Source organism: Carassius carassius, chromosome 10, assembly GCF_963082965.1.
Source record: "Carassius carassius chromosome 10, fCarCar2.1, whole genome shotgun sequence".
In the NCBI taxonomy this organism is placed as follows: Eukaryota; Metazoa; Chordata; class Actinopteri; order Cypriniformes; family Cyprinidae; genus Carassius; species Carassius carassius.
The window spans coordinates 11,999,422-12,143,600 of NC_081764.1; the positions used below are offsets into that span (position 1 = coordinate 11,999,422).

A 144,179-nucleotide genomic window follows, 5' to 3' on the forward strand; every position below is an offset into this window, starting at 1 on the left:
GCGCTTTGAGTGGCTAGAAAAGCGCTATATAAATGTAAGGAATTACTATTATTATTAAGTTACAAAAATGGCAATTTAAGCAGCCTTAAAACTGTGCATGTCAGGGGATCTGCAAGAAATGGGACCCAAATGCAGAATGAGCAGACAAGGGTATTTTATTAACAAAACATAGACTGGAACAGCTGGGGGAATTTGCAGTGAAACGGTACAAACAGATGGGCAGGGCAGACAATACGGGCAGGAGGGATGACCACAGAGACGGTCCAAGATGACCACGGGCTCGAGCACAGAGGAGGCAGCTCCAGAGGAAGGGCCAGGCAGACACCGGAAACCCGTAGCTTCAAGTGAAACTCAAATGTCACCAGTCTAGTCACCAGGTAGAGACTCACGAGACTTGACACGTGAGAGGTGAGCTGCTTCCAGGCAGTGGGGTTCAGTGGCCAGGAAATCTGAGTGGGGGCAAGACAGGACAATACACAAAAACAAGACTAGACTCAAAACGACACACAGACAATAGAAAACAGAGTGAACAAAAGGCATAATAACCAAAACTATCCAAAGAAATAAACCAGTTTAAAAACAAAAAAGCCAGAATCCAAAAAGGAACTGCACTCTCAAACTGAGTTAATGAAACCCTAAATCAAAAAGAGAAAAACAAAAATTAGATTAGCATGTGCACAATCAAAAATCAAGAACTAGATAAAACTAAAAAGCCAAAAAGGAACCGAGGATATAGAATAACTAGACAAGAGATCAAAAACAACTTGAGCAAGATCAAAAGGATAAACTCTGGCCCAAGAAGCAGGTAAACACCAAAAACAAACCAGCAGAGACACAAGGAAAGAGAACCCGATATATAGAGCAGTACACATGAGGATAAGGTGAAAACAATCAAGCAGACAAGGGCTAAACAAGGGGGCGTGACCAGGGGTAACAAGGAGGTGGGACAAGGGGAGCACGTGGCAGACACGAACAAAGACAGAACCATGTGCTTAGACACAAAACAAACAAAGAAACATGGAACAGAGACAAGATGGACAGGACTGTCAGGGCAGGATCCTGACAGTGCATGCATGTAACTATTTGATATATGAGTTACATTTTAGAACATTAAATGGTTTTCAAAACTGTCCTGGAGCAGCCCAGCATTATCTCCCTTATCTAACACACCAGATTCAATTCATCAGCTGATTAGAAGAGACTTTAAGACCTGAAGTGGGGCAGAAAAGGTAAAGAGTTGTGAGAAAATACGATGCTTGTCAGATCGTATCATGTTCAGCAGTGGCAGCTCTTAAAGCAGCCAAAATAATCAAATAATCTTGCTGCTGTAATGTCTGATAATCAAAAAAAAAAAGAAAAAAAAAGAGGAAATCAATAACTTTTGTAGCTATAAGAATGATTCTTTATTTAAATTATAATTTAGTGTTTGATAACTATATATAATATCTGTATATTTTCTACTTTCTGAAGGGCACAGGTATCTACATTTTGACATTTATTATAATGGGTTTGTAAACACTGTTTTAAGTTCACTTAAATTAGAATTTATTATTTTTTTAAGTCTAATAAATGTTCACAGACATCAGTAGTATTGGTATCAGTGATACTTGCCTTCAGTCATAAAAAGACACAATTAAACAGATATAAAAAATAAAAGTGTCTTTAAATAAAATAAAAAATTCTAGATGGAGGACAACAGGAACAAAATGTTTTTGAAAGCTGAACCATTTTGAAAATTAAAAATCGTACAATAAAAAAATGTATGCATGCCATAGCTGTCATAAAAATCTACACAATCTTTACACTGAATATTGATGCACTCTGTAAGACACAAGAATATGTCTGAATGTGCCTGGCAGCGTTTTGTTCTTAAAGCCTATGTTCTATGCCTAGAGCTCTGTGAATGCAGTGTTTATAATATGACTCCCTGCAATGCTTGCATTGGCATAATTTTGCATAAATACTGTTGTTTATAGTCATTCCATTTTTTTTCTCAAGTGTGCCAAGATGAATTAAGGAAAACATAGAGAGAAGTGAGAGACCTACAATCAATAAACCAGCAGATTTTATTTAAAACAACTTCAAAAGTTGCATTGTGAATATCAAAGGTTGCTATGTAAATAGGGTATAGTGTTATATACAGCTAATGAATTATGATAGATTAACTGAAACCCATACTTGTAATCTAGGGTGACCAAACGTGCCATTTTCCCAGGACACATCCTGGCCAGGATTTCTATTTTGCCTAAAATATCGATGTTTTTGTTTCGCTTGCGCTGCGCAGACCAATTGTTGTATGACAAAGTACAGTGAGAGCTCTAGACTGCAGACGTTTCTTGTGCTTTTGAATCGCTCTCATGGTACTTTGATGTCATACACCAATCTGTATACTCAGTGCTGCTTCAAGTCAAACAGTAATATTTACACATATTCTCTTTTTAATTGTATTATTAATTGTATTTATCTACTTTATCTCATGTATATCATAAGTCATAGTCAACAGTTTCTTATAAAAAATTATTCCAATTTGGAATTTTGTTCCAATTTGGAGAGAAAAAAATATTTATGATGGCCGCCACTAGTAGTAAGAGGACAGACAGATAAAGGGCAAAGAACAAGATTGTAGTGCTGTGTAGCATTTGCAACTCCAGCCTCAATGTCATAGAGATGAGTTGGTACTGTTTTTCTTTTTTTCTGTACTTGCAGTTCTAGTTTTAGACTGTTTTATTACAATGTTTGCTTTAAAGGCAGGGTAGGTAAAAAATGTATAAAAAACCTTTTTTCCAAATTTGTTTAAACTTTATACAACTTTAAAACTTTAAACTTTAAACTCAACACATAATTAAAATGTAAGTACTCTGAAAAAGAAAGTATAAAAATCGAGTGACTGTAGACCTCTCACGACTGTTTTAAAGGAACACTCCGACTTTTTGGGACTTTAGCTTATTCACAGTATCCCCCAGAGTTAGATAAGTCCATACATACCTTTTTTATTTCTGTGTGTTCTGTAAGTGTTATTTGACGCACCCACCGCTAGCCTAGCTTAACACAAAGACTGGATGTAAATGGATACTGGTAGCATAGTAATCCCAATAAGTGACAAAATAATGCAAACATTTTTCTATTTACATGTTGTGATCTGTATAGTCACAGCGTGTACAAATAACAAGGCTATATGAGACAGAGAGCATTTTTAATCGTATAAATACTGGGAACTATATTCTCACTAGCGTAGGAGCACAGCTAACATTACTTGGGCGGAGTGATTAGCGCAGCACACGAGACGCGCCATGGTGAGGAGAAGAGAGTTCGCTCAGAGTTGGAGTAATAGAGTCAGCAATTACTAGATAGTAGATTTATAGTGTACAATCATGGATGATCGCTGTATTGTAAAGAACTGTGACAATAAACAGGGGAGACCAGGTATTACTATGATGTTTCATAGAATTCCAACCACAAACGCTGACCTGATAAATCGATGGCTACTTGCTCTGGAAATAGATCCAAACACACCTGTAAACACCATCACGAAGTATTTCGTTTGCTCTGAACATTTTACTGTAGACGACTATTTTGAAAAAATGCAAGTTGCCACACGGACCATAAAACGTGTGCTAAAGGATACAGCCATCCCATCGATAATAAAGACAGGACAAATTGGATCACCTGTTGCTGCGGTAAGTGCTCCGTTATGTTTTGAGATGACTAACATTAGCCATACTTTAACAGTGCCATGCTAATGTAATATAACCTTAGTAGTGACACTATTACGTGAATAGGGGGTCCATCCCCTTTATTGTTATTATTGTGACACACTGTATGCAATGGCTATACTACAATTTCATTGAACTATGAATGATCATTATAACAAAATCACTTACTTGGTGGATGGCTGACCATTAGGTTCACTCGGCATGGGGCGTTTCTTCCAGTTGATCTTGTCACAATGGGGAAAAAAGACAACTGCCGCGGTATTAGGGCAGAGAAAGCTTCCGTGGTAGTGACGCAAATATTTTGATTGTTATCAAGCCTTGACATTGATGGCTATACCCGGTCCCATTCATTAAAACAAAGGCACTCGGTTTCTGTCGGCATAGGTTGGCATGTTCCACATTTACACCACCAGTCCGTGTTCGTTCTGATTCTCCCTTCGTCTTACAGCTTCCAAAGTTTGTAACTCCTCGTCTGTGTATTCTGGCTCAAAACTATATGGTTCTGGATCTTGGTTTGATACACAGTAAAATTCCTCTGAGTCTGCCAATTCCTCAAAGTAAGCCATGATCACGAGTCACGTCTAGCTAGTTAGTCACGTTTGTTTTGTTTACGGTCTCGTGTGCAGCGCTAATCACTCCGCCCAAGTAGCCACTCCGCCCAAGTAACGTTAGCTGTGCTCCTACGCCTAGTGAGAATATAGTTCCCAGTATTTATACGATTAAAAATACTCTCTGTCTCATATAGCCTTGTTATTTGTACACGCTGTGACTATACAGATCACAACATGTAAATAGGAAAATGTTTGCATTATTTTGTCACTTATTGGGATTACTATGCTACCAGTATCCATTTACATCCAGTCTTTGTGCTAAGCTAGGCTAGCGGTGGGTGCGTCAAATAACACTTACAGAACGCACAGAAATAAAAAAGGTATGTATGGACTTATCTAACTCTGGGGGATACTGTGAATAAGCTAAAGTCCCAAAAAGTCGGAGTGTTCCTTTAAAGACAGCTCATTATTTCCATTCACTCCACCCCCTCCCTTCTGGGCTCCTTCCAAAGCCTCTACTACAGCTCGCTAAGTAATGTTATGTTAGCTATATTACGCACCTACGTGTGCTAATGACACATGCTTCATGAAAAAAATATGTATGATCAAAATACAAAAAGAAAGATTTACCTGTCCAGCAGAAATAAAGCCATCAAGGAGTCACTTTTCAGCCCCTTGAGTTCCCTCAGTTCTCGCCATCGCTGGAAAGCCACGCCGATTTTAACTTGCGTTTTATTTCTTTGTTTATCCAAAGACTTTTTGTTCATTGCCTTTTCTTGTACTGTTACTGTCTTCCTTTTTTTGCCTGGTTTGCCTTCACTAACTGCATAGGCTGGTGCTGTGAATTTTGCTTGCTGTTTCTCTGCCATTGTTTTGGTATTCCTAGGATTCGTGCCTGTTGAATCAAACGTGCTGTTTCCTCAAATCAAACGTGCACGCGCAAGTGGGCAGGTCATGTGTGGCAAAAGGGTGGTTGCCATGGTTGCGAGAGAGTGACAGTCGCCTAAGCCAATCCTATGTTTCGTCCCGAAATGGAAATAATGAGCTGTGTTTAATACAGATTAAACGGTCTAGAGTCACTCGATTTTTATACTCTTTTTATCAGAGTACTTACATCTTAATTATGCATTGATATATATAGAAAGTTTAAACAAATTTGGAAGAAAGTTGTTTATACATGTATTACCTACCCTGCCTTTAAGTTCTTAAACTTATTTATTTGCACATTTTGCACATTTGCTCTAAATAAATAACCCTTTGTACTCTAACTTTGCTATTGATCTTCCTTGTGACTGCTTGGGGATGAGTTTCCCAAAAGCTTCGTAAGCCTAAGAATTCGTAAAAACGTTTGTACGTTTTCGTAGATTAATAATCTTAATATTACGGTCTGTTTCCCAAATGCATAGTAACTTAAGTAGCACTTGGAAATCATTGTAGATCTACGGGTGCTCTGGAGTAATCGTAAAGCCCTAAGTGCATTGTAAGAAGACAGATTTATGCAGTCATTACTCGTAGAAAACGTTCTTAAGCACTAAGATCAATCGCTATCGGGAAACCCGGCCTGGGTCATTATCACAATGCATATATAGAATAGAGGAAGGTTATACACACAATTTTTACAATGCAAACTGGACTGTCTGTGGAAAGTGCTTCTTTAGCAGTAACATGATTAAAAATTGATTATCAATTGATTATTAACGTTCAGATGTTTTCAATCAAGTTTTTTTTTTTTTTTTTTTTTACAATGCTAGTCTTTTTGGCCATCTTTTCACTTGACTTTAATAGTAATAATTCACCAAGGCAGTCTTTCTATGCTTACAATACATAGTTATAGAAATTAAAACAATCTGTCCTAATTATTTCATCTTCCTTATAAAAATAATAATAATAAATAAATAAAAATTGACATAAAAACCCAACAAGTTTACACTTGACCCAGGCCAAAACAGGAATATAAGACACTCCCAACTCAAAGAAGCATCAGTGAAAATATGCCATACAGTGAACTGGCTAATCAAAAGCAGTTAATATAACGCCAGTGTCACTAGATGCATCAATATACTGCACATTAATACATCCAATGGCTCTCAAACGCCTAGAAAACGTCTAAGGTTACGTATGTAACCCTGGTACCCCGAAGGAACGAGACGCTGCGTCGAGAACGAATGGGGAACGCGTCATAGGTGTCATTGGCGGGTGACGTCAGAGACCAGGAAGCATAAAAGCATGAGCGGTGAAGCCGGTAATCAGCCTCAAAGGATTAAGCCAGCGCCGGCCAGAGATGCCGGAAGTGTGGCACTGCGACGCAGCGTCTCGTTCTTTCGAGGAACCAGGGTTACATACGTAACCTTAGAGGTTCCTCTCCAGGAACTCGAGCTGCGTCCAGAAATGGGGAACGAGAATGCCCACGCCGCCAGACTTGCAAATCTCTGCCTAGTGTGGAAGAGCACAGCTAAAGCAAGAGAAGGAGCCTGACAGAATTTGGGGACAACCCGTCCAATGGCCAAACTTCAGAAGGAGTGAGTCTTGACCCCCAGGAGAGGGGAGATCAGAGGACTCGAGGCTTAGGATAACATCCTGATCACCGCTTAGTATCAGCTTCTTCTGGCCGGAGGCCTCAGCCCACCATGGAGTAAACATGTAACCAGAGGGTTTCTGCCCACTGACTGGCCACCGAGAGGGGCATGGTAGGCCACCATGTCCGCCACGTAGACCTTCAGGGTGGAGTGGGTCAACCCTGCGGAGAGCCTGCAGGAACTCCAGCACTGTACCATCCGGGCAGTAAACTAGGTCGAGCAGGCGGTCTCCGCACCAAGAAGTGAAAAGCTTCCACTTCAAGGCATACAGTTTCCTCATTGAGGGAGCTCTGGATTGGAGAACGGTCTTACAACCTCGGTTGAGAGACCGGAAGCTAAGAGTTGTGCCTCCTCAGAGACAACACCTACAGCCTCTAAGCTCCATGCGGGGGCACACCCTCCGCCTACGAGAGGAGATCTCTCCTGACGGGAACCTCCCATGGGGTGCCGTCAAAAAGAGAAATCAGGCCCAGGAACCATACCCGGCCCGTCCAGAACGGGGCTACTAACAGCAGCCGGACTCTGTCCCGGTGCACTCTCTCCAGAACTCCCGAGAGCAGAGCAATCGGGGGAAAAATGTACAGATGAAGCCTCAGCCATGTCTGTACCATGTCGTCCAGCCCCAGTGGAGCTAGATGAGTCAGAGGAAGCCAGAGGGGACAGTGCGATGTCTCTCGAGTCACAAACAGATCCACCCGAGTCTGGCCAACATCTCGAACTCTGCTTCATCACCTCAGTGTGAAGCCGCCATTCCCCGGGCCTCGGCCCCTGCCTCAATCAGGATGTCCCATACTAAGATGCCCAGGAATGTGAACTGCTCTGAGCGAGAGGAATTCATCCTGGGCCCACACAAGGATCTGGTACGCTAGTTGTATAAACGGCGTGAGTGCAGACTTGATGTAAGAGACCACCGCTGTGTTGTCGGTGCGCACCAACACATGGTGACCTCTAAGGTCTGGGAGAAAATAACGAAGTGCACGAAGCATGGCCAGCATCTCCAGGCAGTTGATGTGCCATGTCAGATGGCGACCAATCCACAGACCGCGTGCAGGGTGGCCACTCATGACCGCATCCCAGCTGGTGAGGGACGCGTCCGTCGCTAGCATCACGCAGCGACAAGGAGCTCCCAGCACCGGGCCCTGAGACAAGAACCAAGGCTTCCTCCACATATCCAAGGCACGTAGGCAGCGCCGCGGGACCTTTAGCATGCGAAGTGGGCTTTCCCTCAGGGAGAACCCCTTGGTCTTGAGCCACCACTGTAGGGGTCTCATGTACAGCAGGCCAATAGTATTCACGTTGGACGCAGCTGCCATCAGACCCAGCAATCTCCGTGACTGCTTGACAGTGAGTGACCGGCCTTCTCTCACTCTCGCGACTGCAGTGAGGATCGACTCGATCAGAGCAGGTGACATACGTGCCTGCATCGTGGTCAAATCCCACACCATGCCCAGATAAGTGGTTCTCTGAACTGGATAAACACACTATCCTTGGCGTTAAGTCTAAACCCCAGCTCTTTCATGTGAGCGAGAATGACACCTCGGTGCCGAACCTTCATCTGCTCAGATTGAGCTTATAAATCAACCAATCGTCGTGAAAGTGTGGGGTGAGAGTGCAAGGCCAGTGGAAGATCCGTATTGGTAGGCTTTTGCCCCCAAAAGCAAACCTCTGGAACTTCAGATGAAGAAGGATGGAGATAAGTGCATCTTTTGATAGATCATGACACACCAATCCTCGGACTTGGCCTGTGCAGGCATGCTAAACTTCAGTCCCCTGACTGAGAGGTTCAAAAAGCACAGATCTAGAAAAGGACACAACACCTCACCCTTCCTCGGAACAGTGAAGTACCGGCTGTAGGACCCGGACTCTGCAACCCAAGGAGGGACCACCTCGATGGTCTCCATCCTCAGAGAGAGTCTACTTCTGTTCCATTACCAGAGCCTGCTTGAGGCCCACCAGAATTGGATTCTGTGGCCTCTCACTACAGTGTGCAGGACCCACTGAGACACATTTGGCAGTAGTTTTCATGCTGCAAAATAGTCTACTAAGGGAATCAGCCTCTCAAGACTGATCTCTGGTGGCAACAGAGCAATTAGCTCGGTGCCCTGAAGCGGCGCACCGGCAGGAGACGGCCGAACTAGCTGCTCTGGAAACCTCCCAGGAGGTTGCGAGCCTCTTATCACCGCTACGTTTCCGTGCGGTAACTGAGAGTAAGTGCTTGCTGGAGACCGCTGCGCCCTGGAACACCAGCAGGGTTGGCAGATCGATCTCCTGAGGGCACTGATGATTAAATGTAGTCAGCAAAAGACTAGTCAAAAGACCGCAGCGCTGGTTTCCAAGCCTCGAGAACGAGCTCTAGATCTAGTGAAACACGGGTGGAGATAGGACGAGCCGTCTCCAACCCGTTCGCCAGATCATGTGTGATTCCCGCTATCGCGGTCACGCCGTGCCTCAGCAACAGCGCGACCGCAACTGCAAGATCGCATGCACGGACACACTCCTCGTAGCGTGCCGGGCAAGAGAGCATGTAGCAGCAGCAGCGAGCTGTCTCAGAGGGCGAAGAAACCGCAGCGCTGGTTTCCAAGCCTCGGGAACGAGCTCTAGATCTAGTGAAACACGGGTGGAGATAGGACGAGCCATCTCCAACCCGTTCCCCAGATCATGTGCAATTCCCACTATCGCGGTCGCCGCCGTGCCTCAGCACCAGCGAGACCGCGACCGCAAGATCGCATGCACGGACACACTCCTCGGAGCATGCCCGACGAAAGCAGAGCGCTTAACAGCGAGAAAAGCACAATCAGCCCCCCCGAGAGCTGACTGCGCAAGCTCCACTCTTCATTAATGCTGCTTATGTTAATATTAGGCATAATATGCTTGTGTGACTGGTGCTTGTGCAACTGGCGAGCTCATCGATGCCTTTCCACATCAATCTCCTCAGAGAAAGACAGGCAGCGTGTCTAGCCCTCTCATCGGGGAGAAAGTACTGCAAACGCGGGCTTCCAACCACCGAGAGTGGGCGCCGGATGGTGGCTTAGAAAGAAGATATGGACTTGCCCGTCTTACATTCCTTCCAGCAGATCCGAAAGCGAATCCCGTGAGCACAACTACCGCTCCGCCTCGGCGAAAGCGGGGCTGGCACCGCGAGAAACACCAGTGAAAGCTCTCTCCTCAAAGAGAGCCTTCTGAGAGTGAAGCAAAGGTTCGCATCGCAGCCGTCAACTCCCTCGAGAGCTGACACTGCGCGCTTCACTCTCATGCAGACAACACACCAGCTGCGTGTGTCCCTGGATGCTGCCTGTTCTCGCCCAAAACTTTTCTTGATTGAAGCTTTGACAATGGAGTTTAACAGTGGACAAACGACACTAAATAAGACTCACAAACAAAGTCTTGACACACACACAGAGCGCTTGCTGAAGACACAAGGCTGATTACCGGCTTCGCCGCTCATGCTTTTATGCTTTCTGGTCTCTGACGTCACCCGCCTATGACGTCTCGCCCTTCCATTGGACTGATTATACACGTTATTCAGAGACGTCACTCTGGACGCGTTCCCCATTCGTTCTCGACGCAGCTCGAGTTCCTGAAGAGGAACTAGTTTTGCACATTCTAAATGTTAATATAAATTTGCAGGCCTCTTAATAAACTTACTCAAATGCCCATAATTTTTATTTGGGTTACCAATGCAAAAAATAATTGGGGAAGTTGTCTTACCGTTGTTGTCCAGACTGTATGAAAAAAAAAAACCTTTCATACAAAGATAATCCAAATAGAGAAGAAAAAAAGTCCCACATAAACTTACTTAACAATTCAAACTTCACAGATAAAATCCACAGATATTGTTGAGTGCAGATGGTGACATTGAGACAAACTTACTTAACAATCCAAATATCACAGATAAAATCCAAAGATATTGTTGAGTGCAAATGGTGACATTGAGACATGATCCCTAAGTAGAAATGAGTATAATAGTAGTATATTGTGGTTCGTTTGTTTGTTTGCTGGGAATAGTCACATGACAGGAAGAATCCTGGACATGTAACAGGAAATTTCACAGATCAGATTTAATCTAGTCGACAGCAAGGAAGAGACATAAGGTTTTATCAAGATGCAATATTTAAAAGTATGAAAGTGAACAATATTTCAAAAGTAGTCCAGACATCCTCACCCACCCCCTACTTACAATACCTTCACTCCACACTGGATTGATCTGTACTTTAATTCATTCATTCGTAATAGCGACCATGAATTTGGGATTGAGTCCCTGTCAATGTAAATGATGAGCAAAGTCTGAAATGGCAGTAAAAAAGTCATTTTCAACAGGTAATGATTCGAGAAGGGTCTGGCTGCAGACTTGCACTTTCACTCTCAGACTTGCATTATCAGACTTGCACTCTCAGACACCTGTGCTTCCGCTAGCGACGTCACTGGCTGTCTTTATTTTTTTTTTTTAATTTATTTTTTTTATAACATTTTGTTTGAATCTCTCAACATTTTACAACAGTAGCCAGGTGGTGAAGACAAGAAAAAAGAAACTAAATTACAATGTCACTTGCAATCGCTACTTGCACTCTCCGCTACCTGTGACGTCACTTGCAATCAACACAAATCGTGCATGTTGCCAGTGGAGACAAGACGCTGTGGTGGTGATTAAATGATTAAAACTAAATTAGTAGGCCTACTACTATAATGTACAGGGTCCTGCAAGAAAAAGACAAGACTGGCAAATATGTGGCCACAGAACAGCAGAAAATGAACGCAATGCACAAAGTCTTTCGTTAAGTGTTTTCCTCCTGTAGAAAAAAACAAACATTTAATATGGCATAATGTATTAGGATACGTTAAGTTAAATTAAAAGACCAAATTCGATATATAGTTATTATTTAATGTACTACAAGGCAAGCAGATGGCTATGAACACAATGCGAACGCTTAATGTGGCCTAATAACAGACTAAGATGATAAAGACAATTCAGTAGGCCTAGCCTATATGTCTTGTTGTTGACTCAACGTATATACAGACCAGCAAATATGAACGTGCATTATGAAATGCATTAAGTGATTTTAAAAGGATCAGCTCCGTACAGGCAAGCAGACAAGTACAGAATGCAGTGCGTTAAATTGTACATTAAATGTTTTCCTCCTATAGAAAATAATTATAAATAAAACACATAATGTAGCTTAATTGACAAAGACAGTGATATAAACGAGTTGTAGACAGTTTATTCTATATGGAAAAATGCTTAACGCGAAACTTTGCGCGTTGCGTTTATTCACCACCACAGCTTCTTGTCTCCATTGGCAACAAGCACGATTTATGCCGATTGAAAGAGTCGCAGGTAGCAGAGAGTGCAGGTAGCAGAGAGTGCAAGTAGCGATTGCACAACCTGTCCTCCAACCAATACGCTCGTATAGGTCGTTTGTCCAAATCCCTGAAATACCACCCATCAGAGCGTATACTACAATTGCGCCCCTATCGGCAAAAGGTCGTTTTCATATTAATGTTTTGTACTCTTTTATTTTCCCCCTGATTTGCATTTCGTGTAGCTCAGTTGGTAGATTATTGCGCTATACATTGATAGGTAATCATGGTATCATGGGTTCGATCCCAGGGAATGGACATGCATGAAAATGTATATGCTCAATAAATCATAATTTAGCATGATTTCTGTGGGGTTAGGTTTAGGGGTGGGGTTAGGTGTGGTCATTCGAACGAATAAGCCACCTAGTAAAATATGTAGGTAATACTGTGAGATCGGTGTAAAAAGCCCACACATTGCATTTAAATAAACGTGCGTTTTGATTGGTAATGACTTTATACGTCATTTCATGACGACAGACGCAACGCAATACTGTCTTTATTTTTACGCCCGCTAGAGGGCGTTTAACTTTAAAACGTAAATATAGGTCGTAAAAGGTGCTTGCACAAACGACCTATATGGTCGTTTTTTGTTGGAGGACAGGCTCCGATTGCAAGTGACATTGTAATTTAGTTTATTTTTTCTTGTCTTCGCCACCTGGCTACTGTTATAAAATGTTGGGAAATTCAAACAAAAAGTTAAAAAAAATAAAAACAAAATAAAAAATAAAGACTGCAAGTGATGTCACTAGCGGAAGTGCAAGTGTCTGAGAGTGCAAGTCTGAGAATGCAAGTCTGAGAGTGCAATTTCAAGTCTGCAGCCAGACCCTCTTGAATGATTCAGGAAGAGGACGAAAATGAGAGAGGGTGTTTTCCTGTATAGTACAAGGAGAAATCCCTTGGGCACAGAATTTGTTGAGTAATAGAAGATTGCTGTTCCACCACAAATGCAGAATTTATGGTCCTGCTGTTAGTATTCAGCTGCCATTTAGTTTTCAAGTCGACATCATTCAATCACATATGCTCTAACTTCATCTAGATGTGTGACTGCCATGAACTAAGGCAGTCACATTCTAGCAGTTAAATAAATGAAGCTTACAAAAAGCTGTGCTATTTAAAATTTATTTGAGAAGAAAACAAAAAAGCAAAATGATGCAAACTTACCAGTGTCCACTTGAGCTTTTCAGTTTCTATTTAAAAGCCAACAGAGAGTGATCTCTCCTCATCAGTTTTTTACTGATTTTTTCAGTGTTTTACTGATCCCGGCACAGGAGCTCAACATGACACATTCACTGAAGCATAATGCAGTATGCATCAAATAAACCTGTACAAAAGACTGATCATCATAAAAGGTCACAAGAGCAGTTTACACAAAGATAACAGTACATTATAGAGAAAATATCCTCAGTGATATGTTGTTGACCGACATGGTCTGATACATTGCTCTAGGTACCTAATCACTAAGGAGTACATCGGTACCAGAATGACCTGCTGCATCGGCGTTTCTCTGCAAATAACCTCTTTCACTGGATCTGTTACAATCTAACAGGCATTAGGGAGCTTTCACACAGTGAGCAGAGGAAAGGAATGAGATGACCTTGTATGGCCTGGTGGATAAAGCCATGCTTGGCCAGTGTCCTTGACTTTGTCAGATCAAATAGCACAGCAGCGAGGTCCTTGGGGAGCTTTCTGGATTAGATTAGCTGTCCTGGGACTGCCTGGGATGGGTGTAGACATATGGGCCATTGCTCTCCAGCCAACGCAGGTGATTAGTTTGGTTTAGAGGCTCAAATAAGTGGCAGTTTGGGTTGTAGTAGTGACTTACTTTTTGAGAAACTAATATGTGTTCACCTGAGTAAAGCTGCACAGGGAATGTTAGCCTTCCTTTGGGAACATGTGTGTTGTTTGGCATATCCTGTGGCTTTGTTCATGGGCAGTGACAGAGTCTTACTCTTCTCAAAGCAGGGCTTAGACCAGACTTCTGTGGATGCATTTGTAGAAATACTTTCATTAAATGTTGGAATCTTATATGCTTAAAAAAAAAAATCCATAAAATTGAGGGTAAACACACGAAACTGAAATAATGCAATAAACATTAATTTAACAACATTAGGGTGTAACACACAACCCCCATATATAAAACTGCTAAGAAAAAAATAAGAAGAAACATAGTTATTTAAAATAATAATAATAATAAAAATAATAATAATAATAAAAATTGAAATGTAATACAGGGAATTCTGGGAATGTCAATTTATGGTTATTCACTGTATATGTTGATAATTTTCCGTTAACCATTTAACAGGACTTTACTGTAAGATTTTTACATTCTTTTACCGTTTAATTACGGTCATTTTTTTTTTTACAGTTAAAATAAATTATGTTACATCTGCAAGGTATTTTAATGAAGTATGTGAGATTTCACTCAGAATGGTAAAAGATTTTACTATTTCAGCCTCAGGCATGCCCAAAGATTCCTTCAAAACACAATATTAAAATGTTAAATAATTTAGCTGCCTGTTTAAATAATTGCTTTTAAAATGAAAATAGTTTCATTAATTGTGTCTTAATACATTTTTTGCAACAACTGTAGGTAAGCTTGTTTCTCAAACTCTGTATTCTGCTTTGTTACCTGAGTTGTGTGTGTGAAATACATTCAGCTGGTCATTGCAGCTGTTGATCATTGCAGCTGGATGAAATGCTTACCTAAAAGTCCACAGTTTCCTTCAGGTTTGTCTGCAGAACGGAAGGCTCCACAATTGTTTAAATTATTGTTTGTCATGACATAAACTACAATTTGCAGTGGATTGTATGTGCAACATTATGAACAAATTCTAGCTCTGAAAGACTTTGTGCCAGAATAAAAAAAGGCAAATATAATACGAAAAGGTGGTTGCTTTTTTAAAATAAGACAGCCTCAGCATAGCACAGCTTTCAAAATGACACATACTTATTCACTTGAATTAGTGTTTATGAAACAATCATTGCTGAATGAACGTCTCAGGTTACGAATGTAACCATGGTTCCCTGAGAGGGAACGAGACACTGCGTCCTCTGAGGGGACACTATAGGGGAACACCTCGTCGTGACCCGTGTCTGAAGCATACTTTGAAAAACGCCATCGTGTTGGCCGGCGACAGCCTCTGACATCACTACCAGCGCGACTATAAATACGCGCCCGTAGGACCCATCACTTATCTTCTTCGTGAAGCTTGCGTCCGAAGCATGGCAGGGAGCAAGAGGACGCAGTGTTTCGTTCCCTCTCAGGGAACCATGGTTACATTCATAACCTGAGACATTCCCTGTGAAGGAAACTTCGAACTGCGTCCTCTGAGGGGATACTATGGGGAACAGTATACCCACGCCGCCATGCTGAGGGGAGTGCAGGCCAGAATCATGGCAAACACTAAGTACCAACTCTACCATTTCACCGGGAGTCGCCCCTGGGACGGTTCGACGGCTGTCTATGACATTATCCCTTATGGCCAAAGGCCTAAGCTACATACCCAACTTACCTGTAGGGCTTTGGCCCGGGGTAGAGCTGAAGGCTTGGAATCACAAAAGATTACTTTAAAGGGATACGGCTAAGAGCCTAGCACTTTCTTCTACCAAGTCTTGCCTGTCACACAGGGGCTACTGCTAGCTTTCACAAAAAACTTGCCGAAAGAGCTGTCCCAACAGTACTCTAGTAGCAATGCCCGGTTCTAGATAGGTATCAGAGGATACCTGGGTGGAGTGGCGCCCAAGATGAACGGGGCTTTAACTGACTCAAGAAAGGGCATGAAGCAGCCACGCAAAGCCCTCACCATATAGGATTTTAGAAAGAATGCAGAGTACTAGCGTGCAAACTTACCACAGTGTGGATTTCAGAAAGTGTGCAAAGACTTCACGTGCACACTTACCATAACATGGATTTACAAATACTGTTCTAAGGAGGGGCTCTCGTGGCACTCTGAAAGAACAGCTCGTAGATGGAATGGCCCAGGAGCAGAGCAATTGGAGGAAGGAATGTACAGATGAAGCCTCGGCCACGTCTGTATCATGGCGTCCAGCCCCAATAGAGCTGGATGAGTCAGAGGAAGCCAGAGGGGATAGTGCGAGCCGCAAAACCGATCCACCCAAGTCTGGCAAACCTCTCCAACTGAACTTCAACACCTTGGTGCGAAGGCGCCATTCCCCGAGCCTCAGCCCCTGCCTCAGCAGGATGTCTGCTTTCACAGTGCGTCTCAAAAACAGTATGTAGTACTGGAGCGCTCTGTTGAAAAAACTGAAAGTAATGTGGAACTCAACTCCAGGGAGGGCTGGTGAGGCCTACTACCTGACAACAACATAACATGGGAGCTCACTTACAGAGAGGCCTGGAGGGGCCTACTACCTGAAAAACCATGCTATTTAGTGGAAACGCACAGTATGTGGGGGCTAAATCTCCAGGGAGGCCTGGTGAGGCCTACTACCTGACAACCACAGTATGTGGGAGCTCAGCTTCAGAGAGGCCTGGTGAGGCCTACTACCTGATAACCACAATATGTGGGAGTTCACCTACAGAGAGGCCTAGAGAGGCCTACTACCTGTTACCAGATAACCACCTTAAGTGGAAACTGAAAGTAATTTGGATCTCAACTCCAGGGAGGCCTGGTGAGGCCTACTAGCTGATAACCACAGTACGTCCACACAACCCCTCATGTTGAGGGAAGCGATGCTTGAGGTGTATAACAAATACACACTGGTTGAATGAAGCCCATGGAACCCAGGGCTAATCATCTTAAGAAAGGGAACGAAGCAGAGCGCATAACCCCTACCGTACAGGATTTCAGAAAGTGTGCAAAATCTTGCGTGCACACTTACCACTTACGTGGATTTCAGAAAGTGCGCAGAGTCTTGCGTGCACACTTACCACTTACGTGGATTTCAGACAGTTCCAAAAAAGTGTTCACGTGCACACTGACCACCATGTGGTTTTGAGAAAGTACAGAAAGGTTCCTAAGCATCGCAGAGGCGCTGGATTGCACGGGAGAGGCAGGCTCCAACCCTCAAGCGAGGGGAGCATCACCTGAGGCAGTACATACAGAAGATTTCCGTAACTACCACCTCCCCAGATGCGCCAAGGGGCCAGGCGGCCCCTCAGGGTGGGGGCGGAACCCACACGGTGCGGCCGCCTGCCGAAAGCCTGTGATCTTGGCCACCTAATACCAGAGCACGAGGCCGGAACTGAGCACTGTAAAGGAAACTCACAGAGTTTGTTAGTAGACATATAACCACCAGCAACATAACACCCATAAGCAGATAAAGAAAGGGTTACATACTCACCCACCCTCCTGTACTGGAGTCCCGCCTACGGGGCGCCCCCTTTTGGTCCGGACCGTCAGTAAGGTGGTTACTATGAATATAGGACCAACCAGAAACATCATAGGTCCAGGATAGGAGACTGTTATGTGAGAAACTTTCCACCTAACCTCGATCAGGTGGAGAGCTGGTGGCTACAGGGGGAATTAGGCAGGGGAAAATAAGAACAGAATTTAAAAACATCCAAAGGAATTGAGTTACTCCTAGGTATCGCTCCGATCCAGACGAGGACGCTGCCTCATCTGAATCACATCTCTCAGACCCTGCTTACCTCTTCGTGACCCGCGATTCCTCTTGCCCCTGCCCTTAGGCGGGGGAGGAGCACGAGCCGCGACACTAGCCATCTGCGCCCGTCTTCGATCCTCAGATCGAGATGGGCCAGGACCCCTTTGTTGTTCGGGCTCGGACCTGGACCTTCGTGGAATGAAGGATTCAAAGGCAGCTGAGCGTGCCCTTGCCTCCCTGAACTTTTCGACCACCATCTCGACGGAGGTACCGAAAAGCTCAGAAGGCGAGACCGGAGCATCGAGAAGAAACCCCCTTTCTTCCCTCCCGATGTCTGCCAGGTTCACCCACAGATGTCTCTCCGTTACCACCGTGGCCGCCATAGACCTACCCATGGCGGAGGCGGCCTGCTTGGTAGCCCGGAGAGAGAGGTCTGTGGTGCGGCGCAGCTCGGCTACCTGGTCAGCTGAAAGGCCCTCGCCTGTATCCAGGTCCTTCAGCAGGTCAGCCTGGTAAGCCTGAAGCACTGCCATTGTATGCAACGAAGCCACAGCCTGACCTGCTGCTGCGTATGATTTACCATTTAAGCGGGATGTATCCTGGAGGGGCTTACATGGTAAAGAGGGAGATTTAAAAGAGGATGTTTCCCCCACAGAGAGATAGCTAGCCAGCGTCTCTTCTACAGGAGGCATCCTCTCATAGCCGTTTTCGTGCATGCCCTCGATATTAGCATAACTCGTATGCTGAAACCGATGGATGCGAGAGAAAAACGGCCTCTTCCATTCCTTTTCGACTTCCGCATGTAAGTCAGGCAAGAATGGAAGGCTCATCTGGGCTGGAGGGCTATGGTCAGACAAATAACGCTCATCGAGGCGACCTCGTGACGTTACCTTTCTGGCATGCTTCCATGGCAAGTCTAATTTTGCCGTGGCACGATCCATAACCTCTAACAGCTCCCCATACACAGGGCAGGAGGATTGAGAAGGCTCAGCCTCAGCTTCTTCGCCACTCTCAGACATCTCCTGCTCTTTCTGGGTAGAACCCAGCAGAGCACTAACTTCAGTATCAGAAAGGGTTAATGACAACGCATCTTCCTCTTCCAACACGTTGGCGTTTTTCAATGTATGCTTCAGACACGGGTCACGACGAGGTGTTCCCCATAGTGTCCCCTCAGAGGACACAGTTCGAAGTTCCCTTGACAGGGAATCAGTGTTGTGCATGAATCAGCTGAGGGAATTAACCCAAGACAGTCATGTGTTGCCTACTACAGGTGTAAATATGTAATCCATGAAAGAAAACTGTGAAAAGTCCTAGTGCTGTTGGAATTACAGTGTTGAACTAACAGTTGTATGATGAAAAAATAAATACATTACATATATACACTGATAGTATGGCCTATATGTTCCAATTGAAGTATCTCACAAAGATTCCATTAGCCAGGTCTTGCAGATGAAGATCAAATGAATATGCCCCATGGTTGGACCCTGATGTTCATTAAAGCTTTTCAGAGAGACCAATTAATCAAAGCATTCCTATAATGTGCCAGACTAGGATAAATGAAGATATGTGATGAAAACAGTCATTAGCAATCTCTGCTCATTTTTCACTACACAAGGAAGGAGGACCAGTGTTCTTTTCTTTTACGTCTCACAGCTATCACCTGCCCACTTTTTATTTTTCTCACCATATTGCATTTAGTTGCTCATTTATAGCCTAGGTAATGAGGTGTCAAAATGCTCCCAATAGAAAGAGCGCTGGATGCCACTCCTGTCACTGTGGAAATAATTAGGGTTGGTAAACTTATGTTTTACAATGAATAATGCTTTCCAGTTTTAAGGTGCACATTAGCATGTGAGCAGTTAAAAGGGTGAAAGTGAAAGATAATTAGATAGATGTAGAATCTTTCTGAAAATCCAAGCATGGCACACATTCATTTTGACACTGGACATAATAGTCAAACCTGGATTCAGTAACGCAATGATTGCATTTTGTTTTGCCTATGTCTGATATGCTGTTGCGAGTTTAGCGAAATTTTTGTACAAATTATTATTACTGAAAAGAACAGTTCATACAAAAATTTAAATGTTATCAACCCAGCTAACAAAAATATGTTCTAAAAACTATTTGCTAATGTTCATTGCTAATGTTGCTAAAAAATTGTTAATATTATTTCTAAATGTTTCTAAACATAAAAAATGACCTGTTTTTTAAACACACACACACACACACACACACACACACACACACACACACACACATTTTAGCATTTTGCTAACATTATGTAGCTATGCTACTTGTAATATTCTCTGAACCATCTGAATCTAGTAAGTAGTATGTTAAAAAAACTTTAAGCAAACATCCAGTTAAATGTCTAAGAGAAACGCTCCATGAATGATGTACAGTATGTAATGTTATGACCAAAGAATATTTGGTCATACCTGTTAGCCCTGTTAGAACTGAAAGTTCCCTTTCAGTCGGCCACTTCCGATGTCACATCTCTGTCAACAAGGGTTACATACATAACCAAGATGTTCTTTGATCGTTCCCTGTTAGCTGAGAAGATCCAAAATGGCAAACGAAGCATAATAAAAGTATCTCCATAGAATGTGTGCACTATATTTTAAGCAAAATGGCAGTTTTGATGTTAGATTTGAAAGCTCAGCCAAGGAAAAGGTTATAGGTAAATAATGACTTTGGTCTGTTTCTCATACAAAGCTATCAAATGACCTCAAATATGTATTTGAATGAGTCATTTAGATTACTTGTATGAATATTTTGTGGTACTTTTTTTTATGTAGGTTCTCTGAGTCTCTTTCACTTTCGTCATGCAATAATTAAATAAATAAATACAATTGGCCTACAAATTATTTTCTGCTTCATGAAAAAAGGTCATATTGGTTTGGAACGACATGAGGGTGAATACATGATTTTCATTTTCGAGTGAACTATTCTAGGTTCATATATTTAAATAAATGCTGTAAAAGTTTCAGACTCACATTCCTTGCCATTTTTCTACAACTGAAAAGGTCCACAGAGAATTCCTTCTCATCCATAGCACAAGAGGTTATGGGTATTATAAACCCAAAGGCATACACAGATGCACACTCTGAAAATCCATTGTATATAATACACCCTCCAGCCACTTTTGGCATGCATAAGACACACTAATAATCCAAATCTTGCATACAATTTAGCATGCACACTATTGGGAAAAAAGAATGCAAATTAGGATGCAGCCAACAAGATCTCGGGTATTTAAACTGAGAAATATCCATCACCTGTTAGACTAGCTCTTGTGGAAGCACCACTGATTTTTAAAAAAATTTAACCATGGATTTTGTGTCAATCTCAATTACAAGACAAAATTCAGATAAATCATTTGAATTTTAAATGTAATTTCTTCACCTGCAAAATAAATGAAATGCACCTTTGTTAGTGATTTGTGTCTAACACCTCACCTCCCCCTTTAATTTATATAATTATGTTATAAATTCATAAGAGATGCTTATAACCTGCACCAACCCCCATGAGTTTGCGTGCCTTTGGGTTGGAGGGGGGCAACATCCAACCTGTCAGGCAAGGCAGTTTTTCTGTACCGAAGCAATTTACTCCTTATAGTGGTGTGAGTAGGATGGAAAAAAGAGACATCTGTGTCAGACTTGTTTGCTTTACATTTTCACCTGCTGTCCCTCTGAATTTTTAAGTGTTAGTCATAGTGTACAAAGGGCAGGAAAACATCCTTTAAGACTGTGTATGGACTACTGTACAAAAGTTTGGGTTTGGTGGATTTACAAAAGTTTTTGAAAAAAGACTCTTATGGTTAATAGTTAATTACTTTAATACATAATTACAAAAATACATTAGTTTCTTAAATAATAATAATAATAATAATAATAAATCACACTGACTCATTACTGAACTTTTATATGTGTGTGTTTTGGTGGCCTATATGAATTTTGCCTTACCTTTTTTTTTCATATGACTTTTAAGAAAATTCAATGTAAGTGAATTGAACCAACATTATGATAAGAAAAAAGACGAATGTAAAATCTGTGATAAGCTCAAAAACAGCAATATCACTTTTTAAACATTAGAGGAGATACAGGAGACCACTTCCCTTGATAGATAGCACCTAAACACACCATAAAAGCTAGCCATTAATCATCTTTTGTAATCACATCTAATGTTATGTGCAGAATACTGTGTACACTTTTTGGCCACTAGCTGTTTTCTCCTCTTGGTGAATGAGAGTGCCACTCTTGCAAATTAGTAGGAAAAAATATTTTCCACATTTCTATAAATGCAATTACCCATCTTGACACTATGTGTCATGTTACGGATAATAAAAAATTAGATTAATTTGTGTCCAGTCCAATATTTGTTGATGCTGTATACTGCAGGATATCATGACAAATTAAAATGAGCAGTTTTTAATGAGCTCGTCGCATTGGGAGTTCCTGCGAGGATCGAAGAATGGATCTTCGCAGAGTCTCAGATGTTCAGAAGGACATTTCTGTAGGCAGTATACATGCAGTATGTAACAACAAAAATCATATGGTTAATTTTCAGCTTTTGAATTGGGGAAAAAAGTGTACCAACATATTTTAGATCGTGCCTGAAGCTAAAAACTTTATTTTGGAAAGCCATGGACAATGGGTTCAAAATTAATAAATCCCTCAGAATATAAAGATATTTTTAATACAGTACTTGGCAGAAACAGTAACTTCTCACACCTGCTGCATAACGGCACCATAATATACATAAATATCTCATACAACTACGCAATGAAAAATAAGTGTATGAAGTGAATGAGTGTAAATACTAAAATGAGAGCAAATTTAATAGCCACATTACTGTCTCTGTGTATCTTTCAAAAATCAGAGCTTTCCAAGAGTAATATTAACTAAGATACTGAATCATGCACATCTTCTACTATTTGATGTATTTAAATATTTTAAACTTTTTACAATATGATTGAATATACATACTTAATACATAAATTACTTGCAATTAATGTATTCAAGACATTCAATGAGACATTCATTTAATATTTTATTTCAACTCTCATGTTCTCTAATCAGCTATTTTATATGAATTCTACATATTTCAGGTTGTGGGTGACTTTCCGGACTTAAATTAACTCTGTACACAGAGTAACTCTTGAGAATTATTATTATTTTTTTTTAGTTTTTCAGTTTTTAACTATTTTTTTTTATTTTTATTTAACATTTATAATTAGCCTATAAAACCATAGCTTTGTCCTACAGCAAGACCTATGATCATGTCTTAAAGGGGGTCATATGATGCGCAATTTGGTGCATGAAGAAGATCTGTAAAGTTACAAAGACTAAAGTCTCAAATCCAAAGAAATATTCTTTATCAAAGTTAAGACTCTGCCACGTCCCCCCTAAAATGGCTCATTCAAACACACCCCCACGTCTACGTAATTATGTGTAAATATTTGCATAGTGCCACCCAAATGTTCACACAAAGAAATAAAGCGTGGTTTCAGTAACCGCAGTTAGTGTTGAGCAGCCATGTCAGGGAGATGCTGTGTGTATCTAATGTAGGTGAAAGCAAAAGCACTTTAATTGGCCTTCCAAAAGTAGATGCATTTAGGAATCTTTAAGATTACTTACAACAGAATAGCAACGCATTTTATGAATGACAGTTTCGTGAACCTAGGAGAGGAGGTCATTCTGACTTTGCTACGACAATCTGGCTCTTCTGAATCAGCTACTGTATAAGTATGTTTTGTTATTAGTTTAAGTATAATACTCAAAATAAATACTCAAATACTCAAAATAACGATCTTTAAAAAAGCATCATATGACCCCTTTAAGTTCTGATTATATAATGATGGTCGTCATATAAGCGGTAGGGTCTAACTCACCATTCACACGTCCAGGTTTCAGATAGGGCAAGCAATTAAGTCTAGTGCTGAGGTTATCATTCAGCTCGTGATGCTATAATGAAGAAGGCATCCTCAAGTCTCTCAGAAGCCACAGCCACACAAGGTTTCTAGAGGGCATAAAACCGGAGAAAACTACTAAATTATGATGTTAGTAGAAAAAAAAACTGCTAACTTAAGACCAATTTTATTATCTGGTTACACAGGGTAAAGTTTAGCAAAGTCTTGCTTTTGAGAAGTGATTAAGAGATTAAGCTCTAAAAAGTGAATCCCAAAAACACTCTCATTATCTCAGAATTATTGCAGGCATGACAGAATCACAGGAACATCAGTGAGAATTACTTCAGTTATCTAATGTTAAGATTACAGCAATTTAGATCCAATCTCTCTTTGTGTTCCAGATCTTCACCCAGCAGAGGTTGATTAATATAAGAGCAGCTTCATATCATTGTCTTCTCATTTCTTGAAGTATGTGCTCTGAAGAAGCCACAAGGGCTGTGCATTTATAATGAAGGTGTATTTTAGTAATGTTATTGTTTATTAGATGTTACAGGACAAATAATTTAACTTCACAGCAGTATATAAATGATTAACAAGTGAGGATTCTTTTTGATTGATGATTTTTTTTTCTTTTTTTCATTTTTATCAACAACCACTGACTCATTTCAAAGCATTTATATTCTGACATTTTAGTAGACTTTTAAAATGCTTCTTAGGTGTGAACCACATTCACTGTGATTTTAGATAAAAATGAACAGAAAGCCTTGGGTGCATAACTGAGCACTTAAACAAGCTTAAAAGAAAAGTAACTAATAACAGCAATTTAAAAAGTTCTAACAATGCCAGTGCACTTAAATAATGCCCTGTCAGATTTATGGCATCCTCTCCACTGCAATCCTGAAAAATAGCTCATCCATTAATTATATTGCATATAGTTGTGCAAATAAGAGCATGTAGTGCTGGTGTCCACACTATGGAAAATTTAAATGGTTATTAAGATGGTTAGGGTGTTGTAAGTTTTGAATCTGATCTGAACTGAAATCCAGGAAATGCCTTTAATTATTTAAAGTGGCATGCAAAATATAAAATATATACAAATATGTAGTGTTTGTAAGTAGTTAAAAAGAATCTCTGAAAAAGTAATTGTTGTTTATCTGACACTGGTATTCATTTATCCACCACGTAAAGTGATGAGTTGCACTTTATAGTCAAAGAACCTCATGATGTTGATTCATCCCTGTCCCATTGTTAATTAGGGTCATTCTCAACAAGCTTTCTTTAAAATGACATCACATCACATCACAACACACATAGACACACATATGATTTTGTATGCATTAAAATAATAATAAACAAGGCTGGTTTCTAGGGAATTTTATAGGGAAATGGCCTTATTGCTGAATGTGAGAGTTTTAGAATTCAAAGGATTTACAATCAACGTCATTGCTTTTTGTTTTTCATTGGCCCTAAAAGAACAAAACATTCCAGTACTGCCACCAGAAGTAAGCCTCATGAATAAAAACTAGATTCCATTTCAATTCAAATGAATTGATGCCCATACATCCAGTGTATTCTTACGAGAATCAATGTTTCAAAAATGCTGCACAAATTAAATAACCTCATAAGTCAAATGAGAGAAAAAAAAATGTTTAGTTGATCAGCATAAAGAGAACATAAACAATACAAAATATGATGTCTCTATATACATACTATATATAACATTTCCATAAGTTTCCTATGTCCTCATTCTCAGTTCAAACATTTTAATGAAAGGCTAAAGTTAATAATGGCTCTGGTTTCACAATCCAGTCTCAGAGAATGCTTGTTTCATTTTTGTTTAAAGATAGGCCATGTTGTCAAAGCAACATGCAAATGTTCCATTAGTTCAGTGAATGTGAATATGTAATTGCTAACTGTTCTCTTTTGAATAGAGATTTATGAAGACATAAGATACTCGCTTAGTGCCTTATCTCTGTTTTTCATTAAATACACAGATTAAATCTTCCCTGAAAATTAAATCTGAGAAATATTGTAATTTAATCTAGATTAATTTCACACTTCAGTGTCAGTAATGGTTATATTATCAGCAGGCACAAGAAATTGTTAGATGATAATATTTGATTTTCAATTTGTAGTTTTATTAAGAAATTATGCACATTTATTAGAACACATTTTATTATTCAGTGACAATTCCATCAATCATTTTCAAAATGAGATCTTTTGATTAGCTTTGATGAACCCTCTTTTAGAATGATAGTGATAATCTGATGTGTGTGTCATGTGCAGTAGATATGAATAAATCTATAAACAATATTAGTAAAATAAATAAAAAATAAATCTAAAACCAAAGCATCTGCTAAACATAAAAACATTTTAAAGTGAATCACTTTTGGTATATTTTAAAATTATCCTTATTAATCCTTATTAACAATAATCATTGTACCACAGGGAGTCTATTGGGGGTGCATGCTTTTGTATGTGAACACCCAAATGCAATGTTTGTTTTAGAATCGGGCATGTGCCTGGGATGTGCCTGAAAGTATGCTGAAGCTACAAGCATGTGGCTGTTGTAATTACTCACTGGAGACATTTAGGCAGAGATGATTGAGCAATTATTTTGCCAGGAAATATCATGATCAACGACATTAAACAATCTGGGCCCAGTTCCCCAAAACGTTCTTATCGCTAAGTAGTTCTTTACCTATTCCTTAACCTCTCTCTTAACCTTATGGCACGATTCCCGACACGTTCGTATGCTAAGTATATCTTCTGTAAGTCACACTTTCGTAAGGTTGGTCTGGATCAATCGTAAGCTCTCTCTTAGCGTTGTTTGAGCTCAAGACGCTACTGTACAGCAGTCTTTAGAAATTAGCGCAGCGCAGTACAAGTCAAACTATGGTATGTTGACAATGTTGTGGCTCAACAATGATTTTATGTTATGGACATTTTAAGACTCATAATAAATTATGTTCGCAATGGATACAGGCCTATTTATGAAGTTAACTTTATGTGGTATCAGAACTAATATGGTGGTAATTAGCCTAGGCTTTTTCGTAATGTAATTAAAGCGAATTGGCAATCACTTTTGATAATTAAAACCTGGCAAACAATTTGGCTCTAAATGGTTAAGATCTATAAATGGGTAAGCATGGCGGGGGCCAGTAAGTGACCAACTATGGCAGCGATCCAACGTGTCCTTGTATTGAATCAAAGACGGAGCCGGACGCAGAGCCATTTAGTCCATGTCAATTTTTTAATTCTGCAAAACTTAAGCCCTTTTGACATTTTGCCTGACGTGGCTATATTAAAAAAAATTCGCCTCCCAAGACAGCTCATTATGGAGCTGCTGGACCATCTCAGACCTGCGCTGGCCAGGCTAACGCGGCGGAATTTTACTTTAAGCCCTGAAGTCCAGCTGCTTGCAGCACTACGTTTTTTTTTTTTTTTTTTGCTACAGAGAGATTCATCGAGGTCGTGGGAGAGGGCTACGGCCTAATCAAGACCTCTGTGTGGAGGTGCGTCCACACTGTCACCAATGCCCTTCTGCGCCATGCCGGGGATTACATTCTGGTGGATGGCACACTCATCCCTATCGGCAATTCATCAGTGATTGATCAGGCGTAGGCTACTTATCGCGAAAGGGATACGCAGCCATAAACGTGCAGGTTATAGTGGACCATAGGGGTGTGATCTCTGACCTGGTGGCAAGGTCCAGCAAAACTTCAAGTTCCTCTGACGAGAGGCTTGGTGCCCTTTTTTATGTTGCTTCCCCAGCATATTCTGTATCTTACTCTCTCTCTCGGTTCATTGTAGATAGGTTGCTTTTTATTGAAAACATAAACCAATTGCAATCAATACTGCATTAAACAGAAGTAACTGCAGCTGCTTGCCAATCAATTCTGATTGTAAAGTACCTTACCATTAATATACAAGTGTATTATATAATTTTTATAAGTCGTTAAACCCATGTCAAGAAGCGGTACAAGTTGCACAAACGGAATAAGGAGGGTGGATGATTAGCGAGGGATACCCGGTTCGTCTAACCGTCACAACATATCGTGTGAACATATTACTGACCATTTGATAATTTAATTTATAGTCTATATTCTACTGATAACTTAAACTATGCTAAAATAAATGTTACTGTAATAATTTGAGCAATGTTTCATTTGCATAGAACGTGTTGTCGTTCTTAACGCTGTATTGCACCTTCGCGTGAAGCGGAAAATCGATTCATGAGTAATCGATGCCAACTAATTCAGCACCTTCACTAGGGAGAGCGCTCTTGTAACGTCGGACGTAAGAGGCAGCGTGCTAAAATCTTCTTAAGGGACACTTCGGGGAACACACTTAGGAACATAAACAACTTTGGTAAGATATATATTATGAGGTCTTCTTAGCGCGCTAAGAGTGAGCGTTATTGGGGAACCGGGCCCAATGTAGTCTCTGAAGTACTCCATTTTCACAGGTCCATGTTTAATCTCCTTGTTACAATAATCAATACTTTTCAAACAAGAAAATAGAACCAGAAGTTTTGCTTCAGAATAGTGCATTCGTTACACATTCAAGTTCAAAGCAAAATACTCAGGGTATCAGACTGTGGCAAAGTTTAAGCCAGTTCCCTTTCAAATCTCTTTGCTTCTTTCAAATTACACACCAAAAACAAAACTGGATGAAGAAATGCTGCACTTTAAAGCTTTGAACAGGGAAGCTGGAAATCTGGCATTCTTGCCTACACAGTAAAGCTTCATTTTTTCGTTTTATGTTTCTTTTGGCCTTTATGAGAGTTACTTTTTTGGAATGATGCTCCCTGGTTCAGCTCAGTTTGACTTTAACAAACTGTTCTTATGAAGAACAGAAAAAAAGTGCATATTCGATTCGACATTCCCAGGGCCGGGCATTTTTCAAGTGATATTGAATTGTTAAGGAATACAGTATATTGGTAGCTTCCGTAATATACAAATTTTATTGGAAGGTCATAGCAGCTGGTACCTACTGTATACAAATCCTTTCACTGAGGCAACGTCTGTGTTCTATCAGAGCTTAAGACGTTGAGCTCAGAGTCCATGAGTGTAAATATTTTCTGTTACATGAGTTTATTTTATGTTGATATTCTTCTCAGCTAAGAGGATGGAAGCTTTGTGCTCTTGAATTAAAGATGATTTACTCAATGTTAAAGCAGCATGAAATTGCATCTGTTTAAGAAATGCTTCTGAGACCTACATTTCTCCAGTCAATTCTCATGTCATTGCCCAAATGGTTCATAAGGAAGCTGATGGCATGGAGTTTTTCAATTATAAACTGCTGCTAGTTGTTGGCTTCTTATCCATGGAAGGTCATGGCAAAATTACGTAGACAAAAATTATGAAAAATTTCTAACAACATCAAGAGCACAAAAAAATAACCAAACAAAAAAACTTCAATGCAAAAATACTCAGTAACAGTGAATGGAGCCAATCTCTGATGAGAAAACTTTTATCACTTTGTCACGTTACATCTGGTTAGGAAACTGTGAGGCCAACAAGTCTGTTTACAGAACTCACAGATGCCCCTTTCTGATAAGATCCATACCATAGAACAAATGCAGAACTTTTTTTAGTAATTGCATGCTATTGCATGCTTCCTTTTTTGCCTATTTAATTTAGAGGGAATCGTAGCAAGAGCTTAATTTTAATGCTGAGGAAAAGTTAAGGAAATTATGTGTTTACATATTCGATTTGGCCGGAGGAAATGCAAGTTCATTCCATTTATGTCAATATAACTATATTATTTCCTCATATACGTTTCCTGACACACAACTCCCGGTACCTTGGCTGAAGCCAAGAACTCACTCCAAACTTTTAAAGAAATAGTAATGGCCATGTCTCAGCCAATTCTGCCAATTACAGTGGCATAAAGCAACTTGACATACAGAGAATGTCAATCCATCACAAGCATCACAAGCCACCCTCAATGGGAACCTTCCTCTAGACAGGCAAGCAGCAATGAGTTGATGAGGATGAAAAATACAGAGTGAGAACTCTAGATGGCACAGTCCGAAAGGTCTAGATAAATCTGACCTTGTGACATCATTGTCACATGCTAGCTGATTGGTTATCTCCTGTATTGGTAGCCAATGAGCTCGCTGTTCAATATTCAAATACCTGTTTTTTGTTTGCTGTAGCAGTTGGAAGCACACTTCAAAAAACCCTCCACCTTCCCCAGCTCCACCTGTATAGATCTGCTACTGAGTTATTGATGTGTGTTATATGTGCAGCAGCATTATTTCTTACATGCTTATAGCAGCGTGTTGTGGATGTATTGGCAGTAGCAAGTCTCAGTACTTGCTCTTTTGCAGCAGTGTAGCAGATCTATTCCGCCAAGACTGAATACATTAACATTGTCATGTCATGACAGAAATATAAAAAATAATCTTGCCAATCTAAGCTGTCCTCTGGTGAGTTTTGGTGAAAAGATTCCCAAGGTATCTGTGGTCCGGCCTTATCCATATGTCCAGCTTATCCAGCTAACATGTCTGAGATACTGTGAGCAAGGCAATAAGCTGCTACTCTAGAGAATATTATTCTCTTTCTCTCCTTCTTACCGTACAACTTTACTCAAGGTTGTCTCACAGATTTTAATTCACCCATCATAATAAAAGAAAATATGGACCTTATGTATAGGTATTGTTAAATTTCCAACCCCTGTGGAATGGCAAATAGTATTATTTTATCAGTTACAGTCATTTTAAATTAGATATAAAAACCAAATGTGGCAAAAATGTGGCAGGAAAAGAGCAAATATCCTGCCTTATATTTCCAGCAACTAAATATCATATGGCACAGTTTTTGCTAAACTAAAAAGGACACCCAAGCTTCCCATTAGTCCCCTTGGAATAGGAGCCACAATCATTAGCTGCTTTTCTACTGTCGGGCCAGAGCAAGCCAGTGCAGGGCTGGGTGGAGCTAATGGCCTCGGACCTGTAGCACCGAGGCCAATATCACACTGCGTTTCCACAGTCAGGCCACAAGCTCCGCTGTGCTTCACTAAAACCCTCCCTTCACACGCCTGTCAGGAACAACATCAAGCAAACACCATCATTTCACCAAGTAATAGGTAATAAGTCACTGGAAGTAGCGCGATGACAAAAAAAAAAAAAAACACCTTAACAAAAGCAACCATTTGTTTGCATGCTTTGTTAAAGATTTATATCCAAAAGCATTTTACAATAATAAGTGATACACTGATCATAATGAATTTATTTATCAGGATTGAAAATTAGTTTGACAGAAATAAAGCGGTATGAACGTAGCCTACTTATTCAGTTGAGTCTATTTCTGTTTATTTGTAGTCAGAGTATATACATCACATTTAGAATTAATTATAATTTCTATATTTTTATAAATGCTCCCGAACAAAAAAAAAAAACATTATAAATATTTTTATATATTTTTTTTTACATATGTGGAGCTAAACTCTCAAGATGAGACTTATGACATAAAATATGTTACTAAAAATACACCATATTGACATATACCATGTGATAGACAATAAGAAGCTGACGCCTGATTTCTTCAAGTGGATGTATTTACCATGTTTAGTAGTAACATTAATGGCTAGCGTGCATAGTCTTTTGGATGGCTTATAAATATTTCTGCCTTGTATGGTGATCATAATCCACATTGGAACAAGTTAATTAAAAAACTTGCTGCTGCCTGAAAGTGAGTTTTGAACTAAACTTATTTTTAAAGTCTTTGATGCTGGTGCTATAGCTGTTAACTTGACACACTCCAGATGCGGAGAAACTCTGCCTTTGTTCATAACCCCTCCTCTAGCCCCAGCTAGCCCGCTTTGGGTCAGGGTTTTCATCGGGCCAACAAGCCCAGACTGTTGGCCCCATGAATGCACCAACGAGGCACGAACAAGCCCCAGAAGTGCCAGTGGAAACGTGACTGGCCCTGGCACGCACTAGCACACCCACTTTTGGCCTGATAGTGGAAACGAGTCTATTGTCCACTGTATTTTCATTTTGTGTAACCAATGAAAAACAAGTCCTTTGCTGGTGGTCTAAACTGATGACAGTGGGCAATTTTAAGATACAAGCAGTGACAAAGTTTGTAATAGTAAGCTGTACCTGTCAGTGGTTGAGCAATAACATTGTAAAGCTGTTATTGTTGTTTTTAATATAAAGCACTGCTGTGCTCAAAAAATAATAAACAATTGTGCTAACTTAACTTAACATTCAACACACATTACCGTTCAAAGGCTTAAAAGATTTTCCATTTCTTTCTGAACGATTATCAGATTAAAAAAAAAAAGTCTCTCATGCCTCTCATATATATATATACAGGTCCTTCTAAAAAAATTAGCATATTGTGATAAAGTTCATTATTTTCCATAATGTAATGATAAAAATTAAACTTTCATATATTTTAGATTCATTGCACACCAACTGAAATATTTCAGGTCTTTTATTGTTTTAATACTGATGATTTTGGCATACAGCTCATGAAAACCCAAAATTCCTATCTCAAAAAATTAGCATATCATGAAAAGGTTCTCTAAACGAGCTATTAACCTAATCATCTGAATGAACTAATTAACTCTAAACACCTGCAAAAGATTCCTGAGGCTTTTAAAAACTCCCAGCCTGGTTCATTACTCAAAACCGCAATCATGGGTAAGACTGCCGACCTGACTGCTGTCCAGTAGGCCATCATTGACACCCTCAAGCGAGAGGGTAAGACACAGAAAGAAATTTCTGAACGAATAGGCTGTTCCCAGAGTGCTGTATCAAGGCACCTCATTGGGAAGTCTGTGGGAAGGAAAAAGTGTGGCAAAAAACGCTGCACAACGAGAAGAGGTGACCGGACCCTGAGGAAGATTGTGGAGAAGGACCGATTCCAGACCTTGGGGGACCTGCGGAAGCAGTGGACTGAGTCTGGAGTAGAAACATCCAGAGCCACCGTGCACAGGCATGTGCAGGAAATGGGCTACAGGTGCCGCATTCCCCAGGTCAAGCCACTTTGGGCTACAGAGAAGCAGCACTGGCCGGTTGCTCAGTGGTCCAAAGTACTTTTTTCGAATGAAAGCAAATTTTGCATGTCATTCGGAAATCAAGGTGCCAGAGTCTGGAGGAAGACTGGGGAGAAGGAAATGCCAAAATGTCTGAAGTCCAGTGTCAAGTACCCACAGTCAGTGATGGTTTGGGGTGCCATGTCAGCTGCTGGTGTTGGTCCACTGTGTTTAACAAGGGCAGGGTCAATGCAGCTAGCTATCAGGAGATTTTGGAGCACTTCATGCTTCCATCTGCTGAAAAGCTTTATGGAGATGAAGATTTCGTTTTTCAGCACGACCTGGCACCTGCTCACAGTGCCAAAACCACTGGTAAATTGTTTACTGACCATGGTATTACTGTGCTCAATTGGCCTGCCAACTCTCCTGACCTGAACCCCATAGAGAATCTGTGGGATATTGTGAAGAGAAAGTTGAGAGACGCAAGACCCAACACTCTGGATGAGCTTAAGGCCGCTATCGAAGCATCCTGGGCCTCCATAACACCTCAGCAGTGCCACAGGCTGATTGCCTCCATGCCACGCCGCATTGAAGCAGTCATTTCTGCAAAAGGATTCCCGACCAAGTATTGAGTGCATAACTGAACATAATTATTTGAAGGTTGACTTTTTTTGTATTAAAAACACTTTTCTTTTATTGGTCGGATGAAATATGCTAATTCTTTGAGATAGGAATTTTTGGTTTTCATGAGCTGTATGCCAAAATCATCAGTATTAAAACAATAAAAGAACTGAAATATTTCAGTTTAATTTTTATCATTACATTATGGAAAATAATTAACTTTATCACAATATGCTAATTTTTTGAGAAGGACCTGTATATATATATATATTGATATACAGTACAGACTAAAAGTTTGGACACACCTTCTCATTCAAATTCATGACTATGAAAATTGTAGATTCACACTAAAGGCATCAAAACTATGAATTAACACATGTGGAATTATATATGGAATTATATACATAACAAAAAAGTGTGAAACAACTGAAAATATGTCATTTTCTAGGTTCTACAAGTAGCCACATTTTGCTTTGATTACTGCTTTGCACACTCTTGGCATTCTCTTGATGAGCTTCAAGAGGTAGTCACCTGAAATGGTCTTCCAACAGTCTTGAAGGAGTTCCCCCGAGAGATGCTTAGCACTTGTTGGCCCTTTTGCCTTCTGTCTGCGGTCTTTCTAATCAATCAGTCAGTCAGTCAGTCTGTCAATCAATTAATCAATCTTACTGACCCTAAACTTTTGGACAATCGTGTAATGAATGAATAAATGAATGAATGGTCTTTAGGCTTTATAGCATTTTTTATTTAAAACATCTTAAATCATTTAACCTAGATATATTAACTTGAAACAAAAATTTAAGATTAATTCATTAAAATAAATGATAAAATATTAAAAAATATATTAAAGCATACCTAACAGAAAATTTAGGCTAATGCTGATAACAAGAAAATATTATGAAAAAAAAAACATTAATGAAGACAAACCAATATTTTTTGTTTGTTTGTTTTGTTTTAGTGTAAATGATTTACTTTCAAAACCTGCGTCAAAGGAAAGATGTGGCTGTTTTCTAGCAAAGCACACCTGTAAAGCCAGATCACGTCCACAGGGTTTGCAGTGCTCTCCAACCAGAATAACTAAAACCTGCAATAATACATTGGCCGCCTGTATATGAGCTACATAGTTTGGGATTCATAACAATTAACTTTCAAGAAATTTCAGGGTTAAAAAAGTTCCCTCACAATGTGACTCGGGAGAGGTTGAATAAGTAAGCAGTCAGTGCCAGAAGGATTCAGCATTAATGAGTTTACAGTTTGACTGTGCTCACTCAAGAGCAGCCGTGCTCTTTGAAACAAAGAGCACCCTTATTCCTATGGAACTGCACATGCCATTATACCAAAAAATGTCCTACATGCTGAGCGTTGACTCACCTCTACGCATGGTAGTCAGTCCTCTGACAAACTAAACATAGTACATTTGTGCTATTTTTATGACTTTTGTCACAAACAAAAAATCCAAACAACTGCAGAGCTGCTATTTCATGTGCAATTACAAAAAATGGTGCCAGTCCATAACTGTGCTCGAATGCATAATCGTTTTTTGCTTGTCTACTTTCTGTGAGCATTAGTTATACAGCCCTTGAGAATATGATCTGTAGGGTAATAAATTCAAAGGCAAAGTTTTCTCTTTTATTTTCACAAAATCCATGAATAAATTGTATGCTAGACAGCATTGTGTACTAACACATTCATGTTTGACATGGCATATGTCTCCTTTCACCTCAAAGCTCAAGTTTAAACATCAATCAAAGTCCTTGCCTATTTTTGTTAAATAAACTTTCTTCTCCCCTTTGTTCAGTTTTTTATCCTCTCTGCTAGGTGACAGCATCTCCGAAAGAATGATTCAAGAAAGGGACCTGCACATCTTTTTTTTTTAGGTTCTTAAGAATGCAGACATGAATAATGCACTCTTTCTTTATTATCAAAGTTCTTGAGTAGTTTTTATTATTTTATTTTCCTTTTTTCATTTTATTATTTTAGTAAATTTTCTGCATACATATTGAAATATTGTTCTTTACAAATAATTTAAGGTGGAGGAACCTAAAAGCTAAAATTATTTGTTGACTTTATATTTATTACAATTATTCCAATAAAAAGTTATTAAAAATATAAATAAATAATACACATGTTTAATAATTGCAGTGCATGTCTGCAGGCCTGATCACAAATTGTAGTCATTATTTAATCTTCCTCTTTTCTTGCAGGCAAAATATTAAGAAAAAAAAATGATTATAAGATTTGTTAATTAAAATGGGATATTGTCATTGTCAATAAATTTGTGTTAATTGTGTCACACTGAGGTGCACTCAAAACACTCACGTAGATGATGAAGGTAAAATTATCTTTAATATTGAAGGTAAATCCACAAGAATTTTGGTTAATTTTGGTTCACTTGCAAAAAGGGCAGTGTGAAAGTGAACCAAAAAAAAACAAACAACAACACTGTTTTTGGTCCGGACCAGAGCAAGTAAACTAGTGGACTTTCCTGGTGTGAATAAACCCTAATTGAACAGACAGTAACTTAAATACACAGGCAAATTAAGATAATAAACTAGACACAGGTGAACAGAATGAACTAATCAGACATGAGACAGGAAAACAAGAGGAAAGACAACAAACTAAAAGTCCATGATCCTGTTAGTACTCTACCCTCCGGCCAGGTGCAACTTTGCGCCGTAACAAAAACAAAGCTGTGACGGAGGGGACTTGGGAAAAAGGACAAAGTGGCAGAGTTGGGATGGTAACGGGATGGCGAAGGGTGGGCAGGAAGGCAGGCAGATGACCAGGTGCCAATGACGGAGGGAACAGCCATGGAGGAATCAGGAGGAACCATGGTGGATCAGATGGAGGAAGAAGCCAGAATGGAAACACGAGGACTTGGAGCAGGAGGCGCCAGGCAGGACCCAGACCACAGCCAACATGACGTCCCATGGTGGAGCTGATGGAGAGAAGCCTGTAGCGGAGACGGAGAACCGACGAGCCAGGATGACAGGGAGGATCCAGAGGGTCAATGACTGACCAAGGCAGAGCCAGAGCGAAGAGGGAGCCCGGTAGAGCTGGTGGACTGGCAGACCATGGCAAAGAGCAGGGAGCTAGGATCCATAGTGGAGCCACTGGGTCAATAGGGCGAGGCAGAGTCTTGGACTCTTGAGTCGAGGGATCTTCCTGGCACAATGCCGATGGAGACTGGCAGACCCAAGGCGAACCGACATCATCGATGGAGGGTTGAGAGTGGGCAGAGGTGCTGACAGCGGAGGTGGTGGTGAGGACTGATGAAGACATGGTGGGAGAGGGAGGCTGGGTGGGAGTTTTGAGCAGTATGGGGGTTCAGGAATGGCGTGTGCTGCCCACACACACCAGACAGCCAGTCCCAGCACTGGGAGCACCAGAAATAGGGGAACGACTTCCATGGTCAAGTCAGAACAGGCAGACAGTTCAGACCAGATGAACAGTTCATAAACAGCCTCCATTGCCATAACAAGACAGACAGAGATTTCAGATGATGATGAAAGACTGGGTAATTCTGAATAAAGTCTATCAAAACCCCTGAGTCCTTCCTCAGCTCACCCTCAGCGGTGGGACAGTGGGTGGGGCTTTCCTCCACACCCTCGCTTTCCGCTGTACAATCCTCCATGGCAGACACGCACCTAGTTAGATGTTCCATGAGGCTCTGGCTCCGGGGTGATTCTCAGCTCTGAATCTCCATTAGGCAATGGCTTGCTGGTCGCGGTGGGCTCTGGCGGGTGGTATTTTGCTGGGCTCTGGGTCTTGAGTGAGGCTGGTGAGTTCCTCATCAGCATGGCAGATGGTGAACTAGAATCCATTCCTCACCAATACCCACTCCACAGAGGTGGTAAAATTCCCTCGAGGACCGGGTAGCTGGTATTGTTGGCAATGTCCAGAAATAGTCTGGTGTGGTCCTCAAGGGCAAGTTCCCCCTGCTTCAGCAGGAGGAGGAATTCAGGGTGATCCATAAACATAAAATAAAGGGTTTCAAAAACAAGATAACAAATGAGGAGAAACACGCCACTTAACTTCCTGTTGGGTCGGATCTTCTGTCACACTCAGGAGCACTCAAAACACTCATGAAGATGATGAAGTTAAAATTATCTTTAATATTCCACACAGAAGGTTAATCCACAAGAGGAAGGCTTAGCACACGTGAAAACATACTGAAGACGATATCCAACAAACACTAACATGAGACATGAGACATGAGAGAAAACTAGGTCAGAACAGGAATACATGAGGAAAGACAACAAACTAAAAGTCCACAGTCGTGACAAATTGGAGCTAGATCAAATAAAAACTTATAAAAACCACTTCAGCAAAATTTGCATATTTCAATAAGTCTTTCAAAACTTTACAATAATACCACAAATGAGAACATTGGCCTCTGAAATTTAGTAAATGATGAAATGAGAGGAGACAGTGGGTATTTGCTTCAACTTTCAAAGTATAATTAATTAGTTGATATTGATTTCAAATTAAAATTTAAGCATGTAACAGATGTGTGGCAGTAGAACAAAAGATGGTCCTTTGTTCACCACTCATCATTTTATACTTGATATCGTTGATCATATGCTTTAATTTTTCTGCAGATTGGAGAAAATGTATTATGTTCAGTCTAACCTGGACATATTCTGCTCAAAGATAGTTAACGATATTTGAAGAACAATGACAGAAGTTACAATACTGAAGGCAGACACATAATGGACATAATGTAGAAAGATTATATAATTTAAAAGATAAAGCATGAAAAGCCATCTTTGTTTTTGATAGCATTCACTATCTTCCATTTACTGTGTGAGCAAATTCTGACCTCCACATTCCATACATTTCTCACAGAATTAAGCATAAATGGCATACAGACTCCCATTAAGTTATATTTCAGATATTCCAGTTCAAAACCCTGGTGATTGATGCAGTCAGTGGGAGCTAATTAACACAAGCCAACGATCCAAAACATGAATATGATTTTTATCCTGGAAGAGTTTGCTTCCCCAGTGATACAGAAGCCTTGGGCAAAGACATGGGTCTCAGTGGAGGATGAAAGTTAAGGGTATGAACTGAAAGGTGGGGGAGAGCCAGGTGGGGAGCCTTCCTGCCCTATTCTCCTATCTTCATTAGCATAGCCAGAAAGCTTTGATTGACATTTGTTGATTTTTTCCACCTTTAAAAGCAGAAAAGGCCAAGGGGGTTCTACCATCATAGCCTGACTTAGACTTATTGTGGACACTGATAATGATGGTCCTATGATCCAGACATACCCAGTGTGCACACCGAGCTCAGTCTTCATCATCATGCCTTGTCAGAATAGGCCTTTTCATATCTCTGCAAAAATTAAATGCATGAGAATTTCAGGTGCATACTGATCATTTGGTTGTGCAGCAGTTTTTAGTTTTATTTTTTCTCTCAGTAATTGTCACGATCGTATAAAGGACAGGAAGCAAGTTGCAAGTTAACAATACTTTATTAGAGACGTAAGGTCAGGCTGGTTGGTGGTGGGTGACGCAGGGACCTCGATGGCGGCACAGACTGGTGAGAAGGTGATTAAGTGCGCAGGTGGGTCATGATGAGGGATCCGTGAGATGAATGGTAATCCACAACGACCGAACAGGAACAAGACACAAGGAGTATGCTGAGCAGATGGGACACAGACAAGAATCACGGAGGACCTCAAACAACGATCTGACAAACAAGAGACGAAAGACAGGGCATTAAATAGGCTGGTGGGATGACCTCCTTGCGTCCCCAGACTCCCTTACCTGTCGATTGTAATCATTGATATGAGAGTGATCCAGGATGTCTCTAGCAGGCACCCAACTTCTCTACTCCGGACCGTAACCTTCCCAGTCAACCAAGTACTGAAATCCGCGTCCCCTCCGTCTTGAGTCCAGAATACGATTGACCGAATAAGTAGGTTCCCCATCTACGAGTCGCGGTGGGGGGGACCGGGGCAGGTGGATTAAATCTAGTGTAATAAAATCTAGTGCGATATGGGACCAGGGTCTCGAAGGGACCGGCAGCGGTTGAAGTAACCCATCAGGGGGTCGATTGGAAGTCTTACCAGTGGCACAAACTGAGCAAGCCAAAACAAAACTGTGAATGTTGCGACCCATAAGTGGCCACCAGAATCGTTGCTTGACCAAAAATTTAGTACGGTTAACTCCTGGATGACAAGCCACATTAGAACAATGCCCCCACTGAATAACGTTGGACAGTAATCCCTCCGGCACAAATAATCCATTCGGTGGGCACCCGGGCGGAGGCGTTACCCCTTCTAAGGCCGTCTTGACCTTCGATTCGACCTCCTATGTGAGTGTGGAGACCACTAATGTCTCAGGTAAAATACACTCGGGTGTAAACGGGCATTCGGAACAGTCAAAAATGCGCGACAAAGAATCGGGTTTGATGTTCTTGGAACGAGAGAGTAAAATCAAAACGTCCGAAAAAAAGTGCCCACCGAGCCTGCCTGGAGTTCAACCTTTTGGCAATACTAATGTATTCTAAATTCTTGTGGTCGTCCATACTAAAAAAAGGAACCCCCGAGCCTTCTAACCAGTGGCGCCATTCTTCCAATGCCATCTTGACTGCCAACAATTCTCGGTTACCAATATCATAATTATGTTCGGCAGGGGATAATCGGTATGAAAAAACGCGCACGGGTGCATCTTGTCGTCTGAGGGAGAACTTTGGGATAACACTTCACCTACCCCCACCTCTGACGTGTCGACCTCCACCACAAACTGACGTGATGGATTGCGGTGATTAAGATAGGGGCCGAAACGAAGCAGCCCTTCAGTTTGGCAAAAACAGCCTTGGCTGTGTCTGACCACCTGAACGTAGTTCTGGGGGAGGTCAAGGCGGTCAGAGGTGCGGCTAGTTGACTGAAGTTGCGAATAAAACGCCGGTAAAAGTTGGCGAACCCCAGAAACCTCTGTAAGGCCTTACGGGAATCTGGACTTGGCCACTCTACCACAGCCTTAACTTTCTCGGGATCCATGCATATTCCCTCAGTCGACACGATATATCCCAGAAACAGAACAGACTGTGCATGAAAAGCGCATTTCTCCGCCTTGACAAAAAGCCCATTCTCTAGCAACTTCTGAAGCACTCGTCGAACGTGCTGCATATGTTCCTGGAGAGAAGAGGAAAAAATCAATATGTCGTCCAGGTAGACATATATGAATTGATCGATAATATCTCGCAGCACGTTGATGACGAATGCCTGGAAGACCGCTGGGGAGTTAGACAGCCCGAAGGGCATGACCAAGTATTCAAAGTGCCCCCTGGGGGTGTTAAAAGCGGTCTTCCATTCATCCCACTCCCTAATACTGACCAAATGATAAGCATTACGTAAGTCCAATTTCGTGAAGATCGACGCTCCCTGCAACCTCTCGAAGGCTGAAGACATCAACGGCAAAGGGTATGCATTCTTTACCGTGATGTTGTTCAGTCCCCGGTAATCAATACAAGGTCGCAGCGACCCGTCTTTCTGCCCCACAAAAAAGAACCCCGCCCCCGCTGGAGAAGAGGAAGGGCGGATGAACCCCGAAGCTAGAGAATCAGAAATATATTTCTCCATTCTCCCTTTCTGGGACAGAAAGTGAATATAACTTGCCTTTAGGCGGAGACTTACCTGACAGTAAATCTATGGTCATAGGGATGATGCGGAGGGAGAGAAGCAGCTCGAGACTTACTGAACACTTCCTTCAGGTGGAGGTACTCCGCGGGCACGTTAGACAAATCAACTGCTTCCTCCTGAAACACAGACATAGAAACAGACGGACAAGCAGACACTAGACAAGACTCATGACATTTATTACTCCAGGCCAGGATGGAATGAAGTTGCCAGTCCACTTTGGGGTTGTGACGGAGGAGCCAGGGGTGACCAAGAACTATGGGTGCAAGGGGAGAGTCTAGTATATAGAATGAGATGATTTCTGAGTGGTTGCCTGAGGTGATGAGGGTAATGTTTCCAGTGGTGAGTGAGATGACCGGCAGTCTTTGTCCATTGAGGGTGTGAACCGTGATCTGGTGAGTGAGGAGTCTGAGGGGAATTTGAAGTTTGCGAGCAAGTGCATAGTCCATGAAATTACCTTCAGCCCCGGAGTCCAGAAGTGCTTGACAGTCGTCAAATCGTGCTGACCATCTCAGTCTTACCGGGAGGAGCGTAGATGATGATGAGGTCTTTTCGGCGGAGATCCCACCCGATAGTAGCCTCATACTTACTACCAGGCTTGGCCTTTTAGATGTAGGCGTGATGACCGGTCCCACTGCAGTAGAGGCACAGGCCCAGGGATCTCCGCCTCTCCTTCTCCTCCCGGGAAAGCCGAGCTCGCCCTACATGCATGGGCTCGTGATCGTAGGAGGGACTGGCCGCATCCCCGCCGCTGACCCGGGTATCCGTAGGAACTCTCGGTGTGAGATTGGGTAGGTTACGTCGTTCCACTTGTGTCAGTCGTGCATCTACCCTTAGTGCCAGCTCAATGAGTCCATTGAGTAAGGTCGGAAGGTCCAGGGCGTAGATCTCCTTCTGGACGCGGTCAGCCAGCCCATGCAGGAACATGTCCCACTGCGCCTCCACGTTCCATTGACACTCCACCGCCAGGATACGAAACTCGATAGAGAAATCCGATACTGATCCCTCTCCTTGTCGTAATTCGGCTAACCTCCTAGCCGCCTTTCTCCCGGCGACGGCCCGATCGAACACTCGCCTCATCTCCGCGGCGAGTGTCTGGAACGAGGCGCAGCATGGATCTTGACTCTCCCACACAGCCGTTCCCCATAATGCCGCCCTCCCAGTGAGCAGCGTCAAAACAAACGCCAACTTGGCTTGTTCTTTGGAGAAGGTCCTGGGTTAAAGAGAGAAGTGCATAGAGCATCGTGTTAGGAAAGCTCTACAGAAATTTGGCTCACCAGAGTAGGTTTCCGGAACTGGAAGACGTGGTTCCGGCTGGGAGGGGGTCTCCGGTGGTGTGGGGGGAACGGACGGTGTGAGCGGTGCAGTGGGGGCTCGCAGAAGTTGTAATTGCTGGGTGAGCTCGGACACCTGCGCCACCAAAGCCTGGACAGCGCAACCAGTGTCATTAAGATTCCGTTCCTGGGAGTCCATCCTTCAGCACTGGCGCTGAGGAACTCTTCTAACGCCAAAGATGGGTTACTCGCTGCTTCCATGGGTGGTCAGATCGTTATGTCACGATCGTATAAAGGACAGGAAGCAAGTTGCAAGTTAACAATACTTTATTAGAGACGTAAGGTCAGGCTGGTTAGTGGTGGGTGATGCAGGGACCTCGATGGCAGCACAGACTGGTGAGAAGGTGATTGAGTGCGCAGGTGGGTGATGATGAGGGATCCGTGAGATGAATGGTAATCCACAACGACCGAACAGGAACAAGACACAAGGAGTATGCTGAACAGATGGGACACAGACAAGAATCACGGAGGACCTCAAACAACGATCTGACAAACAAGAGACAAAAGACAGGGCATTAAATAGGCTGGTGGAATGAGCTGCAGCTGCCGCTGATCAAGATGATCAGTGGTAACACCCACATGAAACAATCAATATGACATAACATGAGACGAGCAGGAAACAGTGCATTCATGAACCGTGACAGTAATGTTTTAATTAGCATTTCTTTACAACATTTAACATTTCTGACACACAAAAATATTCTACATAAAATATTTAAACTAAATATTTAGAATGAAATGTAGTGATTTATTATATGCTCTGTTTTTCATCTTATCACAATGAAAAGAAGAAAATCTTACTAGATAAAAAAAAAAATTCTGAAAAAAAAAAATAATTGATTAAAAAAAAACTTTATTAATGGATTTAACACACTGATCTGACAGTGACTGTCTTTGTTGGGGATGTAGTATGTGAATTCCATGGCTCATGAATGAATCCTTCCATGATCAAAATATATTTCTGAAAAGTTCAGGAAAATGGTTGTCAATGCTAATGAGGCTGGAAAGAGTTACAAAACAATTGCTACTAAAAAGACTAAAACGAAGACATTCAATAATAGTCAAAAGCATGGGCATCGGAAGCATTCAAAAATTATTCAACAATTCTTTTGTCAACAGTCTCCTCTGTGTCTCTCCACAGCACTCAAACTGCCTATGCTCTTCTGTGTCAGCCGCACCACAAGGATGTGCTGTTTCTATGTGTATTTATACTTCGATTTGAAAGAAAACAGCACATACTTGAGCCGTGACTGACACAGAAGACCATAGGCAGACTCAGAGTGATGTAGAGGTGGACTATTCTGACAATGCTTTTCATACTTTTCTGGACCTTGACAGTGTAACTTACCTGGCAGTCTCAAGCCTTCCAGTTTTCATCCAAAGTATCTTAAATTGTGTTCTGAAGACGAACGAAGCTTTTACAGGTCAGTGACATCATAAATGCTTGCCACATGATGGACCCTTTTCACAAGCCTATGATGATGCGTTTCAACACAAGTTTTTTTTTTTTTTATGTATGTACATTTATAACACTATACCTTGTATTATATTACCTTTACATCAAATTACAAAAATAAATTAATAAATAAATTGTTAACGCTAATGCAAAGGTGTTTCTGATACAGTGTCGAAGTGATGCTAAATTTGACATCGTTCTCTCTACTGAGTGCCATTATCAGTCTTTCTCTATTTTTTCCTTTTTTTGAAAGTAATGAAAACACTATCATGGAGTTTTCGTTTGCTATTTGAGCAAATGGGAATTAAATATATATAGGTAGTCTCTCATTCACTTCAATAGTAGTTTACACAACTATGACAACTTCTGCTGCTGAGAAACCCAAAAATGTGAAGAAGGTCCATTTCTTAGTTTGGCCGACGCATACTGTACCACAAGACCATCTACCACCATTGCTTACAAAACAACCACAGAACAAAAATAAAACAAACTACTGAAAGTGTATAAAGTGTGTGTGTGTTCTGTTCGGGGATAAGGTTATTGCAGGAGGGGAACGGCAGTGTTTGTAATGTCCATGCACTCACAAAGTTTTGTGTGAAATGAATAGTGAATGTGGTGAGTATGAAAAACAAGTGCTGCTTATCGTCTAGGGACAGACTCCTCTGTCACAATTTCCATGTTGCTTGATTATCTAAGATATTAATTGTGCAGATTGTAATCATTTGTGTAATCATTTGATGGGCTCTAATGCAATCTCCATTTCGGTTTACCACAAGCGATGCTTGATTCTTCAGCTTCTTTTATTTTTGTCATTAATATTGTTTAAAATTCAGCTTTGCACAGCTTACCGTGATGATAGTCATCTCAGGTTTAAAGTCAAATTAATATATGCTAAGACAATTATCTGTCACCACTATATATGGTTTCATCGGGCGCACGCGCCTGGACCTAAGTGTTGTGTATATCGGACTGGCTGCAGTGCCTTCTAAAACGCAGTTAAAGTCAAGGTGATGAGTAGACTGAAGTTGGGGTCAGGTGGTTTCCCATACATTTATTTATTTTTGGAGACTCGCCACAATTTTAAAACTGATCGATTTTCAAAAAGGCTTTGTTGAATAAACATGAGTAACGTTACGTACTGCACTTTTAATAATTATAATTCCTTACATTTATATGTTTAAATATCAAAACGAGGCACAGGTGTTTTTATATCGCTGTATTTCTGAAGGAAGACTTGCATGTTATATATCTGCTAAAGCAGCGTGTGAGCGTACCAGCTCTTCTTTGTTTACAGCTGTTACTGGGGAAACCTCTATTTCTCGCGCTTTATGTCAATGCTTTAAAACACCTCCTGCTGGCAAAGAATGAATTTGCATTTTCATTAAGTCCGCCTGATCCACGCGGCAAACATATTTTGTTTGTTATCAAAAATATTTACTCTAGAGAGATTTGGCTGTTGTTATTGATTCTATTTGGAAGTCTACCGGAAGTTAAGTTAGGTCCACAAAAGCGCGCATGCGCAGTAACGTTTGTTTATGTTGTTGCCATTGAAACCATCTATAGAAGTGGTTGAATATCTTGACAAATTCTGGAAGAAGAGAATCTCATGCCTCAATCCTGATGATGAAGATGATTACGTAATCTTGGCAAGTATGTTTCTTTTCACAGAATCAGTGTTAGAGGTACCTCTCCATTCCAGCCAATGCCAACCAAACAACTTTAAAGCCGGCTATCACCTGATAACAGAAGACAGCTCAGAATTGGCAGCCTTGTAGAGGAAAATCAAAGAGCCAACCTTCTCAGACAGCATTTAGTTTTTATCCCCCCAGCATGTCACTTATGCAGTTTTAGTATTTTGTCCTGTTTTAGCATTTTGTCTTTAATCTGCATGGAATCAAGGTCAGTATGTTCTCATCACATTTCCCTGAAATTCAAAACAAGACAATTAGACAATTTCCTGTCAGAGTATATTTTAAATTCAAATCTTTGTTTGTTTTACTTCTGCTTGAATGTTTTACTTCTGCTGGAGATAAATGAGGGAGCTGTAGGGACTCTTTGATTTAAATGCTTGTTTGCTTCGTAGATGCCCGTGTCTATCTGACTTTATTGTACCCAGTGAAATGGCAAATACCCATGTCACTAAACAATTTGTTTACATTAAATAAATGAATTCCATTAAACCCTATTACCCCCAGAAAGAACTGAGCGTACCACAAAAGGAACCAATTAACATTTCAGAAAGAGTGTAAAAAGGTTAAGCATTTTCCTTAACACTCCATAATGGCACTGTACGAGTTTTTAAAAGCCTGTCGAATGCTAAAAAGTAAGATTTATATAAGCTGAGGCAGTTAAATGGATGACCGTTTTTAAATGTGATACGTTACACCTTTTCTATATTCATTATATGTAAAACCATTCAGGACATTAATAAGGCACTTACTCTGTACTGTACACTCATATCATTCATAATATATATTCAGCGGTGGTCTTGAACCAAACATGAATTTTCATTGATGCCAGATGAGTATTGCGGTGACATTAATGAAAAAGACAGGTGCTCCAGTTTAATAGATGTTTGTTTACTGTGGGAGCAACTGGAGATGAAACCCTAAGCTCTTGCCTGAAAAAACAACACCCCAGTCCTTTTAAAATATCTAAATGAAGGGAATCAAAAGTATTTTGTATGAATCTAATTTCAAAACCAGACAAAAAAAAAATATTTGTAAAAGCCACATCTCCAGCAAAACTCTTGTATTTCCTACAGGGTTGTTGTGTAGTTTTTAATTAATTGGTTTATTTATTTATTTATTTTTATAAAATACCGTTGCGTGAAGAACATATAATTGAGCTGAGATGTCAGGACTTGAGTTGTTTACTGAGTACTGTACTGATAGCCTCAACATCTGTGTATAAAGGTGTTTTAAAAGTGGGACAAGGTCAGTATGATATCACCATCTTTCTAAAAATATTGTATTCATAAATCATGTAGTATCATGTTTACAAAATGTCATTCAAAATCTGGCTTGCATCCTAGTAATCTAACAACCCTCTATTTTCCATAATAAACATTCCATCCTTCGAATCTCAGGAAGAATATTGTCTCAACTTGATGTAATTGTGTGTTCTGAAAAGATAATAGGTATACTTTACCCTGCTATGACTGCCACTCTAGACTCTAGTCATCAATCTATTTGGGCACAGTAGAGTACCTCAGGACTCATATTGATGTCTAGGTATTCTTCAAAGTGCCCTTTATAATTATTTAATGGTGCGTGCATTGATGCTTCTGCTCCTAAGTGTGTCCAAATAGCATATGGCTTAGAAAGACATGAATTAATGACTATTAATTCATATATATATATATATAAGTTTTTTTTTTTGTTTGAGTAAAATAAGCACTCGTTTAAGCCTGAGGGATGACAGTTCTCTTTAAAAGCTAATCCGACCAAATTGTTTGGTTATAAAATAAATATTGGCCTCTTGTAAACACATGCAGGTAACATGCAGATATTTCTGCCCATACTGAATATGCTCTGTGATATCTGAAGGATGACTCTCAAAAAAAATATGTGATTTCAAACTTAGAAGTGTGATTGATTATGCCTCAGAGAAATCAATATTGTGAAGTCCACAGTAAAAGCAAAAGTGTACATTTTTCAGTTTTATCGCGTAGCCACAGGTACCAACATATAACCAGACATACTGGAGGAATTTTTTTTATGTACTACAAAGTCGGCAAAACATATTGCACAGGCCTCTGATGTGTGCAACGGATTGAAGAACAAATTCATCTTGAAAATACATCAGCACATCTCTGATGAATTCCATAGATGATAACAAGAATGTTCAACATAGACTATTACTATACAGCTTGCATCTATCCCACATCAGGAAAAGCACGTAAAAGAAAAACAAATAATGAAGGGAGAAAATCAAACCAGATTTTTAAAAATAGTTTACATGTTGTTTGTGAGTTTTTCAATGATTGATGACCTTCACTATGTGTGTCTCTTGTTCTTCAATGCAATTTAGGAGATATGGCATGCAAAGTCAAGTCAATTAAATGATTTGGTTTAGTGGTCAGTCAGACTGGAAGGATTCTTAAAATATCCCTGTATCCTTATATCCCTGTTGCTTTTGTCACTCATTTGCCCTCTAATTATCTTTTCTTTAAACTAGCACTGATAAAGGTACTGACCAATAAACACACACTGCTATCTCTCCTTTCAGTTAACCCGATCATTTGATGAGGTTCAAAGAGAGTCTTGGTAGGAGTTTTTTCTTACATTGATTATAAGAATTGAATATTGCAGCTATACCATAAAATAGGCTGTAAAATAGAGTTAGATACTGCCACAAAAGATATGATTAAGAAATAGTTTAGACTTAATTTCTTAAGATAAATAACAAGAAGGTTGTAAGGATGTTTGTAAGTACTGTTCTGAGTCGTGATCAACTCAATTGAGCTATTTTCATCACAATTAAGACAGGAGTTCAGCACTCAGTGTCACATTTTTTAATGCACTGTGATAAGAAAATTGCAGTAGTGGTGTTTTTTTAACTAATCGTGGTTGAGTGAATGAGCAGTGACTTGTAGTAGCAAAGTAACTTGGTTCATACCTGAATGAATCAGAGTTTTTGAACGAATCAGTTGAATGAATGAGTTAATAATTCACAGATAATCACTTGTTGCTCCCTACTGGCCTAACAATGTAAAATGCAGATTGAGTCAGTGAAAAGTCAAGTCAAGTAACCTTTATTTATATAGCGCTTTAAACAAAATACATTGCGTCAAAGCAACTGAACAACATTCATTAGAAAAACAGTCTGTCAATAATGCAAAATAATAGTTAAAGGCAGGTCATCATTGAATTCAGTGATGTCATCTCTGTTCAGTTTAAATATTGTCTGTGAATTTATTTGCAATCAAGTCAACGATATCGCTGTAGATGAAGTGACCCCAGCTAAGCAAGCCAGAGGCAACAGCAGCAAGGAACCGAAACTCCATCGGTGACAGAATGGAGAAAAAAACCTTGGGAGAAACAGTTGGGGGGCCAGTTCTCCTCTGACCAGACGAAACCAGTAGTTCAATTCCAGGCTGCAGCAAAGTCAGATTGTGCAGAAGAATCATCTGTTTCCTGTGGTCTTGTCCTGGTGGTCCTCTGAAACAAGGTCTTTACAGGGGATCTGTATCTGGGGCTCTAGTTGTCCTGGTCTCCGCTGTCTTTCATGGCTGTAGAGGTCCTTTCTAGGTGCTGATCCAACATCTGGTCTGGATACGTACTGGATCCGGGTGACTGCAGTGACCCTCTGATCCGGATACAGACTGGATCTGGTTGCTACGGTGACCTCGGAATAAGAGAGAAACAGACAAATATTAGCGTAGATGCCATTCTTCAAATGATGTAGCAAGTACATCGGGTGTTATGGGAAGTGTTCCCGGTTCCAGTTTACCTAATTAATGCAGCCTAAAAATCCTTTAACAGATTTGGATATTAAAAGCATATTAGTATGTTATGTGTAAGCCAGGTTAAAGATATGGGTCTTTAATCTAGATTTAAAATGCAAGAGTGTGTCTGCCTCCCGAACAATGTTAGGTAGGTTATTCCAGAGTTTAGGCGCTAAATAGGAAAAGGATCTGCCACCCGCAGTTGATTTTGATATTCTAGGTATTATCAAATTGCCTGAGTTTTGAGAACGTAGCGGACGTAGATGATTATAATGTAAAAGGAGCTCATTCAAATATTGAGGTGCAAAACCATTCAGGGCTTTATAAGTAATAAGCAATATTTTAAAATCTAGATGTTTGATAGGGAGTCAGTGCAGTGTTGACAGGAGCGGGCTAATATGGTCATACTTCCTGGTTCTAGTAAGAACTCTTGCTGCTGCATTTTGGACTAGCTGTAGTTTGTTTACTAAGCGTGCAGAACAACCACCCAATAAAGCATTACAATAATCTAACCTTGAGGTCATAAATGCATGGATTAACATTTCTGCATTTGACATTGAGAGCATAGGCCGTAATTTAGATATATTTTTGAGATGGAAAAATGCAGTTTTAAAAAAACTAGAAATGTGGCTTTCTAAGGAAAGATTGCGATCAAATAGCACACCTAGGATCCTAACTGATGACGAAGAATTGACAGAGCAACCATCAAGTCTTAGACAGTGTTCTAGGTTATTACAAGCTGAGTTTTATGTCTTATAGTTAACACCTCTGTTTTTTCAGAATTTAGCAGTAAGAAATTACTCGTCATCCAGTTTTTTATATCGACTACGCATTCCATTCGTTTTTCAAATTGGTGTGTTTCACCGGGCTGCGAAGAAATATAGAGCTGAGTATCATCAGCATAACAGTGAAAGCTAACACCATGTTTCCTGATGATATCTCCCAGGGGTAACATATGAAGTAGGTAAAACACAGACCACCATTTATTCACAGAATGACAGTGAAAAGGTCCGTGCTGTTGGTCTAAATATCAGCACTCTCAGCCAATTAAACTAAGGATCCGACTCTTTAAAACTGTGCACCATCAGGGCCACTTATAAAGCTTACAGAGCCAAAAAAGCTTAAGTGTTCTTTGTAAATATCGATTGTCTGAATGAAACATTTATAAGTTATTAAATTCTGATGTATATATTAAGCTGCAAGGGTTATTAAAATACTGTAAGAGTGCTTGGTTTTTAGAGACAGACTAATGACTATGCATATGAATCATTCATTAGTGAAGGAATCTTTAAAGGTGAATCACGCTGTGTGATCTAATTTTTGCTTGAGACTAATGATCTCAGTTGCATTGTCCCTGTTGTTGCAGAGTCTGACAGGTTGCATCAGACTAAGAATAACAAATGCTATAATAAAATCAATGAATATAAAATGCTTTTCCCCACTAGATCTTGTATCACAGTTATAAGTTTAAAAAGATGACTCCAATTCCATTCCCACTATAGTATGTTATAACAACAGCCAAAGTTGTGGCTTTAATTTTACTCCTGACATAAGCTCTTCCATTAAAAGCATCAAGCCTCAATCAGTGTTCTCACATGCCAGGATGCTGGAATTAATCACACAAATCACAAAAAAAAAAAAAAAAACTGAGTAAAACTAAATTAGCAAAGCAGCCAGAGAGGCTAACACAGCCTGCCCCATTGACACAGAGGCACTGATGTCAAAATAAACATATCTAGCGCATAATATTCCCTCTTTGGCAGACCAAGTATTCATAAGGCCGAGCATCTGGGTCTGTGTTAATTAACTTGGCATTATCCTCGTTCATTTTGTTTAGCACCAGGCTCATGGATCTGGTTTAGAACTGTTAATTTAGGCCTGAGGAACATGGAGATAGCCATGCCTGATTTGAGGAGAATGCAGTCACTCCTCCCAAGTGTCTTAGGCTCTCCTGGAATTTCACAGTAATTTAAAAGTGCTGTCAATCACGGTTTGCTCAATGTCCCTTCATGTCTCTGCAGAAACAGGAAAAGACAAATAACAGAGATGGGGAAGAGGAAACAATGATCATTTCTCACATTTTCTAGTAGCAGAACAGGTGTCTGCCTCCTAATGCCAACATATTTCTAACTAATTAGATGGAATGCAATTGTATCCTGATGTGGTATTTTTTAAACACCAACATCTTTGGAAAACTCCTTTAGAGCGCTTATGTTGATTATGAAAACAAATATGGAACCTATGTTTCTATATTACAGTTCCAAAACAAAGATATGCATGCTAAAAATTACAATATTAAATAACTGATATGGAAATGTAAAGGCCAGTTATTTAGAAGCAAACAACCAATAATACACTGAATTGTGCTTGCCTCATGAAATATTCATGTAATATTCACACAAAATATTTTGTTTCAGCGCTTCAGGTGGAAAGATAGGAATTCATAAGAATTAGTTACCAATTCCCCAAAATGTAAAATGTACAAACTATCATGAAATTGAGGTGCAGCTGACTTATGTTTAAAGTCTGAAAAGAAAAGTGTATTCAGGATAAACTGCATCAGAAATACAAGCCCAACCAATGACAGCACATTAACCCCAGTTAAAGACTGAACCAATATAGCATAGGATTCTTTTAACACAGGTTTTAGAATGACCCATCCAGGGCTTAAAGGAGCATTGCGTAGGTTCTGAAATTTCTAACCGTTACTGACACCAGTGGCCGTTAGAGGAACTGCAGCAAGTCTCATGCTCGTTCTCAGTGCGCACGCTCTTTTTTTTTTTTTACTTACGAGGAGTGTCCGTGGGTGTCTGAATTGTGGAGGCTGGTCGCTTCTTTCCATCCGCAGAGTCCATTTGAAAACACTATTGCTGCTGCTTACTATAATGGCTGGCGTGCCGTACGGTTGTAAGCCCAAGTAGATGAGAACGCGCATGACGTCACATTTTGTGAATTTTCGCGCCAATTCGGGCCCGACTCCTCCACACACAATTGAGCCTACAGGCTGATAGAGGCAACCGTGGTGGACAGTCGAGGTGTCATTCTTTTTTTTTACATCATGGTTGGCTCATACATGTACAAATGAAAACTCTATCTTAAAGATTTTTTTTTTTAAGTAAAAACCTCCACATAGCTCCTTTAATAATTTTAAAGGAATAGTTTTCTGTAATTTTCTGAAAATGTACTCACCCAAGATCTAAGCTGTAAATGAGTTTGTTTCTTAATTGGAACAGATAGCATTATATCACTTGCCCATCAGTGGATCATCTGCAGTGAATGGGTGCCGTCAGAATGAGAGTCCAAAAAGCACAATAACACAATAAACACAATAAGTAATCAAAATAACTCCAGTCCATCAATTAATATTGTAATGTGAAAATATGTTTGTTTATAAGAAACAAATAAAGTGTTAAAACAAAAAGTGTTTTAACTTTAAAATGTCACTTTGTGAAGTCATCTACCTCTTCTACATCAAACTCATCAACTTGGATGGAATATTCTTGTAAGTGTAAAAAGCACTGAAATCCCTAACCTTTCAAGAACATTTCGAACGTTAAGGTAATAATGAATAATAAACGTATTTCATCTTTTTAGCAAGCAGCATTTCCCGATCTATTATACTGCAAAGATGTACTTCAGAAGTCCTGGCCTGTACAGTATACCTGTCAATGGCAGATCTCCCTCTTTCTTAGAGACATGCATACTTTTGAATTTAAAGATGCAGCCTAGCTATTTTCTAAAATTTCACATTAATTTCAGCAGCTGACAATGCTGACCAGATCTCTACGCTGGAAGAGCATTGTTAAGAAAGTTCACACAGTGATGAGGTTAATAAATACCTCCACAGCACTGAAATGCCATGTCAATTTGCAATGTCTGCCACATCTTCAACTTGGAAGGTGAGCAACCTTCATATTGCTTGAAAGAACAAGCAATGCCTGAAACTGGCTGTAAATTGAATTTTAATGGCACCATATAATATGCTGAGCCATGGACTTTTTTTGCCAGCTCTCTTTTCAACGTTGTCACAAAGCAGTCATTCTTATGACCCTGAATTATACTCGTCATCGCAGTCTTCAAAGATTTATCCAAACAACCTCTAAAGCACACAGCACTGGATGTCCATGTGCAATATGTGGACTGAGTTTTAATTTAGCAAGTAATGTTGTGTCGATCCTTGTCTGGGTAAAACTACTGCATTTTCAGGCACTTTAGTAGGAGGTGTGTTTTGACTGTATAAGAATAACATTGGTTTGTTCAATTGTTAGGTTACCACTCAGATTATTGACCATGTGCGTCTTTGAGAAAAGACAGTGATCTGTTATTTTATTTTTAATTTTTTTTATCTTTTTATTATTAATATAAATATTCTCTCTCTCTAAATCGAAGACTTTTCACCTCCAGCTTATAATTGCTGTAGCCTGCCAGGTTTCAAAATTTAACATAAAAATCAATAAGTAGATTTTATATTTTTACTTAATGAAAAAATAAATCATTATTATATAATATCATTTTTTTGGACATCATCATGAGTTACAGAAAATGAGAGCATAGCTTTTTTTCCAAATGCATTTAAATTAGTTGGTACACTAATTTTGCTTGTGTTTCATGTTCTCACATTTTTCTGTATACCTAACAAACATCAAGGGGGCATCTTACAGTCATTAGAAGGGGTCTGAAAGCATTAAGTCAGTGTACAAGGAGATGAGCTTTTATGATGTTAAAGAAGAAGAAGAAGAAGAAAAAAAAACTTTACAACTAAAATGTCTGCAGATTTTTCTCAGCAAGGGCAACTCAATGCCAAAATCAATAGTAACATCTCCTTTGAGGTAATAATAAAAACAGTTTGAGTACATAAATGTAGGGAGACTAATAATTCTAAAAATAAATAATAAATACTAAAACCTTCTAAGTAACAGGAACAGATAACATTGTGCTGTAATTCACAGTATGATATCATAATGACCAGAATGTGCTTTTCATTTCAATACTCTATCCAGTATAGTAGATTAGTATCATAAAAGAAATAGCAGGTGTTAACCAGTGGTAGTCATTGTGTGTTTCTAATCAGCTCAGAATGTACGGAATAATTCTGCCTGTTTAAATGTAGAGTAGATAACTGTCACGGCTTACGCTGCTGGAAGGAACACGAAGCCGAGGGATAAACGAAACAAGGATTTATTAAATCAAACATAAACAAGGTAAGTAGTAAATAACAGGTGGCAAGTGGCAAGTAACAGGTAACAAGTTGACAAGTAGACAAGTTGACAAGTAACGAGTAACGAGTAGACGAGTAGACCCGACAAAACAGAACTGAAAGGACAAGGCATTTATACAAAGGATAATTGGGAAAACACAGGTGGATGGCATGACTTAATTAACAGGGACAAAAACACACAAAATGAGTCCAGGTGTGTGACAGTACTCCCCCCTCCCGGTAGGTGCGTCCTCGCACCGTAGAAACAACAAAGGGAGGCGTGGGTGGGAACTTGGGAGGAGGTTCCGGTGGAGGACAGCCTCCCAGGAGGGGGCCAGCAGACAGGGACCACAGAGGAAGGAGCCAGGGAGGAGATGACGGAGGGAGGAGCCAGGGAGGAGTCAGGAAGGATCTGAAGCAGGAGGTACCCAGCAGGACCCAGGCCACAGCCATAACGGCCCAAGGTCGGGCCGACGGTGGAAGGAGCCATGGAGGAGGAATGGTCACCGACTCCAGGGACTCGACCCACGGCAACGGAGCAAGTGGAGGAGGAGCCCGAGGCGGAGACGGAGAGCCGAAGAGCCAGGGTGACGGGGAGGAGCCGGAGGTCCTAGGCGGAACTGATGGCTCTGGTGACTGACGCGGCGATGTGGATCCGGAAGGCCGCGGTGAGGCCAGAGTGACCGAGGACTGAGATGTAGCCGAGGGGATGAAGGAGCCTGACGGAGCCGGAGGGACGGAGGGATGAGGCGAAGCCGGAGGAGTGGAGTCCCGAGGCATAGGATGGACGACGCCAGACCAAGGCGGAGCCGGAGGGACGAGGGAGCCAGGCAGAGCCTGCGGACTGCCGGGCCACGGCGGAGAGGAAGGAGCTAGGAGCCATGGTGGAGCCGACGGGTCAACGGGCCGAGGCGGAGTCCAGGCCTCAGAGGCTGGAGGCGGAGGTGAGGGAGACGCCGACCAAGGCGTCGCTGGAGGATGGCGGTCCCGCTGAGCTCGCACCACAATGATGGTAGGCTGAGGGCGAGCAGAGGGGCAGCCAGACGACAGCGGAGGAGGAGGCAGGAGTGGGTGGGAGGGTGGGAATTTTGGAGGAGCAGGCATTGGAGTAAGCTCTGGGGCTGGAGCCCTTCCTGGGCTTAACGGAGGATCAGGAGCCCGTCCTGGGCTTAACGGAGGATCAGGAGCCCGTCCTGGGCTTAACGGAGGTTCAGGAGCCCGTCCTGGGCTTAACGGGGGTTCAGGAGCCCGTCCTGGGCTTAAAGGAGGATCAGGAGCCCTTCCTGGGCTTAACGGGGGTTCAGGAGCCCTTCCTGGGCTTAACGGGGGTTCAGGAGCCTGTCCTGGGCTTAACGGGGGTTCAGGAGCCCGTCCTGGGCTTAACGGGGGTTCAGGAGCCCTTCCTGGGCTTAAAGGAGGATCAGGAGCCCGTCCTGGGCTTAACGGAAGATCAGGAGCCCTTCCTGGGCTTAACAGAGGATCTGGCATAGGTGAACTGGAAACCCCCTCATTTTGGCCCATTTGGCGCTCCACATTATGCTCCCTCGTGGTGGGCAGTGTCGCCGGCTCTCGCACCTGGTCTGACGGGTTGCTCTCTGGCTCTCCGTCATCGGTGGGCTCGGGCTTATGCCTCGTACCGTGGGGAGATTGTAGGCTGGGCTCTGGGTCCAGAGTGGACCTGGCGAGATCCTCCATTGGGCCGACCGTGAGAGGTGACCCATTTCTCACCAGATTCCACTCTATGAATGCGGCGAAATCCTCCCGAGGACCATCTTCGGGCGACAACGCTCTGCACCTGGAGTTCAGGCTGGCGTGCTAAAAGGTGCAGAGCGCGTGGTCCGGGTAGCTGGTGGCATTAGCTATCCAGAGAAACCGTCTGGTATGGTCCTCGAGAGACAGTCCCTCCTGCTCCAGCAGGAGGAGGAGGTATTCGGGGCGATAGAGGGGATCCATGACACACTACGGAAAGAAAAAAGACTGTGAAAAAACGGAAAACAAAACGGAGGGAAAACACGCAGTTTTTAACTTTTCGGTCGGGTCTTCTGTCACGGCTTACGCTGCTGGAAGGAACACGAAGCAGAGGGATAAACGAAACAAGGATTTATTAAATCAAACATAAACAAGGTAAGTAGTAAATAACAGGTGGCAAGTGGCAAGTGGCAAGTAACAGGTAACAAGTTGACAAGTAGACAAGTTGACAAGTAACGAGTAACGAGTAGACGAGTAGACCCGACAAAACAGAACTGAAAGGACAAGGCATTTATACAAAGGATAATTGGGAAAACACAGGTGGATGGCATGACTTAATTAACAGGGACAAAAACACACAAAATGAGTCCAGGTGTGTGACAATAACAGCTCTGGATGGTGGTATTCTAGAAGATGATAAACCCGGATGAACCGACCTGGGGTGAAACAGCGCTTAGTCCAACAGAGCTAAATTCATTTTGCTAGCTCACGAAATGGAGTTATCTGAATCAACTGTCCTTTATATTCACTACAGGACATTGAGGAAGGCCAAGGTCAAATTATATCATAATCTAAGAGCATTAGAATCCATTGCCAGGGAAAGTTTTCCAACTCAGTCAGAGATAATCTCAATCTCCAACTGCGCTCAACAGGGACTAAAAAGCTTAAGAACTGATAGGATCATCAGACCACGTAAAAATGGTGCTGGAAGCAAGAAAACCAATGATTTGATTAACCGAAGAAATCCAATGGGTTCAATGAGAGCCTCAAATAATTTGCTTTTAAGATGCGATGCCACGGCTGTCTGTAGTATTTAGGGTCTGGAACATGCTGCTTATCTAAATAAGTTACTACCACCTTCTCATGAGCTTGATCAGTCATATTACATTTTATTTTTGATGTCACCATAAAATGACCTTTTTCAGATTAACTGACAAAACAATTTACATTGCAACACTAACATTCCATGCTATTATAGGAATAGTCCACCAAAAAAATTTGAATATTTGCTGAAAATATATCCCCCCCCCCCCCCCCCGCCTCACTAATGGAGTGAATGAGAGTCCAAACAGCTGACAAAAACAACACAGTAATCCATAAGTAATTAACGTCTTGTGAAGAAAAAACCTGTGTTTGTAATAAAGTAGTCCATCATTAATGCATTTTTAAACTTCAAACCATTGCTTCTGGCAAAAATACAAGTCCTCTATCCATACTTTTGCTTTCTCCACTGAAAAAGTCTTGTCTTGCATCTGAATAAAAATATATGCACAGATAAAGCAAGAAGAGACAGTCAGTTCTAAGCAAACAGCCTGGTGGTGGTTGATGTGAGGACAACAGGTGGTGAAATCTTTCACTGGAGGAAGAGCTATTATGGATTATGGACTGTTATTTTGGAAAGAAGCAACCATTTAAAGTTAACCATTAAATAATGCCTTAATGATAGATTTGTCACTTACAAGCACAACGCTTTTAACTTTGCAAGGCACAAATTGATGGACTGCTGAATGACTTTTGGATTATTGTGATGCTTTTATCAGATGTTTGAATTCTTATTCTGAAGGCACCCATTCACTACAGAGGATCCATTGGTGAGCAAGTAACATACATTATTTTTTGATAATTTACTTACCCTCATCTTATTCCAAACCTGTGTGCATTTCTTTCTTCAGAGAAAACACACATGTTGCCTTTTAATATAACAACATACCCTAAACAATTTTGGTTTTAATATGCCAGCAAACATAAGTGTCTGTCCACTAGTTTTACTGAGACTCAGCCAAGAAGACATATTTCAGCCAGTTGTGAACTAATTCTTCTTCTTATTATTACTATTATTATTATTTTTTTTTTGTACATTAGGATATCAAAGTTGTTACAATAGTTCAAACATTCTTGAGAAGCAATTTCCATTTGATTATGCTTAAAAATTAAAGAACACCACTAAGAGTTTGGCCTTCGAATGATGTGTTTGGCAGACATATACATCACATCTCTTGCATGCCTTCCCAAGAGCTACTACTCTAATTCTTGAGGTCCACACATGACTTTATGTGCATAATCAATGATCGGGACAGTAGCAATATTTATTTTGTTTAATTATCTAGGCTAATTATCTATACATCTAGGCTAATACAACTATATACACAATAAGAAATGAGTATGGCAAAGGATACAGTGTACTGTACAGTTCAATGGCTGTGTAGCAGTTCAGGACCATGGACAGTTCCAGTGTAGCATTGCGTTCAGAGAATGTCCACTCTGGACGTTGCTTGCCATGTATCTAATCCATCACAATCAGTTTCCCGATAACACACACTGATGCATGTTCCAGCAGATTGCCAGAAGATAAACAATCTCACTTTGCCAAACTCTGTAATAGATTTGTGCTGAACTTTTCCATGGTCAGAGAGCCATTTTGACTGTAGTCAGAATTGGTTTAACACTTTAACGCCAATAAAAAAGAAGTTATTGCCGGTCTGAAATCCTATCGCCTACACATTAAAGCATAAATGTAGTGAACTCCTGCTGCTTAAATGTCTCTTATCTTTTTCTGATTTATACTTATAGTAAAACATGGATATTGATGCAACGTTCTGAAGTCAGAGATATTATTTTTATTAGCTGCCACTGCTGTCTGAATCACTCCTACTGCACAGATGTACAGAGGCTTAGGCCAGGGATAGAGACTTCAACTCCCACACAGCACTGCTCACATTTCGGAATAAACTCAAATGAATCAAGTGATAAATTTAAATGCCACACTATAAAAATGATGCAATATAAATGTTATAGTGCAAAATCCTGTTAATTGTCTGACTGTTACCTTACCATAGATAGTAAATAATCGTGTTATATTTTAAAAGAAAATATATTTAATTGTAATGTAAAATATTTGTAGAATATATTTTTTTAGAAGGTATGCCATGCCTTACAAACTATATATAAAATGTATTGCATACAGCATTTAGCATCACATATATTATTTAATATAGTCACCAAAATGTCATCTCATAATTATTGTAACATTGCCACTGTATTCTTATGACAAATGCAACCACATGTGGCACTTTTTAGCTGTTAACTTTACAAGAAAATTTTACGGTGGATTAGAATTTATTCTGTTTGAAACAATTATTATAATAAGAATTATATACTGTTAATTAAAATAATACTACTAATAATAACAATAATAATAATAATAATAATAAATAAATAAACAAACTAAAAAAGTTCAAATAAAGTGAAGTGAAGTGAAGTGAAGTGGTAGTAACACACCAACACTGCTTGCACAAATAGATAACTTTGACCTGTGGACATAAGCATTGTTCTAAACTTATTCAGAAAAAAAGAGGAAAACATTCGTTAAGCACTTTCAGGGATCTAGATTTGGTAACATAGCCTGCTTATCATTCCACCCTCGTTTCGGGTTTTATGCATACCCTCCGAAATGCCATTACAGAGGGCTACTTGTGTTTTAAACATGTGACTTTGGTGAGAGAGGGCGCGCGCCTGCGTCTGCCAGCGTCTATCCATTGAAAGTCTCTCTCATACACACGGACAACGATGCAGAGTAGGAGGGTCAAGCGGAGCTATGTGATGGCGCAGACTTTATAGAGGACTATCCACAGGCACTTCCAAAAGAGACTGAAAACCTCAATGTCGAACTCCGTTGGCGGATGTTAAACTGAACCAACTGATAGCACGGTCTGTTTCCAACTGTCTGTAGCCTACTGCTAGAGGATTTATCTATTCAGCATTGATTGACTAAAGGCGGTTATTTCTTCTTCAAGGAAAAATCCAGAGCACTACACGGATAACCTTACCTTCGCTTTATAATGGGAGCGCAGTGTTTCCGAAGTTGGACTATAGTGAAGTAGCACCAATTTAAATATGTAGGTGCTGCCTGTGCGACCTTTCGTCCATTTTGTCTTTACGCCAAACAGTTTTCATTATTTCGGTGGGTTTTAAGCTGATGGCCGTTAAATAGGCTACTCCTGTAAGGAAGAAAAAAAAAAACTGAATCAGTGAAGAATGGGACCTTATCGGATGAAGTTTCAACATTGAGCTATGTTGAGGTTAGTTGTATTTTGTTCTTTTTGACATGGTTTAAGTTGTTGTCAGTTGACTGTGCAAATATAACCGTTGCCTCTTGCTGCACCGGGACAACTTTGAACAAATGCAACCTGATCGCCACATCGTTCTCATGAATGATAAGCAGGAGCCCATCAAGACTACACAGCTCCTTACACGAATTACAACTAGTATCCCTCAAGACCATTCATCTGTTTATGCCATTTAGTGTTTAATACTGAGGCACATCTCTCTCTCTCTCTCTCTCTCTCTCTCTCTCTCTCTCTCCCTCTCTCCCTCTAGTTGTTATTTCTGTAAAACTGCTAAAATACTTTTCTTAGTGTGTTTTTCAAAAGCATCCTTCAAAATAAATATATTTCAGAAGCAAACTGTCTTTTAGAGAATATTTAAAAAAAATTAGATCTTCATTTTTAGTCATAATCCATTCTATTTTTGTCCCATTTATGCATAAAGCAAGAATAACATCTAATTCAAGATAAATTCTCTGAAAACAAGTCTTAATATTATAAGGAGCTTTGCTTTTCAAGTAGGCCTAAATATATCTTACGTTAAAGGTGTTTATATTTTACTGGGAAAGAAGACAAAAATATGATGATGATGATGATGATGTTTGCATTTGACCTGTATTTGAGGTTACAGGTTAAAAGGGTTGTACTAATTTAACAATTAATTTTATTCACATTAATGATTTGCATCACGACTTTTACTCCCCCCCCCCCTTTTTTCTTTTTTCAAAATAAAAAAAAAAAGTTTTTTTTTTTGTTTTTTTTTTTTCAAATAGTTAAAAATGTGGGAATCTAATATCACTCTGTTAAAACCAAGCAAGCTTTCTATATGGTACACAGCTGTATGCTTGCAGAAAAGCTATAAAATCAGGCATAAAAGTTTGCTGCCCATTGATTTAGCTGCTAATACTTTTTGCTATAATTGGTGTCACAATATAAACTGTGTCATCTGTTCATAAAATAGCTTATAACTTACTTGGAATTGCTTTAAAACTAAATTACATTTAATTATAGAAAAATCCAGTAACATAATGTGAGGAAAAATAAACAATTCAGCTCCTTACATTACACCAGTGAGGTAGTGAGGGCTCTGATGAAGAAATATTGTATGTATCGATGGCCAGTGAAGAAAACACAGAAAAAGCCAATGATTTTAGCAGAATAGTGTTACATGACTCTTCATTACCACCAACAATCATGCTGTGAATCATCTTTCTGATACAGCATGCATAGTAAATGTTTAGTGCTCTGCTCTATAGATAGTATTCTCATTTGTTCTAATGACTTTCTTCCGCAGAACACTTAAGAAAAACATTTATAACTAAACTACAATTCTGGCGACCATACACTGCCATTGTCAGGGCGAAAAAATCACTCAGACATTTCTCAAAAATATCTTCTTATGATCCGCAAAAGAAGTCAAACAGGTTTGGAATGACAGTAGTGTAAGTAAATGATGGGGGGGGGGGTCATTTTTGAGTGAACTTTGTGATATTTATGCATACATTTACTAAGCAGATAAATATAAGATTATTCCTTTTTATTATTTTTAACTTAACTTTAACGGTCTAATTGCAGTGTCACTAGTGGAACTAAAGGGAATTGCATTATTTTCAGTCTTTTTTGTTTATTTGGTCAGACAGTAAACCTGTTATTGACCAGATATGTGACATTTGGAAACTACATTTCGTAATGTGGTTGATAGAAGCACACAAACCTTATGTGTTAGTTACTGCAGAGTGTATTCTCTCTGTGTGAGTGATGTTACCCCTGCACAGTAGATGTCTTTGCAAAAGAGTACCTGGCACCACAACACTGACAATTTGAATGCTACATTCACATTTCCCCATGTGAAGGGTCTAACTAAGTGTGTGTGTGCCTTTGTATCCCAGCTGTCTCTCATAATTGCTATCTGCTGGCACAGTTTTTGCCATTTTCCAAAATCACCATTTAGAGCTTTTGGCAGCCACATAAAAGACAAAAAGACCTTTTCGTGCAGGCACACAAAGACAATTACACAAATACTGTACTTGCACTACTGGATCAGCATCCAGTAGTGTTCAAGCTCAATGGCTCATTCATCCTATGCTGATGTGGGATATAGCCATGGATGAGAGCCCAAGAGAGTCAGTGAAATACCTTTCCTAGTCTTGTGCAGTTGCCTCAATTGGACCTTTTTTTTCAAATGGCTGTCTGCAGGTAAAGTGGCTCCCTAACAAGTACTCAAATTAATGAATGACTCATGCATGAAGGCCCTTCTGCAGCAATTCCAGCACATCAGAAATTTCACAGAGACGACTGATTGGTTGAACATGCAGCAAGCAGACAGGCCCGAGTTGGAGAGAAGCTTTATGATGGTGAGCCGTAGCCCATTATTTCATGATAATGAGCTGGATCACCAAATCCATCCTGATGCTGCGATTTCTGCAAGGCAAACGTGTGAAAAGACAGGCACAGGAACATTGACTTCTTGATTAGAGCTTGAAAACCCTTGGGAGTACGCAGTTGAAAAGAAGGTAAAGATGTGACATGACACCTTTCAACTAGGCAAACAAAAACCTTGATGCGTGTATGAAATGACAAACAGTAAGAGACATGCAAGAAAGTGATGCTTCTAAAAGGTTTCGGGTGTCATTTTTTGATACCTTGACGCATAGAATTTGTTTAATTTTTACAAAACTATGTGTCTTTAAAACCTCAATGTCACATTGTATCCTAACCAAAAGTGACACAATAAAGCTACAAGCATACTACGGTAACACTTTAGTATAGGGTCCAATTCACACTGATAACTAGTTGCTTATTAGCATGTCTATTATTAACATATTGGCTGTTTATTAGTGCTTATAAAGTACATATAATGCATGACATCCATAATCCTACCCATTTCCCTAAACTTAACAACTACCTTATAAACTATAAGTAAGCATCAAATAAGGAGTTAATTGAGGCAAAAGTTATAGTTAATGGTTAGTTAATAGTGTGAATTGGACTCTAAGATAAAGTGTGACCCATACTACTTCTTTAAAATCTGTTTTTGTTCTAACCAGTGACAGGACATTTTGTCGATCTGTTTCTATTTTTGTGTCATCCATAATGACATTTCATTGGCCCAAAATCCTGCAAAAGCAAATAATTATTGTGCTGCATCACAATGCATTTTCATTCTCAATGTGGACAGACAATCTTGTAGTTTTGAGGTTAGGACATTGATTTATCATAACTCATAAGATGGTAACACAACTTTATCTATGAAGCAACATTCAGATAATTGAAATTCTTAATTTAATGGATTTAGAAAAGAAAACCATGGGTTGTTTTCTGTGTTTAATTGCTGTTTTTTCCCCCCACCTGTATTGCATTGAACATTTCACTGATATGTGGCCAAATAAAAATGTAAAAGTGAGAACCTTATGATCAAAAAGGCAATGAGTAAAGCAGCAATTAAATCAGCATCTTGTACATTACCAATGGCTCTGTGCATAATTACTGTGACTTTTATTTCTAAGCTTTAATCAATTCTTTGTTTGGTTTTATCCATAATCAACAGACATTTTAATGGAACACAGCACTCTGTTTAATTGTCATGGTTAACTGATTTACTATAAACATTTACTCTTTGCATACATATCCTGACCTGAAAAGCATGATCTATTTAATCCAGAATACTCACCCAACCCATAAATTATAGCCCTTTTTTTCATGGATCATCCAAACAAATTATTATATTCATCATCAAACGAATCGCTACCTTGTTGTTCATGCTTCCTCAAAGATCAAAGGCTTTATTAATATAGATTTGTATTGCAATCAGTCTTTTTATATATAAAAAAGAACAATTATTGCACCCTAGAGACATGAACTGAGTGTTTTCAAACCCTCATATTAAAATGTGTGCCATGTCCATAGAGACATTATGCTCTCAGGAACATGTGATATTAATTGTGGCTACCAGAGTGTTGGTGAACAGACAACACCGCATCTATTCTTTCCTTTTAATTCATTGTGTTCTTTTGTTGGCTTTTTACACAATATTTTGGGTACTTCATTGTCCTTTTAATTAAGTAATGCTCTGACTAATGTGCTCTGACATGCAAATTTATAAGATTGTCATTTTTGGATTTGGATGATCATAATATACATTCGCTGTAATGTATTATGGATATGTTTTTTTTTCTTTGCATATAGACACAAAATTATCAGTTGTATCAGAAATATGCTAAAATGTACCTGAACTTTCACTGCAAATTGATATTATTTTGTTTGATGCTCAGTGTTTCATCTAGAATCAGACATTTCATCTAGAATCAAATATTTTAGTTTCATGGCTTGTCTGCTCCTAGAGGTCCATTTCTCAAAGTGACGGGAATATTAGAGGGAATATTTGATTTGCATTTAACACTTAACACAAAGACTGTCATTCCCTTTCCTACTTTTGGTCCCATGCACTGATATAAGCTAGTATTTCATATTTCTTTTATTGCCTATCTGTTGGGATATTCTCTTTGATACATTACACACTACAAATCTTTTTGTACACATCCTTTTGTTCTCAAACGAAACACGGATAAGTAATTGTGACTTCCAGACACATTATTTCGCTAAGAAACCTTTCTACCCTCAGGCACACAATGAAAGCCGATGTTGATTGTCGTGGGTTAGAGAATAACATAGCTAATTAAGAGTAAAAGCTCATTAGTCAGCGGAGAGAGGAGGATGTGAAGTTTATCGGTTCCTGTTTTAGACTTTGAAAGTGGGTTTCAGGGATGACTTGAAGTCAAGTCTGAAAGAACCAGAATTACAAATAGTGGGATCCTACTGTAGAAATGGTAATACAACCCTGTAATCAACGTTCACCTAAGATAACGTTCACCACATTTTTTTTTTTTTTTTTCAAACAGTCAGACAACCCTCCATCCACCCTGCGGACACAAATTTAGAGCAGGAAATATCTCAGAGAATGTATCTTCATTTGCATGCTTCCAGTAGAGACAGCCAAAACTCATTGCAATTGCACAGTAAATGAAAGAACTGAACAGATGCCCTGAGTCCAAAGTGCACACTTGAGTCTATCCTGTGAACATGGTTGACTCAAATGCCATTGAGAATTTGAGTTTGAGAGATCCCAGATCTCATCATCTCAACCTTTCAAAATTACTTTGATAATACTTCACTTTGAGCTTGGTTTTACTTTTAGTTCTTGTGCTTGATTGTAATTTAAGGTTACATGCACAGAGTTGTATGGAGTTGTAGATGACGGTGGAGCAGTATTTTATTTATTTTTTTACATTTTTTTTAAGGAATATTCAGGGTTCAATACTGGCTTAAGAAGTTAATTTAGTCAGCAGCATTTGTGGCATAATGTTGATTTGCACAACAACAACAAGTTATATGCATGTTTTTTTTTTTTTTTTTTTTGAAGGAAGGAAGGAAGGACAGTTGGAATTTTTTTTTTTTTTTTTTTTTTTTTTGGTAATCAACAATTTGTGAAAAAAACTGTCAACTGAGCTTAATTTATATGGTAACACTTTACAATAAGGATCTATTTGTTAACATTAGTTAACCACATTAGTTAACATTAACTAACAATGAAAAATACTTTGAAAGCATTTAATAATCTTAGTTAATGTTGATTCCAACATTCACTAATACATCATGATTAAAATCTAAACAAGAGTTGTATTACATGTTAATTGACCTCAGCTAACATGAACTAACAATTAACAGCTGTATTATTATTAACTAATGTTAACAACGATTAATAAGTACTGTAACAAATGTATTGCTGATTATTAGTTATAGTTCAATTATAGTTATTATGTTATTAGTTAATGGAACCTAATTGTGAAATGTTACCACTCATATATTCCTTTAATAAGTTGTTTTTTACAAAGCTAGGGTTACCTTTTTGTTGAACTGTAGAACTATGTCTGGATAAACAAAATTCGAAACAGATGAAAAAATGTCACAGTGTCCTTTGTGATGCATAACTAATTATTTGTTGAGTATTTAGAGTAAGTGGGGTTCAAGCAGAGTTCAGATTTGAATTCACGATTCAACAGGCAAATTCAGTTCATTTGGATTAATTGTCAGCTCTAGAGCAAAGAACAAGGGAACATGGTATTATATTATATAGGAAATAGCCTTTTCATTACCTAAAACAAGAATTTCTCTATTAATTTCTTGCTAAATTGATATTATTTGTAACATCTGTTTGGTTCGAGACAGTTATTTATTTAAAATCTGTCCACAATCACATTATAAGCATAAACTAATATGACCGAGACGCAATGCTACTTAATAAAAATAACTCAATTTGCTTAAGAAAAATGGTATACTGTTTAAAACAGATTGGCTTTTGTGTCATTCAGACAGCTATTTGTCTAGTCTGTTTCTCTCTTATAACCAGGCATCGCTGTAGTTTTAAATGATTCGTGCCTCTAGGTGAACACACAGGACCTTGTCATAGTCACCATTTACATGACAAATTACAATATGAATCGTTTATATTGCTATTGCAGACCCTGCAGGTTATGATACAAAATACTCTTGCAACATCTAGTTTAAATGAAAAATTGCATGTCATGTAGCAAGGCTAAGATGATCGTGCAAAACTATAAATAATGTTCTCCACATAAAGAGCTTAAAACTCCTCTTATGAGTTCTACGGTGATATAACACAATTATTAATACAACATAACCGTGAATAATTATTTTCTCAGTTTCCCAGAAAACTAGCTAATGTTTTAATCTTTTCTCCCACCAGACCTTTGCTTAATTTGGCTCATGCAGATACTTATTTCATTTCTTAATTATCCTCATTTATGTGTTTACACTTTCTCCTCCGTTATTTATTTCTCTGTTCATCCCACACATTTTATACATCAGTTTTTCACACTTGTCATGTCAAGTCAGTGGTATTTGTGAAAGCACTTTACCTATTGTTTCAGAGCCTCTTTATAGAAAAGTCAAGGTTTAATCAACAAAAAGTTGTGTAGGAACCAACACAATTGACACTTTTATGACATTTCAGACCAGTCTGAAGATATTTCAAGCCCTTTTGGTGCTCAATTATATTTAATTGGCACCATTGGTGCTTTTCATGTGTCCACAGTTGATGATAAAAAATAAATTTCTCTCTCAGGCTAGATGTTTTATTTGTGATCTAAAAGTACACCTCGGCTCCTCTTTCAGGGTGGATCGGTTCAACAGCATTTGATGAAGTGTATTGTTTTTGTAACCACAGATATTTTCTGATGATGTCCCTGTAAACAGGGAATATTATTCCTGCAGATAATAACCAGTATCCTGTTACGGCACTGAGTGGGGGAGATAATGTGATTATAGCAGCAGATTGCTTCAAAATGAACTGTGCTCTCAGTGAATACATGTTTACATGTTCGGCATGTGAAGATAGGATGCAGGTACAGTTCTGAGCTGTTGACTATTGACAGTTTAGAGGTTGCAGGTTTATCTCAAAGGACTGGAGAGTTACAAAGATCACAGCCCTGTTCTAAACATTTAATTACAAGTTGAGAATATTTAGCTTATTTAAAGAGCTAAGCTGGAATAACTCATCAGTATGTTCAGAAGAGAACATTAGCCAGAAGCATCATCTATCTCAAAGCTGCTCTCTACCCTCGTGACTTATTTTACACATCCTTTTATTCATCTTTTTTTTTTTCTCCACATTGCCACCTGCCAAGCAGAGCTACCACCCCCCCCAAAAAAAGGGGAAAAAAGAACTGGAACACATATAATGATGCTTTGCTCTCGGGAGAAAAGTAAACAGTGATTTTTACACAAAGCAAAGCATTTGCTACTCAAGGCAGAACAATAGCAAGTCAAAAGAATTGCTGATGGAAATGTGGAGATTGCGGCATTTGAAATGGCCTTTTTCGTGGTGCACTGTGGCGCTGAAGTGCAGCGCATTGTAGGATCCCTACTGAGTGGTTACTGTGTTCCACCGAGACTTCCTCATCAATATGCACAGAGAAGTACGGATGTCTGCATTGAAGAATTAGATGTCATGCAGCAAAAGTCTTGCTTTTAAATCTGCTGTAATCACAGCAGAAAGCATTGTAGCCCAGATTGGGGCTGTATTCACACCATTATGGATGTGCTTATCAGTGTGCTACATACATTCTATAGTTCTGTGGGAGATGAGGGTGCAGATACATCCTCCAAGAAAATCCTCCCATAGGTTTTAATGCCAAAGGTGGACAACGTATGATTGTGATTTGAAATATTAAGCTTAAAGATATTTAATGAACTGATATGCTATGTAATTTTTATCCCGTCTGTATCTGCACTGCAATAAATGTCCTGAAGTGTAGGCGTAGAAGAGCGTCTGTTTTGATACGCACGTCTTTATAATTAGAGGTTGTACTAAGCAATGATTCACAAGCCAATGTGGTGCATTTATAATGCATGTTATCTCAAGGTCTGTATGATGATCTTTGAAAGTCACCCACACATATGGTCACATGGCACACATGACTTGACAGACTTTCATCAGAATACAGTAATGAGACTCTTTTCCAACATCTGGTTTGGTCACAGGCCGTGAAGAATGATTGACAGCACTTGGTGGAAATATGGGAATAATAACAGGGTTAGAACAAGGGGCGGGACTGCGGGAGACACTGAGAACCAACTACTGAAAGAGATGTTGAAAATGTGCTCATGGCATCTGTTTACCATGGAATTGAATTACAGTGCTTGGATTTAAACCGTATCTGGTGCTTTTGCCTTTTTATACAGTTTGCACTTGAAGCAAAAAAAAAAAAGAGTTAAAAATAATTTGGTTAATATAAGCAGTTTGTACCAATGTACAAACTTTATAATTATTGGGAAGAAGGAGGCAGGAACCGGCGGACAATCAAACTGAAACTTTAATTAAAAAATAAATACAAAACAGCGTGTCAGTCCCTCACGGACGACTGACGCGCACAAATAAAAAGCAAACACAAACTAAAACCCAGGCCTGGTCCTCTCTCGTCCGTCACTGTCGTCGATCCTGTTTTATATCCCTCCATCTCCTCCGTGGGACTCGAGACCGGTGGGTCGAGCAGTTGTCGCTCATTTCCAATCACTCCACCGGCCTCGCTCCTGTTCCCACGTCTCTCGGCCACGCCCCACTCGTCACACAGTTTTAGAGAGAACATCTCCATGTCATGTACTATTATCATTTCAGTTACATTCTTTTATTGTTAATTTGGTAATACTTTGCTCATTATCATGCAAAGAATATACACACACACACACACACACACACACACACACACACACACACACACACACACACACACACACACACACACACACACACACATATATATATATATATATATATATATATATATATATATATATATATATATATATAATATCTTGTGAATAAATTACACTTCTCACTTACAAAAAAATGTGTAAATCATTCCCACAAAGAATCATCATACTTTTCTCCCCTTTCTATCTTGAGAAGATCTCTCCGGAGTCCGAAATAGTTTTTGCCTCAAGGAAACATAATTTCCTGTTAATTGTCTGTATGTGTGCACTTTTCAGTGTTAGTGTTTACTAATGCATTTTTGTTCTTTATGTATGAATCTGTGTGCTGTGTGTGTGTATAGGCAAGCGTTTGTGGGACTGAAGCCATGCTGATCTTCAGTGCTGGGTGGTGGAGTGTGGTCTTGCATCAGAGCCTGTGCTGCTGAAGCCTTGTGCAGCTACCCCATGGCTTTATGGGAGCTGATGTTGCTGACTTTCAGCCTCCGCTGCTGGCTGACAAGCTCTGCCAGTTTAGCTGAAGAAGGCCCTGCAGGCCCCCTGGACTGGCTTCTTTCTGACAAGGGCCCATTTCACCACACACAAGAGTACACTGAATTTGTGGAGAGGAACCGTCAGGGATTTTCCACAAGATACAAGATCTACAGGTTAGTTGCAACTGAACTGAGGCCTGCATGATTTTCATGCAGCATTTTTACTTGCCATGTTTTTTGATGGTACCAGTTGCCATAGTTTGCCATGTAATATGATGAAGTTGTTGCTATGTAACTGATCAGTCAAGATGATTTTATATATATATATATATATATATATATATATATATATATATTTTTTTTTTTTTCCATTTATGAATAATAAATGAATTGGATTGTGGTAAAACATGAATAATCTGGCATTTGAAACACTGCTGTTCAAAGTTTGGGGTCAGTACGATTTTATTAAAAAGAAAGAAAGAAAAAAAGGGAGGAAAAGAAAAGAAAAGAAAAGAAAAGATGTATTTTTTTTCAGCAGGGATGCATTTAACTAATTACATTGTCTCTCTCACACACACACATAAAAACTATATATATATATATATATATATATATATATATATATATATATGTATATATATATTTAGATAGATAGATAGATAGATAGATAGATAGATAGATAGATAGATAGATAGATAGATAGATAGATAGATAGATAGATAGATACCGTATTTTTCGGACTATAAGTACGTATCCAAAAATACGTCATGATGAGGAAAAAAACATATATAAGTCGCACTGGACTATAAGTCGCATTTATTTAGAACCAAGAACCAAGAGAAAACATTACCGTCTACAGCCGCGAGGGGGCGCTCTATGTCTTCAGTGTAGACTACAGGTGCACTGAGCAGCATAGAGAGCCCTCTCGTGGTTGGAGACGGTAATGTTTTCTATTGGTTCATTTCTCTTGGTTCATTTCTCTCGGTTCATGTCAAATTAATTTTGATAAATAAGTTGCACCTGACTATAAGTCGCAGGACCAGCCAAACTATGAAAACAAGTGCGACTTATAGTCCGGAAAATACGGTAGATAGATAGATAGATAGATAGATAGATAGATAGATAGATAGATAGATATAGATATAGATATAGATATAGATATAGATATATAGATATAGATATAAACTCTGCATGCTCTACAAATGTTTTCAACATTAATAATTATAAGAAATATTTCTTGAGCAATTAAAACCAGCCTACCAAACCAGCCCCAAACTTTTGAAAGGTAATCTATTCTAGTCAACGTGGCAGAAGTAACATAACACACATTTTTTGTCGTACTGCAGTTGGTAGAATTTTACGGAAGAAAAAATGCAAGAAAAAATGAATAAATCGTGCACAGTATTTACTAATTAATTCCCTCAATTTGCTAAATCATGTGCACAATTTTATTTACTAATTCGTTCTCTTGATTTATAAATCGTGTGCACAATTGAGCAATTCGAGGGAACTAAACAGTAAATTATATTCATGATATCCTACTATTTTTTTTTCCCTGCATGCCATGTGCGGGTCTCTGTATAATTAAGGCTGGTAGAAGGTGAGAAGAAATTCCAACTCTTAAATGACTGGTGATTTCTCATACATCATTTCCATCATTGCAGGCACTGTTATCAAATATTCCTCTGTTCTTAGAAGCCACAGTTTACATCTTCTAATTTGTATGAGCTGCTTCATGGGTGCTCTGACTGTCCCTTCATCAAAACATTGGAGATTTCTTTTTAGTCTGTTGGCTAAGCCTGGTGCATCAGAGGCTCAGTGCTCCCTCTGCAAGATTAATAATCTTATCATGTGTAACTGATTAGTGGGCTCTTAATTCTTATTACTCAGCATTATCACCTGTTCCCCTTGAGATGGTTAATGTCGGCAGCAAGGCTGTGTTAGGAGAATATTACATCCACTTCTTGATTAAATAAGTGTGTCAAAATACTAATTGAAAAGGAGCAGCTTTTACATGCATGCCAGAATTTAGGTAAAACATTTAAATATAGCAATTTCTCATTAAACAGACAGACTGATTAAGATCCTAAAGGTTTCAGGCATATTATATTATATTATATTATATTATATTATATTATATTATATTATATTATATTATATTATATTATATTATATTATATTATATTATATTATATTATATTATACATTTTAGGGCTGGGCAAGTTAACACGTTATTATCGTGTTAACGCATTAAGCGATTAATGCTGATAATTATTTTATCGCTCGTTAACAAAGTTTTTTTTTATTATAATGAAAGTCCATTGCTCATTGGCTCTGAATACAAATACAAACAAATCATGGGTCACAGGAGGGGATGCTCCCGATCAAATTATTTAGGCTGAGCACCAGCATTCACAAACCACTGTCCACTGTTACTTTTAACAGAAAAGGATGCAACAAGCTTATTAACCCTCTAAATCTTCACTCTGGCGACTAAATTATGTCTAATATTAGCCAGTGTTACATGTGTCTTTTTGATTTGATTTTTATAAACCAAGAACAGCTTTTATATTGCTAGTAATATTTCAAGATGAACATTAACTGGACTGAATCAACTTTGGTTAACCTCACACATATATCATTTTAGAACTACTGGGTTAAAATGTGAGTAACAAATATGATACATCAGGATTGAGTTATTACCTCCTTATGATAAAATGCCATATTTGTATTCCTCATTTCTAAGTAAATTTGGTTAAAAGCATCTGTTATTTAAATAAATGTAAATGTACTAAAGATATCAATGTAAATGTACAATATGATACTACTATATGTGTATAGATAATGCATGGAAAATCGGATAAATTCAGCTCGCTGTCTCTATGAAAAGTCTCATATTGTGTTTGCGATATCCTTTGATCAGATCGCATCTTTTAGAGCTAATGCAGATTCTTTTAGTAATTTGTTGCACAGCCTGGAGCCTTTAACTCAAACAATCTCTTTTTCAGAGTATTTTCTTATTTTCAAAAACAATGTTTCCATGTAGCTGACCTAGAGAGATTAAAAGTGGCAATATTATATTGGGGATAGTTTTTTCTCCTTCAAGCGCAGCTTTGTTACATGGCTCAATTTAAATAATCCGCAATGACAGGTAGAAGATGAATTACCAGAAGTGGTTCTCCTCCTACTTACATTGGTGTGTAACAATGTCGTCTGGGCAATGAAAGTGCACCATCTCATCCCTCCTTCAATTCTCCACATTCTTGCTGAATTTGAAAGAATTTTAATGAGCTCTTTGTTGGAAATAGTGCTTTTTTTTATTCGGGAAATTTCACTTTGTAGAATATTGGGGAAAAGCCATTTCATAATATTCAAAGGCGGGGTCCAAATATACCACCTGCTTTACTGAACCATTGCCATGGGATAGTTTCCAGTGATGCTGATGTGTGCACAGACTAAGACTATCCTCTCTCTCTCTCTCTCTCTCTCTCTCTCTCTCACACACACACACACACACACACACACACACACACACACACACACAATCTTAATAATGTAAGTGAGAAAATCAGTTTGAATTTGCTTGTAATAAGTCATTTCATAAAATGCTACAGTATATCTTTGCTTGATGACAGCTGCTCTTATTTAAAGTGTTCTCTTTTTAGGGCCACTTCCTTCTGTACGATATTCAAATCTTTTTAATACATATCTTAAAGGCAGAGATAAAAGCTTATGACACAAGCCTTTAGTTCTTTTTGTTCTGCAACAAAAAGCTGAGAAACAAAGCACAGAAAGTAGGATTCAGTGCACATTCAGAGTTGTAGTGAAGACTGATGATGACTACGGTCGTAATGAGGATTTCATATAGCACTGGAGAAGTCCCATATAGTGCTTCCTAGAGAAGCCTTTAAACTGCTCTCACACAATGCCTCACCTGATAAGACAATCCAAGCTTATTGTGCTCAGCTGTGACGGGAAAGAGAATGACAGGGAGGATTTTCCATCTTTCTTTTTTGTTGGGAACCTTTGAACTCCTGAAGGCTAGCTCATCACAGCTCCCAAAGAGCTGTCCAGTTTAAAAAGTGGCTTATCATGGTGCCATGTGAAATTGAGATAGATCATCTAAATTCAAGTAAGCAGTCATCATCCCAGTTGTTGGTATAGCACTTGCCAAATGCAGTATTACTGTGTTTTACAGCAGCTGAGGGTGTAGCTTATGAAATTACAGGAAATTCTATTTTGACATAAATCCAACAACAACTTCGACCATACATTAATAATGTGTGTTTTTGTGACATAATTTCAACATAATTCTATCACTTTTGCCCCTTATGAATTGCAAAACAGCAGATGGAATTAAGGGCGCTTGCTGGAATGAATCAATCAAACATCTGGGTCGGGAGGCCTCTGTCATTACTCCTGATTTAATATGATAGATCCCCTTTCAGAAGGCCACCCCAGCGCCATCCATCACCTGTGCATGGAGTTACTCACTATTTCTCGGCTAACTGAGAGGACAGGATCTTATAGAAGAGAGGCGTACAGTGATTGGAGGGTGTTTTGAAATGTATTGAGTGTGAGATTGTGCCAATGCCTTTTGTAGAAGCATGTGCCTATTTTAGTGTATGCATAATCAACCCATTCTCACTCCAAAGGTGTCAAAAACCGAAGCATGGTCAAGCGCCCCTATCGTCACTTTTATGACGCCAAATGTGCCTCTCGGCGTCGCAATATCGACGCACTACAACCTTCATTGCTTTCAGTGGGAAACTTTTGGCGTCAAAATTTCGACGCGAGGACATGTGATGTTTATCGCTATGAAATCACGTTCAAGAAGTCTCATTCAGCACACATCGTGATACTTGCCACCAGTTTACAAGAGCCGCAGGTTGGGTGAGTAATCGTAAATACGCTCTTTTAATGCCTTTTATAAAATGTATTCTGTCTTCTTTATTAATCAGATTAGTGCCATATGTTTAATCGCTGTATTATATCGGTCATCCGCGGCTGTCTTTGAGTTTCATTGTGTTTAAATAAATGAACACAGCTGCTAATTAGTGTGATTAAACTCTATCGGTCACGTGACGTGCCATAGACCTTCGATGATGTAAGTTGTATTTGTAGTAAAATCATGGTAATCACGACACTTACAATAGTAATAAATGAAATGTGAAGTTAAAACACAGTAAATGGGACATTCACCATGTTTTTACCACAGTAACTGTAGTTTTACTATGGTATATTAATAATCAATACAACAATACAATAATTACCAAACCAGCTATGTTTGTATCACTGTAATGTTAGTGTTTTTATGTTCTTTTATATGACAGATATCACAGTAATCATATGTTCTGTACCATGCTTTTAATACCTTTTCATGTAAAAAAATAAATAAATAAAACAAATTAATAATAAATAATAAAAAAATGTATTTTTCCATCTTGCAGTTCATTCATATCAGTTTATATCTAAATATTTTGCTCACAGATCATTATTAACATTCTGTATATAATTCAATTTTATTTTCTCTCCCCTTTTTTATTATTTTTATTTTTAGCTGAAAAGACGTAAAGGCAGTCAGCCCAGTGGTGTTTCTGGAGAGGTATTCCTTCAGAAATGGAGAAGACACAAAGCTGCGGAGGCAGACATTTGCAGCGGTAAGTCTGTGATAGTTTGTCCCTTTTATCAAACATTCCTGCTGTTATTATTTGTACAGCATTTGTTGTTTCTTAAACTGTTGCACTGTCCAAATACCCACACTTGCCATCTTTGCACTTGACCACTTGATTATTTATTTGACGTCTTTCCTGTATTTGGCCTAGTGTTCTATTGAGCATGATGATTTTTTATACTATTACAATTACAGCATGTTAGCAAAGTGTGACTGGACATTTTTAATCTTATGTTTTTAAAAACACACCACCTGTTTTAAAAGCAGACAAGTGTCATGAAATTGGTTTAGTTGATATACACCAATTGACATTATTTCATTGTTTTGTAAATGTTGTGTTATAAATTGTGGATTGATAGTTGATTGGTTTGAAGCAAGAACTTACACTGCATAGACTAAAACACATTTGTGAGAGAAGTCAGGAACTTTGGAGAAAGATTCTACAGGAAAAAGACACATTTACTGCAACAACAGATGAATTCTAGAGGTAAAAACTCCAGTCTCTGAGAACTACACATGCTAATGCAGTCTCATGAGCAAGACCTTTGCTTCTGTAACTTTTTCTTAATTTTGGCAGAATGACATTTTTATTGCAGTATTTTATTGACAGATGATCTCATCAGCCAAATGAGGGGTTTTGACCGAGTGATGCTCTTGAAAGGAGTGAAAGAAGCGGATGTGGTAAATTGTCTTCAGAGAAAAAGCTTCTCAAAAGGTCTTAAAGCATCAACTTTAAACAAGGGTCATAGTTGCTCACCCTGCTAAAATCACGCAGAACATAAGCTGAGCTCTCTGTCCATTAAACAACTTCATCTGGATTGTTGGTTTTACTTTGACCAGGTCTGGGATCTTAGGACTGAGAGATCCTCTGGTTGAGAAAAAGCTACCTCACATCAGTGCTGGATATCAACCACAAACTGTTTCCAGAAATGAGAGAAGAAGATAATGATGCGGAGATGAAACCAGTTTAGATGTGATGATAAGGAATCATTATTTTCTGAAACTGTATCACATGTCTTATATGTAACACAGTTGACTGGATGGGACTGTGTGACTTTTAAGGACATTTCATCACTCATATGTGTGAACTGATTAATATAAATTAGGTTAATGTATTTTTGATGATAATTATTTTCCTTGAATCTTATTTGTCTTGGTGCTACTTTATCAACTTTATAGTCTATGCTTCAATAAAATGAAAATGGTGAATATTGTGTTCTGGAGATTCTTGGTAAATACATCATTTTACTAGGTAGGCTCATATGTGTTTATTTTAGACTTGGAAAAACTACATATTAATTATTGGGATTATTTTTTACTTAAGACATAAACATTTTTGATCGGATTAATAACATCTGGGACAACAGTACACCAGAAAGTTATCTTTATATTTTAGTAACAATTTTTTTGTGAAATAAAGGGAGTTACAAGATTAATTATTTTGCATTACAAGATGGTGCCATGGGCTTTATTGTTACAAACACTTGATTGATAACTGAGAATGTAGCAGAAATAATCAATGTGGATCTTGAACTGCATTAAAACCAAGAGCATGCACGTTACTAATGTCCAGCACCTGAGGAGCAAGATACGGGGGTGAGGAGGACATTTTTACACTGATTTTTGCTAATTAGTTTATATATATATATATATATATATATATATATATATATATATATATATATATATATATATATATATATATATATATATTAGTATTCTTAGGACTGCATGAATTTGTCCTTGTGTAATAGTGAAGTATCACAATGTGTATAAATTGTCCTTGATTACTGCTTTTACAGTGGGGAATAGATAACGGCAAGTTGTTGCAGGTTCATCCATTATATTTATTGCCATTTACTTCAAAAATCTAAGAAATAATCTATTATTTTCATTATTAAATCATTTCTTTCAAATTTTTCCATGTTTCATCAGATGGCCTCACAATGTCCTGTCAAAAGGTATAATAGCCAAGATGTAAGAATAGAAACCAGAGGACTGTGAAAACTGTCAGATATAAATGTGACTCAGCTCAGTTTGTTGTCCATGATGAGGAGAATACATATATGTAGGTTTTACTGCCCTTGTACCCCCAGGGGTCCAGTAGCACCCCTTGGAAGAGCCCAAAACTGTACATTTCAAATGGCTGTAAATCAGAGTCCAATTAACATATCAAAGAGAAAGTTAAATTAAATTGACCAAAATGTTATACAACACAATGTAAATGTTTCAAACTCACAAAATAACACCATGAACACATGCAAGTCAAGTGTTCAATATCAACTATAAAACTCTATCAGCACAGCATGAAATAAACACTGATTGTCCGAACAATGGAAGATAGAGAAAGTGTTCAGGAAAACAAACACCTGCTACCTTTGACAATAACATCATGAATTCACTTCATGACTGGAACTAGGGGATTACTGTGTATGAATATGTCCTTTACTAAAATTCCTGATGAGAACTGATGCTTTTTTTAAATGATAAAAGCATTAGGAAGATACCAATTAAAGTTTAGTGTATGAAGCTTGAAAAAGAGAACACAATGCTTTATCAATACAAAAAAATCTACAGTGTTATCTGCAAACAATCCTGTAAGACAGAAAGGAAGGAAATATTATTAAATTACATTCAACTTATACATTACACTGGGGTTTGTTTAGACCATAAAAGCAGCCTCTGTAAAGATGCTGTATAATTAAATGTTAAATGCATCCATTATTAAAAGCAAATAATTAATAGCAAGCTATAGTCATATGATTTCTTTTGATAGTGTCAGATGAGACAGTCCTGGGGCATGTACAATATCATACAAGTGTTAAACTGAATTATTAAGACTGATTTGCCACTGTGTTTAGGGTTCATTTTTAAGACTTTGACCCTGTCCAGATACCCACACTTGCAGTCTTGGCCACTTCAGAGTGTGTGTACGTGACAGTGTGTGCACAAGACTGTCCCCGTTTTAATAATGCCAAAGCACAGCGTCCTTAACACACACTAAACCTCTCCGATACTGCTCCGGAGCACTATACAACGCTTAGTGTATCCCATCATACATCATGTTTTGGTATAAATCGTCAGACTTTTTGCCGAGATCTCACAAGAGGTCACGGAAAGCTGTCCAATGTACAGTATGTGAAAATTGATAATTAGATATTAAAAATCTCTGTAAACACATAAGTGTGTCCCATAAGGCAGTGGCTCCCAATCCTGGTCCTGGAGAACCCCAACACTGCACATTTGAGATGTCTCCCTGATCAAACACACCTGATTCAACTCATCAGCTCATCAGTGAAGACTCCAAGACCTCAAAAGTGTGTTTGTCAGATAAGAGAGACACCAAAACTGTGCAGTGCTGGGGTTCTCCAGGACCAGAATTGGGAAACACAGTCATCAGGTCATGAAAAGTTTGACACACACTTATGGTCATCATGCTCAATAGAACACTAGGCCAAATACAGGAAAGATGTCAAATAAATAATCAAGTGGTCAAGTGCAAAGATGGCAAGTGTGGGTATTTGGACAGTGCAACAGTATAAGAAACAACAAATGCTGTACAAATAATAACAGCAGGAATGTTTGATAAAAGGGACAAACTATCACAGACTTACTGCTGCAAATGTCTGCCTCCGCAGCTTTCTGTCTTCTCCATTTCTAAAGGAATACCTCTCCAGAAACACCACTGGGCTGACTGCCTTTACGTCTTTTCAGCTAAAAATAAAAAAAAAATAAAAAAAGGGAGAGACAATAAAATTGAATTATATACAGAATGTTAATAATGATCTGTGAGCAAAATATTTAGATATAAACTGATATGAAAAATCATATCATATAAAAAATGATATGATTTTTTATTATTTATATATTTTTAATTTGTTTTATTTTTTTGGATTTACATGAAAAGGTATTAAAAGCATGGTACAGAACATATGATTACTGTGATATCTGTCATATAAAAGCACATAAAAACAATAACATTACAGTGATACAAACATAGCTGGTTTGGTGATTATTGTATTGTTGTATTGATTATTAATATACCATAGTAAAACTACAGTTACTGTGGTAAAAACATGGTAAATTTACGTTTACTGTGTTTTAACTTCACATTTAATTTATTACTATTGTAAGTGTCGTGATTACCATGATTTTACTACAAATACAACTTACATCATCGAAGGTCTATGGCACGTCACGTGACCGATAGTGTTTAATCACACTAATTAGCAGCTGTGTTCATTTATTTAAACACAATGAAACTCAAAGACAGCCGCTGATGACCGATATAATACAGCGATTAAACATATGGCGCTAATCTGATTAATAAAGAAGACAGAATACATTTTATAAAAGGCATTAAAAGACATATTTACGATTACTCACCCAACCTGCGGCTCTTGTAAACTGGTGGCAAGTATCGCGATGTGTGCTGAATGAGACTTCTTGAACGTGATTTCATAGCGATAAACATCACATGTCCTCGCGTCGAAATTCTGACGCCAAAAGTTTCCCACTGAAAGCAATGAAGGTTGTAATTCGTCGATATGGCGACGCCGAGAGGCACATTTGGCGCCATAAAAGTGACGCTAGGGGCGCTTGACCATGCTTCGGTTTTTGACGCCTTTGGAGTGAGAATGGGTTGGCATAATTGCATAACACAGAGCTTAAAATAAAGACTGGGGGGTTGAAAGAATGCCTGAATACTTAATTGCCTGTAACTGCATGAATTAAATTTGTTATTTTTGTATGCAATGTGAGTTGCTGCTGGTGAGACAAAGAAGAGCATTAGTATTGACCTTTGCTTACGAAACAAAATAGTTTCTGTCTTGGCTAATTAAAAAGTATTTTAATTGATTCATCAGCTACTCATCTTGCAATAAATGGCACAAATGCTTTTAGTACTTTACTCTAAGGAAGATCGATTGGTCTACTAGGTTGTGTTTATTAGCCCCCATGCAATTTTTCTAACAATGAATGTCAAATTTAAAAGTTGACTCTGTGCTCTAATGTATGCCTTTACATTAAAGATACCCAGAAAAAAAGTGTTACATTTGTAGTTAAAACTACTAAAAAATAAATGTATTTTTTTAGTTTAGAATTAGATAGTCCTTTCCACAGGTAACTTACTAAACAACTTAGGTAAACAACTTAGGCTATTTTATTTTATTTTTTCTCATTCTCACTAATTTCTAATTCTCGCCCTCAGTTCACAAAATCTGCCCATGTCTGATAATAATAGCTTTGTAGGACTATACATTATTTGGACAATTAGTCAAAAAAATTACAAATAAACTAATAATAAAAAAATTAAAAAATAAAAACGAAACAGAAATAATATATTGATATTTAATATTAATATATTTTCTGTCCAGTTTTATTGTGTAACTTTCAATGAAATAGTTATTTATTTATTTACTTATTTATTTATTTTATTTCAGTATCATTACAATTATTGAGTTACATTAAAAAGCCTTATAAAATTACTTTATATTATATAATAAAATAATAAATAATTATTGTTTTCGGCCAAGTGCATCCAGAATTTTTGGTTTCAGCCTGGATTTTTAATTTTGGTGTATCCCTACTACAAGTGTAAACACACCATAAAAATACATATTAGCACCTAATATTAGTAACATATTAGTAGGGAACCTGCCCAGTGACAGTTTTGTACCTTTTGTCTAAGAGTGCATTTAGACTTTCATATGCCAGCAGTTAATTTTTATCTGATTGACTCATAAAAATATAATTCCTATAGATTTAAAAAAACATTACATTTTTCACATGTATGATATATTTTCAACCATATGTCATGTGGTGCTGTTGGAGGAAGCCTAGGAGCACAAACTGCAAAAATGCCAAAAGAGTCCCCAAAGCCTGGAGCATTGTTTCTCTGTTTTTAGCCTTGAAGGATTCCAGGGCTTTGTGGTGGTATTTATTATTATTTTATTTTATTTTTTCATTTAGCTTTCTTTCTCCTCCCCACTTTTATGAAAGGTATTGGTTGTCACCACAGGGCAGACTTCTATGAGTCTTTCTGTCAGGGCAGATTTCTGTCACAAAGTGTTTATTGAGCATAGCACTTGTCAGCTGCACATTCTGAGATGGCTCCGTATGCATAGTATCCATCCCCCAAATGAAACATGCTCTGAGAACCTGAGGCTAGAGATGTACCTTGGCAGGAGCATTGGTTGCCCCGCAGGCCTTCTTCTATCGTGTCCAAAACAGTTAAGAAATGTTAATGAAAACAGATCATTAGGGACAGGCCTGTTTACTGTCTCTGTTTTTTCTCATGCAGGGAATTTGGCCGGTGGAAAGTGAATAACTTGGCTGTAGAGCGACGGGATTTCCTGAACTCCCCTTTGCCTCTCACCCCGGAATTTATAAGGAACATTCAACTCCTGGGGCGAAGGCCCACTGCCCAGCAAATTACTAACAACCTGATCAAGAAATATGGCACCCATTTTCTACTGTCAGCTACACTAGGAGGTAGAAAAATATATTCCTGTGAAATTTCCTGCATGGTGGTTTGTGCAAAGGTCATAATACCTACTGTGAGTGAACTTAGGAACAAACACGTGTTTTGTTTATGCAGAAGAAACACACATATAGATCTCATTTTTTCTCATATTTACATCTCAATTACTACTTGTACACTATCAAGCCAAGGAAAAACATTTGCCGCATAACCACTGTGTGGTTGTAAGGGGGAGGCAGTTGTAAACATATGGTAACATGTCCAGGATGGGTTACTTTTCAGAAATCCACAAGCATTATTTTGCTCATTTCTTAAACTCGGAGCAGCCTGTGCTTACAAGTTACTTCACGTAATGCAAAATTGCCTGTACAGAACTGATGTGGCCTTCACTGCTCTGGAAAACAAGCATTATTGTATAAGCTTAGGGCATGAAAATGGAGATGCAAGTCTAGCCTTTGCAGCAGACCTGCCTGAAATACAAACTGCCACATGCTTACAGAGCATTTACAGTATAAGCATAAACTGTAAAGTCAAACTGATCTGCTTTACCTGATAAGGCTGGATATTGATACAGATTTCCTGATTAATTTCTGCTTTACAAGCTCTTGATTCGATTCCAGTTTATTTATAATAGTTATATTTTGATGCTGATAACATTATCTGCTAATGCTGTAAATTGAAGGTCAGTGTTTAGTGGGGTAACTCTTCTTTTTGAACTATTCATTAAAATAACCAGCTGGTTAGAATAACTTGTTTCGGAAATCAGGCTACACTGGATGAGATGTTTTATGTTTTTGATTCACTAAGAGTAATTTGTTTGTTCAACTTTTATCAATCAGCTTATATAAAACTGCTTGCATCATTCTCCAGGTGCACAGAATACATCAATTCTTACTGTAAAACTTTTCTACATCAATAAGCATGGTTCCTTCTGTTTCCGCTAGGAGAGGAGGCTCTGACTCTATTTGTGGACAAGAGGAAGTTGAGTAAGAAAGCAGAGGCTAGCGACTACACCAGTAACAGCACAGCTGTGACTCTGGAGGCCCTGCACCAGCTGGCTGCCTCCTATTTCATAGACAGGGAGAGTACTCTGCGAAAACTACATCACATTCAGATTGCTTCCACTGCTATCAAGGTATGTCATTAGTCAAGTCAGAGCCCACAGCTTCCTCCTTTCAACTCCTCAAGAATAATCATGTTCAGTATAACAAAGTGATTTTTTTTTCACTATCCCTGTTGCCATGATCCTGCTGTGAAAAGTCCCATATGCTGTGAGTGTGAGATCTAGAGATATCCATTCACTGATATATATGAAAGGTTCTGCATTGTGAGAAAATAAAACTAGCTCTGGTTGTACATGTTGTTCAAGGATGAGATTTATTAATGGCCTATTATGCAGAGTAATTAAAAAAATGTGGCTGTTTATATATATATATATATATATATATATATATATATATATATATATACATATATACAGTAAAAGCTTAATTTGGGGAAGGATTAAAAATCATGGTGTATCTCCACAATCTTGCTGTTTTGCATCTTGACAGCCTGATGTACTTTGGCCGAGAGAGCTCAATGCAATGCAAATGAAACAAAACCCATGCAAATACAAAATACACCACCAAATTAAGAAAATGTCTTCATCAGTTTGACAACATATGCGCTGCAAATACTTACAACACGTTGAAAAACAGAAACACACTGCAAATATGCACATCGTGACCAAATACAGAAATGCAATGTAAAAACGCATAACACAATCATATACAGAAATGCACTGCAAATATGCATAACACAACCAAATACAGAAATGCACTGCAAATACGTACAGGCCACATTATAAATACATAAGGGAAAAAGCAACAAGTGCCGAACCTGGTTGGGACACGCTTCAATGTTTACTGTTTTAACATCCTGGTATTAATCATATGATACCTTGCCATTTTTTTTTTTTTTTTGCCAAAATAAGCTGACAAAATATACAATTACTGTAACTTTGAAACGTTATATAGCCCAAGCTGGTTAACTTACATTTACAACTTCCCTTACAAAAATTAACCATAGTTTTCTACTAAAAAAATAATAAATAAATAATCATAAGAGAGCAGATTTCCTAAAAGAGCAAATCACGGACGATTCGCGTCTTTTTAAAGACGCTGTTTCGTCCGCGTCCTTCTGGATGCGGTCGTTTCCTGTTCTCTGACAACGGCCACGATCGTTGTCTTCTGTGTCTGGGCATTCAGCACCCTGAAGGCGCGTTCGTGGATGGTTCATGCACGCACTGCGTGTGTGACCATGGAAACGCTGTGATCGCGTATCCCCTTTCTTAAAGGGAAAGGAGCAGACCCCTCTGTCACTACCCGTTCCGGTTTCTCTGCCACGAGCAGATGATCGCCGGCTAGTGCTCTGGGAGATTTGTAGGTGACAGTGAGAGCTTCTCTGCCGGGCCACGCCCCACGGACCTCTTACCCCTTCCGCAGTGTTTGTCCTGTGCGGCTGCTGGGTGATTTTGCTGGGCTGTCTTATGGCAGTCCCAACGGGTCATTCAGTTTGCCGCCGGGGATCAGATGTCAATTGCAGCATCGGGGATGGGCTGTTGACCTCTGTGGATGAAGATTCGGCGGGGCTGCCCACCTCGGGTGTTGTTGCCACTGCCGAATTGGACCCAGAGTTGACAGCCGTGCTTGCCCGGGCAGCTGTGAGCATCAGGATGGAGGTGAATGCACCGCCCAGCCCTGAGTGCTCATGGCTGTTTGATTGGTTCTCGGTGTAGAGCGCGGCTCACAACCGCGTTTTGCTCTGGTTCCTTTCTTCCCGGATGTGCATGGGGAAGTGATGTAGTCGTGGATGGCCCCTTTTTACGGCCGGAAGCAGCTCATTTCGTTCCTCCATCCTCACTACCCTCGATGGCGGGGCAGCTAGGGGTGCATCGACATTCGCCAGCAGGAGAGTGCGATTGCGATGCACTTGTGTCCGCAAAACGTCGCCACTGGGAGGAATAGTCCGCGCCTCTCACCCAAGGCCTGTAAGCTGTCAGCCGCTCTCGCTGCCAAGGCTTACAGTGCGGCGGGCCAAGCTGCCTCTGCTCTGCATGCCATGGCTATCCTGCAAACTCACCAAGCCAAGGCTTTAACAAATGCACGAGGGTAGAACCAACCCGAGGTTGATGCAGGAGCTGCACACGGCGACTGACCTCACCCTTCCGGGTGACGGAAGTCACGAAGCAGTCCCTCGGGAAGGCAATGTCCACTCTGGTGGTCCAGTAGTGCCGTTTCTGGTTCAGCCTGGTCTGTATGAGAGACGTTGACAAAGTGCACTTTCTCGATGCTCCTATCTCCCAGGCTGTCCTGTGTGGCGACGCTGTCAGTGGCTGTGCCCAGCAGTTCCTGACAGAACAACAGCAGACTGAGGCCATACAGCACATCTCGCAACCATCCTCCGGTTGCCCCCATTCCGTCTCTGCCTGTGCCTCAGCCTGCTCGTCGCCGTGGGCGCCCGCCTGCGTCCTCCACACCAGCTCCGCCCCGTGCTGAGAGTTCTTCGAGGCGCGTTGAGCCCCAGTAGGAAGACGACTAAGCGGCCCTGACACGGGCTACTCGGAGATGTTGTTGTCACAACAGATGCCTCCAACACGGGCTGGGGCGCGACATGCAATGGGCAGGCAGCTTCAGGGTCCTGGACAGGACCTTGACTGCTTTGGCACATCAACTGTCTGGAGTTGCTGGCAGTGCATCTAGGCTTACAGCGGTTTCGGCCTCTGTTGCTAGACAGGCACGTGTTGGTCCGCACGGACAACACTGCGGCTGTTTCGTACATCAACCGACAGGGCGGTCTACGATCACGTCGCATGTCTCAACTCGCCCGTCATCTCCTCCTCTGGAGTCAGATGCGGCTCAAGTTGCTGCACCCTATCCACATCCTGGGGGAGCTCAATCGTGCAGCCGACGCGCTCTCACAACAGCTCACCTTTCCCGGGGAATGGCGACTCCATCCCCAGACGGTCCAGCTGATCTGGAGTCGATTTGGGGAAGCCCAGGTAGACCTGTTTGCTTCCCACGAGTCCTCCCACTGCCAGCTGTACTATTCCCTGTCCCAGGCCCCCCTTGGCACGGATGCACTGGCACACAGCTGGCCTCGGGCTTTACGCAAGTATGCGTTTCCCCCAGTGAGCCTGCTCGCACAGATGCTGTGCAAGGTCAGAGAGGACGAGGAACAGGTCCTGTTGGTTGCGCCTTACTGGCCCACCCGGACCTGGTTTTCGGAAATCATGCTCCTCGTGACAGCCCCTCCCTGGCGCATCCCCCTGAGGAGGGACCTTCTCTCTCAGGGGCTTGGCACCATTTGGCACCCGCGTCCAGATCTTTGGAACCTCCACGTGTGGCTTCTGGACAGGACGCGGCAGACCTAAGTGATCTGCCCCCAGCGGTGGTAGACACAATCACTCAGGCTAGAGCCCCCTCTACGAGGCAGGCCTATGCTCTGAAGTGGAGTCTGTTCACAAATTGGTGTTCTTCTCACCGAGAAGACCCCCGGAGATGCCCGGTCAGAGTCGTGCTTTCTTTCCTGCAAGAAGGGTTGGAGCGTGGGCTGTCACCCTCCTCCCTGAAAGTGTATGTGGCTGCCATTGCAGCCCATCACGATGCAGTGGACGGCCGGTCCCTGGTAAGGTTCCTTCCACGGTAAGGTTTCCCTCTTGGCAAACCCGTGTCTTCCCTTGACAGACCTGTTCTGTCAGTCTCTTCTGGCAGCCGTTCCATCCCTACTCTAAGGTAGGACCTGCCTCAGAGACCCCTTCCATATGTAGTACTGCCCCCTGGGTCAGTCCATATCAGTATCTCCACATGCCACCTCCCTACGGGTAGGATGTGGTCTCCGTAGCGACCTTTTCCTAAGGCTCGCTTCCCCATTGTCTTGCCAAGCTGTAAGAACAAATAGGGAAGATTTGAAGCAATCTTTCTCCGAAGGTTGAAATCCCTTCCAAACTAACTTTGTGTGGGCGGAACAGCAGCGTGGCCTTCTCCAGCAGTGATGTACTCTCCCTTTGGCCCCTTCGGTACCAAGGTCAGTGAATTTGCGCTGGGGCTTTGGGAAGGTTACGACCTTAAGCGTAGCTTTTGTGGCACGCCAGGGCTTGTCGACAATTGCAGCGCCACAGGGTTGTGACGGTGTTCAGGTTGTGGCATTTTCCATAGGACCCCATATGTCGTTCGACATAACTCGTAATGACCGACAGATAGGGAACGTCTCGGTTACGTATGTAACCCTCGTTCCCTGATGGAGGGAACGGAGACGTTATGTCCCCATGCCACAACCTTGAACCGGTCGCTGTTGACGGGACACATTCTCGGCTCCTCAGCGTAAAACCTGATGAGTGGATGCACCTGTCGCCCTATTTATACCGGGGATTGGCTCAGGTATGTTAAATCCACTAGCCAATTTTCATTGGCGTTTTCTCTTAAATTCAGAGATGATTGGCCTCCCAAGTGAGACCCCATATGTCGTTCGACAAAACTCGTAGTGACCAACAGATAGGGAACGTCTCGGTTACGTACGTAACCCTCGTTTCCCTGATGGAGGGAACGGAGACGTTATGTCAAACCACATATGGGGTCTCCATATACGTTCTCTCTTCACAGCAGTTCAGGCAGTGTACTGTTTGAGTACATGAATTACTCCGGGATATTGGTTTGTTTGAACTCAGAGGGAGTGTCAGCCACATTAAAAAAAGTTAACAGCTTAAGTCATTTGTGGATTAATGTGTATTGGAGACGTAAACCATTTAAAATGATTCAGTTCGATTTGGTGAACTGGTTCAAAAAGATCCGGTTACATCGAATTATTCGTTCGCGAACCGGATATGACAAACTGCTTTGTTTTGAACTCTTTCACAACAGACACGGGAGAGAAGACAATGCTGAATAAAGTCGTAGTTTTTGCTATTTTTGGACTAAAATGTATTTTCAATGCTTCAAAAAATGCTAACTGACCCTCTGATGTCACATGGACTACTTTGATGATGTTTTTCTTACCTTTCTGGACATGGACAGTAGACCGTACACACAGTTTCAATGGAGGGACTGAGAGCTCTCGGACTAAATCTAAAATATCTTAAACTCTGTTCCCAAGATAAATGGAGGTCTTACTGGTTTGGAACGACATGAAGGTGAGTTATTAATGACATAATTATGATTTTTTGGGTGAACTATCCCTTTAAAAGTACTATCTAAAAGCAAGCAAGTTGGTTAAAATAATATCAAATAAAAAAATAAAATAAAACAAAACTATGAATTTAAGCTTTAAGATAGCTCTTAAGTTATTTGCATTTTTAAAGCATACAGATTTATAGTACACCTAGCAAACATAAGCACTTAAATTTAAAATAAGTTAAATGAAGAAAATACATATTTGAGACGAAAACACACAAGCTTATCTTATACTGTTAACGTAGACTAACCATGTTCCGTACAAAACGATGTTCCTTACAGGTGACGTTTTAGCGCCGATTGCAGAATAAATAATTACAGGTCGTACATAAACTATATATCTGTGTCATCCTTATGTTTCTCTCTTTCACCCCCAATCTAAACAGAGACCCATCCGCTGTTTGTTTCAGTAAGATTTGAGTAAGTTTGCTCGTTGCTCCCACCACGCTTGAAAATGGACGGTGGGGAAGATTTTCTTCAAAACTTCAGGCCATTGCGACCCTAATTTTTATGAGTTCGCAAATGTACCACTGTTTTTTTTTTTTTTTTTACCTGCCTTATTTTTTAGGCAATATGCTATGGTTTACTACAGATATGTGTATTTTAAGAATACGTTTTACAATGTGCTCTGAGCATTCAACACATCAAGTTGTCTTCATCTTGAATTTAAAGCATTCAAACACAAGATGCGGGAAAGCTGAACTGAGTAGCTGGTTACTCGCGTGCTGTGTTCGGTGTGCACGAGAGAGCCGCGCCTCACGAACAGCAACACTGAACCAAACTTTCCTTCAGTACGTTCGCGTCCTCCTGCATCTGAATTAACAAATACAAATCGCAGTTTAAACAAACAGAAAAAGATGCGAAAGAGCTCAATTCAGCACCGCGGTGTTCTGGTGTTTAGAGCGCACGCAGAGATGCGTCTCAAAGTCTTCTTGCTTTTGTACCGACAAATACATACAAAATGTCAAAATATCCGTCTTGGAAAATGTGTTCGAAAAAGTCTGTGGTTATGTCTTAAGTGAAAGTAAAGAGTTGAGAAAGAAATCGGATGTGTATCATTATAATGGATGCACTGTCTCTTAAAGTGACCGCGCCTAATTTACTAGCTCTGCTGTCAGTGTCTTCAATGTATGAAAATGAAAGTAAATCACTCACTGCTCTTGACTGAAATACTTTGTAGTTTTAACAAGAATTTATCCACAGTCAAACCAAAAATCTGATATAATTGATTATATTTTTTACTAGTGGGTGCAGGACACCAGTTCATTCTAGGGGTGTGCCAGTACTAGTATCGGTACCGAACGGTTAACATCCCAGCTGAAGATAATGAGGAAATTATATTGCTCCTTTTGCAAAGAGCATTCCTAACGACTACTTAATGGCAACACATGCCCTATTCACTCCAAAGTCCCCACTTCAAGGGGATAAGGATGATCACTTCCAAATTTAATTTGCCCGGGTATCGTTCGGTACCGATACTAGTACCGGCGCATCCCTAGTTCATTCATGTAAGTGGGTATAGCAAAATACAGTGTGAAATATTGTACCCAAAAATTCTTCATACTTTAGACTACCAGTGACATTGCTTGCTTGGTAACTGTTCAACAGAGTATTGATAGTTGTGTAAATATTGTCATACTGACAGTTGTCTGAAGTTTTGGTTGATTCCATTACATATTTTTCTATCAAAGTTATCTGACATTATCAAGAGGAATTTTTTTCTGACACAGTTTAACTCTGAATTCTTATTGTCATATTTTATTACCAATTTCTAAACTATAGCAAATAAACTGTGATATTGTGAGAAATGTTGAAGGTGTCTGAATACATTTTGTTTTGACTGAATAGTCTTCACTGTGTTCCTGTAGCTCAACTGGTAGAGCATTGCGTTAGCAAGAAAGCAAATGCAAGGTTGGGGGTTTGAATCCCCGGGAACACACGATAGGTAAAAATTGATAGCTTGAATGCACTGGAAGTCGTTTGGATAAAAGCGTCTGCTAAATGTGTAAGATTTAATATAAAATACACAGTGCTATTTTAAATTAGTTTCTGAACACCTACAAACTTAAAAAACTTAACAATTGTGTACATAGCACAAATAAAAATAATGAACATACAGTACAAATTAAACAATTTCAGACAGGGCCCACTGTACAACCTGCACCAGGGCCCCTCTAACCCCAGCTACGGCCCTGGGTTAAGGTACCCATGCACTGTGTGTACTGTAAGACATAAAAAAAGAAGGCATGTGGTTTAAAAGATGACAAGTAAAATACAAAGCACATCTGTATGCAATACAGTTTAATTATTGTTCATTATTATCCAGAGCGGCTTACTATAAATAATTTGTGCGACCAAATCATTTTTGCACCAGTAACTGAAAAAGTTAGTAGCGCAAGTGCCACCAGTGGAAAAGGTTAGTGTAATTCCCTGTCAGCTTAGGATGGAAGACAACTAGAGCAGCGAAAATGTACATTTCTATTCCACTTATGTTTCTCACAGTACTACAGCCTTTATTAAATGAATATTATGTTATCACAAATTGTTAAATATATTACCTTTTGTTGAATAAACGCTTTGAAATGGGAATGTTTAATCATCGATTGCAGGCGATAACCACTTAGCGCCACCCTCACCTGAGACAGTGTTACGATCGGAGACCCAGGGAAACACAGGAGACAAGAGATCCAATCGCAGTGTGGGTTTTAATGGAAAATCCAAATACGAAATCAACAAGCAGGGGTCAAAACCATAAATCCATCCAATAAATAAACAAACAGGGAAGAAACAGGGATGGGAACAGGAACTCGGAAGACGAGGAACTCAGAAGGCAAGGAAACTGGGTGACTGAAAGAAAGGACTACATGCAGACAAACAGAAAAGGACTGGTTAATATAAGGAGGAAAATGACTAACAAGTGAAGACACCTGAGTGCAATTAACAGGAGTGCAATTACTGTGACGAAGGGACAAGGCTTTGTGGGAATTGTAGTGCCTACGGTGAGGTGCCTATGGGGAAGTGAGCCCACTAGTGGAGACTCAGGGAAACAGAGACCAGACAGCGTGACAGACAGGCAGCAGAGATATCTTACTTTATGAAGTTTTCACATTGGTTAACCTTTTTTTTTATTAATCAGTGCAAATTATTTGCCCTTCTCATCTTCTGCATCTTCAGAAAGATATGGAAATGATTCACTAACCTTTCACATGGTTCATGCTTAACTCACATGGCATAATTAATATCTTGACACAATCATGCCTAACTCGCATGCACCCTTTATTAAAGCAGCAATTAACTTGTATTTTAATCAAATAAAAAGGTACTAATCTTTGATATTCATTGAAATTATGTTTTCTTGCAGTTAAAATAAATAAACTTTTGCTCAGTTATATGTCTGTTAATTACTGTTAATTATTCTCATAGCCTGCATAGAAAATTACCTGCCAGAGTGATTGCACTGTTGAGAAAAAAAAACCTCGCGCTCGTCTGACCCTTCTCAGGCAACTCGAAGACGAAGAAGGAAAACTGAAATGAATAACTTGCAACCACATAGATTGTAAAGATGTGCATATTGTGAACAAATTTCATTCAAATCATGGCTTAAATTGATACACAAAGAACCACCACTTACCGGAGTGATAACAATGACGGACCAACATTAACTGGGCGCCGCCTGAGGCAACTCTAAAACGGCGTACAAAAGCACATCTTTTGAACAAACCTATTTCAGCTCTTATGGTAAATATTATATAGAGAACAGTACCTACCGGAGAGATTAACTTACACTGTCAGGCAGAAAAATATAGGCGACTTCTGACCTGAGGCAACAATAAGACCAGGTGGGAAAATTTAACTGACTAACTTGCCGCAACCTATGTAGTACAAAAGCGCATATTGTAAACAAACTTCATTTAAATCATATCGTGAATTGATACACATAGAACTACACTTACCAGAGCGACCACAATGAGGGAATAAACAGACGCTGCTTAAGGAAACTCGAAAATGAAACAGGAGAAATTAAAATGCCGTTGTTTATAAAAAAGCGATCGAACTGCGCATGCTCATCAGCCTTTCGTGGGCAATACTCAGTGCCGGCCCGAAGCATTGTGGGGCCCTAGGCGAGATTAAAAAAATTTGAGCCCACTGGTGTAAAAACAGTGAGAAGGGAGCACATAAAATACAATTTCAATATTTAAGTGTATACATTTTTATTATCTGTAACAAACTCAACATGTAATACATGTGTAAAAATATTTAGTCAGATTTAAATTTGGAAAGAGGAGGAGACCTTTTTTTAGCATGAATTAGTGGGATGGATAATTCATTGATTATTTAATGAAACATGCTTAATGTGGCCTAATTTTCTCTCACATATCACACAAGTATGTCTGTGATCATGGGCATCATCACATTTATTAAATCAAGTATTAATACTACACTAATAAATAATGTATTATGTATAGCGAAACATACCTTTTTGAGCCTGCTTTTCTCCATCTGCTTTTCTCTTCTTTCTTTTTTTGGCTCCGGAAAGATATCGTTTGGATGCCATTTAATTTCAAATTAAAATAGCATCAATGTGCATTGCATAAATTAGAAATACGTCGATCAAAAATAGCAACCAGACTTATGGCGTTATATAACTTTAGACTTATTTAAGACACTTTCTCGAGTATATATCGAAAGGAATTTACAGAGATATGTGGCTAAGTGGAATATGTGGAATCTGTACTAGGAATACGTTATGACATTCTAGTTCACCCAATAGCCTATTGTGAGTGGTGTTATGCTAAATAGAGTGTGGTGCTGCTGTGTATGTTTCTAATCTTTTTTCCGCTTTTATTTAGACAGTTTATTATTATTATTATTATTATTATTATTATTATTATTATTATTATTATTATTATTATTACTATCGTTTTCAGCTATTTGTCATGTATGAATTATTCAGAAATATTCTTTTAATAAAATATGTTTTGTATTTTGCTCACCGTCATTGTGAATTGTATCGTGTTTAATGGGGTCTGTGCATTACAAAAGCGTTACAATTGACATATGACAACTCATACTGTACGTGGACATTTGAAAAAATAAAACAATTAAAAGTGCGTGACATCATTCGCGGGGCCCTCAAATCAAATAGGGGCCCCAGGCGACCGCCTGTATCGCCTGTTGGACGGGCCGGCACTGGCAATACTAATAACCAATTTAAAGTTGTTAGTTGTTCTAACTTGAAATATTAATTTGGTGTAACAAATTGATCTAAATTTCTATTTAACTTACATTTCTGTGTTATCTCAACTTGTTTAATGTTAAATTGTTGAATTAACTTTAAAAACTGAGTTTGTAATACAAACTGTAAGTTGGATTTTTACAGTGTAGTACGTTTAATTTAATACCTAGCCAGATTACATTATCAATGCATTGTCCAAATATGCATATTGCCCTTTTTTCCATTAAAACTTATCATTTCAGTCATCAGTTTTGACATTGTCTAGTTACTGTATTTTGCCTATGCATAGCAGTGTTTTTAAAAAGTGAACACAGAACAAAACATCTCATTTTTAAAATAATGTCTTAATATAATGTTTGCCATATTCCATTCCTTATTTTTAATATTTCCTTTAATCCTCACAGATCAACACAAACTAATTTAATTGCCAAAATGCTTTGTGCTTCATATTTGTCACAATTAAGAATTCAGTCAATGCACTATTTGAAGTAACTGTTGCACTTTTGCTGACAGCCATTGAAATTGGTCACACAAAGCTGTAAAACAGCCCCCCAAACAGATATTTACTCTGTCACAGCAGCACAGTTTGACACATGTATTCCAGTCCACACTTTGATGATCCCTCCCCATCCCATTATATACAACAGTGCTTTCCCTCTGCACACAACTGCTGTGGTGCTTAGATGGTTTTATTACAGTTGGAAGGGCAGATCTCAGGTGTCAATGCTGTGTGTGTCTATTGCTGGTGAGAAAAGCAAAAGCACCTGTGAGTGACGGAAGCAGCCTGCCAGGCAGGACGGTGCAGCTCCAACAGCGCAAGAGAATGAATTGCAGAAGCAGCAGGGGCCTCTGACACACGCATCATTTCCACAGGCCACTGACCCATGTCTACATTTCATGGGACAGACAGAGGCAAACGTTCCTCCATATGAATTCCAGATTAAAAAGAGCTGGAGTACAGAATGAGGTTTCTAGCTCCCCCCACTGGGCACCTTGGAGGGGAAATTTAGCTATTTCCTTTCACAGGAAAAGCCTATTAGTGTGGCGTTGTGCTGGGACTGTGAGAGGAAAACACTGGATTGAAGCTCTTTATAAAGTCAGGCTGCATCCCAAATTTGTGGTTCTGCTCAGGTTGTTTGTCTAATGCGTGAACACCCGAGCTATTCTACAATCGGCGGGGATCATTTTGTTCATGATTTGACAATTTCTTCATAACAGATCAGCTCTAAGCCAAGCCAGAATTGAATTTACAGCCATGATACCATCGGAAACACACACAGCGTCAGAATTGTAACCACAGGGAGTCAACGCCAACTCTTTTGGAGAGAATTGACTGTTGTGTTCTGTTATAAGTTACATTTTTCAAGCAAAACCCTCCATAGTCTCAGCTGACATGCCTTATTCTGTCCAGTTATTTGAGAACCCTGCACCACTATTTTGGTCTGCTTTTGTTTGTTTGAACATAGCATATTGGTCATTCAGTTAGGTGTTCTCTTTTTGACTTAGTGAGCTGTTCATAATCAAAGTAAACTGCACTAAGAACCAAAATTGTCTAGTGGTGCTTTCAAAAAAGAAATGCTGAAGCTGAGGTATTTGTCCAGCTGCGAAATTGGAGAAAAGCTTCCAAACTCCGTGGCTAATATCTCCTGACAGAATATTGTTTTTAGGATATAATTGAGATATTTGACTGATCCATAATAGCTACTCACTATGCAGAGTGAGAATCAACAGCAGACTGTTGATGTTTCCCATTAAGCCCGAACATCAGAGGATCACACAAGACCAGGTGGCCTATAATTTGCAATTACAAGGTATTTTGTGACATGCAAAGTATTTGCTTTGAATAACAGCTGTTGTCTGTAAAGGAAATCTAACATCATGCTCCACTTGTTCATCAGTCAGTAGCCATTTAACATATTGCACATCATATGGTGTATTAAATAATAAAGCATATAGATGTATCATCTGATTGTATCAGGTATGGTCGTTATGAAAAAATCAATTGCTGCTGAAGTAAGCTTAGTGTTTTATTGCAGTTCAAGCTTTTGCTCAAGCCAGGGATTCAGGCCATATATTCTGTGGTAACTAGGGATGGGTAAGGATGGAAAACAAATGATGTATATATTTCTTTCTTCTCACTCGCTTGCTCGTTTGCTTTTTTTATTGTTTTATTTTATGTATTCGATTGCTTATAACTCCATCTTGAAAAAAAGAAAAAAGAAAAATTTGAATTGAAATTATTATGCTCACCAAGGCTACATTTAATTGATCCAAAAATACAATTGAAAACAGTAATACTGTAAAATATTTGCACAGTTTTAAATAACTGCTTTCTAGTAGGGGTGTAACGTTACGTGTATTCTTACCGGACCGTTTTGGTACAGGGCTTTCGGTAGGGTGCACGTGTGTACCGAATGAACGAATGCAATATTTTGTGTGCGGAACATAGGTACATTTTCTAGTTTCCAAACGAACATATTAAGTGGCGGAAGTCTCCGCATTCAGTGCAAATCCCGCCCTGCAGCTGATTCTAAGGCCGGTGACACACTGGCTGCGTGGCGTGAGCGTGGCGTTTCTGCTGCGTGTCAGTTGCGTGACGGCTGCTTCGCGTTTTCTGTGTCTTCACCCGAATCGTGCCTGATGCGGCGCTGGCGCACTGCTGCTACTATAGGTGACAGAGGGAGGCCGCCGAGGCGCCGACAGAACAGGATCTTGTCTTCACGACAACAATATCTATACTTCATGTTGAGCATAAATATAAAGCCTACTGATAAAGGACACCGTCAACAGTATTGATGGCAAAATAGACTATGTTTGACAGGAGCAATATGCCAGTGTGTCACCGGCCTAAGGTTTTCAAAAGTCATCACGCGAGTGTGAACATCACTTCAACTAGGAAAAAAACGATTGTAATTCAAACGCAGCTCCTGTCGGCATGTAAACAGACCTTTGCTCTTAATTCCGATCGGTCCCACGCAATAACGAAATCTGAGCAGGTCTAAAAACTGAAACTGTTGATGCTGCACTTTACACTTTGGAAAAGTTATATATATTTTTTAAATATGAGCAGGCCTACAAGCTGGGATTGGTAATGCTGCACTGTAATCATAGTTATTTATTTATATTTTTCATTATATTTTATTATATGATATTGGTTTGAGACTGAGAGTATTTTATTTAGTGGAGAACTTTGCAGCAGTATTTTATTTCTTATTCTTTTTTTTATTTTATATATATTTTATTAAAAAGTATTTAAAAAAGTGTAAACAAATTGTAAAAAAAAAGTTTATAGTAATAAACAACTTGCAGTTTAATGTTTGCATTTCTTTCCCTTACTGTACCGAAAATGAACCGAACCGTGACTTTAAAACCAAGGTACGTACCGAACCGTGATTTTTACGTACCGTTACACCCCTACTTTCTAGTGTATCATATTTTAAAATGCAATCGAATGTGGCAAAGCTGAATTTTCAGCAGGCATTACTCAAGTCTTCAGTATTAAATGATCCTTCAGAAATCATAATATAAAAACAAACCCACATAGTGCAAATCTTCATGCTGCAGAGTTGCTGTTACCAATGCTGGACTCTTCAGTGGGTTTGTGATGGAGTGGCAGAAGAGAACCTGGTCTTTCCTTATCTAACTGTTTGCCCGGAAAAGATATTGTCTGACAGGCCGAATCGAAAGAGATCACTGAATTGATGAAGGTTCACTGGCACCATAAGAGAGAAAAGTGTGAATCAATTATGTGTGCTTCTCCGTGTCATGAGGAGGGAAGGGTGTCTAGAAAAGAGAAAGAAAAATCAAGTGTGATCTCTGATTGCAAATGTGGATAATAGTGGGGATAGCTTGAAATAAAGGTCAATTGAGATGCCTGAGTCAATAATGCTATACAGACTCTGAACATCATTAAGAACTCTCTGCTAAGGTTAGACAACATTCTGCATTGTAAAGAGAAATAGACTTCTGTTTTCTTTGTGGGTGTGAAAGTATATGGAAGCTAATCAATTAAATACATTTCATAATGGAGTACAGGAAAAAACATTGTGCAACAGCCTGCTCTGCTCTTTCAATAAGATGAGAAGAATAGTAAGTGATAATCTGTGAAATGACCTCCACTGCACGCGCATTAGCACCATGTCTGGGACTCACACCAAGCACAGGAAGTTCTTATAACGCATCTGTTCACAGCCAGGCTGCTTATTATCCCTTTTAACAAGGAAAATATGGGAAAAGAGTTTGTTACACACTGTTTTCCATGTAAAATATTATGGTACAGTAACCGTATGGGGAAACTAATTATTTTATCGTTTGAATTTTGTTCCCCAGGTAACTGAAACAAGGACTGGCCCTCTCGGCTGCAGTAACTATGACAACCTTGATTCGGTCAGTTCTGTGCTGGTTCAGAGTCCTGAGAACAAAGTCCATTTGCAAGGTAGAAAATGTTGTTTGAATATAGTATGTAAAGGTTTGATACTGTGACAGGCATTTATTTTTGTCAGCGGCTATTTGCACTAAGTGTAAATAGCATATTTCTTAGTGATAGATGCTATACTGTGCAAAATAGCAGCATTTTTAGTGATATGCTATTTACACTAAGTGCAAAATAGCTATAGATTTTATTTACACTATGTAAAAATTTTACTACTTATTGCAAATATATATATATATACAGTATGCAGTATTAACTTATTGAGTGTACATTTCGATTTAATTTTAATTCAAATTAATAAATGGATGCCACCTTATTGGGACAATAAAGCCCTCCCTAAACCTATCCTAAACCTATTCTAAACCAACCTCATACTTTACCTTCAACTCTTTGATCATATTCTTAGTTTTTATTGAAAATAAATGCTTTTCTGATGTGAAATTTGAGAAGGAAAAAAAAAAGTTCACCAAAAGGTGGATTTGATCCCAGGTATATCGGGTTAAAATAAACATATCACACGTCTTACCATCTGCACCACTGGGACTAATGATTAAAGCCTGTTTTTTGTAGTGTTGAGTATCAGAATCACACGTTAGTGGGTAGAGTGAGTGTAAATGGCTTTAGCCAACAAGGCGGGCTATTTGCATTTAGTGTAAATAGATACTCTTTTTATTTTTAATTTTTTATGTGAAACACAAAAGGCTCTTTTCCAAAAGCTAGAGAGCTCTGTTCGAAGGAACATCTTAAGGCATCGCAGTCACGTTCTTGACATGAAGGCTGTTCCGAAAGGTTGGCAGCTTAATTATGTGGCTTCAGTAGATGACTTGTGGGAAAGGCAATCTCAGAACTAAACTCAGTGATAACTTTAAATCTAAGATGGCAGATGATAGGTGAAATGCAGGTTATAAAATTATTAATTCAATACTGAAATGTAAGATTTCGGTCAGTATGTTTTTACGAAGTTTATTGTACTCAACAAGGCATCATTTATTTGATTAAAAAAATAAATTAAAAACAGTGATATTGTAAAATATTATTAAATAACTATTTTCTAGTTTAATAAATTTTAATATACAGTATAATGTACTCCTTTGATGGCAAAGCTGACTGTTCAGCAGCCAAAACTCCAGTCTTCAGTGTCACATGATGTTTCAGAAATCATTCAAAAAATGTGATATCAAATTGCACATTCCTTTGACTTTGCATTTCTAAGGATAGTTGAACACCGCATGTCACATATTTGTGTCACTTTATTCAGGTAACCCAGTATTCTTATAGCAATCTTTCTTTTCTCTTTAACTGAAGGCTTGCAGGTCATTTTGCCAGATTATCTCAGAGACACTTTCGTCCAAGCAGCTCTTAGTTACATTGCCTGCAATGGAGAGGGAACTTTTGTCTGTCGAGACAATGACTGCTGGTGCAAATGTGACCCTAAGTTCCCAGAGTGCAACTGCCCCTACATGGATATTCAGGCCATGGAGGAAAGCCTTTTGCGAATCTCTGAATCATGGGCACTTACCTACAAAGAGTTTGAAGATTCAGGTAGGAGAGTGAATTCAATCATGTTTCCAATCATGTATAAACACTTTTACTTTTTATTATTCATGTACCCTTCTAAAGAAACATCTCAATCACCATAACTTTATAGCCTATTTTGGAATGTTATTGTATAATTATTATCAGTTATTATAGTAGGTTAGAAAGTTATGTAGTTGTGTATTTAATACTGTTAATTCATTGCTGAAGATGGACAAACTTAAATCATTTAACTCTCTTAACTAACTAACACTTCAGGCAAAACCATTTTTTCACGTACTCTACTGGACCGATTTTGAGATTTCAGGTTATTTTGCTTCTATAAAAACGTTTTTTTTTTTTTTTTTCAGACAAGTGGAAAGAAAACATCCAAAATACACGTTTAAGTGCCTATTTTATTAAATCTTATCTATTTGCGAATGCAGATTTCAATTACAGTACATGTCTTTAAAGGCCATTTTCTCAAAATTACAAAAAAAAGTTTTTTTTTCTTCTTTCTTTTTCTTTTTTCTGCACTGAGCCAGAAACCTCCACTTCAGTACTTCCACACACATAAAAAAAAAAAAAAAAAAAACTTTACAGTTTCATTCCTGTCTATATTTCAAATGTTTTTACAGAAGGATTGTTCATGTATCTTTATTCAAATTATTTATATCATATTTTATATAATATTTTATTTCCATGTGTTGTCAGTATTTTCAGATTTATGTGGTGATAAAAAAAAAAAAAATATATATATATATATATATATATCCAAAATCCCCTGTGTAAGAACCTTTACCTTTTACATGTCAACAAAAATTAAACAAGAATTTTGAACCTGGCTTTATCAGAATATATATGTATGTTTGTATGTATGTATATATATATATTTATATATATATATATATATATATATATAAATATATAAATATATATATATATATATATATATATATATATATATATATATATATATATATGTGTGTGTGTGTGTGTGTGTGTGTGTGTGTGTGTGTGTGCGTTTTTAAGTTGTGGAAATCGATGCAAATTATTCCATATTTAATTAGCCATTGCATGATTTGAATATTTAAATGTAACATTTCTGAAAAATTGTAATACACAAAAATGTACTTTGATTAATCAACTGGGGAATTATTAGTTAATATTATTACCCTGTTGGTGTCTTCTCTAATATACTTTTAACTAATGTACTTTGCCACACTAGTTAATCGTCTGAATACATATTAACACCTTTCAGTGAATCCTGACATTCACCGAACAATGTCCTTCAGAGACAGTGTGGGATTAGAAGAAAAAGATCCTGCTCAACATATTGCCTTACAGTATGTTGAGCAGAATTAATCACCCATAAAATGCTTTATTGCCCATCCAGCATATTTCATGAAGCATATTAATGAGTGCACTTAGCCTAATGTTTAGGTACTGTATTACTGCCTGTCGAGGTCACCCACAGTTACCATTAACGCATGGATCTGTTTTTTCCACAGTCATCCTTTCCCCCCCTTCCCAAAATATCCCAGAGTTAAATTACTTTCAAAGTTTATGTTATTAGAGCTATGAGGAAGTGACAGATACATACTCTCTCAGGTGTCATTCAGCTTCTGTTCGTAGCATCAAAGGCATTCAGCCGTCTGTCCCATCAGCTAAAATGAAGTGCTCTGTAGGAACTGCTTAAGAAAAAAAAAAAAAAAAAAAGATTGTCTCTTCAGTGAAATGATTCCTTCTTATTGTCAAGGAGAGTAAAGTATAAAAGCATTGTGTTCAAGCATTTACCCACTGTTCAGTCAAGTTTACATGACAACACTCCTATATCTGAGAGAACGTATTCTTTCTTCTACAGATGAGTTCAAAACATTTCTGATGAGGCTGCCACAGAATTTCTTCCTCAACGCCTCAATGATCCAACATTTGTGGTCACTGGATGGTGTATTTCAGCGGCGCTATGAGCAGCTGGAAAGCAGCATGAAAAGTCTCTTCAAACGAGCTCAGCGAGTGGTTTACAAGCTCTTTAGCCTCAGCAAGAGGTGCCAAAAGCAGCCCCACATCAGCTTACTGCGAGAAAGGTGAGCACAACAGACTCATTATCTCCTAATTGTTGTGGTGATAAAAACACTGATGCTGAATTCTGAAATGTAATAAAGCCCCCAATCACTGTATCCAGAGAGGAAACTCTTCATATAGTATTTATCATCATTATCACCGCATTTCAGACTCCACGGGCTTCCAAGAGGAATGTTTGTCAGCATGTTTCAGAGTGAAAGGGAGCACTAGTGTTCTTGTCTTCAGGGAGACAACTTTGTGTTTACCTACAATCAATAAGACTAAAGTTGGTAAAGTGGTTCTCAAATGGTTTTGCTTCAGGCCCTAGATTTTACATTGGCTACCAAGCACCAACATAGTTTATTGCACAAATGTAAATAAAAAAGCTCTTAAAATTAAACATTTTCAAACAACATGTGAGTGAACTTTTATCTGTATCATATTTTCTTTTACAACGCATATATTTATTTTCGGTGCGGAAGTTTGAGGGCAGCCTATCTATGTCTTCATCCTTCTAATTTGCCTTATATACAGCCTTTGATATCAACAGCAACAGATATAGGAATTTTCTTTCTCTTCTCTTTTAGTTGGCAAACCAAATTATTGTATTATCCTATATAGACAATTATATGAAAAAAAAAGTTTATTAATTCAGTGAAAAATCACAAATCACACAAAAATTCCATATATACAGTAAATGATAAATGTGTGATTTATACAATGAATATCCTAATTAATGAAGAATCAACTCATTCACGAAAAGGAGGTATAAATACATCTTGTTAGAGTAAATGTGAGCACATAATGTACAGGAAGTGCACTGTAAAAAAAAATCTGTGAGAAAACAGATAATTTACTGGCAGAAAATTACCAGGACATTTTCTGTTAAATTTACGGACACTTTACGGACACTTCCTTCAACATTAAAATCGAAATTTCTGTAGATTAACATTTTCTTCCGTACCATAAACGGAAAATCCGTTATGCAGAGATTTAAAAAAAAAAAAAAGTTATAGCATAGGCCTCTTCTGTAGCAAATAAATCCAGCACAATATGTACAAATTGAACATGGTTTATTTTTACCTCATGTGAACATTCTTAAAAATGAGTTCAGTAGCTTTTATTTGCCTTAAACAGCTGAAGACAAAAATATTATGACATCAATTTAACAATGTGAAAAGCACCATTATAAATGTTTGTATTTTAGAAGTTTTTTTAGTTTAAACAGCAACATGCAGAAAAAATAAATCATGAACAGGTACTTGTGCAATATTGGTGTTGCACCAAATAGTGGTCACAAAGAATACATTTTCAAATACATGGGGTAAAAATTAATACAAAGACAGGGCTGTCATTATTAAAAATTGCTACAGACTTATAGTTAATAGTCAAGTGAAATGACACCATTTTCCCATAGAACACAACATTATTTAAAAAGCACAAAATGTGAATTTTGTCATCAGTTATTCTCCCTCATACCGTTTCAAATCCATATGATTTCCATTCATCTTTGAAACACAAATGAAGAGTATTTTTAATGAAATCTCTATGCTTTCTGTCCCTCAATTGACAGCCTATGCAACTACCATTTCAATGTCCAATACAGTACAGCTGTCAGATTTCATTAAAAAGGCTCTTCATTAGTGTTCCAAAAATGAACAAAAGTCTAACAGGATTGGAATGAGATTATTCATATAATATTATGGGTGAACTAACCCTAGTTAGATTACTAACCTCTTATTCATGCTAAATTATCTGCATCTACAATTGACATCGAAAAATAAATAAAAAAAACTTTCTTGTACAGCATTTGAAAATAAAGAACAAAGATTTATGCACTCCTTAAATGCATTTATGCATACCTGACATTTCAATGTTAAACTAAGAAAACTATACAATCCAAATTAAGATCAGGGCTCCAAGTGTTTGTGTGCATTTAGTATCTCTTGCCATGTGCCTGTTTGAGGAAACTACTTATTTTCTTTTGCTGCATTTTTAGTCCAAGTCCTAAATTGAGATTTGAAAAAAAAAAACTCAAATTTACACGGAATCTAGAAGTAGTTCATACATGAGTCTTGGAAGCGTAGATTGCCTTCATCTGAACCTTTGACGCTCGTTCAGGATTTCTTCACAGGAAGACTGTTAATGACAAGAAATGAAAATGAATGAAAAAGTATAGAATAACATGCAGAACAGGTTGAGATTGAATTATTAAATTCCAGTTTAAACATGGCTTATAAAATATCTGTTAAGTCATTCAGTTATCTTCAGATCACAAATTAAGATATTTCTGATGAAATTCGAGAGCTCTCTGACCCATGGGGAATGTGTGTGGTGCTGTTGACGTAGACCCCTGCATGCGCTGCACCTTGTTTACTGGCAAATTGACTCTCCCAGGAGAGGATAAATCATTGAATAAAGTTGTAATTTTGTTTACTTTGCACACAAAAAGTATTCATTTTATAATAATAAAAAAAGTAATATTTTGGTAAAATTACAGTTGAACCACTGATGTCACATGGACCATTTTAACGACCATGGAAGTCGACCATGGAAGTCGACCATGGAAGTCGTCACCTAATGGTTAGAGAGTCGGACTCCCAATCGAAAGGTTGTGAGTTCGAGTCCCGGGCCGGCAGGAATTGTGGGTGGGGGGAGTGCATGTACAGTTCTCTCTCCACCTTCAATACCACGACTTAGGTGCAGCATAAATGGCTGCCCACTGCTCTGGGTGTGTGCTCACAGTGTGTGTGTGTGTTCACTGCTCTGTGTGTGTGCACTTCGGATGGGTTAAATGCAGGGCACAAATTCTGAGTATGGGTCACCATACTTGGCTGAATGTAACTTCACTTCACTTCACTTAACAGTGTCCTTATACTATGTTTCTGTGCCTTGATCGTAGTAGGGCCCTTGCTGTCTATGCAGGGTCAGAAAGCTTTCAGATTCCATCAAAAATATCTCAATTTTTGTTCTGAAGATGAACGAAGGTCTTACAGGTTCGGAACAACATGAGGGTGAGTGATTAATGACAGAATTTTCGTTTTTGACTGAGCTAACCCTTTGATTATTTTCCACTAAAAGGCAACATAAAATGCTTTATACACAGTTTCATTAGATATTTTCCTTACATTTGTGTGAATTTCAGCGTAGGTGCCATTCTCCTCCGGATATTTATGTTTAAAATAAAACAAAGGGAAGGTCTCAATGGGGGAGGACATGGTAACTTGTATGACAGCAATCTGGAATCACCAATAACAATAAACAAAGAAATTATAAACAACACATTGTAAATTCAGAAAGCCACTCAAAACATTGATTAAATCTTTCATACACAAACAACTTCACTAACCAAGTTAACTGAATAAACAACTCAATGACTATTTTTTTTGTCAGTGTTGTAAATCCCTAATGGTAAATAAATATGGAAACATATGGGTAGCAATTTGAAATATGCAAAATGGCAATGCAGTACATAAAATGGTAATGTAGTTGTGTGTTTTAATTTACATTTCACCATACATGTGTCCAAAATTTTGTTCAAAATGAAAATTGTTATATGATTTACATTTGCCATTTTCTACACTAGTTTGTGCAAATTAAAAACATTTAAACACTTTATAAGTTGCAAAATTAAAATGAAAATGTATTACCCAAATTGATTAGATATGTTTAACATGTCCAAGCAAAAACTGTAGCAAAATTTTTGACTTGCTTTTGACATTTTTCCTAAATGCATTTAGACTTGAGGGTAGAACACATTTTAATCATAATACCTCATAATAATTGTAGCAAAAATGCTGTGAGAATTTCAGAACGCATTCTGAGCCAAATGTGCAGCAAAACGGTGATTTAAATCTTTATTTTTCTTAAATGCATTGACTCTTACATATAAGACGTTTCAATAGCATTTTCATTTAATACCCTGCGATGAATTTAGTTTAAGTCAGTGTGGAGAGCGTTTGGTTGACTGAATATTGACTTATTGTGTGTCCTGTTGCCGAGACCCATCTTGATGTAGCCTAACGATTGACAGGCCAGGGGCATGTTGCATTTTCAAATGCATTTCAAATCCACATTGACTTTTTATTCATCGCGAGGTATTAAGTGAAAATGCAATTGAAACATCTTGTATGTAAGTCAATCCACTTCTTCAATGCACTAAGAATAATAGAAATTTAAAACACCGCTTTGCAGCACCTTTGGCTCAGAATGCATTCTGAAATTCTCACTGTATTTTGCTACAATTATCATACTGTATTATGATGAAAATGCAATCCTACCCCCAAGTCAAAATTTATTTAGGAAAAACTGCATTTAAATGATAATTTTACTACAGTTTCTGCTTGGACATATTAACCATATCTAATCAATTTGTGTAATATATGTTCATTTGAATTTTGCAACTTATAAAGCATTAAAATATGTTTTTATTTTGCATTTTAACACTAGTTTAGGAAATGGCAAATGTAAACTATATAATAGATGTTTCATTTTGCACTAAATATTAAACATATTGTATTTGTATTATATTTTTAACATGTCACATAGTGCATATTAATCTGAGAAATCAGCATATTATTTTTCACAGCCCTAATTTTATGATTTATCAAAACAGTTTAACAAGAAAGTTTATACTTTTTGTATCAGAACATTTATCGGTTTGCTAAAATAAAACATGCAACAATTGCTAAGAAACAGTTATGACAGATATTAAACATTTACTGAATGGAACAATATATACCTGTACTTTTTTAGTTGACTTTTTGTGGAACAGAATTATGTTTGTGCAAGTTTTAATCTTGTCATCTGTCGCTGTACCCACATTAGATACATGACAATTTAATCTCAGCAGTCATTGCTTAGGCAGTCTAACAGATATTACTGTTTATCTTATCTTTTCTACAATATAGGCCACAGTCATACTGGCTGAATTACTTCCAGTCTTTATTATACTGCTCAGAGAACAACCAGCTAGGATCCTTCTCAGAAGAGCTGCACACCTGTATTTGTGCATATGACCATAGTTACTGCCAGGTACCCACCCCATGCTCTGTGGGTGATGGTGCCGCCTGTGCGGCTTGTGCCAGCGACAACCACACTCGCTGCGGCAGTTGCAACGTCGGCTACATGTTAAGTCAAGGGACCTGTCGACCAATGGTGGCAGATTCCACCGAGAACTACCTGGGCTTTGAGACTGATCTTCAAGATCTGGAGCTACGCTACCTCCTACAGAGAGCCGATCGACGCTTAGAGGTCCATGCTATCTTCATCAGCAATGACATGCGTTTGAATAGCTGGTTTGATCCTTCATGGAGGAAGAGGATGCTGCTTACACTAAAGAGTAACAAATATAAATCCAATCTGGTCCATATGCTCTTAGGCGTCTCCCTTCAAATTTGCCTTACTAAAAACAGCACTCTGGAACCTGCGCTCACACTCTTCATCAATCCCTTCGGAGGGAGCCACTCAGATAGCTGGTTAATTCCTGTGGATGAGAACAATTTTCCAGACTGGAAGTCTGCTAAACTGGAACTTCCACTAGAATGCTTTAACTGGACTTTGACTTTGGGCAACAAGTGGAAGACCTTCTTTGAGACCATCCACATTTACTTGAGGAGCCGCATCAAAACTCCAGGCACTGGGGCCAATGACAGTGTTTACCTGGAGCCGTTGGAAATGGCTGACCCTACTAGAAATCTGGGGTATATGAAGATTAACAGCATTCAAGTGTTCGGTTACAGTATGCATTTCGACCCGGAAGCAATCCGGGACTTGATCCTGCAGCTGGACTATCCGTACACGCAGGGCTCGCAGGACTCAGCCTTGCTCCAGCTGCTGGAGATCCGAGACCGGGTCAACCGACTCTCTCCACCAGGCCAGCAACCTCTGGACCTGTTCTCCTGCTTATTACGACACCGTCTCAAACTGACAGCTAATGAGGTAGTGCGCATTCACACCTCACTCCAGTCCTTTAATGTCCGTCTCCCCAATTCTCTGGATTATGAGACAACTAAACTCTGTAGCTAACGATTAAAGCATCATAGCAGATAACAATAGAACAACTGTAAAAATCCAGAATAGACTGTTAAAGTCAAAGCTGCAATGATTTTCAGTGATAGAGAAAACTTTTGGACATTGGTTACAGTTTTTTTTGTGACTTTGCTTTCACTAGTAGGTCATCTTGTTCAAAAACAGATTCATTTTTATTGTATAGTGCACTGAGTTCAAAGAAGAGATTTCAAAAATATATAAATATATATATATGAAGTGCTTGTAATTTGTATGTTTTTTTTGTTGTTGTTTGTTTGTTTTGTTTTTGCTTTTGCTTCAGTGACAATGTGCTTTCCTCGGAAAGAATACAGTGATGTCAGTCAATTTTGTAGATAAATTGTTATTAAAACATCATGGTTGTAATGGAGTAATGGTTGCATTATTTATCAGCATATTTTTTTATTGCTACAGTATGTGACAGTTTAGTTTATTGGAAAATGAAACACAATTTTATATTTGGAACTGAGTGCACTTAATGAGTAATTAAATACATTGAACATGACATACAATTTTCACAGAAATAATAATGAAACAACATTTATTGACAATTGTATTATATGCTTGTTAGGTTAATGTTTATTTGTTTTTATTCACATTTCATTGGTAAAGAGACTGTAGTTTTTTTTTTTTTTGGTACATTATCAAGTATTGTACATTAGCAGTACATTGAAGTATTGTGATTTACTCATATTTCTATGCTGATATTGCATGTGTCCCCTGAATTAATGTCCATTCTGAACCCCACTGGCACAGTTACTCTAGGCTTATAAGCCATTTTTATCAAAAAGTTGAACAAAAAACATGTTATGCCATGTAATATAATTTTTTATTATATTACATATATATATATATATATATATATATATATATATATACATATACACACACATATATATATATATATATATATATATATATATATATATATATATATATATATATACATATACACACATATATATATATATATATATATATATATATATATATATATATATATATATATATATATATATATATATATATATACAGTACAGACCAAAAGTTTGGAAACATTACTATTTTTAATGTTTTTGAAAGAAGTTTCTTCTGCTCATCAAGCCTGCATTTATTTGATCAAAAATACAGAAAAAAAATTTAATATTGTGATATATTATTACAATTTAAAATAATTGTTTTTACATTTACTATACTTTAAATGATCATTTATTTCTGTGATGCAAAGCTGAATTTTTAGGATCATTATCACATGATCCTTTAGAAATCATTCTAATATGATGATTCATTATCAAAGTTGGAAACAGTTCTGCTGCTTAATATTTTTTCAGAACATGTGATACTTTTTTAGGATACTTTGATGAATAAAAAGTAAAAAAAGAAGCTATGTTTTTAAAATATAAATATTTTGTAATAACAATATACACTACTGGTCAGTAATTTGGGGTCAGTAATTTTTTTTTCTTTCTTCTTTTTAAATAAAATCAATACTTTTATTGAGCAAGGATGTGTTAAATTGATAAAGAGTGATAGTAAAGAAAATATATTATTAGAATATATATTATTAGAAAAATTTTTTTTTGAATAAATGCAGGTCTTTTTAACCTTTTATTCATCAAATGTATTAGACAGCAGAACTGTTTCCAACACTCATAATACATCAGAATATTAGAATGATTTCTAAATGATCATGTGATAGACTGGATGTTACATGTGACACTGAAGGCTGGAGTAATGATGCTGAAAATTCAGATTTGCATCACAGGAATGAATTTTTTTTTTTTTTTAGTATATTCAAATAGAAAACTATTATTTTAATTTGTAATAATATTTCACAATATTATTGTTTTTTCTGATCAAATTATTTGATCAAATAAATGCAGGCTTGATGAGCAGAAGAAACTTCTTTCAAAAACATTAAAAATAGTAATGTTTCCAAACTTTTGGTCTGTACTGTATATATATATATATATATATATATATATATATATATATATATATATATATATATATATATATATATATATATATATATATATATATATATATATATATATATATGAATGGAGCCAAATATATGCAATGTTTTGTGCTAAACGTTTTCTTCTGATATTCTGGATTAATGTAAACATTGTTTATTTTCAATATTTAGAATTCAGGGTTATATATATATATATATATATATAACCGTAAAATATATATGATTACAAATGAGCCTTATATTGGAATGTAACATTGATGCTAAAATGGGGCAAAGATTGTGGAATCCAGTGTGCCTTTGTGAATACAGTATACTGTTTTGCTTTTTTTGTGCATCTCAATATATAATGCATTTTTTTTTCTTTATTTATTTTTTGCTGTTCGTGCTTGTCAGAATTTTTTCCCCTCCCAGTTCAGCTATTTCTCAATTTTTTCTTGCATTACAGTACATTAATTTAGATGGTTTGAAATGTAATTAGTTAAAATAAAACAAGATGACAGATTACATTACTGCCAAAAAAATTATCAATTGCCTTTCATAATCTGTGTTTGCACCTTTTACCTAGAATTAGCACAATAAAATGAGCCTTACCTATCTCTTAGTTACATCCTCTTTCAAAGTTTACATATTTTCTTTGCAGTATAATAAAGTGTTTCAAGATGAAAAAAAACCCCACATATATATATATATATATATATATATATATATATATATATATATATATATATATATATATATATATATATATATATATATATTTAAAACTATCTAGGGAAAAAAAGAAAAAAATAAGTTTTGCCTGCAATGACTGAGAAAGTCTAGATCAATAAGCGGAGAGATGTTAACATTTAAACAGAATTGCAGGTAAAATGACGATGCTTTTCCAGACTGGTTTCTTCTCATTTGAGGTATATTCTGAACGAGGCTGTTTTATGTCTGTAGAAAATCTACCTGTAAAGGTAAAGGTCAAAGAATTGTACATCAAAGGAAACTGTACATGTTTGAAAAGACGTTGCACATAATAAGATATTAGAGATACCTTTAAAATCCTAAAATTCTCTACATTTGTACTTCCTGAGAAAAGATGCTTGTTAGAGGGAATATCACTACTTTTATGTCTTCTTCGATCATCTATCTGCATTGTAGCTTCTGCAACATTTTCACATGTGAAACACCCCACGCTGTAGCTATTACTCTGCAAACACAAATGACCAAGGGAGCAGTTACTGCCAGAATGCATACACAAATCACCTGTCCGTTGCACTGAGAGCCTGTAAAATAAGAGCTTGTCAGTTGTGCTGAAATTAGTTGACACGTTGTTGTAATGACAAATATGACAATAAGAAATGGCAAAACATTACATAGGCAATTGCTCTTTCTCGCAGCCTGACAAACAATTTATCATTCTGCTGTAATTGTACAGAAAGAGCTGTGGAAAAGAAAAGACTGAGTATTGCATGATATTTACTGTACAGCTCCTCTGATAAAGATGAAAAACTCACCAGCACAGACAGAGATTAAAGAAAGAGTATACATCAACTTAGTAGGTTAGACCTTTATTCACTTAGCACTCTAAGGCAGTGCGCCAGCACTTGATCAATAGTGTCTGTTTTGCCTCTTTGATCTCCTCATTTTAAGCAGTGTAATGTTCTTGTGATTCACGATGAAGATGCATTGCTAACTTGACACTAACTTTATCTTGGACTTCACTGTAGGTTTCTGGAGGGTCAGATACTGAAGTGAACAGGAGGCAGGCAAAAGGTAGCTGTCTACTGCCAATAAATCAATGTGCAGCTTTATTACCTGAGAGAACAAAAGGATCCGCAGGGAGATCAATGCCATTCAAGAACCACTGACTCACAAACCAGTGGCATTTTGTTGTCCAGGGCCTGGACTGTATCAACATCAATTTATACTCAGAGTCCTTTCCACTTGATGTGGTTTGTATGAGCACAAATCAGTCACAATTTTACATCCAGTTAGAATTTACAATTGAATTGCAAAAAAAAAAAAAAGGGATTTTGCTTAAGATTCATCCTCAGTACATCCAAGATGTAGATGACAGATTTGGAGAAATGACAGATGACAGAAATGTAGCATTGCATCACTTGCTCATCAATGGATTCTCTGCAGTGAATGGGTGCAGTCAAAATGAGTTTAAACGGCTGATAAAACAAATATCACAATAATCAATTAATCAACAACTTCATTAATTGACGTCTTGTGAAATGAAAAGATGTTTTTCACATCAAAAAATGTGTCTTGTCTGAATCAGGAGAGAAACATGCACAAATCAAGCACCATTTACAAGCATATAGAGTCCAAAAGAGTTTTTGGACTCTATATGAGTTTTACACATCCAGCACCCGTACAATCAGCACCGGAGCTCCCCAGGGCTGTGTTCTCTCCCCACTGCTCTTCTCCCTGTACACTAATGGTTGCACATCTAAGGACCCCTCTGTCAAGCTCCTGAAGTTTGCAGATGACACCACACTCATCGGCCTCATTCAGGACAGTGACGAGTCTGCTTACAGACAGGAGGTTAAAGAGCTGGCTGTCTGGTGCACTCTCAACAACCTGGAGCTTAACACGCTCAAAACAGTGGAGATGATCGTGGACTTCAGGAGAAAGTCCCTGCACTCCCCCCACTCACCATCATGAACAGCACTGTGACTGCAGTGGAGTCATTCAGGTTCCTGGGCACCACCATCTCTCAGGACCTGAAGTGGGACATTCACATTGACTCCATTGTGAAAAAGGCCCAGCAGAGGTTGTACTTCCTTCGCCAGCTGAGGAAGTTTAACCTGCCACAGGATCTGCTGAAACAGTTCTACTCCACCATCATCGAATCCATCCTCTGCACTTCAGTAACTGTCTGGTTCAGCTCAGCTTCTAAATCTGACCTCAGAAGACTACAGAGGGTAGTCCGGACTGCTGAGCGTATCATCGGTTCAACTCTCCCATCTATTCAAGAACTGTCCTTATCCAGAGTGAGCAAAAGGCTGTCAAAATCACTCTGGACCCCTCACATCCAGCACACTCCCTCTTTTAACTGTTGCCATCTGGTCGACGCTACAGAGCACTGAGCGCCAGAACGACCAGACACAGGAACAGTTTCTTCCCTCAGGCAATCCATCTTATGAACAGCTGATAATAACTGTGGGACACACTACACTATTTATATTTATATACACTACACTTTTTATCCAACACACATACTTAGCGTACACGTAAATCTTTTGCACATAATATACATGTACATACATGGAACACACTATACTACTTATATTTATATTTATATACACATACACTTATTTATCCAAACACACATACTTAGCGTACAGTTAAAATTTTTCCACATAATATACATGTACATACATAAATGCTCATTTTAATATACCTGCCATACATTGTCAATTTGTATATTGTCAATCCTTACCCACCTATTTGTATTTTTTTGTATTTTTTATTCCTTATTGTGTTTTCTGTTCTGTCGCTGTTATGTTGCACTGCGGAGCTCTGTCACGAAAACAAATTCCTCGTATGTGTGAACATACCTGGCAATAAAGCTCATTCTGATTCTGATTCTGAAAATAGATGAAAGTGATGGTTTAAAGTTAAAACGCCTTACTGATGGATTTGTTTCTTATAAACACACAGCTTTTCACTTAAGAGAACTTTAACTGATTGACTGGAGTCATGTGGCTTACTTGTGAATTCTGACGGCACACATTCACTGCAGAGGATCCATTGTGACGTGATGCTAAATTTCCCCAAATCTATTCCAATGAAGAAACAAACTCATCTGGCAGCCACGTCACCCTTAAGTATACAGCCTCTAATTTCTATGTGAAGGACTCAGGACAGTTTTGCAGGGTAAATCCCAAGGAAATTATCATAACAATGTGTATTTTTAATGAACCTCATCTGTTGACATGATGTCGGTGAATCACATTGGCCGTCGCTCACTTGCTTTACTATGGAGTGTGTGCAAGAGCATGAGCAATAAGTTGTTGGCCACAGTTCACTTAATGGCCACTGAAGAATGGTTGAGTAAATTATGTTATTTTTGTTTTCTTTGTACAAAAAAAATCTTGTAGCATTGAAAAATCTGAAGTTGAGCCTCTGATGTCACATGGAGTGTTTTACCGATGTATTTACTACGTTTCTGTACCTGGGAATATTTCAGTTGCATTGCTGTCTTTGGAGGGTCAGATAGCACCACGATTTCATCAAAAATATCTTAATTTGTGTTCCGAAGATGAACGAATGTCTTACGGGTTTGGAACGGCATGAGGGTGAGTAATTAATTACATCATTTTCATTTTGGGGTGAACTAACCTTTAATGAAAGAGTTGCTGAAACATCCCCATGACAATCATGAAATCAGAAAGAATGTCTGGAAGTATATATCTTAAACATAATTGTGTATATCTGCTAAAGGTTAGTCAACTTCTAAGAGTAGCGACAAACTCCTATTTACAGTAGATTTGATTTATTGTAAAATATAAGTATCTGATATTGTCCAGCTATATCTGTGTTACATTTGTTGTGTTATTTGTGGTAGATTTTCACACAACAAATATTCAAAAATATATATACACGTATAATTCAAATATCAAATGCAAAATACTAGAAGTGAATAAACAAGACATTCTTCAGAATCCAAGGAGAAAAACTAAAGCTTATAAGCATGTAAGGTTAAGGAAATAAATTATAGAGGTCACCGATCTTAGATAAACTGAATAGATGTATTGCCCACAAAAACAGCCGAATAGGACACTGCTGTGCTAAAAGCTGCATGTGGTCTGCTGGACTTGAGAAAATAAGTGACTCTGACAACCTTCCTGCTTTCAACATTCAAATGCTGCTACATACACCCTTTCAGCTCCAAATAGATAAAACTATTCCCAACTTGCGCAATTTTTTTTTTCTTTAAACTATCCTCATCACTAGTTTCTCTACAGAAAGCTAAAATGTTCCACTACTGAAGAATTATATAGTCCTACATTATCCCTCTTGGCCACTACAAGTGGGAGCATTACCTTAGGGGAAGGCCTACACCTGTTTCAAACTGAACTGTTTGATGAGCTTTGCTGTAATGAGGAGTCAGAGGAATTCAAAAATGTGCCTCCAGGTCCCAGAATGCAACTACTTCACAAATGAATTTAGCATGACCTACAGATCCAGGCAGACTGCTTTTACTTAACGTATATTAATGCACTCAACAGCAAGTTGCTTTATGGATTTATCCAGCATGGTTTAAAGGACTCTGCATTTCAACTTCAGTAAAGCTTGATCATTGAATCGTTTATAGAAACACTTGCACATGTATTTGCTTATTCATTTATTTGAGTTCTCCTTTTACTAGGGCTATGATCTCACCTCATAGAGCCAGACAAATTTGAGGGTGCAAAAGCACAGGAGATTGATGTATGATCCATTATGTTGATATCAGCGTCCTGATCTCCAAGTTCAACTTGACAGAAACGAATAGGACACAATCAGTCCCAGCTCTCAAGAACCAATTTATGCCGCATTTCAAATTGCCAACAAATTGCTTTTGTGGATCCCTTACCTGGGTTCTAAATGCATCTCTTATTAGATAATCCCCTTGTACAGAAAATACTCATCTGGGATTTTTAGTGGTCAGAGCAAAACTCGTGTATGAACTAAAAGGATTAAAACCACATTCTACATAATGTTTTTTTTTCTTTTTTTTTTTTTTGATCAGAATGCCTGTTTGAGACTTCTGTGTCATTGTGCATGTGCATTAGTATATAAAAATTGAGATTCAACGAAGAACTTTGGTTGAGCCGCGAAAGAAACTCGACTTTAAAAAGCAAATCCATTAGTCCGACCAAGCATATTATATTTGTGCATATTTTAATAGTGGGTTGGAACAATAAATGCATAACACAATATGTTGATGGCTATATAAATTCAGTGAAACATCAGCAGAGTCTGTGTGAATACTACAGATGAATAGACAAGTAAATCCTATTAAAGAACAAAATGTTCTTGAATTTCTGTGACTCACACTCACCACAGAAAGAAATACAAAAGGTCTAAATTGATAGTGTGACATTGAGTCAGATACGTCCGGATCCATATGCAGTGGTTTAATAAAGAGAATGGTCAGACAGGCAGTAATCAGCACACAGCGTCAAGTATGTCAGGAATATCCAGAATCAGTAACAAGCAGAGGTCGGGGCAGGCAGCAGAGAATCACAGTCGATAAACAATCCAAGATCAGACACGGAAGGAACAAACACAGGGAAACCGCTCGGAAATGGCAGACAGAACTAAACAAGACTTCGCAATGTGAGTGTGGATGAGTGCAACCTTTATAGTGTCACTTATAGGAAATAGGTGTGGTTCAATAATGAGTTCCTAGGCAGGGGTTTATGGGAAATGAAGTCCAAGGTGTACTGTGTATTGTGAAAGTCTGTGTGGTGAATAAACGGATTTGCAGTGACCGGATCATGACAGATATCTGATTGTGTTCCCAAATATAACATCATTTGATAACGACACCACAAGTGCTTTGGCACAAAAAGCGCATTATTGTTCATTTTACTGATATTCTGGCTGCAGGCTGAATGACATTTCAAAAAGATATTTGTTCATTTGTTGTTATACAAGAAGCACATTTTCTTACATTCAACTTTTTATGGGCTGCTTTACAGGCATTTAAAATCAAGTAAAGGATCATGTTTTGTGAAAAGATTATTTAATGCGGTGTAAACAAAAAAGATTATAAAAGGAAATCATGAACCAAAAGGCCTTTGAAAGATTTTGTGAAAATACTGTTCAGATTACTGATATTAGAAATGTTTCAAAGATGCCAACAATCATGTTCAACTATTGCTGAGAGATCAACCATGCTGACATAACCGTGATAGCTATGAATTATTTTGACATGCAAAACTAAACAGATGCACTCAAAACTTAACAAATGCACTCGCAATTTTGACACTAATTTTTATTTATTTTGTTATTTTTTGTTAACACCATCATTTGTTTAATTTATCATTATGAATGTTTTTATTTCTTTTCCGAGTGACTAAAAACCAATCCATGTTCCATGTTCACAAACACACACAAAAGTCCCTTATGAGAATGCATTCATTTATCAGAGAGAAAGACATTATTTCTAGACAATTTATTCAAAGGTGTTTTCAAATTTTCCAAATGTGGACAATGATTTCTCATGTTATACACAACTGCTTCATGACTCTTTAAAACATTTCAAATCCCTGGTTCAAAACATAAATTTAAATTGTCATGTCATGGAATCTCAACAAATGAGTCTTTGTTGTGATGTTTGTGAAGCAAGTGGTTGCAAATTAAAGGATTCAAAAATATATTTTCCTCCAGTCACTAAATATAACATTTCCCTAACTAGTTCAATATTAGTTAAGTAGCACACACTCATAAAACAATAAATTATAAATAAACAATTGAAAGAGAGCAAAATAAAATAAGTTAATTTGTTGACAAACTAAAATCTCATTGGGTAAAAGAACTCAACCAAGGTACAACTGGCTCTCTTTAGTATGATGGTAACCCCCCAAATGCCAAAAATAATAGAACATTACCAGGTTTCCTGCCATTTCATTTTGATCAAATCACATAAAATAATACCTAATTTTAACAATTCCTCTTCTCATCCAGTTGTATGCAAATCATGCTGGAGACTCTAAATCTCCTGTTCAGTTTAAAATGTAACGCTAAATGCCACCTCTGTCAAAAATGAGATAATGATATCGAACAAATGCTCTCCTACACCTTTATCAAATACTTTTGCTTCAAACCCGCTAAATCCTCAGCCCATTCAGAAATACCGGTTCGATGGCAGAAATCTCTAAATGCAATTAAACATCCACAGAACCAATCAGAAGACGCGAATCCATTCATATGTCACAGTTACATATGATTTTGCAGTTATTCCCCTACAATTCAAGAGATTTAGGCAAAAATGCCCCTTTATGAGTTTTTGTCTCATAGGCAATTATATCATATGATATAGTTAAGCATTATTAAATGAGCAAGGAGTGCTGGTTTTGCAAATGTGATGCTGATTTTATATAACAGCTCAATAAATAATAAGTAACTGCCTAAATAAATACTAAATTAATCTGTATTCTGATGGAATTGGGTGAACCAAAAAAAAAAAGGAAGAAGGAATAAGTCACCCTAAAACATATAATTTATATTTATACAATGGGGCTGTTGAATGCTTAAATCTGATTGGCTGATGAACATTCTGAGGTGTGCAATTATTTTCTGGGAAATGCACGGCGAACGTAGTTCCAGGCAGCTTTCTTGACCGCATTACAGTTCCTAATAACTTTGCATAGTTAAACCGTAATAGCGGTCACACGGTTTGCACAAAAAGATGTTGTCAGCGCTGACCTGGCGATTTTATCTGTTAGCCTATATAGTATAGCAGCTTAAAGGCTACACATGACATTTCTTACTAGCAATGTATCTGCTCTATTTAGAGACACTGCAATAGATGAGTATTTAGAGATGCACAGAGGTAGCCTACATTAGCCTAATCAGAGACAGTTTATAAGAGACATGCCACAATCCTCAATACAATTATATAAGGAAATGTATTGTAAGCACATGTCCCACCCCTCCCGCTGGAAAGCCAATCATCTGCTTTTAACAGTCAAGCCGGGAAACATTTAAGCCTATCGTCTGGTTCCACTGACGTATATGCATAGTTGAGGAACCCTTGCACATGCGTAGTAGAAGTATAACCTGTTGGAAAAAGGCGTTTTAAACCTTATTTTGGGGCAAAGTAATCAACATTTTTCGTAAATTTTTATTATATTTTACTGCTGTTTCTATACATGCAGTTTTTATGTCCCGGTGACCAGTGAAAGTGCAGTTCTGACTCTCTGCCCATTTATTTAGATAGGAGCCTGGTCTTGTTTGTCTGAAATAGCTGCCCGGAGGCGTTGCCACGATTGCGGCCGAGTGGCATGACTTGCCTAAAAGGACTTTGGCCTAATTCACACAAGCTCTCTCTCTCTCTCTCTCTCTCTGTGTGTGTGTGTGTGTGTGTGTGTGTGTCTGTCTCTCTCGCTTTCTTTCTAATAACTTAATTAATAACTGCATTAGATTACTATCAATGGCTCAAGCCTCCGTTACCAGCTTTAAAACGATGTTTTGGTACTGGCAAAAGATGCATTGGATGAGATGGGGAAGAAATAGTCCTACTCACAATAGCGATTTAAGTACAAAAACCGGATGAATCCCTTTAAATAAATCATCAGATAGATGTCTTGTTGTTACACCCCTGGACTCATTTAGTGTGTTTTTGCCCCTGTGACCCAGTTTCTGTCTCCCGTGTTTGGTTTGATTAGTTCCCAGGTGTGTCTATTTTATTCCCCATGTGTTCCATGTCCCGGTTAATTTAGTCATTCCATCCACCTGTGTTTCCCCAATTATCCCATGTATTTAAGCCTTGTCCCTTCAGTTCAGTTTTGTCTGGTCTACAAACCGCTTACGTGTGTCTTCCTATGTGTTCCATGTTGGATATCCCCCTGTGTTGGAGTTAATAAAGCCTTATTTCGTTTATCCTCGGCTCCGTGTTCCTTCCGGCAGCGTAACGTAACACTTGTGGTGTGGTAACCGGTGTATAAGTGAAATAATTGACTCCGGACAGTTGAATTATTAGAAAAATAATGCACACCCACACACACAAAAAAAGCACACAATGACTTTAAAAATAAGGAATTTCAATAACTGACTAATTACTTTTTTTCATTGCCATTAATGTGAAATTACTGAACCTAAACATAGGAGCCTGATAAAAATAAATAAATAAATAAATGTAAAAAAAAAAAAAAAAATTATTGGTCATATAAAAGTTTAAAAAAAAAGTAAGATGGAAAACCTTCATTTAAATATTTTTTTTATGAAAAAAATAATAATAATAAGATTGATCATAATTAAATGTTTTAATCATTTGACAGCTTTACTATGAATACTGTTTGTGTTGCAATGTATAAAGCTTACATTACATTTATAAGTCGTGGTGTAAAGTGGTGCCAGTGGTCTGCTGAACGGTGTTAAAAGGTTCTCATGTGGTGAGTCATCAGCAACTCACTCTCAAACTGCATGTACGTTTATATTTAGGGAATGTCAACATTACATTTATAGGCTTTCTTGGCAAGAGAGTGCATTCTCCTGCAGAGCCATAGCTGGGGTTTGCGGGGCCCCATTGCAGGTTCTACCAGTGGACTCTGTTTGAAACTTTTAATTTGTTTAATTTGTATGTTCGTTCTATTTATTTATTTGTGCTGTTTAAACAATGTTACGTTTTTTCAAGTTTCTAGGTGTCCAGGTACAGAAACCGAATAATCAAATGTAAAATAGCACTGCATGGTCTTCAATGTAAAAATGTAATATACAGTCAAAACAAAATGTATTCAGACACCTTCAACATTTCTCACATATCATAGTTTATTTGCTATATTTTAGATAATGGTAACAAAATATGGCAAGAAGAGTAAACAAATTAATCTTGATGATGTCAGATAACGTTGATAGAAAGGAATGTAATGGATTACAATCAACCAAAAATTCAGACAACTGTTAGTATGAAAATATTTACACAACTATCAATACTTTTTTGACCAGTTACCAAGCAATGCTTAATAATGTTCAGTCTGTGGTGTAAAAAGGTTGCATTACCATTTAAAGAAAAAACTCTTAGGTAAAACATGGTCAGGTCAAAGTGTCTGAATAATTTTTGGTCCCATTTTTTTTTACTGGTAGTCAACTGTATGAATATATATTATGTCACAGTTTACTTTATTTTGCAATACTCACTTACATAAATAAACTATAGTGCACCCACTAGTAAAATTTTCATTTTCTTGGATTAATATTAAGGACACCGACAGCAGATAGTAAATTAGGCGCGGTCACTTTAAGAGACAATGTATCCGATATAAATGGATATAATGATACACATCCAATTTGTTTTTGTTTACTTTCACTTAAGACATAACCACTTTTTTTCTTCTTCAGAATACTCTCCAAGACGGGTATTTTGACACAGTTTTGTATGTATTTGTTGGTACAAGAACTAGAAGAGGCACATTTCGGAGTTTGAAGTGCTTTGCACAGAACACAGTGCGCGCATGCTGCTGAAGTGGGCTCTTTCACGTATTTTTCTATTTGCATGTTTAAACTGTGATTTGTATTTGTTCATTACGGTGCGCGAGTACTCAGCTGAGTTTTTTCTGCGTCTTCTGTTTGAATGCTATAAACTCTTTTGAATGTTTAAATTGGCAAGGCTTAAAAAAAAAAAGGACAAATGATAAGCTTTCGTGGTGATGCGCAGCAGTGGCCCGTCAACTGTCCCTATAATCGTCACCACATTTCACCCCACTAGCGACAGTCCTGTTCTCCTGACATTTTCCTGCCGTCAGTGTTTCTCATTATTTTTATGCCTAAACAAACCAAAAAATATTAGACTATTAGAGAAAATGTTCTTTTTCAAGCTTGATGCTCTTTATTATTATTATTATTATTATTATTATTATTATTATTAGGCTATATTAGCATAACAAATTGAGTGTCAAGTAGAACCGAAAAATTAACATGCTGCAAACCCTATATACAGTATAAACTCACTAGTCACGCTACCCAGCATGATGTGAAAATCTACAGAGCATCCTTAGCTTCAGTGAAAGCAAGAATATCTCTTGTCTGTACAAATAAGTTAACAAGATCCATGTCACAAATATGTTCATTTGGTTAGTGACCTAGATATTGTCCCTATCAACATTTGTTTGTTTTCAGTGTTTCAGTATCCTCAAACCTCACTACACAATATTATCTTACCAGTTGGCTCACTTTGGCTAATTAAACAACATGAGTATCTCTGCGTGATATTGATTTGATGAGAAAAATACATGAGGAAAGTGTTCTATTTCACGTAGAGAACAAAAAGTCTTGAGGCTTTACAGGCTTTTTAGATTGTTCAAAACATAATTTTATTTCTGTAAATCGAATTGTAACCATTCTTCATATGTAATTGTTCATCAAGTCTCCATGTACACATTCACAATTATAACTTGAGACTGTTTCATAAAATGTAAAATTTTAATGGCTTTGTTTTTGTTCTTGCTGTCACAGCCCACATTTCATGTTGATGTTCTACAGCCTGTGCTGAATATGGAAACTTTGTTGGAGATTTTTTTTTTTTTTTTTGATGAGACAGACTATGATTCAGGTTTCCTTGAATGCAGTGCACAAACATTCATCATCCGGGTTCTGATTTAACATTCTCTTTGTATGTCTCTATATGTGTGACACATACTCTCTCTTGAGAGCATTGCAATAGCTGCTATGTTGAGTCCAAATTGAGGAGATGGCGTGATAGTCCCTGGTGAGTTCAGCAATATGACATCTCAGTATGTAGGAGAATATACTAAGGACTTTACATAAAAAATTAAAGCAGTGAAACACTAATATATTCAGAGTCTGGTGCTAAATTATGCCAATGAGAATACTTATTATAGGTGTAGCCCATTTTTTACTCTCTTTAATAGTCAGCGAGAAAAAATTATTAAAAGATCCTCTCAGAAGTGCTGAAATATTGTGTTATGTTTGTAGAAGAGACAGAATGAGACAAATCTATTTTCAATGGGGGAAAAATGGCCTGATATACAGTAAATCTGCTAAAAGACAAGCATCCATGACAGCAAGTGCCAACTATAATGACAGGGAGTTAAAACTTGAGAAAAACAGATCTTGCAAATCTGTCTGCCATTGTTTGATAAAAATGTTTAGCTGGTTAGCATAGCCTGTTTAGTTCTGCTGGTAACTGCACCATGTAATGGGCTAGGTGCACAAGATGGCATGTGTGCATACTTACTTCCGGTCTTGCGACGCTCGCATTGCCTGTAAGGGAAACTTACATACGAAACTTGGCTAGATGTATATAATTAATGTTTTTCAAATTTAACAGCGGATAGTGGTATATCAAAAACATGGAGAAACATCCTCCCTACATTTTGCGTACCTCTGTGTGGAAATTCATCAAGATAGAACGCGGAGATTGCTTTATTCTTCTGTTGATTATGCGATCAGCATCAGGTCAGGTCCATGGGGATTTCTTCTTTCAAACACAAACCACTTTTCATTTTCGAAGAGCTGGTTTTGTTCTGACTGTTATGTAAGATCAAGGTTTCTGACTGTTAAACAAGACGCACAGAGATTTCTGATAAAGCATGTTTTATTAACTTTATTTGTTAACAATTTATAACTAACTGTACAATTAAACGTAATATAATTATGGTAGGTTTGCATTAGATAAAAGATCGCTGTTTGCATTCATGTGTTTTTTTTTATCTACGTTTATTTGTTTTGTGAAAGATCTGCAGCATAAATCATTATCTGTCTATGAGCAGCCATGTATATTGTTATTCTTTTGCATTAATTATCAGATTAAACACATATTAAAAATTAGTCATGTATTTTTTAGTGTAAATAAAATATGTTGTGAAAATAACGATGAAACAGACTGATGTATGTGTACAATTGAGAAATGGATACTTCTGAAGATACATTGCAGCCCACGTCTCACGAGGTAAATATTTCATTAAAAAAATAAATAATGCAAACATTTTCGAGAAATAAGTAATTTGTACATTTACATATTTGGTAAGATAAAAATACATTTTGTAGCTGTGTATACACACCATGAGTTCAACTTTCATCTCGTGAACAGTAGTGAACATTAGTGTATTTAATTCATTCACCAGACCCAAACATACACAAGTTTCAAATCCACTGGCTCAGTTAACATTTATAGTATAGTAATAATAGCAGTGTATATCTTATTTGCATTTGAAGTGATATTATAAATCCTGTAAACATATAGAAAGTAATATTTGGACTTCTCCGTTTCTCTGCACTGACGTTTAGCACAACCGGTAATATCTACGCACACACTCGCACGACCGGAAATCCAAGATGGCGGAGATGTGCAACTAGCCCATATCAAGAAATGCATCTTTCTGTTTTGATGGACATTTAAACTTTTATGTGTATTTTGATGTAATACACATCTTTTGATGCAAAGGACCCCAAAATATGATAATGATGAATAATGAACACAAAATATAACATATAGAGTACATTTTTAAAGGGTTTTGACTATTCTGTACCTTTTTCTTTTTTTCTAAGAGTGTGCACTTTAGCTTCCACAAGGCCAGACTGATACTCCCACCCTGAATTTATGCAATTGGTTGTGGGAAAAGTTGCCATTTGGGACCACTCATACTAACAAGCAATGCTGGGAAATTGAGGCAGTGTAAAAAAGACCTGGAGCCTCCATGGACAACCTCACCAGTTCACATTACTCTCTGATAAGACCATATCTTGAGTATGAAAATATGCTTTAAAAGGGCTTAAAAAAAACAAAAAAACAAACAAACCTTTAGACGCTTTTAAGAGGGTACAAAAGGCAAAAGGGAGCCTTGAAAATAATCAAGATGAACACAGTATATATATTCATGTGTGTGTGTGTGTGTGTGTGTGTGTGTGTGTGTGTGTGTGTGTGTGTCTGTGTGTGTATATGTGTGATGATGTTTTAAGACATTTTTTTGTATTTTCTGTTAATTCAGTCACAAAGCAGATTAACATATTCAGCGACTAAATACGGCCTTCGAATGGTTTAGTTGTCTCTGCAAATTAAACTGACACTGAAGAAAATTATTTACCATCTGCAAAATTACAGACATCAAATTTAATCTCAATGAAAATGAATGCACCTTAACAAAACAGTGAAGCTGCGTGTATGGCAACAAAGCAATGCCCTGCTAAATCACCCAGCATGATGATTGATTGGAAAGTGGAATAGTTCAGACTTCACCCCCACCCCCAAATAAAATTGATCTTTGATGTGCATACCCGGGTTATCAATGTCTGTGTGCTATAAATTTCATCACTGGAGGATAAATGCTTCCTGTGTACATGATCTGGGTCCAGAGTCAGGTTTCACAAAGTGATCTAAAGGGAACTTTAAACATATACTGACTCTAAAAGAGTTAAAAGGGGTTATTCAGTGTGAGAGGGTTGGCTGATTTCCGTTGGCTCCAAACATAGTGATGCATACACAATTGTCTTTAATGTCAAGTGCTTGTGACCCTTAAGACAAATGATGCTCTCAGCTGAGCTGAAGAATATGATGTTTGCACTGCAGAAGTATAGCAGCCAATGGCCTGCAACTCAGAAAGACCCCCAATCATCATTACTTTAACCTCTACTTCAGAATTATTTGGTGGCTATCCTTTGTGTACTTGTGTGCCATTAGTAACCTGCAAGCATTAATTATAGGTCCATTAAATAAAAAATAAAAAAATATATTAAATGTAGTCATTATCCTTCTCCTGTCAAATTTAGTATGTGAGGGGTTTAACAACCGTTATGTCTTCATATTCGAAGAACAAAAATGCCATCTGTTTATACAAACTTTACATACTTGCAGTATTTTCTTGTGCCAATGCAATAATTAGCATGCAGTGCGTGTTTTCTTTCACGAAGATCACCTGAAGGAGTTAAAATCTTCTTTATGGCAAGTCTGCATATGCACTTCAACTTTTTTACTTAAATAGATTTGTTTGTAGAGTACATTTAAAAATTAAATGTGAATGATGCAATAAGATTTATTTTACATTTGTGTTTTTGTCCCTGATGCAATTTAGGATTGGGATTGTGTTTGACACATTCGAAAAAAAAGCACAAATGCCTTTTTTTTGACAGGCAAACTTTTGGCTTAGGTCCAAGCATTACTTTGTCCATAATTAACTCAGCCCTAAGCATTTATAAGGTTGTTCTGAATGTGCAATTTAAGCAGACTTGCTTTTCCAGGCTTCATTTGATATGTGTGGCAAAGCAGTTTTCACAAAACACATATTTGCATTGTTAAACTGGTGTTTTCTTGAAGTTGAGCTTAAAGCAGAATGCTTAACACTTCATACAGAAGAGCTGTTAGAGTCGTGGTTTAAAGTTATAGATTTTTTCAAGGACAAGTCCATTTTAGACGGTATTAACACATTACCTTTGATTAAAGTTTTTGAATAGGCTTGTAACCAGTGAGTCAAATGTAAACCACTTGACCTTTAAGACTGTTAACATTGCTTTTAAATGGATAATCTCTGTATTTAAGATGTATTCTTCTTCATGCTCTGACCTTTTTTCTTGGTACAATAGACCAAAGGGATTAAAGGTATAAAGACCCTGATGGTATCGGCATTTATCACTGCCAAAGGCCTTGGTGTCTGCTTTTATGAGCACATTCAAAGGCTTACAGCACTTAACTTGCTCTCTGATTATAATTAAAGTTAGGATTTTCATGTTTAAAAATCACACTTTGAATTTCTTTTTTTTTTTTTACTTAAATCACTGAATTTATGCATAATATCATATATGGCATATTTGAACGAAGAATAACCTGAAGGGCAGAGGCCCTGATGTTTTCTTTTATTTAAATGCTCATATATTGTCAGCTTTTGATATTGTGATTCTATGTGTCCAGTAATTAACATCTTAGTTAATGTTACAAGTCTAGTGAGTCACTTCATGTTGTTCTTTGACATGAATCTGATAAATAAATAATCAATAAATAAATCTAAAATACACATGGAGTCTGAATTAATAATATGAACAGCTGGTGATGTTCAAACAATTCATAGAATCCAGCAGGGTTTATCATTACAGCACCTCTTTGTGGTACAACTACTGTATAACAAGGTTGTGGAGATATTTTTTTAGACCTGAATGAACCTCGTTGACCCATTTCAGCATAAACCACCTGCCCTTCACCCCCGCTCTTCAAATGTTAATAGCTTCAACCTACAATCTATATATCTACTCAAGTGTGTCTTATATATAGCAGTCCAATGTGGCTAAGAAGAAAAGAGAAGGAATTGTTGCTTCCATTTTATCGATTGTGTTATCACAATGAGGGAGGAAGCTTTTAGGCTGGCAGGCCAACTCGCGGCGGAAGTGTTGGGGTGTTAGGAACTCTTTGGAAGGAGGAAGATGGATTTGACATTTCTGAGGTGAGCTGAAAACGACATCCCATTAAAAAACAAAAAAAACAAAACAAAAAAAGAACACTACCACACAACAGCACATTGAACATTTTTATCTAAATTGTGAATACTAAAATTCCATCCACAGAAAGCAGCCTGTCATTTCTTTCCTTTCAACCAAGGACATTTATTAAAATAAATGCATCCCATCAAGGTCGTTCTAAACATATTAATTGGTGGCAAATTTTATGCTGCTCATACCCCATAATAGAGAGAATGCCGAGGGTGGTCATTTCAGGCCTTCTGTGGTGAGAGAGTGTCTGGCTACATTTTTGGACTCATTAGTTGCACACCTTTGCAGAGCCATGAACTCTCTCACTCGAGAGGGTCAAGATGAAAAAAGGGTGCGATAGATTTTCCTGCAAATGGAAAAAGAATAGAGATCGTGGTTCTGTATGACACATGTATTGAAACCTGTGTTGCAGAGCTAGTGAGATATGGCATTTCTGTTTTTTATATTAGCTGATGAATAAAATACCTGCTCTAACCCAGCTAACAGGGAACGTTCTTAAAACATGGGCTAATGTTCCTAACAAGTTATGAACACACTTTCTTCCAGAAACATTAATTGAATGTTCATTCAAAGTTATAATCTTTAGTAACATAATCATAATATAAGCACGAAAACAATATTTATACATTGTTTTTCTGGAACATTTTACTTGGACATTCATCTAAGAGATCATTCAAAAATAAACTCCAATAATGCTTTCGAAATATCAAAATGGAATATTCCCCTTAACATTTTAAACCTTCACATAACCAAGAAAAGACTTCTTCTACTTCAAACTAAATAATGTTTTCATAACTTAATGGGTATGTTAACCAAACGTTCTTAGAATATTATTATTATTATTTTTTTTTTTCAGCTGGGAAAGATGACATGGCATTTGATTTAGGATGTTTGGACATGTTTGAATTTCCTGATACTATAGTATATTAGCAAGCCATTTGTCTTTTGACATTTTTAGACATGTTAGAATCCTACCATCCACAGTGAGTGACATCAATATGTATCCTGAACTGATTAATGAGGCCATTGCTGAGTAGTGTGTCTCTGCATTTGCATTGAATGATGTAGGCATGTGTGTGACTGATGAAGCCCCGTACGTCCATCCAGTGCATTCTGGGAGATCGCTTTTAATCTCAAGAGTTGAGATATTGCATTGACCTATGCAGTCTGCAACCCAAGATTACCTTGACATCTGCTGTGTGGGTCTCAGAAAGCTAATTAATCCCTGCTGACCTAAGTTTTCGAGGGACTGTTCCAAAAGTGTCCAACCTCTGACTTCTTCAATTCCCTCTGACTCAAAAAAACCACTCCTCTGAAGTCTAACATGTATCAGAATTACGTAAATCTAATGGATCGCATCTATAAAATCATCTAGTTACGAATGCAATGTACAAATTACCATTCGTTGATGTGTGAAATGCATTACAAGTTGGAAAAATGGTTCACTATTAAGGATAATTAGAGGAAGAATGACTTTCATGACTCATTAATGGTTCAAAATCACAAACCTGCATTTAAGTATACAACACCTACTAGGAAAGTGTTTCCTGTACTACTAGTTAGCTGCACCACTACGTCACATAGTCTGATTATGTTGTCATTAAGGCTTGTGAGACTGTGTAGTAACTAAATATTCAAAGATTCATAATATAATTAGTGGTCATTTATACAAATGTTTTTTTGTAATCAGTAATCATTTGTAAGAAAGAAAGAAAGAAAATTATTTTTGGCAAATGAATGAATGTGTAACTAACTAAATAAATAAACAAGAAATGCCATAAGATAAGCATATATGTTTTTTGTTTTTTTTGTCTTCGCCAACACATTTATCTTCCTCCTCAAACGTGTGGACAATCATTAATGTAACTGTAAAAGAACCAAAACCATAATGTGGAATCAGTAAATTTTTTATCATTCCCATCCATAATTGCAATCTCTGGAGATCCAAATCTCTTATTTTCAGTTTTGTTTACATTAAATTATTAATAGCAAAGTGGCAACATTAAAATTAAGAAAATATAAAATATGCACACTGTTCTCACAATGTCACCCTTAATGATGCTCATGATTTTTCTTGCTTGGCATTTTTAATTGTTATTATAGGGCAAACAGAGAATCTCAATATTTTTCAGGGGTACTAGTAGAATGTCTCAACTCCCGAGGTTATAGATTTATTGTAGGCTTTTGAAAAAATTAGTATTGAAGGTATTTGCTAATTTTTTATCATGATCCCTGTTGTAAGCTGTTCAGAAGGGACCAAAAGCTCCTTCTCACCTGCATTTTTGCACATGTGTTCAGCTGTTCTGTCTAGGGAAATCATCTGAAAGTTGTCTACATACAAAATGCACCTTTTGAAGAGAGAGGGTGTGATCTGCAAGCAAACATTTATCCGGCAATCTTCTGCTTTGGAATTGGTTTCATCAAACCAAGAAGAAAAGGTGGGGACCTGGGTCAGGGACAAAATAATGCCCAAAACAGCATCTTTGTGTGGTAAAGGTGTCATTTATTTGAGGTTTTGTTGTTGTGTGTTCATTTGACAAAATGGTTTGTCTTGAAGGAAAACAACTATATTGTTGCAAAAATTTCAGATGTAACACTTTAAAACATGTCACATTCAGATTCAAGTGACTAATTTTAGACACGGTATTGCAAGTTAGTTTATCTGCTTTTGTTCCACCGACAAAAATATGTCCAAACAAAGTCAAAGCAGAATGGACACATTTTAGTGCCTGTGATAACACATTTATGCAAGGATTAATCATAAATTAAAACTTTATGCATTCAATAAAGAAGAAGAATGTACATTTATAACACTACATTTTGTGTAATACTATGTGGGGTTTCTAATATAGCTGTTGAAGGATTGACTGTAAATATGACATCTCCGCACTTTACAATCTTGCCCCATTAGTTAACCTTAGTTATTACATGGCTCTGTGGAATAATTGATTCTGATTGGTCAGTCGCAAAATTCCGAGGTTATCCCTTGATAACAACCGGCACAAACTAATAACACAGACTCATCCGGGTAACTGAAGTCGGCTCTATACTTTTGCTTTGAGTTGTTTAGCTAATAAAATATTAAAATACGAAATTGGATTCAATTATTTAATTATGTCACCCTGGTATCGTGGACTCCCTCTCTTGTTTTATACAAATGCAGCTGCTGCCATTTTTCTACGATTGCTTTGTTTGCTGTTATGGAAGATAACTAACAAACTTGTAAGATTTAAAATAATCGTTGACTTAAATCTTTTATTATAATTATTTGTGTGGTGAAATGTTGTGTAATAATTGGTATGTAAGCACCGTATCCCTTAAATGTCTGTCTAGTTTGATCTTGCCGCTTGCTTTCAACTGCTGTCTTCACAAAAGTTTTTCGTTCAAATATTTCAACTAAAACAATTTTTTTGTGTATAAATATTTACTTAGCTGGGTAATAAGCAGGATAATGCACATACAGCAGGTTGTTATCACTGAAAAATAGTATTTGCTATGGTCTCCCATATACATCTATAGAACTTTGACTGTGTTTCAAACAAATCAATTGAGTAAATGATTCAATGACTCACTCATAAAGACATGCAGTTGTTTAGTTCCTGAATGAATCAGTGTTATGAACTATAATGTTCAGTAAATGATCAATGACTCACTCATATTGCAGTCACTTGTCGCCACCTACTGACCTAACTATGTAGCATTCCAAAAGTGTCTCAATGATGTGCTGTATAGCAGCACTATTTTATTCACATACATATGAAATTAAATATAATGAAATAATGAAATCCATATGAAATCAGATTTCCAACACAAATGTGAACACAACCTGAAGTCCTGTCTACGGTGGCCGAGACAGCTCAACACGCTGCAACTTAAAAAAACACATACAAATTGAAAAAACATCAGCAAATGAAGAAAACATCTTCATCTGTTTGACAACACAAGTGTTGCAATCCTCACAACACATGCATCTAACGAAATGCGCTGCAAATCCTTCACAACACATGCATACAATGAAACGACTGCTAATACTTCACAACACATGCAAATTAAGAAACGCTGCAAATCCTCACTGCACATGCACATTAAGAAACAATTAATGAAGCATTGCAAATTTATTTTCATTAACCTGAAATTATATTTAGCTGAGGATATACAAATTTTGCCATCTTATGTAACATTTTACATTTAATCATGTAATTATTCAGCTTATTTAGGCAATAATATCCAAAAGATAAAAAAAAAAAAAACCTCACCTTTCAATTCACCAACAACTCCACTGCATGTGCATGTGTTTTGCAATCTGCAGCGCGTTGAGCTCTCTCGGCCACCGTACCTGTCCCTAAAATAACTGCCTATATTTCACCACCATTTGCACTATGCTCTTCCGACATCAGCATATAAATATGTTGAAAAGAAATGGTTAGCGTACTCTTTCAGCACCTGCTCTACCATTCCACGACACTGTAATGATCCTCAATACTCTGAGGAAGCACATGTAAGCAAGGTCAACCCCTTAACCTCCAGTCTCCACTGTGACCTTTCACCCCTATCCAGCGCATTTCATTTCATCATTACATTTCCCAAGAGCTCAGTCCTTCCTGATCTCCCCTTCCCTACCTTTCCCATAATCCCTCCATCTCCCTGCCCTGCACCTCACCCCAACCATTCCCTGCAGCAGTGCTTTCCCCCCCAAAGCAAACCTCCTTTCTACTACTTTCATTCTATCACCTGCACCCCACAGTCACTCTCTGATTAATGGAGCTTTGATCTAGCCCTTCTCAAATGACAGAAGAGAAATTTTCCTTCTGTCATCTATGCCTGTACCTTTCCATTATCTCGCCAGTCGATCTACCATGTTTACCAGCCCTGAATGCTTTCTTTCACCCACACCAACCACCGGCTGCAGGTTTTGACTGTGACACGAATATGTGAGAAGTTAATCTTTCATAAAGGAAAATATTCATTTCAGTATTTTCTTAATTCCTATCTGATTTTGCAGATGAGCAGATTAATTTGCTTTAATCTCAAATTAGTCTTTTGTAAACTTGTTTCCTTTCAGTTAGCACAGTTTTTTATTTATTTTTGGAACTGACTGGTCATAGACCTCATTGATCTGAGCTTATGCACCTCAGTTTTTGAGTGGGGAAAAAAAGCGTAATTTGTGGATATTTCTTGGCAATGTTCACACAAACACTCAATGACACACAAACAGATCAATGAGCCCTACAATCAATCAGTTCCAAAAAAAAAATAAAAAAATCCCAAAACCTCAGGTAACTGAAAGTAAACACGCTGATTTATTAAATAATAATAATCCAATTCAATATTTGGTAATAATTTGGTAACATTGTGGTAATGTTTTGTAGGTCTGTCATTTTTGCCAAGGAACACCATTAATGATTCACAAGTAAATTTTTACATTGTTTTTTTTTTTTTTTTTTTTTTCTGTAGCATTTTGAGAAAAGGAAAATCCTCACTTGAACACAAGGGATAAAAAAACACTTACAATACAAAATATATTAGTCTTCCTTTGCATTCCAGGGTAATCAGAGTGTATGATATTCTTTGTACTTATTATTATTTGTAACATTATGCACCAGACTCAAGAAATTAGATCGGTGTCAACATACTATTACAATTACATGCATGAGCAGCACTCACTATGAAATGCTTCATGTAATATGCTAATATGTCTACCGGATACAATCACACTGTGCCTTTTTATTCTCAAGATTTTTTAAATTTGACGATTTTATATGCTTGCTGTATAAATGTATTTTTGTCGTTTCCACAACAGCTTTGCTCCTTGAGACATGCAATGGGAATTAAAATGAAGATTAGCATTGCATGAAACACCTCCAACTGTATTATCTTGCTGAGGTGTGTGTCACAATACAAAGCAAGGGTAATGTTCCTGGCCATGCTCGTTCACTACATGCTCTAATACACAAATAGAGCACCTAACACCTAAGACCTGCGGGCACCCTAGTGTGTAATGGCACTTTGGGCTTCACAGCATATTACTGTTTTGATGCATGAAGATTAATTACATTTGATTAGTTATATCAGATATGGGCTCTCAATAGGTCTAAATGCACTGGGCCTTTATCAAAGATCTTTTAGTTCGATATATATTGAGCATAAAACCGAACTGTAATTTCAAACTCGGACACCACATAAAGTGCATTGATGTTATTACTCCGTAATTGTGAGTGGTTGCACTTTGCAGATGCCCTGCCTGCATATCTTGAAGAGCATATCATCTAGAGGTCAAGCCTCGCAAGACAGCCTTGTTAAATTACTGCTCAATCATTTTGATAAATTGTTAAATAATGGCAGGCTCAGCTAATGGAACACAACGTTTCAAGAGCCTTTTCACCATCTCAAAACAAAAAGCTTTCATTTATCATTTATATACCTATCTCATTAAAATTCAGAAGGAGCATGTCCATTACAGAGGTTAACCAACATCTTGCAGGTTAAAGACACACTGCTATTCCATAGTCTCTATTTTAACGGCATAGCTGGGTATTTAGAAACTGAATCCTTAGTGATTAATTATTTAATTTTAGCTTTTAAAGTTAACATGAACAAGGTTTCTGTAGATTTTTTACAGTTGTCCTTTTTAAGACAAAGTAAACTAAATTAAAATAATAAATACAATAGAACACAATATATCAGTATGTTTTCTAAATGAAAATGTCTTGAATCAACCATTCAAAATTAAAAAAATATGACTTATGAGATTACTTTTCAATTCAATTCAATTTAAAAATAAATAAATAAAAATGCTTATGGGTTGAATATCTCTGCTGCCAACCACTACAATATGGAAATAACTTTAACTATACCTTGTGAGTATTTTTATCTAGTTTTTTCTAGTGCAAATGTCTGTCTTGTTTGAAGTTGATCAAAATTAAGTGAGTTTGTTTACAATAACAAATATCTGCTACTGGCCTCAGCAAAATCAACTTAATTCAAAAGGGGTTGAGGGAGCTCAGACCCCATTTACAGATGTTCTTTTTTTGTTTAATTTATTGTTCAATTTGCATTTCAAGTAAATGTCTCTTGATTTAAAGATGTTTATATTTGTATTGGAAAGCAAATCATGCAACATTTTATATTATGACTTCATGATTTTAAAGCTTTCTGGTCCAATGTAAGACCATTTCACACACCTGTTTCACACATACTCCCTCTGCAGTGCGTATGCTTTGCATATTCTTTTACGCACCCATGTTAATGGATTAGAGCGTTCACACTGCACTTGGTTGCGGTCCGTCAGTGTGTTCCAGGAGCAGTGCGTCTGCAGCAGTGTTTACGCACCGAGTCTATTTTTACTGTGCTGCACGCACTGAATTTAAGTGACAGCGCATATTTCGCCATAATAATGTGATAGCCTAACAAGAAAAGTAGGCTAAATGCTGTGTTTAAATGTGTTGCTGCTTGCTTGAACAATTTAATATACAAACCTATAAGTCAAATGCATGAATAATGTTTTTTTATAGCAATTTATTGAGTTTAAACCATGTAGTATAAAAACAGGTTTAAACAAATGTATATGAGAGATTGTTACTGTACTGTGATAAGAGAAGAGAATCACAATGCTTAAAAAGTATTTTCAGTAACAACCTTTGATTTGAAATCAAAATAATGGATAAATGTTGTGTTTGTGGTAAGCAGCCTCAGATCGGTATCAGACTCCAAACGCATCCTGTGTAAAATCAAAATGAGTCCTTGCTGCTTCTGCAATGCACACGGACTGCATACGCACTGCAGATGGAGTATGTGTGAAACAGGTGTTCATTTATGTAAGGGTGAATTAAGACATTTTACAACCTTTCTAAGATCCACAGAAACCCTGATGAAATCAAAATGTATCTTATTTTAAAACACGGTCCTGGACTTATTGTGTATAACTTATCATTCCAAAAACAAATGACCAAAACAAAGACATATTTTAATTCTTGTTGAATATTCATGTCGTCGGGTTGAAAATGTCAAGAATATGTCACATTACTGTAATAAACTAACTAGTTTGTTTGCAAAGGTCAATGTTTCCTGGTCAGTCCCTGCTGTTATGCATTACCGCACCATCTGGCTGCAAAGAGCTTCTTTCTCCACTGATGGCCATTTAAAAAATAGCTGTGTATTTTGATAAAAATAAAAGTGTTTCCAAGTGACATTATATTACTACTTAATAAAAGATGTTTCACAAGTGCCCAATTCTTTTTGGAGAGCCTATTGAGAATTAATGGCAATGTAGTAGCCTTCCTAGATACGGAATGTTGTTGAATGTTGACTAATGCTTACAATATTATGCTATAACATAAAAGTTATCTCCCTTGTCACATGCAGCTAAATCATTTTACCTTAGAAACAAATCCCTGCTCTATACAGACTGTCAAGCAGCTCTGTATTCAGCAGAAAAAAAGAAAGAAAAAGAAATGTAATGCAACCAGGGTCTCCACATGAATAATGCATCAGTACAAAATACATCACTTTCTTCTTGGATGGAAATAATAAGTGGACGGAACAGGAAATCTTTGCATAATGACAGATGGATTATCTAGCATTAGCTTGCCCAGAACAGCAAAATAATAATCACAGTTGGTCTCAAACATTCTATGATAGTTTCATTCCAAGGCTCAATCTATGGAGGGACCTGATGTAATATCAAAGGCAAAAGTTGTGTCGGAACAGAGGATGACAAGTTCTCTTCACCAGTTGTTGAACACAGCATGACATATAGATTAATAAACTCTGGTAGTGTAGCTTTCAAAATCATGTTCAGATAGCCTGTTCTCATTTCTTGTTCACACTTATGTTTGCACCAGTGTTGTGGGGTTCTTGTTCCAGTTTAATTTGATGTTTCCTTGATGGATTCTGTGTTAAAGCTATGGAGCTGCATTTACTTATTCTGTAGATTCTGTCATTTTTGTCCATGCTGTGCTGGTTGATTTTGATGTTAACTCTGTGGGGGAAATAAGCCAATGTAAATTCAACTACAAATTATATAACAAATAATAATAATAATAATAATAATAATACATTTTAAGGATTTTTTTATTTTTTATTTTTTTAAGAAATTAAGCACAGCGTTAGTTCAGTCAGGCCAACGAGGCATAGGCTGTGACCAGCTGATGTGGTCAGCTGTCAAGTCGCTCCAATCACTACCACGGTCCTATTAGACACGGGACATATATACGTGGCACCACTGCTCGGTAAGCATGCTCAACAGCTTACAACCCTCCCTCCCTCCCCATTATAAGCATGAGCATATTACTGTGCACCTTCCAGCTGTCGTCTTATTTGTATATATATATATATATATATATATATATATATATATATATATATATATGAAAGGAATATGAAATAAAATGAAATAAAAAAAAATATATATATATAAATAAATGTGTTGTCTTCTGGAATCAAGACTTGTTTGTATGAAAACAGAATACATTAGCATAGATGTGACATAGTTTATCAGAATGTTTTTCCCCATAGTAGTTTCAGCAGTAAGTGAAAAATAAAGTGAGGGAGAGAGAGCGTGAGAATGTGTGTGAGAGAGAATTTCTAAACTTAACAAAACTTTTATTACAAAAAAAACGGCAACCGGGAATTACTGGCGGTGAAACTGGCCCTCGAGGAATGGAGGCACTGGTTAGAGGGAGCCCGGCTGCCTTTCCTTGTACTTACAGATCATAAGAACTTACAGTATCTCAAGGAAGCCAAAAGACTTAACCCTCGCCAGGCCAGGTGGGCACTATTTTTCACACTTTTCCATTTCCCCATATCCTATCGTCCGGGATTGAGAAACACAAGAGCTGACACCCTATGCCGACTACATGGTTTAGAAGAAGCCCAAGAGGAAGTGGAACCTATCCTGCCCACCAAACTCTTTGTAAACCCATTTCAATGTGATCTTGACGAAGTACTCAGTGAACAAGCCCAGAACCAGCCAGCTCCATCAACATGTCCTGTAGGTAAAATCTATGTATCGGAGGATTATCGAATTTCTCTCATTTCGGACGCTCATTCCTCTGTCGGATCCGGTCACCCAGGATTAACTAAAACTCTCTCAGTTCTTCAGAGGAAATACAGCTTTTGCAACTGCCATATTATTATTCAACCATGTATTCCGTAACTTTGGTACTCCTGAGGACATTGTTTCTGATAGGGGACCTCAATTTATCTCAAGGGTCTGGAAGTCATTCCTTGCTATGCTCAATGTCACCGTCAGCCTAACATTCGGAAACCATCCACAAGCGAACGGACAAACCGAGAGGAAAATCCAGGACATCAGCTGTTTTCTAAGAACCTTCTGCCACAGAAACCAGAACCTATGAAGCAGGTATATAGTCTGGGCCGAATATGCTCAAAACTCCCTTAGACAAACATCGAACAATCTCACCCCATTCCAGTGTACCCTTGGTTACCAACCTCCTCTGTTCCCTTGGTCAGGAGAACCCTCCAACGTGCTGGCCGTTAATGACTGGTTCCACGACAGCGAGAGAGTGTGGAACCAAGCCCATCGTCACCTGCAACAAGCGGTCAATCGCCAACAACGTTTTGCAGAAACCCACCGGAAAGAGAACCCTGTGTATCAGCCCGGCCAACTAGTATGGCTCTCCACCCGAGACATCAGACTACGACAGCCCTGTAAAAAACTAAGCTCAAAATACATCGGACCATTCCCCATAGAGCAACAAATCAACCCGGTCACCTATCGACTCCAGCTTCCTGCACAGTACCGCATCCACCCTACATTTCATGTCTCCTTGTTAGAAACCCCATCACTTACCTGTATCTGTTCCCTCTGCAGACCACGAGGCAGACCCCCACGACGCCGGAGATTAAGGCCCGCTGGCGCGGACCCCTGAGGTGGGGGGGGGGTAGGGTCAGGGATCGGGCAGACCCGGTTCCAACCAATCACCAGCTCTCACTCTCTCCCGAATACTGATCACCAGCACCTGATCTCCATTACCCCTGCACTATAAAACACCTCCGGAAACCCCAATGCATTGTCAAGTCTCCAACAGGGATCGACCTCGTGAACTTGTCTCCAACTCACCTCGTCTTCACGAAGACTCCAGCCGTAAAGTATATTCCCATTTGAGAAAGTAACCTGTGTGTATTTGTTCTCCTGTCTCCAGAACACCCCAGGCATACTCCATAATCTGAACTCCCCGATGTGCCTTGATATCTCCTGAGTGCCTAAGTTATCCTTTGACTATTGAACTCCCACTCCAATAGAAGAGACAAGGATCGGAATCTCGTATTGTGTGGCTTTGACATCTCGATATATAAGCATACTCACCTGGCTTTCACAGAAGCATACTTACCTGGCTTTCATGGACACAAACTCCAGAAAACCCCGCACTGAGTTTGCACTTCCTTCCCTCGCACTATTCCCTTTAAATAAAAACTGTGTTGAATCCACTTACCTCTGCCTCCGCGTGCTAACCTGACAATATATATATATATATATATATATATATATATATATATATATAAAATCACAGTGTACAGATCAATTCACCCTTAAAAATAGAGCTCAGAGCCTCATTGCAACACAAAATACATTCAAAAGTAACAAAATTATTAACAGACTTATAATAAAGAAAATTAACAATAACTTTTGATTTCACCAAGTTAAAAACACAGCTATTACATTCTGATTTACATTTTGTTCCATTTTCTTTTTCCTGCTTGTATAAAAGGCCAGTTGTGCTTGGCCTAGAACAAAATTCAGAAGCTGAAAAACAAGTCTTTCTTTTCCTCACATATTTGAACCCCAAAATAAACGTTTCCAGAGAAAAGGTCTCATTACAACTCCTAAAAACATTACTTACAACTAGAAATAAAGGTTGCAATCTACAATAGTTCGTAAAAGCATGACAAATGGTTTCTCTATTAGAGCAAAAAGGACAAATAGAAGCAATCTCAGGGTTTAAAACTGAAATTCATTGTAAATCATCTGTTCTCTTTATCAACGGTGGTTTATATAAGGATCTCCACTCAGGTTTTTGCTTTAATCCATTTTTATTTTTTTTTATTTTTTTAAATCACGCTAGGGAGAATCAACTTTTGCATTTAACACCTTTTTACTAAAAACCCAAACACAAGACCTGTACAAAGATTTACCAATGCTTGAAAAATAGTATTTGCACAGAGATGAAATTATATATAACAATTATAGACAAAAAAAAAAAAGAGGAAAGTAGTCTTTGGGATTAGGATCATGGGACCCTACACAGTAGAGGTCTATATTTTATATACGGGTCTATATTTTAAATGATCAGCCGGGTCCGGGTCAGGTCCGAATCTATTACTTCGGGACCCGGGTCTGTTTAAAATTGTGTGTAATACCCGTCCGATCTGAGTCATCGGACTCGGAGAACACCCGGCCGTGATCAGACACTTCTTGTGTTCTGAGGTGAACTGTCAAATGAATGTTTTCTATGACACTCAAATTGAGTTAAAAAGCATATTTTAGGTTGATCCAGCTAGCACGCATGTGCAGTCTCAAGCACGTGTCATGTTTCTATGGCAACCAGTGAGGGACACAATGACTTCCAACTCCCAAACCGTGCTGTATTTTAGATAGATGATGATGATATAGATGATAGCAAACAAATAATGTCAGTGGCCATGGCAGTGAAACGAGCAATCATTATAGTTCAAAAGGGCAAACAGTCGAAATTATTATGCGAGTTAGCTCGAGTCAGAATGTGCACAGTTGCATTTGTCATCCGTGACATCAAGTGGACTTTTAAAGCTGAAATAATGAGTGGATTAAGCTTGGACTTGGAATAACTAGAGGAATAACATGATAACTTTCTTGTCGGAGGATTGTACTGCATCACAGGCAGTCAGGTACAAGGAAGAGAGACTAAGGCTCCTTAAATTAGGTAAGACATAAATGTGTATTTTTCGCAACAGGTTTATTGGCTTGTAATAGCAATTTAAGGTGGGATATGTGAAAATCGGGTCCAGTCGGGTCTGTGTCTTCCCGGCGGGTCCGGGTCCAGCTTTTGAAATAATAGACACGTCTAGGTCAGTTCGGTGTAGTACATTACGGGTCTCTTTCGGGTTCGGGCACACGTGAAGACCTCTACTACACAGTACCCTGGTAACAAGACTTTTTCAGTTGTTTTAAGGGCAGCTTGCCATTTCATTAGAATCGAATAGACCTGATTCCCAAGTGTTGAGCTAATGGTGTTTCATTCTTAAAATCCAGCCCTAGCAAGAATAGATACAGTACTAGTTACAATGTCATATTTTATTACACCTTGTTTTTACTTGAGACTTAATTTCATAGGTTCATTAACTTTGAACCTCTGGTCGATTTTCAAGACTATAAAAGTAGGAAATAGCAGGAAATTGACTCACGGGTCATTACGATGCAAATGTCCCAATTAAACTGGCTACTCCAGGCAGGTTTGTTCTTGTGAGAGTACCTATACGAATGAACCCAAGCAAATTAGTGACAGCCATTAATGGGCCCATAATACCACTGACCATCATTTTTGCACCATTTTTGAGGAATATATAGAAGTTATTTGTTTCTTTTTATGTTCATGTCCCTCTTATCTATTATGATTATCATTTACTATCAGTCCGATCGTGCACCGCTGATGGAACAATATGAAACCGTATTTTGCTGTTAGGTGAGTATAAAACACTGACTGTTACTTAAAACTAAAAAATTATCAAAGGGCTCTCAGCCTCTGAGGTAAAATGTTTAAATTTGGAAATTGTACACTGTGTAAAAAAATAAAATAATAATATATAAATATATACATTTTCTACTTTACGTGGCTTTTAACAGAGTGCGTTTATCTCATGGTATTTGTGAGAGAATAGAAAGACAGATATTACCTAGGTAAATACCTTTTGAGAAATATTAGTTATGTATACAGACTATGCACTGAAGATGTGTTGGCAGTGTGACTGTTCAGCCACAAAGAAAAACCCAATGATGGTTTTAAGTGCTGCAGTTTAGGGAGATTGAAATTTCTTGCAGAATGAAATACTGAGTTCAGTCCAGTACAGAATGCAATCAGAAGCTTTGGGAAAAGTGACAATCAAAGACTTATATGAGAGGAACAGTGATTGAAGAAAATTTGGGAACAATGTTCTTTATGACATAGATTGAGAATAGATTAGCCTCTCTCTTTTTACCTTTTTTTTTTTTTTTTTTGCTTAGAATAGCCTCACAGAAGTGCTTGTCAGGCTTATCAGCCAGGAGTTGCCTTCTGTGCCAGACTGAAAATCTCTAATGCACTAATTATGGGAGGGCAAGAAAGAGCAAGACAAAGCACTCAGCATTGGCGTCGCTAGGCCAGTTTTCAGGTCATCCTCAATCTGCAGACCGCGGTGACATATACAGTAGTGAGAAAAAGAGGATGAGGTGTGTGTTTATTGATAGATTCTGCATCTGTGCTGTTCTGTCATAAATACAGTTTACAGAATGCCATGGGGGAGCAATCGGTTTTCCATCTACTTGTAAAATTTTCGCTCCATTCACCCCTCATCACACCACAGCTGTTTCCTCCAGCGAAAATGTAGCCCTTAACACATATGAACGCATAGGCTACTTGTTGCTATTTTTATTAGAAAATTTTACTTTGAATCTAAAACATATTACAGTGCATGTGGCATTAACTAACATATAGTCATGCACAGAAATTATTAAAGACACTGATTGACACTGATCATCCTTTCTTTTTTTTTTTTTTAACAGCACCCTCATATTTTAATCCATTGTCCAGCCTCATAGCTGTTTTTGATATTGCTAAAGGGGATAATGTAAATTATATGTTGCCATTTACACTTAGGTGGCAAACTGTACTCCAGTACAGTAGTTTAAATTTCAAGCCATTTGCATGCTATAGGCTTTGCTGTGCTAATAAGAAAGGAATAGACAGCTGTATTCACTCAAGTAGGTTAAGCTGTTTATTTAAGTGGTGCCGGTTTGCTGGCATGGAATCATTGGCCCTTGTGTGAAGACGCCAATGACACCGACACAGTAGTATCTTTCCATTATTCTAACTTCTTTCCTTTCCTCTCTACACTGCTTTCAGCATGTGCTTCCATTATATTCCTACTGTCTCTCAAAGGAAAGACACAGGAGACATCACAATCATGGTTACCTGCATCCTATTCACTCCTTTCTTTTTCTATGGGCCTCTGGAATTGTCAGTCAGCTGTCAACAAAGCTTTATTCCTTTATTCTTTATTCCAGCCTTTGCTACTCAGTCAGCTCTTAGTCTCTAAGGCTTCACTGAGATCTGGATTAAACCTGAAGACACAGCTACCAATACTGCTCTTCCAACAACTTCTCTTTCACTCACAACCCCCTTCAGATTGGGAGAGGTGGGGGTACAGGTTTCTTCATTTTCCAAATGCTGGAAATACCTCACATGCTCTTATAACTTCAGAAATACTTCCTTTGAATTTCATGCTGTTACAGCCACACTCCCTGTAAAAATCCACATTGTATTTATTTATCGCCCTCCAGGTCGGCTAGGAAATTTCTAGAAGTATGGATATGCTGATGTCCTCATTCCCAGAGGATGGCAGCCCTCTGGCACATTGTGGTGACTTCAACATCCACCTTGATAAGCCAAATGACACTGACTTCCATTCTTTCCTTGCCTTTTTCATTGGCTCAAAACCACAGGTACCCATAAATCAGGTAACCAACTCACCTCATTTTTACACACAATTGTATCACAGATAAAATCTTGGTCAAACCCTTTCATGTCTCATATAATTTCATTATTATTTTTAATCTACACCTTCCTTCTTCCACACCACCAACCCTTCTGCCAGTTTTGTTTAGATGAAACCTAATGTCTTAGATGAAACCTAATGTTTTCACCGGACTGAACTGAAGTTACATGAATGTATGTCTGAGGGAAACTTACAGTCTTTAGAAAAGTTTAGAATGTATTTTTTTTTCTTTTCATCTTGCCTCTGTATAATGCATATTAATGTTCACAAGTGCAGCGCTGCTTTGTTTACTGCGGAAACCAAGGAAACACTTTAGGGGCCTTTCATATATCGCGTCTTTTGTGTGCTCAAGTTCGTTATTTCAACTGTAGACGCACGACAGGCACACTCATTTTGGAAGCGCCGCAGTCCACACCGCATCGAGATAAAAAACATTTAAACTTTTCAGAATGCCGCAAGCGCACCGCGAGTCATGTGTCAAGAACCTACCAAACAGCATCATCCTTTCCTGTAACAACATTAAAAGCTCAGCCAAGATGAAAGAACAGCTGATCATAGATGTATCCATTTTTTTAATAAATTTAGTAGCAGACCTACTGCAAGAGACTTTTAGTGCAGCAAATCTATTTATCTTTTGCTGAAATTTCTGCATCTACATGGAGAGTGCAGATCATGGTTAGCAATGGCAGACGCCTCTGGAGCACAAGTGCCTAAAGGCTTTGGAAAAAAAGCATAAAGCGGCATGCCTAGCATTTTCCACACCGTTTTAAGTATGACATGTGAACGCACCCTTAAGCACCACCTACCAGCAGAGAGTGAATTTGCGTCTCATTCAGCTCATCCTCAGTTTCATGCAGATATTTTTATGTATATTTTCACAAAACTGAAGTCAAAACATTCTGTTGCATATATGCAGCATCTTTGTTTGGATCATGAATAAAATGTAGTGGTTGCCTCTAATTTTAAATGGAAAGAGCACAGACAAAGCCTAATTTTGTTTAAATGAAGAGATTTATTTTATTTGAGTTATTTATTTGATTTGGGGATTGTTTTAAAAGTTCTATTTAGTTTTGTTTTTTATATTTACATTATATTTACATTTTGTCCTTTAGCAGATAGACAATAGAAGTAATCAAAACCAACAAAAGAGCAATAATATGCAAGTGCTATAGTAGGATATTATTAAAGTGTTATATTTAAATTTTACAAATAAATGTGCAGCATTTTGTCCAAGCAATAATAAAAGGACATATTTAATTTATAATTTGTCTGAAATATATTATTTAAATAAATAAATCGTGAATCGAAAAAAAAAATAGTGAAATCAAAGTTGTGAATCTTATCGAATTGTGAGCGAATTGAATTGTTACATCCCTACTTCTTGTAAAAGACTGAAAAAGACTAAAACCTTGGATAACGGGCATTCTTGTGTTCTTTTGTTGTATTCCACA

General features: G+C 38.2%; 2 protein-coding genes and 1 long non-coding RNA gene across 4 annotated transcripts; 1 reads left to right on the plus strand and 2 right to left on the minus strand.

Annotated features, from left to right (window-relative positions):
* Positions 1-17,349: 17,349 nt before the first annotated feature.
* LOC132151290 (uncharacterized) lies at positions 17,350-18,651 on the minus strand. The gene is made up of 2 exons (XM_059559395.1): positions 17,807-18,651; positions 17,350-17,669 (listed from the first exon to the last, which is right to left on the minus strand). Exons 1-2 carry the CDS (start codon positions 18,588-18,590, stop codon positions 17,641-17,643), a joined length of 813 nt encoding a protein of 270 aa, XP_059415378.1. The 5' UTR covers positions 18,591-18,651; the 3' UTR covers positions 17,350-17,640.
* Positions 18,652-59,900: 41,249 nt separating this feature from the next.
* LOC132151801 (BMP/retinoic acid-inducible neural-specific protein 3-like) lies at positions 59,901-108,210 on the plus strand. Of its 2 annotated transcripts, XM_059560175.1 has the most exons (8): positions 59,901-60,414; positions 70,068-70,370; positions 82,172-82,362; positions 83,296-83,486; positions 98,126-98,231; positions 99,534-99,770; positions 101,608-101,830; positions 106,718-108,210. In XM_059560175.1, the coding sequence occupies exons 2-8, from the start codon at positions 70,171-70,173 to the stop codon at positions 107,832-107,834; spliced, it is 2,265 nt and encodes a 754-aa protein (XP_059416158.1). In that variant the 5' UTR covers positions 59,901-60,414; positions 70,068-70,170; the 3' UTR covers positions 107,835-108,210. The 2 variants fall into 2 exon arrangements, with proteins under 2 accessions (XP_059416158.1, XP_059416159.1); XM_059560176.1 differs by lacking the exon at positions 70,068-70,370.
* On the minus strand, positions 103,782-105,007 carry LOC132151806 (uncharacterized). The gene is made up of 2 exons (XR_009436443.1): positions 104,936-105,007; positions 103,782-103,946 (listed from the first exon to the last, which is right to left on the minus strand). It is a non-coding gene; the product is annotated as an uncharacterized LOC132151806 (long non-coding RNA).
* Positions 108,211-144,179: the final 35,969 nt, after the last annotated feature.

Excerpts from the sequence above, each read along its gene's own strand:
- LOC132151290 (XM_059559395.1), bottom strand. The coding sequence starts at position 18,590 with ATGAGCCTTCCATTCTTGCCTGACTTACATGCGGAAGTCGAAAAGGAA. Across the intron at positions 17,670-17,806 it reads GAATCGCGGGTCACGAAGAG|CCACCAGCTCTCCACCTGAT; the intron begins GTAAGCAGGGTC and ends TTCCCCCTGTAG.
- LOC132151801 (XM_059560175.1), top strand. The coding sequence starts at position 70,171 with ATGGCTTTATGGGAGCTGATGTTGCTGACTTTCAGCCTCCGCTGCTGG. Across the intron at positions 70,371-82,171 it reads ACAAGATACAAGATCTACAG|GGAATTTGGCCGGTGGAAAG; the intron begins GTTAGTTGCAAC and ends TTTCTCATGCAG. Across the intron at positions 99,771-101,607 it reads CAAAGAGTTTGAAGATTCAG|ATGAGTTCAAAACATTTCTG; the intron begins GTAGGAGAGTGA and ends TTTCTTCTACAG.